At 44.0% G+C, this 144179-nt stretch overlaps 1 protein-coding gene and 4 non-coding genes across 5 annotated transcripts; 3 read left to right on the top strand and 2 right to left on the bottom strand.

The window, feature by feature from the left end:
• Positions 1–6305: 6305 nt before the first annotated feature.
• Positions 6306–6379, bottom strand: TRNAN-GUU (transfer RNA asparagine (anticodon GUU)). The gene has a single exon. It is a non-coding gene; the product is annotated as a tRNA-Asn (tRNA).
• A 27508-nt stretch (positions 6380–33887) lies between these two features.
• Positions 33888–88202, top strand: LOC143961025 (hepatic lectin-like). The gene is made up of 7 exons (XM_077470148.1): positions 33888–34035; positions 37375–37485; positions 40896–40958; positions 43437–43484; positions 56804–56946; positions 57762–57883; positions 86528–88202. Exons 1-7 carry the CDS (start codon positions 33993–33995, stop codon positions 86658–86660), a joined length of 663 nt encoding a protein of 220 aa, XP_077326274.1. The 5' UTR covers positions 33888–33992; the 3' UTR covers positions 86661–88202.
• A 12254-nt stretch (positions 88203–100456) lies between these two features.
• On the top strand, positions 100457–100529 carry TRNAM-CAU (transfer RNA methionine (anticodon CAU)). Its single transcript has one exon. It is a non-coding gene; the product is annotated as a tRNA-Met (tRNA).
• A 1328-nt stretch (positions 100530–101857) lies between these two features.
• Positions 101858–101930, top strand: TRNAM-CAU (transfer RNA methionine (anticodon CAU)). The gene has a single exon. It is a non-coding gene; the product is annotated as a tRNA-Met (tRNA).
• A 36521-nt stretch (positions 101931–138451) lies between these two features.
• Positions 138452–138524, bottom strand: TRNAV-CAC (transfer RNA valine (anticodon CAC)). Its single transcript has one exon. It is a non-coding gene; the product is annotated as a tRNA-Val (tRNA).
• Between the last annotated feature and the right edge of the window lie 5655 nt (positions 138525–144179).

Raw genomic sequence — 144179 nt, 5'->3', positions numbered from 1 at the left:
ACGTCAAATCCAATGGGGCTCCATCAAAACACATTTCAAACCTACTGGGACAATCAGAGGGAATGAAATAAAGACCTATCACACAAAACGTATAATGTGTATAAAACACAGTAAAAAAAAAAAAAAAAAAAATTATATATATCTCTGACTAAAAAAAACTTATTGTTTTTTATATTGTAGGAATATTGGAATCAAAAAAGGACTTACATGAAGCACAAAAATATAAGTTCTCAAATATGGAATTTCCACACCACACCGGCTCTAATCCAGAAAAACAAGAAAAAATGTGTACCATGGTAGCCTTGTGACAGATATAATAATCCCCCAATACAGGTAGATGAAGCTGGCCTCCCCAGGGCTCCTGGCGTCTTCCTTAAATAGCCCTTTAATGACACACAGGCACCACAGGCGCCACACGTGACGTTGTGCGCCTGATAGCCTCCGCGTCACTGACTAAGGTGGCCGGCTGGAGCCAAGGACCAAAGCCGGCGTAATTACGCTCACAGCTGCTCAAGGTCTTTAGGTCCGGTAAAACAGACTAAGTGGAAATTGCTCCAATAAGATCTGTATATATTTTTTTATACACCATTAAGCCATACAGCCCCCTGTAGGGTGTTTTTTTTTTTTTTGGGGGGGGGGGATTATTTAGGGTTGGAACCATCTTGAACAAATATATGGGGGTTTTACTTTGTTAAATTATTATTATTTTTTGTTATGCTCTTTGCACATAGTTGATATCCCTGTTTTGCTTTATATGGATATTTGGAACCTGAGAGTTTTTTTTTTGCAACTTATATATGTATTTTGTTTCAAAATTACTCATTATGTTGTGTTTTTACAGGATCGGGACAATCCTCCTGGGCATTTGCTTTCGGTTGTCACCACCGCATTCCCGCCACACTTAGGCCCTCATGTAGATCATATGGGGGTTCCCCTCTGGTCTGTCAGATGGGGGCCTTACCTGGGGGACACATAGTGGCGGCATTATATGCTGCTTTTTGGGTTCCTCTCAGGGGTTATAACAGTGAGCCATTTTTTTTTTAGTTTTCTTTGGGATGCAGGTGATTAGGTGCATTTGTCTCCTGTCCCATGGATGCAGCGTATGTTTGGTTCCCCCAATTATGGCCTTTAGGTTGCCCTATGGTTGGCCCGTAGGCCTGACCCTGTGGTCTTTGCCAGCTCCAGGTTGGTGTTTTACCTCCTGTCATACAGGTTCCTGTATTGAGTATTTCAGCCTGGCAGAGGTCTATACCCATGTGTGGTGGGGAAAGATCACTTTGTGATTATTGTACTTGTGCGGTGGCCCCTCCCCTTCCAACAGAGATTGGCTGTCCAGCCAAATGACATTTCCACCTCGGGCATGGGCTGCTTCCCTTGCTTGGCGGACAGCGTTGTCATCATGGCAACGCCTCACTGCCGTGTCTGCGCTGGGTTTGACGACGCCTAACGTGGTGTCATCTCCATGATGACGACGTCGCCGTGTACTGCCTGGCACAGTGACTTTCCTCTGTCTGAGGTCACTTCCGGGCCTCGAGCGGCCATGTGTAATTACCCCGGCTTTGGTCCTTGGCTCCAGCCGGCCACCGTAGTCAGTGATGTGGCGGCCATCAGCTGCACAATGTCACATGTGGCACCTGTTGGTCATTAAGGGGCTATTTAAGGAAGACACCAGGAGCCCTGGAGAGGCCAGCTTCATCTATCTGTATTGGAGGATTATTATATCTGTTACAAGGCTAGCGCGGTACACATTTCCAAGAGGACCTCTTGTTTTCCTGGATTAGAGCTGGTGGTGGCATGGAGATTCCAGATTTAAAAAACTTAATTTTTGTGCTCCAAGTCCTTTTTTGATTCCAATATTCCTGCTTTTCCTCCCTAGTATGGCGGTACCACATGTGTGAGACTTTTAAACAGCCTGGCCACATACAAAGGCCCAACATACAGGGACCACTGTCAGGCGTTCTAGGAGCATAAATTACACATATAATTTCATGACTACCTATTGCACTTTTGAAGGTCCTGGAGCACCAGGATAATGGAAACACCAAAAAGACCCCATTTTGGAAAGTAAACACCCTAACGTATAATCTATGAGGCATAATGAGCCTTTTGAACATGTCATTTTTTACACACGTTTTTAGAAAATGTGGACAGAAAATGAAAACACTTTTTTTCACAAAGCTGTCCATTTATACAATATTTCTAACACACAGCATGTACATAGCAAAAATGACACCCCAAAATAGATCCTGTGTCATGGTTATGCAGTGATCTTACTCTGTTTGCTTACCTCCCCTCATGTGTTCTGACTAAGAGGCCAGCCACTTCCACGTGGTGGTTTTTATAACCTCTCCTCTAAGCATGGCTCCACCCCAGGCCCTATCAGGGAATCCTATATTAACCTGTGCACTGAAAGCCAGCGGTGCTGAACAACCAATGTGTATTCATTGTGTGTTTGGCTTCCTGTTTCCTGCTTGCCGCATGCTCTACGTTTGTCTGTTACCGACCTTGGCGTGTTCTCAACGATTCCTGTCTGCTTGTGACCTTGACCTTTTGGCATGTCCCTGACCATCCCTGTCTACCTGTGACCCTGAACCTTTGGCGTGTACTCTGTTCCTGTCTGCTAGTTGCCCTGACCTCTGCCTTATCCTTTTACTATTCTTGTTGTTCCAGCCTGCTGCTTCCTTCTCCTGTAGTCTACTGTGAGTGTGAGCTGTGAGACCCTAGGGGCCGCGACCTGGAGCCAGACTGCAGCGAAGTCCATCCTCACCACTGGAGGCTCTGGTGAACACCTGCTGGCTCTTAGACTCTGCGCCCTGGGGAATCTATGCTCTAGCTCCTACTGGGATCTGTGTTAGTGATCCAGTAGACCTGTGTCCTGAATCTCCCTGGGTACAATGCGGAGCAGTCAATCCTAAGGTCCACTACCTAGCGATGCACTTCCGACTCCTATGGAGTGAATCTGTCACCTGGTCTCAGGTGACCTGACACCCTACCCCTCCTGAGTATAGCGATACCACGTGTACCACGTGCCCAACATTCAGGTAGCACCATCAGGTGTTCTAGGGGCATACACTTAAAACCTAATTTGACTATCTATTACACTTTTGTGAGGCACTGTAGTGGCGCTGATGGGCACTAATGGGTACTGTAGTGGCGTGGATGTGGCATGGATGAGCATGAATGAGGCATAAATGAGCCATGGATGGGGATGGATGAGCCGTGGATGGGGGATGGCTGAACTTGGCTAAGTATGGCTGAGCATGGATGGGGATGACTGAGCATGGATGGGGATGACTGAGTATGGATGGGCAGAGATCAGTGCAATATCTTGGATGGGAAGAATCAATGTGTTGAAGATGGTGGTATTACCAAAAATTACATATAAAATGCAAATGCTTCCGATAAATATTCCAATTGGTTTCTTTAATATAATAATGTATTTCTAAAATGTATATGGCAAAACAAAAAACCCAGGATAAAATTAAATTTATTAACTAGAAAAAAAAAATAGTGGAGGTATGGCACTACCAGATATACACAGATATTATTTAGCAATTATTTTAACGAGATTGGTCGAATGGACAAACCAAAACACTAAAAAGAAATGGGTAAAAATGGAGGAGATATTGAATGGGTCACAATTACAAAAAAACATTTGGATTCCACCAAAATTTAGATTAATTAGTAGTAGGACGCATGAAATCACCGGCACTGAAAAAATGGGATATAATACAGCGTAAAAATAAATGGCAATATAATTCACCACTAATCCCTCTCAAGGGCACAAGTTTTTTTACACCAGGACACGATACACCATTAGGGAAACAAATGAAGGATTTACAATTAAAAGATATTATAAGGGAGGGGAAGTTAATGCCAAAACAAGACTTAATGACGAAGCACAATTGGCAAATGTTAAAGGATTGGGAATACCTGCAGATTCAACACTTTGTTAATTCCATCCCAAAACCAATAAGAAATGAAAGTAGGTTAACACCAATTGAAAAATTATGTATAAGGAAAACAGCAGTTAAACATTGTGTCTCACAGCTATACGATTGTCTTTTGGAAATAGAAGGCCAAGGAAATATCCCATTTATAGCTAAATGGGAAAAAAACTTGGGCTATAAAGTTGATGAAACCCAAATGATTAACTCGGTATATGATTCTGTATTTGATACAAGATCAATGGAAGTAAATTATAAATGTTTAACGAGATGGCACTTAACACCAGATAAATTACATAAAATGGATCCCTCCAACTCCAAGTTATGTTGGAGAGAATGTAGTATACCAGGAACAATATTCCACTTCTGGTGGGAATGCCCAGTAATAAATCAATATTGGTGTAAAATAATAGAATATATAGAGAAAATAACAGGGCAAAAAATACCTTTAACCCCAGGGGAGTGTTTGTTTTTAGGAGTAGATGAAAAAACGAGTAAGCAATTTAAATGAAGAATAAAAAACTCATTAGTACCCGTCTTACTTAATGCTGCAAAAGCCATAATACCAAAAAATTGGTTACAGGTGAAAAAACCCTCGATCAGAGAATGGATTCAAAGAATATATTATATCAACAACATGGAATATCTAAGAAAAATGGAGGAAAATAAAATGAAAAAATACCGCAGTACGTGGGAAAAGTGGAGAATATTTAAAAAGACGAAGCATTATACACAAGCATTAATGGAATAAAGAGTAGTGGATACGGGGAAGGTCAACAGATAGTAGAGAAGAGGGAAGGGTGGGTGTGGTAAAATTTTATTAAACAAGGAGTTAAATAAATAAGATAAGGTAGCAACAATACGATGGCAAAGTAGATGTCAGTTTAATTGTCTGTTTTTTCTTTTTTTTTTTTCTCTCAATCTGTATGGTTTTCTCTTTTTAATGGATAAATATTAAATTGATATAAGTAATAACGAGAAGTTAAAAAAAAAAATAAAAAAATAAAAAAAAGTGCTGCTGCACCCGATCTCTCCCCTCTCCTCTCACACTGTACCGTTCAGTACGGAGAGGGGAAGAGCTGAAGTAGGCATGCACAGGACTTGTTTATAACTGATCGCTCCATCATTAGATGGAGTGATCACGTGGTAAGGGGCTGCACCTGGCATATTCCTAAGTGCACTTCGCAGGGGAAGGGTGATCCTGGGAGGACGTCATAGTATGCCCTCCCAGAGTTATTCGGCCATGCTGTAGCTGTCATTAAGCTATGGCCTGGTTGGCAAGTGGTTAGGGTGGGTAAAATGAACAGACAGGGAGAGATCAGGAGCCAGCTTCCTCAGCTGCATTAAATGCTGGGTCAGTAATTCCTGTGTACTTGTTCCTCCACAAGAACCTTCAGCATTGTCCTGTGTCCTGGTCTTTCTGCCTGTATTATCTCAAAGAATCTATTTACTCCACCCTATTCTTATCTGGGACTTTAACCACTTCAATACCAGGCACTTTCACCCCTTTCTGCCCAGAACAATTTTCAACTGTACCCAAACTAAATTTTTATCATTTTATTCCCACAAATAAAGCTTTCTTTTGGTGGAATTTGATCACCACTGGGGTTTTTTATTTTTTGCTAAACAAAGTAAAAAAGTCCAAAAAAAAAAAAAAAGTTTTTCTTCGTTTGGTTATAAAATGTTTTTTTCTCCTTCACTGACGGGCACTGATGAGGAGGCACTGATATGCAGCACTGATGGGCACTGATATGCAGCACTGATGGGCACAAGAATGAGAGAGAGAGAGCTCTGCATGATGTCATAAGCCTAGGCTAATGACCAGGCAAGAAACAGGAAGTGGGCTGTATAAGGTATTCACTGGCAGGAAAAAAAATGTTTTACTATCCAAAGTTAAAACAACAAGGGCAGAATATTTAATAGTTGGAAAGTTGAAAAAATTACAAAAGGTCAAGGCAGTGGGGGTGGTTGAGAAAAATAGACTGGGCTATCAACACTCAGTCCACAAAATGCTATGTGTTGTCAGCCACAAGAGGAAATGAAAGCGAAATACATTTCTGGTTTTAAACAATCTACTATGTTGCAGCAAAGTATCCTTGATTGCAGATACACTGCCTTTCAATAGAACCAAATGTACTATGTTTGTACAATATTTATATTTTAACATGGTAAATGTTGGAAGGTTTCTTCGACCATTTGATGTTGCTGCAATGGAAATATGTCTGAAAGTACTTGCTATAAAATTGCCTTTTTATGGGGTGCATTTGAGTCAGCCGCAGAGGCACGGGTGTCCCAAATGAGCAGGTGGTAAATCTGTCTAATCCAATCAGCCAGGTTTTACAGGGAAAAAAAAGCAAGCGTCCCTGGGTGGGCTTGAACCACCAACCTTTCGGTTAACAGCCGAACGCGCTAACCGATTGCGCCACAGAGACTTATATGCTATTTAGTTAGCTTCATCCAAAGACAATGATACACTACAGAGTGTTTTAAGTAGGTAACTTTTATTTCTAAGGGTCGGTTCACACTAGGACGACTTGTCAGGCGACTTAGCTGCCTGACAAGTAGCGTCCCGTTGTGTACAATGGAACCGTTCTAATCGGAGTGACACAAGTCGCTCCGACTTAGAAAAAGGTTCCTGTACTACTTTGGGGGCGACTTGAGGTGACTTGCATTGACTTCTATACAGAAGTCGTTTTGCAAGTCGCCGCAGCGGTCGCGTCCAGGTCGCCTGAGGCTAAAGTGCCCACAAAGATTTGATTGGAACTACACTTCACCTGAGCACCACAAACCAAAAATTCATTTTTAATATTTGAAGCAAACTCACTCCTCCATCCATGTCTCCATGCTTTATTTTGTTGAGAAATCACTTTGAAAAACACCCCCTGGCATTTCTAGCCATGGCCATCTTGAGTAAGGGCAAATGTCTCATGCAGCATTTACTCCCTGGAATCCACCTGCCGTTAAAGTGATTGTAACGTTTTTTTGTTTTTTTTAATAACAAACATGTCTTACCTGCTCTGTGCAAAAATTTTGTACAGAGCAGCCCCAATTCTTGTTTTCTGGGGTCCCCTGATTGTGCTCCTGGCTTTTCCTCGAGTGCCCCCACGGAGAGCATATTTCCACTGGTTACAATGCATTATGGTGAAAAACAGGGGTTACAACTCCTTTAAGGTACTTCAGACAATAACTTCATAAAGTGCTCCAAACATAAGTGCTTTGGGGCATTAAAATGGGGTGCCCCTAAAAAAAAAAAAAAGAAAAAATTAAAAGTCAGCAGCTACAAATACTGCAGCTGCTGACTTTTAATAATCGGCACTTACCTGTCCCAGGGTCCAGCGATGCGGGGGAACGAAACCCCCCCTCGTTCCCCGCTCTGCTCGCAGTGCCATCATTCATACTGTGGGCACCCGGCTGTGGCTTCACAGCTGGGCACCCACTGCGCATGCGCGAGCAGCGCAGGGCGCCATGATATGCCGCACAGTCATCTGGGACACATGACAGGTCCCAGATGACTGTGCGGCGCGAGGGAAAGTGATGTCACCAGCTCGGGCAAGGAAGAAGGCAGACTACGAGGGACCCCCTAGCAACAGGTATTTAAAGATTAGTCAAAAAAGATTTTTTCCAATTATTTTTTATTTATTTTTTTAAAGAATTTTAAACACTTTTTTATTTTTTGGTGGCAACACCACTTTAAGGTGAAAAACCCTGAGACTTTACAACTCCTTTAACTGAGGCATGCAGGCAGGAGAGAGTGTGCTTAGCTGAGAAAGCTCCTCCTCCTCTACTGATTTATAACATAATTTGCCCTGTAAACCAGGAAGTTACTGAAGAAATGAAACATTTCAAAAAAATTGGCAATATCAACAAGGAAAAAAAAATGTTTCTCGAAGAGAATCAATTTATTTAAAAAAAAAGTATATAATTTATTGAAAGACAATTAGACAATCTTAAAATACCAGCAATCCCAGGCATGAAAACCAAAGGTACTGAATATTAACCACTTCAACAATGGCCTATAGCAGTGATGGCGAACCTTGGCACCCCAGATGTTTTGGAACTACATTTCCCATGATGCTCAACTACCCTTCAGAGTGTATGAGCATCATGGGGAAACGTAGTTCCAAAACATCTGGGGTGCCAAGGTTCGCCATCACTGGCCTATAGACATATGACACCCACAGATGGGATCTCCCAACCTGGGTGGGCGTCGTATGACGTCCTCTGATTCCCAGCCATCTAGGGGGCGCGCGCACCGGCAGCATCCCTCGGGACCCGGTGCGTGTGACCGCCGGCCGCGATGTCCGCCGGGCACCCACGATTGCCTGGGAACTCAGCAGGGCCGTGAATCTGTGTATGTAAATGCACAGATCCACATCCTGTCAGTGGAGAGGAGACCAATGGTATGTTCCCAGTACAGAGGAACACCGATCGGTCTCTTCCCCTTGTGAGTCCCCTCCTCCCACAGTTAGAATCACTCCCAGGGAACATATTAACCCCTGCAGAGCCCCCTGGTGTTAACCCCTTGCCTGCCAGTCACATTTACACAGTAATCAGTGCAATTTTATAGCACCGATCGCTGTGTAAATGTGAATGGTCCCAAAAATGTGTCAAAAGTCACTGATGTGTCCGCCATAATGTCGCAGTCAAGAAAAAAAAAAAAAAAAAAAAATCGCAGATTGCCGCCATTACTAGTAAAAAAAATAAAAATGCCATAAATCTATACCCTATTTTGTAGATGCTATAACTTTTGCACAAACCAATCAATAATCGCTAATTGCGATTTATTTATTTTTGCCAAAAATATGTAGAAGAATACGTATCGGCCTAAACTGAGGAAAAAATTTGTGTTTTTTTTTTTTAATTGGATATTTATTATAGCAACAAGTAAAAAATGTTTTTTTTTCAAAATTGTCGCTCTTTTTTTGTTTATAGCACAAAAAATAAAAACCGCAGAGGTGATTAAATACTACCAAAATAAAGCTCTATTTGTGGGAAAAAAAGGACGTCAATTTTGTTTGGGTACAACGTCGCATGACAGCGCAATTGTCAGTTAAAGCGACGCAGTGCCAAATCGCAAAAAGTGCTCTGGTAAGGAAGGGGGTAAAATCCTCCCGTCTCCGGGCTGAAGTGGTTAAATACATAGATATATATATACCTGTATTGGGGGATTATTATATCTGTTACAAGGCTAGCATGGTACACATTTCCAGGAGGACCTCTTGTTTTTCTGGATGAGAGCCGGTGGTGGTGTGGAGATTCCAGATTTGAGCATTTATATTTTTGTGCTCCATGCAAGTCCTTTTTTTTATTCCAATATTTCTACAATATAAAATACTGAAAAAAAAAAACACTTTTTAATGTATCTCTATCTATCTCTATCTCAATAATATTTTACCCATTTTTACAGTTTTTTTATACACATTATTTCATTCCTTCTGATGTGTTTTGATGGAGCCCCATTGGATTTGACGTCCTTGTTGAGTGTTGCACTCATGGGCCCCTCAATGCGGTGGAAGCTTTATACCATTTTCTGCGTGAAGTCTAGGATGGAGGAATGTTCCTTTCTAGGATCAATATTTTGATATGTAAGTGTGTTTTTTATAAACACTGGGTAGACGTTATACAATGTTTTGGGAGTATGTTTGTATCTTATGTACTGTTATCATACTCTATAATTTCAGATAGTGGCTTGCTGTCCCTGATGAAGAATCTATATGCACGTTTTTCGAAACGCGTCAGGCTTTTCAACCACCTACTACATTGAGTGATGTTTTTACATGTTCTCTTTATATTCATAGTTGATATTTCGCCACTTCTATTGCTATGTTGATGTATATCTATGTATTTAATATTCAGTACCTTTGGTTTTCATGCCTATGATTGCTGCTATGTTAAGATTGTCTAATTGTCTTTCAATAAATTATATACTTTAGATAAATTTATTCTCTTTGGGAAAAAAATTTTTTTTTTCTTTGTTGATATTGCCTTTAAAATCCCAGTTTTTTTCGAAGTCTAAGCCCCAGTTCACACCAATGCGAAATAGATGCGGCTTACACCGCATCCAATTTGCAGGACATTTTAAAATACATTAATTTGAATGCATCTGGTTCACATATGTGCGTTGCATTTGCACTGCGCATTGCACAAAAAACCTGTGCGTTTTCTAGGCATTTGGGGTGCGAATTACAAGCGCAATAAGGATGGCCCCGCTGTCTCTGGGATCCGTGTGTTTCCCAGCAGACAGCAGGGGACCTTCAGAAAGGGGCGTAGATTCTGTGGAAAGGGACGTACCTTCTGTAGATATCAATGCCGGAAGTGGGTGCAGATACCTGTACTGTACAGGTACCTGCACCCCCCTCCCCCCTGAAAGGTGCCAATTGTGGTGCCGGAGGGCTCCAATGAGCGGAAGCTCCACTTTAGGGTGGACCTCCGCTTTAAAGTGGAGGTCCATCCACCACTACAAAAATTAAAAGCCATCAGCTGCACATACTGCAGCTGCTGACTTTTAATAATCGGACACTTACCTGTCCTGGAGTCCAGCGATGTCGGCGCTGCAGCTGATGTTTTCATCAGCTGTTGGGTTCTGCCGCCTCCATTGCAAGCAAGGGAACCCTACTCCTTATTCACAAGGCTCCGCTCCTCTCTCTCTCTTACTGGCCCAGTGACAGGGGGAGGAGGAGGGAGCCAATCAATACGAGTGGCTGAGGCTCCCGGAAGTGGGAACAGGATACTGTGAAAGTCAGGTATCCCATACCTCCCAACTTTTTGAGATGGGAATGTGGGACACCTATGAGCAAAAGTATGCAGGCATAGGACACACCCCTTGCCACGCCCCCTTAATGGAGAATTGTACAAAAAACAAGATTGGTTGAACCCACAAGTGGCTTCTTTTTACCACTACTATTCCTTTATATTTGCATTTGGAGTTTACAAATCAGATGAAAGGTTTAGCGATGGGAAAAACTTTTTGATAGCTAAAAAGTGCATTTTATATACAACTATATAGATCAGACCAAAATGAGGGACAAATGAGGAGGAATGAGGGACAGAAGGACATTGCTCCAAATCAGGGACAGTCCCTCAAAATCAAGGACAGTTAGGAGCTATGGGCATCAAGCCCCCCCCCCCCAAAGGTGCCAAATGTGGCACCTGAGGGGGAAAGGAGTACAACGAGCAGAAGTTCAATTTTTGGGTGGAACTCTGCTTTAAGAGTGCTACATGTACCTAAGAACCCCTCCACCATGACAACATGCGGGAATTCCTTCCAGGAAAAACAAAATGTCCCTGGGTGGGCTTGAACCACCAACCTTTTGGTTAACAACCGAATGCCATTTTTAGAGCAACCGTGACATCACCCAATCTCTTGGGAGACTCTACAATTGTTTGACTTTGGGAACAGGAATGCCTAGGCATAGGGAGTGCATGGCTATTTTTAGAAAAATTCAAGACACATTTGTCAGTGTGACTTAGAAAATCTTTGAGTTCAGATTCATTTTAAAAATGTTGTGTTGGCCTTCTCCTTTTAGCTACTTCTGTTCTGTAATGTGTTGAATGATTGGGGTCTCAAAGTGACTTTTTTATTGGTTAACAGGCTGTGAATGTGTGGTTGTTGTACCTAAGTAAGCTTTACAAGTTACATGCCAGCTGCCTCGTTAGCGCAGTAGGTAGTGCGTCAGTCTCATAATCTGAAGGTCGTGAGTTCGATCCTCACACGGGGCAAGAAGAATTTTTTTTCCCCTCCCAACATTTTAAATTTTGTGTTCATAAACCAGATTTACAATAAATAATAATCTGAACAATGCTGCTTGTGCTCCTTCGAAGCCACTGAGATACTACACCCCTGAGTGGTGGTGTGGGGAGGTGGAATGGGATCAGTGGCAGCAATGGTGGTGGGTAGGGATGAGCCTGATGTTCAAGTCGAACGTACATCAACTCAAACATTGGGTGTTCGCCAAATAGCAAACAATGCAGTGCAAATTCAAAAGCTGCCAGGACACCACTAAAGTCTATGAGACACATGAAAAATCAAAAGTGCTAATTTTAAGGGCTTATATGCAAGTTATTTTTTTTTAAAAAACTGAAGATTTTTCGGGAGCAGTGATTTTTTTTTTTTAATGCTTAAAGTGAAACAATAAAATTGAAATATTTCTTTAACCATTTCAATACCAGGCACTTATACACCTTCCAACCCAAGCCAATTTTCATCTTTCAGAGCTGTCGCAATTTAAATGACAATTGCGCGGTCATGCTACACTGTACCCAAACTAATTTTTTATCATTTTGTTCCCACAAATAAAGCTTTCTATTGGTGGTATTTGATCACCACTGCGATTTTTATTTTTTGCGCAACAAATAAAAAAAGACCGAAAAAAAAAAGTTTTTGTTTCTGTTAAAATGTTTTGTAAATAAGTATGTTTTCCTCTTCAATGATGGGCAGGGATATGGCTACACTGATGGGCACCGATGAGGTGGCACTGATGGACACTGATGGGCACTGATTGGCGGCACTAATGGGCACTGGTTGGCGGCACCAATGGGCACTGGTTGGCGGCACCAATGGGCACTGGTTGGCGGCACCAATGGGCACTGGTTGGCGGCACCAATGGGCACTGGTTGGCGGCACTAATGGGCACTGGTTGGCGGCACTAATGGGCACTGGTTGGCGGCACTAATGGGCACTGGTTGGCGGCACTGATGGGTACTTATGTGTGGCACTGATTTGTGGCACAGATGGGCACTGATAGGTGGCCCTGATGGATGGCATTGCCGGGCATCACTAATTTTATTTGTGCCATAGAGATGCCAGGTGCAAATGTTGGGCATTAATTTGCACATGTGGATGGCCATCCACATGTTAGGCGTTTCCCTGGTGGTTCTGGCGGCTTCCCTGGTGGTCCAGTGTGGGCATCCGAAGGGGGGCTGTGCTGATAAACAATCAGCACAGACCCCCCCCTCACAGAGCCGCCAATAGACTCTCCTCTACTCACATCTGTTAGACGAGTGCCGCCAAACAGTGCCCATTATGATGTTTACATCATGATCAGCCGCGATTGGACACGGCTGATCTTGTGGCAAAGAGCCTCCATCGGAGCCTCCAGGCTCTTTACCTAGATCAGTGTAGCGATGTGTCAGACTTACATTCCGCACCAATGATCACTACGATGCGTGCCCCCAGGGACGCACGGCAGCTGTTATCCTGCTGGACGTCATATGACGCCTCAGCCCGGCTGTCATTCTGTTATAGGCAGTGCGGGAAGTGGTTAAATATCGTGCCTGGGGGCGTCTAGAGTATGCCTGTAAAGTGGTGCAGTTTTCCCGTGTTTAGAACTGTACCACAGCAAAAATTAAATTTCTAAAGGAAAAATTGTCATTTAAGCACTTCGCATCCAGGCCAATTCTGACATTTCTCTCCTACATGTAAAATTCCAAATTTTTTTGCTAGAAAATTACATAGAACCCACAACCATTATATATGTTTTTTTAGCAAAGACCCTAGAGAATACAATGACGCTCGTTTTCGAACGCGTTTTTTTCAGAAAAAAAACTGTTTCATGCTTTAAAAAAAACAAAACAGTAAAGTTAGCCCAATTTTTTTGCATAATGTGAAAGAGGAGGATACGCTGAGTAAATAGATACCCAACATGTCACGCTTCAAAATTGCACACGCTCGTGGAATGGCGCCAAACTTTGGTATTTAAAAATCCCCATAGGCGACGTTTTAAATTTTTTTACTGGTTACATATTTTGGGTTACAGAGGAGGTCTAGGGCTAGAATTATTGCTCTCACTCTAACGTTCGCGGCGATACCTCACACGTGTGGTTTGAACACCGTTTTCATATGTGGGCGGGACTTACGTATGCATTCGCTTCTGTGTGCGAGCTCACGGGGACAGGGGTGCTTTCAAAAAAAAAAAATTTTTATTGTTAATTTTTTTTTTTTTTTTTTTTTTTTTAGTTTTACACTTAAAAAAAAAATAAAAATAAAATTGATGACTTTTATTCCTATTACAAGGAATGTAAACATCCCTTGTAATAGGAATATGGCATGATCGGACATATTTACAGTGAGATATGGGGTCAATAAGACCCCATATCTCACCTCTAGGCTGGGAATAATAAAAAAAAAAAAAAACGATCCTGGCTTCCTAGCCAGATTGGCGCCGTTAATTTGAATACCGAGGCCGGGCGTGACGTCATAACATCGCGCCCGGCCTCTGAACGATCATAGAGACTCCGGGGACAATCTAGTCCGCCGGAAATCTCTATGATTACTTGCTGGGGCCGGCGGATCCTGTGACCAACTCACCGATGGAAATGGTGAGTCGGTAGAAGCACCGGAGGGCGGCGGAGGCGTCCCCTCCCGCCGCCCGTAAGAACGATCAAGCGGCGGAACAGCCGCTATGATTGTTCTTATGGTGCAGGGAATCGCCGGCTGAAAACGGCAATATCTGAATGATGTCTGTGGCCTCAGGCATCATTTAGATATAACCACCGAAAGCCCATGACGTCAATAGACGTAGTGTGGGAACCAAGTGGTTAAAACTGATCGCAACTGTAATGAATTGTCAGATCTCTGCAATATAGATAAAACTCATTGAAAAAAAAAAAAAAAAGTACATGGACTCTCCTTTGGGTCTGGTATGAATATTAAGGGATCCCTGAACCAAAATTTAAAAAAATATATTCGGAGGGGGTCCCACTAAAATCCATACCAGGCCCTTCAGATCTGATATGGAAATTAAGGGGAACCGTGCACCAAATAAAATAAAATAAAAAATAACATAGGGGGTCACCCCAAAATCCATACCAGATCCTTCAGGTCTAGTATGGATTTTAAGAGGAAACCTGCACCAAAATATTTTTTTTAAAGTCGTAGGGGTCCCTCCAAAAATCCATACCAGACCCTTATCCGAGCACTCAACCTGGCAGGTTGAGAGAGCGCCCCCCCCCCCCATGAACCATACCAGGCCACATGCTCGCAAAACATGTGACACCCGCCGAGTGGCGCGTCCATGTCCGGTGGTTGTATGCGGACAGGGGGCTTATCGGAATCTGAAAGCCCCCTTTAACAAGGGGGCCCCCTAGATCCCTGCCTCCACCCCCTGTGTGAATTGGTAATGGGGTACTCAAACTTACCCCTACCATTTCACAAAAAAAGTGTCAAAATGGTAAAAAAAAACGACAAGAGACAGCTTGGGACAAGTCCTTTATTTAAAAAGAAAAAAGTCCCACGATGTAAGTTCACACTGCCCAAAGGACGTAAAAAAATAAAAAAAAAGCCGCAACCAATCTGCCTCCATGGGAGGCTCCCGCTGAGTGATGCATCTTCTCTGTAACAGTTCTTATAGAACTGAGGGCAGGGCCACCTGGTGATGTAACCAGGTGACCCTGCCCCCTCTGATGCCACGGGGGCTTCCCCATGGTGTCAGAGGGGGCAGGGTTACCCAGTTACGTCACCTGGTGGCCCTCCCTCAGTTATATAAGAACTGTCACAGAGAAGATGCATCACTCAGCGGGAGCCTCCCTCAGTGTCATTGGATTCCCCCTTTTTGCTCAGTGTTCTCTCAGTCTGGCGTCACGTGCCTCCAGTAACGCATCTCTCGACATGGGGTCACTGTCTTCACGTCTCCTCACTTCATGCTACTAGCCCATAAGCTAATCAACTGACTTTCTCTACTCCAGTTTTCTCCTCCCGACATGGCATCTTCTTGCAGAAATGGGCATAGAGGATAGGCGTGTGGTGCACTGTGCCAGGGAGTGAGTAGTCAGTCACAGTACTACTGTGCTGTGACTCCAGTGGGCAGTGGTGGCCCCATCCACAGTGTATTAGTATGTCCTGATCCAATCAATGCCTCTAACACTAGAGCCGGAAAAGAGTTGTAGTATCCCTTCTGTCTGGGGGCAGCACCGCCCCCCCCGAAAATGCCACCCAAGGCAAACACCTTGTTTGCTTTGCGGTAGATAGGCCCTTGGTACTATGTACCTTTTACTCATTCACATGGGGGGCTTTGTTCATAAGAGGTTCAGCAGGTAGGTAGACTGGCCCTTAAGGCCCCTTTGGCACTGGCTGTCCAATCAGGTCTGTCTGTCAGTTTTTCAGGCAGACCTGATCAGACCCTCCAGTGTCTTTTATGGAGCGGCGGATGTCAGTGGACACATATCCAGTGGCACCCGCCACCACCCAATCCAACCTTGTCTGCCAAAAATAGATGGTGGTCCCAATACCCATCAGTCTGGCAGATCGGATTGGATAAAAATGAACAGGCAGTCTGTTTCCATCCAATTGTTCAACAGAGGAAAGCAGGACTGTGCACAGAGCAGAGACGGACATGTCATCCGCCTGCTTAGCAGGGATCAGCGGACAGATCCCCCGCTGAGAAAGCGGGTTGCACTTCACGGAGGAGCCCATGGGGGCCTAAGTTCATCTGTTCAGTGAACTGTGACCGTATACTGTACATGGCTACAAATTCGAATCTCAACCCTATAGAAGAGGAACAGGTAGGCACTGCTACATTTCTAGAAATGACTTATGTACAGTCCATCTATGTCTGTATTATTTTTTTCTTCCAAAATGTATGTCTGTACTATAAAATTACATCTTCAGCATATTCACTTCCTCTTCACCAGAAAGGGTGCAGTTGTTCCATGCTCATCACAGCTTGGGAAAGTGAATAATAGAGTGAGAATATAGAGAACTTAGTAAAGGAAAGAATTTAGAAATATCTTCAATAAACTGGTTTTCTATTAAATAAAAAAAAAAAAAAAAACAATTTTAGAGTTATATATACCAAATGTATGAGTTAAAGAAGCCCTCAAAATTTTCACTTGCCTGCTCACATTAGGCAAGTGGAAATAAGCTGAGTGCGAAGCAGGGCGGACTGGGTTTGGGGCATGGGCATCCACAGCAGGGGGGCAAGAGGGTTAAGCGCTGCCCCTGAAATCAGCAAGGTGTCCGCACAAGACAAGTGGGTGTCCTTGAGCTGAGCAGTCCGCCACAGACTTTTTTTTAGAGTCTGCTGACTGCTGCTGCTCTGACATGATCTGACTCAGACTCACTTGCTCGGCCGCTCAGCTCTGCCTCCAGTCCCGACCCCACTGTGTAGAGAGTCAAGAAGACGTAGATCCGGCCGGCACCACCCACAAGTGGAGTGGTGATGCTCAGGTTATCCCTTGCCCCACCGTATGTCCCCCTCTAAATTAGGCTGCTTGGCTGAGCAGGATTGTTGTCTGTAAAAACATCAATCATATGGGCACAGCACAGATCCCTCCCTCCACCCCGCAGCTTAACTATTGGGTACTCTCTGCTATGTAGCGGCGCCTTCTGTGAGGAGAAAGGCAGTGATTGGGCAGGAATAAGGGAAAGGGGCGTGGCCAGCCTTCAAGGATTAGCCGCGGCCACGTCTCGCGCCTCTAGATGATGGAAACGCGTTCTTTTTGAAACAGGGCGGCATCAGGAGAGTAAGTGAAGGTGTACGGGAGAAGCAGAATGTACACATGTAGAGGAAATGGGAAGTGGCCATGAACCGGCAATAGAAGAAGAATAAGGAGCGGGTCTGGTGAGCTGGAGATGACTTCTTAGGCACATCTAGTGTTTCTAAATGGAGTGAATGTTGATGCATTTCCAGACTCTGCAACTCTTATCTATCCACTTGTTATCTCAGCTCACTTTAGTTTTGCATAAGGTCAGCCACTGTTTGCTTCAGGACACAGGGATTCCCTTAACGCTTCACCAGCCAGTTTCTAGGTTATCAGTTTGATTCTCCATGGGTTTATACAGTACACTGGCTCCAATACTCATACAGTATAGATGTGTTCATCAAGATCAAAATATGGGCACCCACATGTATTACCAAATAAAAACATCTACAGTACATTCTCTAGGCTATTTATATGGACATGGTATGCCTGGGTAAAAATACAAAGTGAAGATGATTTATCTCTTATATAACACATATCTTTCCAGTGCAATTTAGAAATACTTAGTCAGACAATGGCAGCTTGATCCTTCTTTGAAGCTTTTGCATCAGGTTTCTCAAACCTTTGCATGCCTGCGCTTTTTGTGATAATGACTAAGCCCCTCCCATTCATTACATTGTTGAAAAGGGACGGAGCATGAGTGACCTTAAAATGATGGCCCCCTATAAAAAGTTCTGCGGACCCCCATGGTTGGGGGCAAGTATGCAATTGCTCCCCCCAACTCCTGGGCTGCTCTGATGCCCTGTAAAAGAGGCTGCACCGCTTCTGCCAGTGGCGATCAGCCAAGAAACTGTCGGGAGAAGAGTCTGCAAGATCACACAGAGAGGATCTCCCGCTGTGTCACAGCTTGGATCTAAAATGCTGACTAGTGATGGACGAACTTCCAACGTGAACCGCGAACGCGGCCAAAAGTTTGCGAACCGCAAGGTTCGCGGCAGACCCCATTGACTTTGATGGCAGGCAAACCTTAAAAACCTCCAGGTCATATTTTCAGCCACAAAATAAATACTTACTAGCTGTGCACACATAGTCCCACAACATGGACACTGACATAACAAAAGTATTAAGTGAATCTGGGATCGACAAAGGCAAGCATTCTTTTTTTATCTGTGAAATTTTGATAATTCAGGAGCGCATGAAGGCCATGGAGGAGAGGCAAGGTCAGGGCAGGCTATGAAGGGGGTGCAGGAGATGATCAGTGCCACAGTCAGGGCAGCACAGTCCTGTGCCAGTGTCCCGGTGTGCCAACCTGTGCTTGAGCCCCTCCCTGTGCCCGGCCCTTACCCCCACCTATGCAGGGCTCCACTGCGGTGGTCCGGAGGTGCCAGTCCAGTGCTGATCCTCAGCCATGGTGCTGGCACTGCCTGCTGATTGGCTTCTCCGCTGCCATCTCCCTCACTGTCTGAAACCAGCACCATGATAGAGACTAAGCACCGACACCAGCACCGCGATAGAGACTGAGCACCGACACCAGCACCGCAATAGAGACTGAGCACCGACACCAGCACCGCGATAGAGAGCACCGACACCAACACCGCGATAGAGAGCACCGACACCAGCACCGCGATAGAGAGCACCGACACCAGCACCGCGATAGAGACTGAGCACCGACACCAGCACCGCGATAGAGAGCACCGACACCAGCACCGCGATAGAGGCTGAGCACTGACACCAGCACCGCAATAGAGACTGAGCACCGACACCAGCACCGCGATAGAGAGCACCGACACCAGCACCGCAATAGAGACTGAGCACCGACACCAGCACCGCGATAGAGAGCACCGACACCAGCACCGCGATAGAGAGCACCGACACCAGCACCGCGATAGAGAGCACCGACACCAGCACCGCGATAGAGAGCACCGACACCAGCACCGCGATAGAGAGCACCGACACCAGAACCGCGATAGAGAGCACTGACACCAGAACCGCGATAGAGAGCACCGGCACTGACACCAGCACCGCGATAGAGAGCACCGACACCAGCACAAGAGAGAGGACTGACACCAGCACTCATACCAGAAACTCGCTGCAGGACCCAAAAATATGACACCGCTCAACCTCTTCAAACAGGAGGGTACGGGCATATAGTACGGTGTGCTTTTTTTGTACAAGGAAGTGAGCCAAAGGTAGAAAAAAGGTCAGTGGGTTAGATTAAATAGTTTATAGAGTTATGCATATACATGGTCTACTAGTCACGTGTCGAATTCCTCTGAGATCCATGTCTCATTCATTTTTATAAATGTGAGGTAGTCAACACTGTCGTAAGCTAGGCGAGTGCGCTTATCGGTCACGATCCCCCCTGCTGCGCTGAACGTCCTTTAGGACAGGACACTGGAGGAGGGGCAAGCCAACAGTTCCATTGCAAATTGGGCAAGCTCTGGTCAGAGGTCAAGCCTGCCCACCCAGTAGTCCAGGGGTTCATCACTTCTCAGAGCATCCACATCAGCCGTTAACCTGATGTAGTCGGACACCTGTCAGTCTAGGCATTCCCTGATGCTGGATCCAGATGACACCTGTCGATGGGTCGGCTGAAAGAATGACCTCATATCAGAAGTCACCAACACATCTTCAAACCGCCCTCTTCTTGCAGCACTGTTGGATTGGTACCCGCAACTCTTTCTCTGGGAGTAGGAATTCCTCCTCTGCCAGCGCACGCAAAAGCAGAATGCAGCGTTTCTTGAAGCAAGACCTGGAAGTGCTCCATTCTGACAGCCCTCTGTGACGGAGTTAACATTTCTGCCATTTTGTATTTGTACCGGGGTCTAAGTATGTTGCCACCCAGTACTAGTCCTTGACCTTTATGCTTTTTATACGGGGGTCCCTGTTAAAACACTGGAGCATGAAGGCCCCCATTTGCACTAAACTGGAAGCGGTGTGATGGCCTGGCTCTTGCTCATCATCCAGGATAATTTTGTCCTCCTCATTCTCCTCTCCCCATTCACGCACAACAACAGGGATCCCAGAAAGGTTTAAAGCATGCTCTTCTTGCTCCTCCACATCTGCCCCGGCACCATCCTCCTCTGACTCCTCTTCAGACTCCTGTTGTTGACTTGTCTCAGATAGAGTAGCCCCCCCGGGAATTCATCCAGCATTGCGACTTCCTCATCTTCCTGCTCCTGCTCCTCCGCGGCTTGATCAATAACACAATGCAATGCATGCTCCATAAAGAAGGCATAAGGTACGATGTCACTGATGGCACCATGGCTGCGACTGACCAGTTTGGTGATCTCATCAAATGGCCGCAGAAGTCTGCATGCATCGCGCATGAGCAGCCACTGGAGCGGTGAAAAAAAAAACAAGCTCCCCAGGACCTGTTCTGCTGCAGAGCTTGTACAGGTAGTCGTTAACTGCACGTTTCTGCTGAAGCAGCCTATCATGCATATAGAAGGTTGAGTTCCATTGCGTCGGGCAATCGCAAATAAGACGTCTGACCGGCAGATTGTGTCGCCGCTGAATGTCAGCAAGGCAAGCCATGGCCGTGTAAGATCTTCTGAAATGGGGCGAGATTTTCCTTGCCTGCCACAAGATGTCCTGGACCCCAGGGTATTTGACAACGAATCACTGCACGACCAAGTTTAAGACGTGTGCCATGGATAGCACGTGTGCAATTTTGCCCTGTTTCAATGCGCTAAGCAGATTGGCACCGTTGTCACACACCACTTTACCAACTGTCAAATTGAGCAGTGTTAGCCACTGATCTGCCTGTGAACGCAAAGCTGAAAGGTGTGCAGGGCCAGTGTGGATCTTGGCTTCCAGGCACAGCAGACGCAGCACAGCATGGCAACGTCTCACCTGGCATGTCGAATAGGTTCTGGGGAGCTTGAGCGGCGCAGCGGAAGAGGAACTAGCAGCAGAAAAGGAGGAGTTAGCCGAGGAGGAGAGGGAGGAGGATGGAGTAGGAGGAGGAGAACAAGAGCCAGGCCTGCATGCAATCCGTGGCGGTAAAACCAAATCTACACGGGTGCCACGGGTTACATGCTTGACGGCCGTCAGAAGGTTCACCCAGTGGGCAGTAAAAGTTATATACCTTCCCTGCCCGTGTTTGCTAGACCACGTGTCTGTGGTCAGATGTATCTTGGCACCGACACTGTGTGCCAGAGATACATTCACTTGCCACTGAACATGGCATTATAGCTCTGGGATGCCCTTCTGTGAGAAATACTTCCTTCCTGGGACCTTCCATTGTGGTGTTCCAATGGCCACAAATTTTCGAAAGGCCTCCGTGTCCACCAGTTTATATGGCAGTAGTTGGCGGGCTATCAATTCTGACAAGCCAGCCGTCAACCGCTGGGCAAGAGGGTTATTCGGTGTCATTTTTTACGCTCTAACATTTGGCCCACGGAAGCCTGCCTTTTTCCCGAAATACGTGAGGACGGCATGATGGAAGGTGGAGTGGAGGACAATTGTGAGGAGAGAGGAGAAGGAGAAGTAGAAGACGAGTTTGGACGGTGAGAGCCTGGAGTGTGGCTTTCTGGGTTCTGTTGCTCCCACTGGGCTTGGTGATGGCAGCTCATGTGCCTTCTTAAGGCGGTCGTTCCTAGGTGAGTGTTGGGCTTACCGCGACGAATGCGTTGACTGGAAAGATTGCAGATGGCAACACTATTGTCAGCAGCGGACACGTTAAAAAAAGCCCACACTGCGGAGCCATGTGCCGGCGTCCTGGAAGCGCCATATGTGACCGTACATGGTTGATGTCTCGCTCCTGATACATTAGCAGTCTGCTTTGTCCATCCTGTGCAATCTAAGTTCCGCCTGCTTCTCCTTCATATCTGCTGGTCCATATCTCCCTCTGAACTCCCCTCTTCTTCTCTTGTGGGCACTCACGTGACATCACTAGACACGTCATCATCGACGTCACCTTCCCTACCACTATAGTTAGAGATCTCGGAGTAGGCAGCAACACCGGGGACCTTTGGGGGTGCACACAGCAGAGTGTGAAGAAGAGGGTGCAGATCGAGAGGATGAGGAGGGCGCAGAAGAGTAAGGCTGAGTGTATTACACCCCTATATACTGCACACCAATTTGTACACCTATACCAGTCCTTAAAAGGACCTTTGTCAACCTAATAGTAGCTAGCTAGTGAATTGCAGACTGTCCCTGCTCCAAACACCAAACTGTCCCTCCCTACACTGAGAAACGACAGCTGCAGAATCGGTCAGCAGCACAGCAGTGCAGTGCACTATAATATGTTTTCTATATTTGAAAGAAAGTATATTATACGTGTACAACCCAATATAATGTACACCTATACCAGTCCTTAAAAGGACCTTTGTTGACCTAGTAGCTAGTGATTTGCAGACTGTCCCTGCTCCAAACACCAAACTGTCCCTCAGTCCCTACACTGATAAAAGACAGCTGCAGAATCGGTCAGCACTCAGCAGCACAGCAGTCAGCAGTGCACCAGAATATACTTTCTATAGTTGAAAGAAAGTATATTATACGTGTACAACCCTATATACTGTACACCTATACCAGTCCTTAAAAGGATCTTTGTGGACCTAATAGTATTAGCTAGTGATTAAACTGACTGTCCCTGCTCCACACAGCGTCCTTTCCCTACACTGACAAAAGACAGCTAGCTGCAGAATCGGTCAGCAGTGCACTCAGCAGCACAGCAGTCAGCAGCAGTGCACCAGAATATACTTTGTATATTTGAAAGTATACTCTAAGTGTATTACAACCCTATATTCTGTACAACTATACAAGTCCTTAAAAGGACTTTTGTGGACCTAATAGTAATAGCTAGTGATTAAACTGACTGTCCCTGCTCCACACAGCGTCCTGTCCCTACACTGACAAAAGACAGAATGTAAAATGGCCGCCAGATCAGGTCTATTTATAAGGTAGGGGGGTATGTCCAATTGTCCATGTGCTGAAATTTCTCAATTGGCTGTACTGTACCCCATGATGGATGTGTCATCATGGGTCAAAGTTCTTCACAATGTAAACGCAAACGGCAGAAGTCCGCCGGTTTGACGAATCGCGAACTAGCAAAATTTGACACAAACCGACCGCCGGGCGAACCGCACGGCCATCTCTAATGCTAACTGCTGTCAAAGTCCCACCTCCTGGACTGGCTCCTATTATAGAGAGCACACTATGCCAGGAAATTGAATCAGTGTGCTGTCTATCATAGGAGGCAGGACTTTGCTTGGCAGCGGCCGGCGTTTCATATCCAAGCTGTGTCACAGTGGGAGATCTCTCTCTGTGTGATCTGGCCGGCTCTCCCCCCAATTCCTCCCTGCAATTCCCATGCAGTGATAGGCTGCATTGATGGGCACTGATGAGGCTGCACTGATGGGCATTGATAAGGCTACACAATAAGGCTGCACTGATGGGCACTGATGAGGCTGCACTGATGGGCACTGATGAGGCTGCACTGATGGGCACCGATGAGGCTGCACTGATGGGCACCGATGAGGCTGCACTAATAAGGCAGCACTGATATACTGCACTGAGGGCGCTGCACTGATGGGCACTGATAGGCTGCACCGATGAGCTGTACTCATCATGGTCACTGATGAGGCTACACTCATGGGTACGGATATACTTTATGTTAATGTAGCACCCTGGAGTTTAGGCAGGGTTGCTCCTCACAAATTTACTTGCCTGAATAATTATCCTGGTTGATTGTTAGAGATCCATTGATTTCTCCCTAATTTTGGCCTGGTTGCACTTTTCTCTTCTACCACTAGGTGATCGGGTAGTGGTGGTACTAGATATGTGAAAGCCAACACAAGGTAGGTTATGGGCATATGGGGCATCTCAGCCAATGGGCTGGGGTTTTCTTGAATCCCTTGGCCTACTGGGAGATCGTAAATATTTGGGTGGTTTTAGGTGATCATCTGGGTGGACGTGTGTTGTATTGCCTTAGCTGCTAGGCCAGAGATTGGGCATATCCCAGGCACATCTGGCTGCTAGGCTGTCTGAGGGCCTATTCAGAAGCAAGAGAACAGCGCAGGGTTGGGACTGCAGCTTGCAGTCCAACCAAAAGTGCTGGTTCTGCCGGCCGGAGAATCTGTCATGGTCGGAGGTAGAGGGGAAGCTGTCACCAGTAAGGGACTATCCACCTAATTACCAGGGGCCAAAGTGAGTAACTGAAGCAAGTACTGGAGCAGCATTCTCACCAACCGGAGTTGGTGAAGAATCAGGAAACTTCAGTGGGTATCAAGCCAGGGACCCAACCAAAGGAGGTGACACTTGCAGAGCAGCCTTGTGAGTCAAGCCAGGGATTGAGCAGGCCAGTGGGGTGAAGCTTGTGCGGTATCTTGAGTGCCAAGCTAGCGACCCAGCAGAGAAGCAGAGGTGACGCTTGAGGAAAATACTACCATGAATACTGGAGGAGCTCAAGAGATTCAGTGGGTCTAGTGAGAGACCGGTAGCTCAGTGGGCCGAAAAACTAGAAGGAGCAATTGTAGTGAAAGAACTGTTACATTTTGTTAGGAACTGTTATAGACTGTTGCCATAGGAGACAGCATTCCTGCACGTGCAGATGTGGCGTCTTGCTGCATGCCTTTCCCTGCATGGTTGTCCTCCTACTGAAGTCTCAGGGTCTACCAATTAATCTTGCAACTACCTAAGGGTGACCTGGCCCTAACCCTCTCTACCTCAAAAAGTTTGTTAAGAGAAATAAGCTTTTTGCATTCAAGAAGTGCTTGTTGCCCAATAACTTTAACTACTCTGCACCCACCATGCCTCACAACCCACTACATACAGAAGGATATCAGCCATTGCCTGAATGGCTTTTGATGCACTACTAGACCCATCTGGGGTCTTTTTGTGCGGTAAGGGGCTGGCACCACTGGGGGAGGATTGTATCAAACTATATGTGTTTTTTCTACATTCCAAAGTGGACTGCTGAATTAGCTTTTTGATGGACTCCTATACCTGTTGGTTTTCCCCCTCACTTTTATTTGTCTTCATATGAAAAGAGTAATATTATTGCAGGACTATTTGGAGACAGAACTCTGTTTTCTTTCAATTTGCACTATATGATTCCCTTTTTTGGACTTCCACACCAGCTCTTTTCCCCCTCACTCCCATGTGTCTTTAAAGAAAACGAGTGATATTGTTTCAAGACTATTTGGAATCAGTACTCTGGTTTCTGTTTATTTTCTCTATTTGATTTTTATGATCCTCGTTTTTGGATGTTATGCCAATCTTTGCACAAGGCTGTGGACCTTACTTATAGTGCATTATTAGAGCATTAGTTCACTATTTATTGCTGCTTTATTGGACTATTCATAAAATATATCATTTTTATTATTTTTTTTCCTTTGGATTGCTCATATTCTGTGGATTATATTTTTCCAATATTGCACTTTATATCTCATCAACATTGTACTTTATTTAAAGTTAAGTAATTCCTTCGTGATTTGTAATCCACAGGTTAAAGTAAGTTAAGTTGAGGTAAAGGTGCTCCTGGTATACTTCAGTACTTATACTACAAGGCTTGGGATATCAGAGTAGGTAGGCCTCAAGCCTGCTCAGTGTCAGTTTCTCTGCTCCTCCTCCGTGGAACTATAAATCCCAGTGAGACCTGTGTATGAGTCTAACTGCGTGTGAAAGTTAACAAACTGTGGGTCCCAACCCGCTCACCAACTGGATCGGAGCTCCGTGTAATAACTTTGGTCCGGTGACTGCAGCTTGCTTCTGCATCAGCTGGCCCCGTCGCTCCATTCCGCTGGGTGAGCCTGGTCCTCTGATGCTCAAACGAGTGTCTCTGGATCTCTCCAATCCGGTCACTGTGTCTCTGGCACCGTCAGGTCACTCACACAAACTGTTGAAGTTGCGCTCTGCGATGGCTGTAGGCCCTTTCTCATGGGAGGCCTCCTCACAGGCAGGTCATGCGATCCCAAGAGACCTAAAATGGCCACTCGGGTTCCTTTTATGTCCTACCCAGCATGCACTGCTAGAGAAAGTGATCATGGGTAGGTCATCAAGCCTCCTGGGTAAAAAGGTCAACCTTCTGATCAAAACAACAGTCACTTCCTGTATATGTCTTTTGTGCTTTCTTCAAAGCAATAAACATTTAAGTTCAGTACCAGTATTTGGCCGTTACACTAGCGCCAAATACTAAGCCATAGAAATGTCCATAGACTTTTGATTATTACATGAAAACACACATTAACAAATAAGCATGTCAGCGCTACACATTATATATATATATATATATATATATATATATATATATAGTTTGTTTCATAAGTGATTGTTTGGCACAAGGTTCCCCTTCCACACAAGCACCTCTTCCCCCTATCACACAGGCATTTGTGCATGCTCGCTCCCAAATGTGTCAATGGACACACACAGCGTGGCGCAGCCTCACCCCCACTCTTTCCTCAGTGGCTTTGTTTGAGAAGCAAAAAATAGCGCTTGCGGCTGTCCCTCTATCCAAAGAAGAGGGAGAGAGTCATTGCTCCTATTAAGATACTTTAATTCCTAGAATGGTAAAAAAAAAGGAATTGCACGGATGTCTCTGAAATCAGCCCCGAAGTCGGACTGAGATGCGGGAAATGCAAGTTCAGCTGAAGGCTACATAATGTAACATGCAGGATTGTCTTCTGTGGAATTCTTACAAAGGGTGGAGTGCTCTGCTCACAGTTCCCCATTTTTAGAAATATTAAGCTGTTTCAAGTGGGAAAATAATATAATTTTTGGTAAACAATTAACTCAGAAAACATTGAGTCACATTGAACAGAAAAACAAAAGTAGTTCCTTTTTAGCCCAGTGATTTAAAAAAAATTGTCACCTAGCCAAAATAAAGATGGTTATCCCTGTGTTAAAGAGGAAGTAAAGCACTGTTTTTTCCCCTCTTTTTCTGACCTGCAAAGTAAAGGCATAATGTGCTAGTATGCATCACATACTAGCACATTATGTGAATTGTACCTGCAAAGCCCCCATTGTCACCGCTGGAGGCCACATCCATCTTCACCCGTCTTCCTTCCGAGCCCGCAGACTCCAGCTGTGTGACTGCACAGAGCCACGTGACGTCATTCCTGCACTTGTGTGTGGGAGCCGCCAGTCACGGCACAGGGCTCTGAAGAAATGACAGGGGTGGCCGTTCCTTCAGAGCGCATGCATCAATGACATCTTTAGCTGTATATATAGTAAATATCTCCTAAATGGTGCACATTTAGGAGATATTTACACTAGCCTTATTATACTTACCTATAGGTACAAACAATCGATGGAAGTTTACTTCCACTTTAACCTCTTAAAGACCGCCCACCGCACATATACTGTGGCAGGGCGGCTCTATTGTGCAAAACGACAAACCTGTGACGTTGTTTCATGCAACAGATACTGTGGCCATCCAACCACGATTGCTCCACAGAGAGGCAGAACAGGGATCCGTTTATGTAAACAAGGGGGGTGCCTGACAACACTGAGATCTACTGTTCCTAGTGATCAAGGAACAGCGATCTCTGTGTTGTTCCTGTGAGCCCATCCCACACACAGTTAGAACACACCTAGGGAACACAGTTAACCCCTTGATCGCCCCCTAGTGTTAACCCCTTCCTTGCCAGTGTCATTAATCAGTGCATTTTTTTTTAGCACTGATCACTGTAATAATGTCACTAGTCCTCAAAAAGTATCACTTGGGGTCAGATTTGTCTGGTGCAATGTCGCAGATTGCTGCCATTACCAGTAAAATAACAATAAAAAAAAAGTCCATAAATCTATTTCTATTTTGTAGACACTATAAATTTTGTGCAAACCAATCAATATATGCTTATTGCAATTTTGATTTAACCAAAATTATGTAGAAGAATACATATTGGCCTAAACTGATGAATAGATTATTTTTTAAAAAAATTTTTTTGGATATGTATTATAGCAGAAAGTAAAAAATACGCGTGAAAACGTTGATTGTGATACACATGTTACATATCGCTGCGCCTGCCGGAGTAAGAGCAATAATTCTAGCACCAGTCTCCTCCATAACCATAAACTGATAGCGATATGGGGCTTTTGAAGCCTCACCTATAGAAAATATAGGGTACTGAAGTTTGTTGCCATTTTACAGGCGCACACAAATTTAAGGTTTGGCATGTTGGGTATCTATTTACTCAGCGCAACCTTGTCCTTTATATTTTACCAAAATGTTGGTAATTTGTTGCGTGTGTTTGTCCTAAAATTCAAAACCTTTGCGGTGTTTTATTCTCTAGGGTTTCTGCTTTCAGAATATATATAATATTTGGGGGGTTTACATAATCTTTGAGGCTAACTGGTCGGGGAGTCAGTCGGGGCCCCGCACTTACCTCATTTTGCGGGCAGCGTGGTGGGCAAGCGGTGGCGGCTTCTCTCCGGGCTGCTTGTTTGCTGCTCGGTTCCCCTGCAAGTGTCTTCTCCCTCCTCTCCTCTGTGAGCTGTGCATCTCCTGCCGAGCAATCCAATCGGATCTCCTTTTGGCCAATTGGGTGACAGGTCTCAAGACGTGCTTCCTGATTGGCCGATAGGAGATTCAGTGTTACAATAGCGAATATTCATTCGCTATTGTAACACAATTGGCTGGGTTCAGAAAGCAGTGCTCTGCGCCCGGAGACCAACCTTTTTTAAAGCCTATTAGAGCCTGTGGCCCTACTCACGTGCTTAAAAAAAAAATCCCCCATTGGAATCCATGCATCCAGCGCCCCTGCATGTAGATCAGGGGGCCGAATGCATGGATGGGGGGCAGCACCTGTGCGCCTCTAGTGGATAGGCTGCCACTGCATTTGACAGAAGTTGATTGTTAGATCAACTTCTGTCAAACGGTAACCTTGGAAAACATTTCTCAATCACTGGCTGTAGCCAATCTGCTGCAGCAGCTGATCAGTGTATTGTGATATCAGGGGATTCCCACTGTCAGAATAAAATGTCTCCATGGGTAGGTTTCCGTTATGGAACTGTCAGGATAAAATGTCTCCATGGGTAGGGTTCCACTATGGCTTATAAAATGGCTTATAAAAAATAAAGAATACGTTTTGGCCACCATCCATCTCCCCTTACCAGACAGCTCTGGGCAAGTCCCAAAGCACCAGGGCTGTCATTTGGAGTAAATCATCTACTCCTCTATACCTGAAAGCACTGAATGGGGGAGTCAAGGAAAGGTGAGTACATGGTGCTGGGGAGGTACAGGTTTGCTTTAATGGGAACTTAAATAGTGCAGCTGTATTTAATAGGATTTTAGATACCCCTGCAGTAAACACACATTCCATAACTCATGTTAAAATAATATACAAATCTTTATGTTATCTAATAAAAACATTTATAGAAAAAAACATGTTTCCTGTATATATTTGTACATCACTATCCTCGATTGTAATCCACCAAATAGATATGGGTCATGGTAGTTTGGTGGAAACAGGCGAGAAGGTCGACGTGTTTTGTGGGATTACCGCTTCTTCAGGGCCTCCTTTTTCTTACATATGCATAAGAGCAGGGCCGGATTAAGAACATCATGATCATGGTGCTGAGGATTTGTGGTGGGGCTTTTTATAAAAAATTAAATAAAATAAAAAAGAATTAAAAATGCAAACAATTTTTTGTTATAGCAAATAAAATAAAATAGAGAGAGGTAGGATGGGAGAGGGAGAAAGGGGATGAGAGAGGGGTGAGGGGTAAGGGAGGGAGGGTGAGAGAGAGAGAGGGGTTGTGCATGAGCATGCGTGGGAGTGACAGCAACACAGCCCGGCCAAGGCAAGTGAATGAAGGAACAGAACCCGGAAGGAAGACCGGGTGAAGATGGAAGCGCCCGGGACCCACCGGATTGATCACAGTGCAGCACTGGAGGGCTCAGTGTGACAGGTAAGTGTACACAGTATATGTGCTAATATACTGTGCATACTAGTACATTATGTCATAACCTACCTCAGGGCATCTAAAAAGTAGTAATGTTAGCAAAATTTACTACAGCTTTAATATCATGGGGCCGCCTACTGACCCGGTGGCCCTTGAGCAGTGCCCAAGTGCATAGTTGCCAACATTTCAAAATATTTTCAGGGACACTTTTTTTTCCAGTGGTATATTTAGAGTAGCTGACATCCCCTATGTTCCTCTATACATCACAGTAGTAATCACAAAATTAAATGAGTACTAACAATGGGCAGAACAAATATGAGGACTGAGAAAATTTCATTTAGTTGAACTAACAAAAGTGTGCCCATTCTAGAGCAGGTAACATTGAGAATATTCAATATCATTTTAAAGAACAGTTTTTGTGGGTAAGAGGCATAGGGGAGGAGTATGAATGGTATAAAAATGGGAAGTACATGCAGGTGAGGGAGAGGAATGTGGAGGGTATAACAGTGGGCACTATGTACAGGAGAGGAGTGTGGAGGGTATGATGGGGCAGTATGTACAGGAGAGGAGTGTGGAGAGAAAGATAGTTGGCAGTATGTACAGGAGAGGAGTGTTGAGGGTATGACAGTTGACAGTATGTACAGGAGAGGAGTGTGGAGGGTATTATGGGGCAGTATGCACAGGAGAGGAGTGTGTAGGGTATGACAGTGGGCAGTATGTACAGGAGAGGAGTGTGGAGGGTATAACAGTGAGCACTATGTATAGGAGAGGAATGTGGAGGGTATGACAGTGAGCAGTATGTTTCAGGAGAGGAGTGTGGAGGGTATGATAGTTGGCACTATGTACAAGTGAGGAGGATGAAGGAATCTGGGAAGGAAAAATTTAAAGGTTTGTGGAAGGATGTTTAGGGACTGCGTAGTGGTTAAGCGGGCCATACATGAATTGAAATTAAGCCAATTAAGCAGAGACCAGCCATAGTCGATCTATGTATGGGCTAGCTGGTTGTACACAAGTCAATCTATTAATCAACTTGTGTACAACCAGCCTGTCAGTTTTTTCCCATAACAATCAGTGCTGCCAGCTATAGTTAGCAACACTCATCATTGTATTCTGTGGGTAGGGAAGGATCCCCACTGGCAGAACACATTAACACTGCAGGAGTGATTCCCCCATCCACAGGTGACAGGGTGAGCAGGGACAGGCTAGGGAGGGAGGTCTGTCAGCAGGGGGGTGTGAGATGCTCATGGAGGGATATCAATCAGCGGGTGTGAGTGGTGGGGGAGTAACTGGGAGTGATATCTTTTGGAGTAGGGTCTGTCATCTGCAGGTTGAGAAATGGTCACCTGTGATATAAGTTGAAGGGAAGTGGCTAACATGGGAAGTGGCTGGGGAATGACCTGGTTGGTGGGGAGGAGTGTGAAATGGATGATGTGTTTCAAGTTTCTTTCACATTTGTGGTAATGTTTACTGCCCTCTTAAAAGTGATCTGTGGTATAGCAGCAGCCGACAGGCGTTCATGAGGTGCTAGTTGTTTTTTTTTTTAATTGCTGAATGGTAGTTTTACATTGTTGGACTATGCTGCTACTACAAGCGAGTTGCAGAGTGGCCCCATTGAAATCAATATTATTATTATTCAGGCTTTATATAGCGCCAGCAGTTTGCGCAGCGCTTTACAATATGAGGGCAGACAGTACACTTACAATACAAATCAATACAGGAGGGATCAGAGGGCCCTGCTCGTTAGAGCTTACAATCTAGATAGGCGAGTTTTTACAGGCGGTGCTGCCTGTCAAACTCTGCAGGCTCCAAGCTGTCCAATGAGCTCAGTGCCTCTGACAAGAAGTGAGGAGAAGCACTGTGAGATCATCCTCTCAGTCTGCTGCAGAGTGTGCCAGCTTGTATTTAAACTGGCTGCTCTATATGTAGCTTCTGACAGGCTGTGCAAGGAGCCGCATATCTCCGAAACCATACATGATAGGAGCCCCACATTTTGACCAGCGGTTGAGTAGGTCTTCAGCTACATACCCTCCAAATTTTCACCGAGCCATAGCCCTTGCAGTCAAAATTTATTTATTTTTTTTTTTTTTATGGGATCTTAAAAAAAAAGCCCCCCCCCCTCGTTCCCCGCTCCGTTCACGGCACCGTCATTCTTACTGTGGGCACCCGGCTCTGGATTCACAGCCGGGCACCCACTGCGCATGAAAAAGCTTACATAATGTACATAACATTGTATGATGGCTATCTCCAGAGTGGAGAGAGAGGAGAAAGGAAGGAGAAAGGAAGAGGAAAAGCCCTTGCTTTATTCTGTTTTTGTTTTTACTATAAATGTGTTTCTTTTGATAAAATAAAGATTTATATATTTTTTAACATGGGTTAAATCCTATTATTTACAGCTGCGTTATTTATTAACTTATGGGACCCTCCGCTAGCACGTGTCTAGCAATAACCTTCCCTGCACACACATTTTACATTTTGCTTTAATAGGAACTTAGGTTCACTTATAAATCCACTTAATTGAAGGTGCCCTTGTATATCTAAAAATACCTAAAGATATCGTACATCTCCACAGCCCTGGAAGCCTATTCTGTTACTGAAATTATTTTTGGCACTACCACCCCCTACTTTCTTATTGGTTCATCTTTGGGATGGTTAGATTGGCCCAGAATCAAAGTTGCTATTTACTAGTGATGAGCTGAACATATCCGGAGGTTGGTTTGAGTCAAGTTAAGTAAATATTACTAAAGTTCAAGTGCAGAATGCGAATACCATTCAGGTTAATAGGACCTCACTGTTAGAAAACAGTAATGGCAATTTTCCAGGATAATAGGCAAGAGATTGTCAAACAAATGGCATAGGAAGCCTAGCACTGCCCTGAGGGACACACACCAAAGCTCTCCTCCCCCCCGCCACCTGCCAGCACCCGCCATGTCAGTCCTGGGCCCGCAGATGGGTAAGCGGAGCGCAGAAGACATGGTCAGATGTGATGGCATGGAGAGGGGGGGGCATTACCGGGGGTGTGTGTGAGAAATCGGGCGGCTGCATGCTTTCACCTTCTCGTTAGTTTCACACAATCCTGGTGGCATGGTGTTTCATGTTTTTACAGGGAGTCCCCGAGTTACGATCATCTGACTTGCGAATGAATCCTACTTACGAACGGAAGATGGCGCCGACAGGCACATCGGAAAACAAAGTCGGAAAACAGCAGAAAACATTGGAAAATAGAGGAAAATATCAAAAAACAACGTTGGAAAACATTGAAAACGCCGTTCTGCGCATGCACGTTTGGATTACGTACAAATCCGACTTCAGAACAAACAGGCAGTCCCTAACCTGTTCGTAACTCAGGGACTGCATGAATTTATTTCAAGCTTTTCAGATCTGGTATAAATTTTAAGTGGGACCCTTGCAAAAAAAAATAAAAGTGAGGTTCCCCGAATTCTCTATCAGACCCCTAGGGTCTGGTATAGAAAGCTCTATTTGTGGGGAAAAAAGGACATCGCTTTTGTTTGGGAACCACGTCGCACAATTGTCAGTAAACGCGACGCAGTGCCAAATCGCAAGAAGTGCTCTGGTCTTTGGCCAGCCAAATGGTCCGGGGCTGAAGTGGTTAATAGACCTGTTTACAGACATGTAGAAGTATTTTGTGTCCACAAAGATGCGCTTATCTTTCAGAATCCCATTCAGCAGAAAGGATAGGATAAACTATTTCTCAACCATTTCCTTCCTGATTCAGCTGTTTTCTGCATAAAACCTGTTAACTCAAATAAACTGTAAACTGTGACCATGGAATCGGACCAAAGCACTTTTCATGATTTTCAGAATTCAGGTAAGAAATTAATTCTTGTAGCTGAATCGTGTGTAAAGAAGGCATATTAAGTAATTCAAAGAAACAATTTATAGAGAAATGATAAATGTTTGATTGTAATGAGATTTTGCTCTTTGCATGTTACCCTTTGTAGCTCTATGCTCAAAACCCACTTATATAAGGCAGTATAAGTGCAGAACGGTGTGCATAGTGCAGAACTAATTCTATAATAATCAACTTTATGTATGTATTGCTAAACAGCAACAAATTTGAATTTTTTTTCTGCAAAAATGATTTAGCCTTTGGCGAATTTTCACTGTAAGTGAAAATTCTCAGTTCTGCTCATTCACCTCTTGGGCAAAATTTGCTTTAAAAAATGTATGTGTTTTTTTGGGGGTTGTGTTTTGAGGGTAGATAATTTCTTTTTCTTTTGTATGTATTTGATTGTTGTTCTTAGCCCTTGTACACACGATCGGAGATTCTGACGGATTGTGTCCGATCGGAGCGTTTTGTCGGATATTCCGACTGTGTGTGGTCTGCATCGGACTGTTTCCGTCAGAATATCCGTCGGACCAAATTTTCCAACTTGCCGGAAATATTTTCCGACAAAATGCTCCGATCGGACATACTCCGATCATGTGTAGAGAATTCCGATCGGACAAAGTGCCACGCATGCTCAGATCAAATTCCTACATCAAAGCTATTGGCTACCAGCCTGAACGTAGTCCCGTCGTAACGAAATAACGTCATCACGTTCTGAACGATCGGATTTTCCGACAACTTTGTCCGACCGTGTGTATGCAACAGTTTCGGACAAAATCCGTTGGACAATGCGACGGATTTGGTTGTCGGAATCTCCGATCGTGTGTACAAGGGCTTAGTGTGTGTGTGTGTGTGTGTGTTGTGTGTTTTGTCTCAAATATTTTTTTCTTTCTGTGTTTTGTTCAAAACATTGTAAAATAATGAGGCTAATAAAAGTCTATTTGTCAGATAAGAACAGGCTCAAAGTAGTTAGAAAAAGCTTCTGTAACCCTCAAGAGCAATTTAACCGCTTCAGCCCCAGAAGATTTGGCTGCACAATGACCAGGCTATTGTTTGCTATTCGGCACTCCGTCGCTTTAACTGACAATTGCCTGGTCGTGCGACACCGTTTCCCGAAACAAAATTGACGTCCTTTTTTTCCCAAAATAGAGCTTTCTTTTGGTGGTATTTGATCACCTCTGCGGTTTTTATTTTTTGGGCTATAAGCAAAAGAAGAGCAACAATTTAGAAAAAAAAAACAATGGGGCTGATTTACAAATGGTTTGCGCCATGAGTTGCGGCACACGTCAATGCGCAACGGCCGTTTTCTGATTCACAAAGCATTTGCGCCTGTAACATAGCCGGCGCATGGGAGGCGGCGATCAGACATGGCGCACACATTATTCAACTCAGAATTAAAAGAAGGTGGAAATGCCAATATTATGGGGGTGATGGGGGTGATGTGAGGAAGTATAGTTATAACTGTCCAAGTAACAAATATGCCCAAAATAGAATGGAAAAGTAACTTTCTCTGAACAAGCTTGCTGCGCCTGCAAATACACTTGGAAGTGCGCGAGGTCAGTTTATGCACGCGTGTGCCCCTAGTGTCCAAAAGGCAAAGCGAGATAATATAACGTTGTTTCGCCCAGATGTGCCATTCTGCCGCAGTGAAACTGCGTCGGCTGGTCGGCAAGAGGTTAAAGCCCACTGCACCTTTAAAATCACCTTATTTTTGTCTTCGTCATTGAGTCCAATGTTATGGAAATGTTGTGGAAATGTGCAAATTTTTGATGAAATTTGGAGGAAATGCAAACGGCCAATTACACTCATCCAAGATGCTGTTGTTATTTTTCCACTTATAACTAATGTTATAGCTTTGGGTTAAGTTTATTTTAAAGGTTAGGTCAAAGGCTTATTCATCTCCAATTTAACACCAGGTAGTTCATGCCACTCTCCCGTAGAGTGTTTGGAACCCCCCAAAACTGGGTTGCTCAGGTATCCTACTAGTAACCAGTTTCCTGATCACTGGCTCAGGTCTGCCCTCTCATACCTAAATATTATTTGTCAATGGGATTAGCAGCCACCAATAAGGTTTTGGGGATCCTATGTGGGTTTCCACCAACCCAATAGACATATTTAGCACTTTGGAAGTACTTTTCGATCATATTTGTGTGAGATTTTTGGGGTTTTTATTCACCAAACTCCGCAGTGGATCATTGTCAATTTAAAGTAATTTCTACCTCCTAAGGCTCAAAACATTGGTTACAGTACCAATTTAGCCAGAGTAGCTAGAGCAGCCATCAGAACAGTACAATGAGCAGCCACACTTCAGACATGAGTAAAAATACCACTGTTAAATACATAACCAAGTATTGTCTGTAATCTGTTTCAACCAACCCATTATCAGTTGTAAAAGTGTAATCTTACTTAAGGACAATGGTAAGTAATACATTTTTTTAGAAGCTGGTGTCTATACATTCCCTGTGCAATGTTTGGCTGGCCATAGATGCCTTGCTTTTTTCTTTTGATCAGCCAGAGGGGTGCTAAAAGAAAAAAAAAATGGAAGGATTCCCCCCATCTATACAAGCGAGGTGGATGGAGGAATCTTACTCTTGGGGTATTGTATACTGACAGTGGGTCTCTATTGCTGTCAGGATACACTGATCAGCAATTGGCTACAGCTGGCTGATGAAGAAAAATGTTGCAACACTCCCATTGAACAAAAGAGAATAGTTAGATTGACTTCTGTCGAGCAAGAATGACCATAGATGGATCAAAATGTTGCCAGTCCCTGCTGAAGCAGCAGCATTTTGATTCAACTATTCAGCTTTAGACTTTGGCAGTACCCTATGGTATTCTTCTATATTAAAGTCCAACTCCACCTTCGAAAAATAACCAAACAAAAAAAAAAAATAGGCACAAGGAGTGAAAAAATTAAAAAGGCAGATTTGAATGCAATACTCACCTTCTCTTTAACACTGCCCATGGCATCTTCCAGGATGAATGATGTCCAGTGTGATCCAAGCCACTTCCCATTAGCCCAGTCCATCATGGACTCTAGGGGTTCACCTTCACATAGCTTAGACTTGCAGTAATGCTGGACAGAGCGGTGCTCACGCTTTGTTACCTGAATGCCATGCTGTCCAAAAGTAAGGTCCACCACCACCAGAGCAAAGGAGGTCATTATGTCAGCAGCCATGCAATCCCGACTGCAGGAAAAAAGGTATGTATAACAACACAATAGGGTCAGGGTAAAGAATGTTGTTGGTCTTTAAAATAATAATTTTAGAATTTTAAAGTTCTGGTATACTAACATCCCCTTTTGTGTTGTAATTTTAGGAAACAGATGGTCTAATTATTACAGGCAAAACCCAGAACGGCTTTCCTATGGACTGCTGGCATTGTTGTATATACTGATTCTGGCTTTATTCATTACCGTATTCTCCAAGTGTAAGAATTTACTTTTTTTTTTCTTATTGTATTTCAAATTTGTATAAATTATATTATCTGTTTATATTTCTTCATGGCTTTTCACTGCTTGGTGCAATTTATTCTGGTTAGAAGAACACATGGACAGTCTGTGGATAATGATCACATGTTTGGTTTATCTGCAGTGGAGACTTTTTACTCTTTAAACTCTTTAGCCTTGGTTAGTGATTCTTCTCAATACACACATGCATATATACACATATTTACATACCACCTGCACTAGCAGCACATCATTCTCATTCCTTCCGCTACTTGTTGATACTAACTGGAACATTTCTGGCATCTAGTCGAGGGATATCCTGAAGCCAACATATACTGTATCAGCACTTTGCAGATATAAATATAGCACACTAGCCAGATCAGCTTCTGCCATTGGTGACTTTTTAACATTAAAATCCATCACAACTAGAGAGGCTGAAAATTATTCTAGGACCATTCTTCCCAAAATGCCATCACAAGCATTGTTATTACAAATTATTTAGTGGGCCTGTTTTCTCTTTTCCAGCCCAACATTGGACTGTGGATCAGCTAATAAGATATCTCAAGTTGAGTCATCATTATTACAGTGATGGGAAGAAATTGCACTCAGGCCCCATACTAGATGTTCCCCATTTACTTAAAAAATAGCAGGCTCCGACATAGCAGAGTATACAAAATGCTAAAATTAGAGGTCTTGTATACATAGACAGTATGTGACAACTACTGAACTTTTGAAATTTTCACCTGGAATTGCCCTACTAAACATCTCATAATGCATTTGCCAAAGCCACCATTGGAGAGGGTCTTCCACCTAACCTCTGCTCAGGTGCAAGACTTTAGCCAGTGGTGGTTTTGATATAGGTTTCAGCACACACTCTATAAAAGGCTGTTTTCCCAGCAGTCCTTTGTCAACATGTTGGGAGTTTAGTGAGGGCCAGCTGACATTGCTTTTAAAGAGAGTTGGTTAGTGTAGTGTAATGTGCTGCTACTACTTTGTGCGTTAAACAGTACTCAGTGCCATCAGGACAGGACTTAGGGTGGTGGGGGCCCCTGGGCTTGAGTCACTTTCGGACACTACCTTCTATACACTACCATATTTATCGCACCGGTGTATAACCCGCACCGGTGTATAACACGCACCCCAATTTTAGGAGGGAATTTTGTCTCACAGTCACGCCCAGTCCCTGTGTTATGTCCATCATAGGGCGGGACTGGGCGTGACTGTGAGCGGAGCGGAGCCGAATACACTCGGCTATGTATCTCGGTATGGCCCGCGGGGCCCCCTATTGGGCGGGGCCCATGGGCTTGAGCCCAGTCAAGCCCAATGGTAAGTCTGGCCCTGAGTGCCATACACAGTACTATATTCAGTGCTGTCAATTTGCTACTGATACTTTGCACTGAACTGTGGTTTGTGTAGCTGGGAAGTGAGAAGTACAAGCCCACCAGCATTACTGTGAAGATCCAACAGACTTTTTTAGGACTACTTTTTTCTGTTTGTCAGTGGCAAAGGGGTTTTCTTGCATATCTTTAATAGTATTTTTTTTGTTGTTGTTGTTTTTTTACCTTAAGAAATAATAATAATATTAATATAAAAAATATAAAAGGGGTTTTATTTTACTGTAGTATTTTCTGGTGGCTGTTTGGGGATTATATTTATTTTTGATTTTTTTTTTTGTGTTTGTGCTTTATTTTTTGGATTCTATTTTTAAGGGGGCCATTGACAGCATGATTCTCTTGGTGTCACCACAACAGCTGCCATTTGTTGGCAGTGAATCATCACAGATCATTGAGATGCTGTTTATTCCACCAGAATCATGCATTATTTTTGGGCTCTGAGATTGAGGAGAAGAATAATGGGAATGTATTGCCCTGTACACAGGATAGGATTTTCCGACAACAAATGTTGGATGTGAGCTTGTTGTAAGAAAGTCCAACCGTGTGTATGCTCCAAAGAACATTTGTTGTCGGAATTTCCACCAACAAATGTTTGAGAGCAGGTTCTCAAATTTTCTGACAACAAAACTTGTTGTCGGAAATTCTGAGCGTGTATAGACAATTCTGACACACAAAAGTCCACGCATGCTTGGAATCAAGCAGAAGAGCCGCACTGGTTATTAAACTTAATTTTTCTCGGCTCGTCGTATGTGTTGTACGTCACTGCGTTCTTGACGTTCGCAATTACCGACAACATTTGTGTGAGCATGTGTATGCAAGACAAGTTTGAGCCAACATCCTTCGGAAAATAAATCCACGGTTTTGTTGTCGGAAAATCGTATCGTGTGTACAGGGCATTAGAGCAAGGGACACCAGGCATGGAGAACCAATTGGTAGTGATGTTCCTACAGCAGCAGCATTCTGACAAGTTGGCTCCAGTTTCCCCCTGTAAGCAATTTCTATCATCAGTGTCCAAAAAAGACAAAATATATATATATTTTTTTACTGATCTCTATAATTTCATCCACTGGCTCCTGTGTCACTATAGGACACAGATGTTATATAGGGGCCAATGGAGTGAAATACAAGGCACAGTGGGGGATGCAGACATCTGATACATCCAGAAGTGTGCGGGAGGTTAGACAGCATTTCTCAAAGACAGTGAAGTTCATTGGTGCAGGAGGTGGGACAGGTGGGTATTGAATGCTTTATTTTGCAGGTTGGCCTTGTTTTTCGTTTTTTAAACAGTGGCAGAGGTGTTTTAAGGATGCTCTGGAACCATTGGATTTGAAAGGTGCTGTTCTTCCTTGGAGTTGTATAGTCAAAGCTTCCAAATGTCAAAGTCTGACAAACTTTTTTCCAAAACATGTACAAGCTGTAACTTGATACAAAGCCTTATTTTCAGGTGAAGTTTTGGCCACTAAAACAAGAGTCATTTGGAAGATTTTTTGATACCTATAAAACAAGACAGGAGACACTCCTAAGCCCTTGTACACACGGTCGGAGAATCCGTCGGAATGTGTCCTATCGGACCGCGTTGTCGGATAATTTGACTGTGTGTGGTATGATGCATACACGATGCGGACTGTTTCAGTCGGAATATCCGTCGGACCAAATTTTCCAACTTGCTGGAAATATTTTCCGACAAACTGGTCCGATCATGTGTAGAGAATTCCGATCGGACAAAGAGCCTGAACGTAATCCCATCGTAACGAAATTACGTCATCACATTCTGAAAGATCAGATTTTTTGACAACTTTGTCCGACCATGTGTATGCAACCGTTTTGGACAAGATCCGACGGACAAAATCCGACGGATTTGGTTGTCGGAATCTCCGACCGTGTGTACAAGGGCTAATACTTCCCTATATTCTCTGTGCCATTTTCATTCTCCAAGTGTCTGTTATACTTTGTATAAAGTGTATATTTATAAACAGACTTTGTTTCCATTTTTACAGCCTCTTCATCTGGGAATCTTCAGCTCGTTAGCAAGAAGGAAATTAATGACTTCAACAGTAAAGGTCTGTAGATTCAGTTGTGGCTGGGGTCAGGTTTTTGATTAAAATTAAAATGGATTTCCACTCCTGCCATATAATCTCCTTCCACAACATGTCAACCTGAAAAAAAAAAAAAACAGCAATCTTCAGATTCTAAACATGGTCATAGCCATTAGTCATTCACCAGACCCCTGGAAATGATTTGACCAAGGTCTCCACCCTCAAACTGGCACTAGGCTGGAAATGCCCATACAGTATGTGAAACAGGTGGATTTGTTCCAGTAGACCAGTGCCCATAGACACAGGAAGACACTAAGATATGTTTGCAGATCCTACCAATGATACCTCTGACAAGTGATCCATGGTCATAAGAAAGTTGAGGAAGGTCCCTGGAGATCTCTAGTGCTGTCGCATCTACAGTGAAATAACTGTGATTACACAATGTTTTCTAACCTGTCCAGTAGCTTACTTTCTCAAGAATTGTGTGCTGAGACACATCTCCCTTCAATCTTTAGTACTGATCTTATAGAAAGTAGCACCAAACACTTCCCACAACATGCCAACCTAAAATAAATATCAGCAAAATCCTTGCCTGAATGCTGTCTTCAGATTCTAAACATATTCATTCACCAGACCCTTGGAAATTATTTGACCACTCTATGATGTCTCATCCCTCCAACTGCCAGTTGGGCATGCAATGCCCATATGTGAATCAAGTGAATTCTCTCCAGTTGACCCGTACCTATAGACACAGGAAGGCAGTAAGATACAGAAGCAAATCCTGCTTGTGGTACCTCTGACAAATGATGCTGTCATAAAAAGATTGAGGGAGGAGCTTGGAGATATCTTGTGCTGTCACATCTACAGTGACATAACAATGATTGGACAATGTTTTCCCACCTGACCAATGACTTCATTCTTCCAGAGTTATGTGTTGAGATACATCTCCCTTCCAAATTTAGTACTGAGACCCACCACTGTTACTTGTGTGACTCACATTATAGACTAAAGTAGCACAAAACTAGTTGGCACCTCAGTCCAACCTCTATGTGCAATAACAAACACGTTCAGTGACAGATGCGCTCATCAATGCCCTTTTAAAGTGGACCTTGCAGCTAAAAAGCAAGGTCAACTTCATCTTTCTTTTGGTGAGATCTGGAGGATGCAGAGTACTCCAAATCCTGCTGAGAAGACAATCCCAGCACTGTATTGCAGCATCTTCATGTGAGATTTGACATACTCAACATTCCTCAGAACCTGAAGGAAAGGTATGTTTTCCCTCCTACAAGTTTTTCCAGTGTTTTTCAGTAAGAGGGGGCTGTTTAAAAAGTAGAACTTGCACAGAGTGTTAGTCTGCCTTCGTAGCTCCCCTAAACAGCCAGAGCAAAGCATTGGGCTGTCGGATCCAAGAGGAATCAGACGTCTTTATGGCCAGCTACAAATTGGCCCACAGCTGTAAGCCTTTATCTTGTGGTCACTAACGGCCAGGGGAGGACTGACCATTGGGCCACTCGGGCACTGCCCGAGGGCCCCATGCCACTAGGGGGCCCCATTAGGGTTGCCAACCTCAGTAAAAACAGGGACAGTATGTAAAAATTTGTGTTTTTTTTTACATCTGTCTCTGAAATGTCTCTTACCGACAACCTTTTGGTCTAAAAATCCTGAGATTATAGCTGCCCCACCTCTCCAGTACCTTCTCAGCCAATAGAAACATGTCTGTGTATACTGTGTGATTGTATGCTGTGTGTGTGTGTGTTTGTGTCTACTGTGTGGCCCCATAATCTCTGATTGCCTGGGGGCCCCATAATCTCCTATTGCCCAGAGGCCCCATGAGTTGTCAGTCCGCCCCTGCTAACGGCCACCAGGATTGTCTCCTGTTCCTGCCATTTCAGCAGGACAGAACAGTATCATTTGATAACTAGGAACATTTTAAGAGACAACTATTGCAAAGTAGTTACTGAAAATCAATAGTGGATGGTAAAATGATATACCCCTCCTGCTGATCTATTTATCAGAATCATTGCATGTACCCTGAATTCTGTGGTTGGGTAAGCATATAACCTTCTGCCCTTCCTCCCAGGATGCAGTGCTTGGGTCTGAGCAGCCAATCACTAAGCCCCAACACTGCTATATTTGGCAGTTACAAAAAGCTCATTAGCTGTGTATGAAAAGTTATGTGATGGAGGATATCTGTAGACAATGGTGGGAGGAAAACACATTAAAGTAAGGGGGCAAGTATGTAAACTCAGGCATGTGAACTGGGGCACCCACAGAAGAACAGGGTAGTGGGAAAGCATGGAGAAGGTAACTGTCAATGGGAGAAAGAGAACCTTTCACTTTGACCAACTTGGTCGTTTTTCTTTTGAATCTTATTATGATGGACTAGTTCTGTTTATTATTCCTCAGCTTGATCTAATGCAATGGTCATTTTTATATTTGGCATTGTGTTTTACAATTTTAGATTCTATATTGCACCTACTCTAATGCATTTTTCCTTTACAGTCAGCAAACTCTCTTCAGAAATGGACCAGCTACAATCAACTTTTATAAGTAAGACAACTAAAATAACAAAGCACAAGTAATCAGAAAAAAAATGTGTTAAGTTATCATATTGTAAAGTGTATAAGGTTGTAAAGGACCTGTGCGATGACAAATAGCTGAACGGAGGAAATAAAACAATAATGAAAGCCGGTCATTGACGTTAGGTCTGATAATGTTCAGGCATTATCCCTTTATTATTTATTCCAAATGAAGGCATACAATTGGTCTCTGGATTGTTCATGTTTATGCCTATGGAGGAAATCTGTGCATAAAATGACCAGCAGAGGATCCCACCAACATCTAATTTTAAGTTCTACATTAAGTTTAAAAGTGGATGTAAACCCAATGTCATCCTTTCTAAACTACTGCTATAGGGGTTATCTATAAGTATATACATGCCTCCTGCATGTATCTTTACCTGTCAAATGTCTCCTCTCTGTCTGTTATGAGACCCAAAAAACTGCAGATTCTGTGGGTGGGTCTGTTGTCTGGAGCTCGGTGGGTGAAGTCGTGATGTCAGTAGACTCCCAGCCCACCTCTACACTCCCCTTGTCAATATGCATTTTCTCCTGTGTATTTCTTACACTGAACTTCTGCTATGATTTCTAACATCCAGTGAAAAGACAAGAAAGTAACCACGTGACTTCAGCATGCCCAATTATGCTGAGGTGTGGAACATCCAATCCTGGCAGAGCCGCAGAAGAAAGGAGTGGGAGGGAATTAAAAATAATGCATGTCCCTTAGGCTAATGCACGAGATATGTAAATCAGCTGTCACTCACAGCAAGGGGGAGGATTTTTACAAAGTTTTTCTCTGTTTGTCAAGATTTATTTCACTGAACAATAAAAGAGGATTGTTCAGAGCTGGATTAACTTTGTGGCAAGACTGGGCTCAAATGATGGGAAATCTTATACTCTACATCAGTGATTCTCAACCAGGGTTCCGTGGAACCCTAGGGTTCCTCCAGAGGTTGCTAGGGGTTCCTTCAACATTGGGCAATTTCTGCCTCCCAGATAAGTTCCCACTGACACCATTGATCTTTTTAGCTATCTGTAAGGAGGTAATTCTTCCCAGTGACCACAAGTATAAGGACCATTCTTCCCACTGACCATCACACTAATGTATCATGAGCTCTAATTTTTAGCAGGGGTTCCCTGAGACCGGAGAACTATTTAAAGGGTTCCTCTGTGTTGAAAAGGTTGAGAAAGGCTGCTCTACATTATGACATCCACGTTAAGTTGAACTCAAGCCAGACAGCTAAAAACAGATGAAATACATTCACTGTATATGGAAGTTGTTTTACCTGCTAAAAGATTTGCATTCTGTCCACTCAGTTCTGAGGGACCTACATAATTCTGCCACACAGCACAGACCTGTGTGGCAATTTTCTTGTACTGTTGAAAAGTAACACTCAGAAGTCTTGACCCTTCCCCAGCCTGTGATGGGACAATGAAAGGAGAAACATAATACCGATGAGCTAATTTCTCTATTACTCTGCAGCACAGCTGATTGGCTCCTTGTGCTGCTTCTCCCCCTCCCAGTATAAGCTCTACTGTGGGAAGCTAATGCCAGGTCAAATTTAGGTACACACTCTAATCGCTATGGCTGCTGGATTTTGTCTGAACTCAGTCTAAACCAAAGTTAGCAGAACATATGGGAACCTTTCACATGATCACATCCCTGCCAGTCCAATCAGCCGTGCCCTGGGCATTCCCTTCTCGTTGCACATACACATTGACCCAATATAGCCAAGCAGCCATAAAAGGTCAATGATATCACAATCATCCCCACTCCTTTGTGTATGCGCAACTGCAAAGTGTAAAATGTTGCTGAGCTGTTGATTGAGTCAGTTGGGGTATGAACACGTGACATTGAAAAACTTAATGGTGTATTAGTAAGCACAGGGCTTTTTTTTATTCTGCCAAAAGTTCATATTTAGGACTATTAGAAGGGTGACCACAGATGGGTACTTTGTTTAAAATTTTAATTCCACTTTAACCACTTGACCCCTGGAAGATTTAACCCCCTTCATGACCAGGCGATTTTTTTCAATACGGCACTGCGTTATTTTAACGGAAAATTGCACGGTCGTGCAACACTGTACCCAAATACGTTTTAGGTCCTTTTTTTCCCACAAATAGAGATTTTTTGGGGGGGTATTTGATCACCGCTTCGCTTTTTATTTTTGGCGCTATAAACTATTTCTATATATACATATCCAACAAAAAAATGTAAAAGATTAAAATGTAGCATAGGTCCCTTGATGCCTAATGGTGGCCTCCAGATTTAGGGACAGCTGACATTCTTCTGTGTAGAGTGGGTTACAAGGCATGGAGAGTGTACTGCAAGATGAAATGGTGGGCGCCAGACACTTTTTGAATGCAAACAGATTTGTTGTCTCTTGAACAGAACTGTGGGAGAGAGGGTTAGGGCCAGGGCACCCTTAGGTAGATGCAGTGTTAATTGGCAGACTCCGAGACTTCTGTAGGCATACATCTATACAGGTGAAAGCCTCCTGCCAGACGCCGCTTCTCTATAGGTAAGACCACTGTCTCCTATGGCAACAATCTTGTGGCAGTTACTAATGATAGTTGTATTCAACTATTGGCAATGCAAACTGTTCTCTTCTTACTCCACAGTCACTCACTGTGGGTCTTCACTCAACAAGTATATATATCTAAAAACTTCTGCGCTCTATGGGAAGAATGGAAAATAACTAATAGAAAAAAGCAGCAATCACTAAATGAGTTGTCTCTCACTACTGGAAAAATAAATTTAAAAGTTGCGATGCGCTAATTTCAAACCATAAAATAATCGTAGTAAACCACAAATATACAATTAAAAATACAAAGTGCAACTGTGCATAAGTTAATCAAATAATGCTTCTGTGCATGCATAAAAGTGATAGCTAGTGCCTAAACCGTAGAGTGACTATCTGTGCAAATAAACGCAAATTTGTCATAAAGACCAAAATACATACATATATATAGTGTATGAACTTTTTTGCAAAATATATATAATAAAGCAAAGACAAGTTAGGAGTGTACGTTTAAGTGATAACTGGTGTAAGGACCATAAAGTGGCTAAATGTGCAAAAAACGCAAATTTACGCAAAATTATCATATGAAAAAAACATATAAAGAGTGGATATTACTTATAAAAACATATAAAGAGTGGATATTACTTAAAATTGAAAAATACAGGTATCAAACAAATATAAACTGTTCAGTACAAGTGACCAGCGTGATTGGAGATAAAAATGTCCCATACACAGGCAGATCATGCAATTCGGTAAATGCACTAAGTGAGATGTGCAACGTGCTGGGCAATCAATCCATCCGTGATGATCCGTGCAATAAAGTGCAAATAATATGCAATTACCTCACTGCTGTGAGTAAACAGCAATATAAATGATGATCACCAGGATGATTGCTGGAAACGGCAGAGTAACACAATCTTTTGGGAAACTTCTCTAACTTCCTCGTAAATGGCAAGTAAACTCAAAGGAATAGATTAAAGGAGACCGCCATAGTGTAGTATTTCAAACATCTAAGTTTTATTAAACAAGTTTAAAAACTACTCACAAACGATGCTGGTTTAAGCACATCAGACAAACAGCATTAGAGCAAAACCGGATATGGACGTCACTTCCGGGTTCCTACGCGTTACGTCTTGGAGACTTCAACTGGGATAGTTACACAGGGTACAGGAAGTGACTTATAGGTGTACTGGGCGGGACTACGCCGCCCATTTCATTGATATGCTAATGCAACGCTGTGTAGCCATAGTAATGCTAGTGGGGGGCGGGCCGAATGGATTTAGATGTTATGGGTGGCCTCCCATCTAAATAAAGCATTAGACAGCGCAGCGGAGACAGTAGATACAGGGGCGCAAACGGAAGAGCGGGGGGAGGTTTGGCCAGACATTATACTGAATGTGGCGAACTGATTAAGTTATAACTCCGGACTGTGCTATATCATAGATCGTGCTATATGCTATTAAACTAATGTAAAATGATAGAGCACGTCCGGCGGCCATTTTGTTGGAGCTCAAATTTAGATATGTAAGTGGCCATGTTTTGGTGGTTTAATGTTATATAGAGCATTAAAATTATAGAACTAAAATTGAAACTAAGATACAAAACACGGGAACCTCAATAGATATCGATCTATCTTATTGGGCCAGCAGAGAAAGGTAGAAAATGGCTAAAGGAACCATATCTTATATCGGTAGATATAAAAGGCTACATATACACAGCTGTATTTAGAAAACTGGAAAGGTAATTAAAATCAATTTAAAATTATTGTTCAATTTTAAAATAGTGTTCAAATTTAAAATAAAGTCCAAAGGGAGGTTACTAAGCAGGTTACAAACACACATAATGTGGAGGCACGGAGGTGACGTCCACATTAGACATGTGATACAAACATAGCAAGCTAAAACTATAAAAAATGCATAAAATCGCATAAAATTGTTTAGCCTAAAATTATAGGAGCATAGGTTTAAGAACATATGATATTAAGATGACGGTATGTAGATAAATCATTTTAAAAGGTATAAGAAAATTAAAATATTGAAAGAAGATAAAGGACCATAACATGAAATCGCACATAAAAATTTATATCTAAAAGGGGTTAAAAATCGCTAATAAAACAGTTCAAGTCGAACTCTATATTTAATCCCCTGGGGGCAAAGGTATCGAGGGTATATATCCATTTGGACTCTATCTGACTTAGAGTCCTCACCTTGTGCCCTCCCCTCCAGTGTCTAACATAGGGGACAATACCCCAAAATTTCAAATGCTTGGGGTCTCTATTATGGTGAGTAGCGAAATGTTTAGAGACATTATGCTTATCGTACCCCTTTTGTATATTTTGTATGTGCTCTTTCAATCGAATTTTTAAAGGCCTTTTTGTGCGGCCTACATACTGCAGACCGCAACTGCACTCTAAAACATAAACAGCGCCTACTGTATTACAGGAGATAAAATCTTTAATCTTGTGGGTATTACCGGTACTTGAGGCTAAAAATTCAAAGACTTTAGTAGGTTTACTCGCTCTGGTACACGCTAGGCATCTTTTACAAGGGAAGAAACCTTTCCCAGTGAAGAACGTGAAATTATTCACAGGAGGATCAGGTATGTTTTTCACTAGCATGTCTCTGAGGTTGGGGGCGCGTCTATAAATAAACTTCGGTTTAGGAGGTAGAACTTTGTGCAAATCTTTATCATTCAAGAGAATGTGCCAGTGTTTTTTGATTATACTTTCTATTTTTTTGTATTGGTTATTATAGTCCAGAATTATTGCTCCTTCTACACCTTTTTTGGCTTTGTGTTGCGTTTTCATATCTTTAAGGAGATGTTCGCGGTCCATCTTCTCCACTTCTGATATTTTTTCTTGAATTACGCACTTGTCGTAACCCTTCTCCTGGAATCTTTGTCCCATGGATTCCGCTTGTTCGAGGAACACTTCTTTTTTGCTACAATTTCTCCGTAGGCGCATAAATTGCCCCTTGGGGATATTGAAAAGCCAATTTTGGTGATGGCAACTTGTCAACGGGATGGGATCCTACATAGATAACTTCCTACAGCCGACAGTACAAAAGACGAAGGCTTATCTCCGTGACACTAAGCATGTTTTACAGATTTTAGATGAGCTCACACAGGACGGACCTTTTATTCTGGTCACGGCAGACGTAACTTCACTCTATACCATAATTCCCCACCATGAAGCATGCGAGGCTGTGAAGTGGGGTCTGAGAAATCACTCTGACCTCATTTGCTTTCAACGAAAGTTTTTAGTTAAATGTCTGGACTTTTGTTTAAAAAATAATTATTTTTGGTTTAATAAAACGTTTTATCACCAAACTACAGGCGTCGCGATGGGGGCCAAATTTGCCCCGAGTGTGGCCGGTTTATTCATGGCTAGATGGGAAGAGAACGTAGTATTTTTAAACCCACCTAAAGAACTAGTGCTTTATAGACGTTATATTGACGATATTTTAATACTTTGGAAAGGGAGTAGTGCCAGTCTTAATCTGTTCCAACAAAAATTAGATGAGAATAATCTAAATATAAAACTTACCTGGAATTCAGATGAGAAGGAGATAGTTTTTTTAGATTTACTAATTGCACAAAGTGGCGGGAGAATAGAAACTAAAACACACTTTAAAAGTGTAGACAAAAACAGCTATCTCCCGCTGACAAGTTGCCATCACCAAAATTGGCTTTTCAATATCCCCAAGGGGCAATTTATGCGCCTACGGAGAAATTGTAGCAAAAAAGAAGTGTTCCTCGAACAAGCGGAATCCATGGGACAAAGATTCCAGGAGAAGGGTTACGACAAGTGCGTAATTCAAGAAAAAATATCAGAAGTGGAGAAGATGGACCGCGAACATCTCCTTAAAGATATGAAAACGCAACACAAAGCCAAAAAAGGTGTAGAAGGAGCAATAATTCTGGACTATAATAACCAATACAAAAAAATAGAAAGTATAATCAAAAAACACTGGCACATTCTCTTGAATGATAAAGATTTGCACAAAGTTCTACCTCCTAAACCGAAGTTTATTTATAGACGCGCCCCCAACCTCAGAGACATGCTAGTGAAAAACATACCTGATCCTCCTGTGAATAATTTCACGTTCTTCACTGGGAAAGGTTTCTTCCCTTGTAAAAGATGCCTAGCGTGTACCAGAGCGAGTAAACCTACTAAAGTCTTTGAATTTTTAGCCTCAAGTACCGGTAATACCCACAAGATTAAAGATTTTATCTCCTGTAATACAGTAGGCGCTGTTTATGTTTTAGAGTGCAGTTGCGGTCTGCAGTATGTAGGCCGCACAAAAAGGCCTTTAAAAATTCGATTGAAAGAGCACATACAAAATATACAAAAGGGGTACGATAAGCATAATGTCTCTAAACATTTCGCTACTCACCATAATAGAGACCCCAAGCATTTGAAATTTTGGGGTATTGTCCCCTATGTTAGACACTGGAGGGGAGGGCACAAGGTGAGGACTCTAAGTCAGATAGAGTCCAAATGGATATATACCCTCGATACCTTTGCCCCCAGGGGATTAAATATAGAGTTCGACTTGAACTGTTTTATTAGCGATTTTTAACCCCTTTTAGATATAAATTTTTATGTGCGATTTCATGTTATGGTCCTTTATCTTCTTTCAATATTTTAATTTTCTTATACCTTTTAAAATGATTTATCTACATACCGTCATCTTAATATCATATGTTCTTAAACCTATGCTCCTATAATTTTAGGCTAAACAATTTTATGCGATTTTATGCATTTTTTATAGTTTTAGCTTGCTATGTTTGTATCACATGTCTAATGTGGACGTCACCTCCGTGCCTCCACATTATGTGTGTTTGTAACCTGCTTAGTAACCTCCCTTTGGACTTTATTTTAAATTTGAACACTATTTTAAAATTGAACAATAATTTTAAATTGATTTTAATTACCTTTCCAGTTTTCTAAATACAGCTGTGTATATGTAGCCTTTTATATCTACCGATATAAGATATGGTTCCTTTAGCCATTTTCTACCTTTCTCTGCTGGCCCAATAAGATAGATCGATATCTATTGAGGTTCCCGTGTTTTGTATCTTAGTTTCAATTTTAGTTCTATAATTTTAATGCTCTATATAACATTAAACCACCAAAACATGGCCACTTACATATCTAAATTTGAGCTCCAACAAAATGGCCGCCGGACGTGCTCTATCATTTTACATTAGTTTAATAGCATATAGCACGATCTATGATATAGCACAGTCCGGAGTTATAACTTAATCAGTTCGCCACATTCAGTATAATGTCTGGCCAAACCTCCCCCCGCTCTTCCGTTTGCGCCCCTGTATCTACTGTCTCCGCTGCGCTGTCTAATGCTTTATTTAGATGGGAGGCCACCCATAACATCTAAATCCATTCGGCCCGCCCCCCACTAGCATTACTATGGCTACACAGCGTTGCATTAGCATATCAATGAAATGGGCGGCGTAGTCCCGCCCAGTACACCTATAAGTCACTTCCTGTACCCTGTGTAACTATCCCAGTTGAAGTCTCCAAGACGTAACGCGTAGGAACCCGGAAGTGACGTCCATATCCGGTTTTGCTCTAATGCTGTTTGTCTGATGTGCTTAAACCAGCATCGTTTGTGAGTAGTTTTTAAACTTGTTTAATAAAACTTAGATGTTTGAAATACTACACTATGGCGGTCTCCTTTAATCTATTCCTTTGAGTTTACTTGCCATTTACGAGGAAGTTAGAGAAGTTTCCCAAAAGATTGTGTTACTCTGCCGTTTCCAGCAATCATCCTGGTGATCATCATTTATATTGCTGTTTACTCACAGCAGTGAGGTAATTGCATATTATTTGCACTTTATTGCACGGATCATCACGGATGGATTGATTGCCCAGCACGTTGCACATCTCACTTAGTGCATTTACCGAATTGCATGATCTGCCTGTGTATGGGACATTTTTATCTCCAATCACGCTGGTCACTTGTACTGAACAGTTTATATTTGTTTGATACCTGTATTTTTCAATTTTAAGTAATATCCACTCTTTATATGTTTTTATAAGTAATATCCACTCTTTATATGTTTTTTTCATATGATAATTTTGCGTAAATTTGCGTTTTTTGCACATTTAGCCACTTTATGGTCCTTACACCAGTTATCACTTAAACGTACACTCCTAACTTGTCTTTGCTTTATTATATATATTTTGCAAAAAAGTTCATACACTATATATATGTATGTATTTTGGTCTTTATGACAAATTTGCGTTTATTTGCACAGATAGTCACTCTACGGTTTAGGCACTAGCTATCACTTTTATGCATGCACAGAAGCATTATTTGATTAACTTATGCACAGTTGCACTTTGTATTTTTAATTGTATATTTGTGGTTTACTACGATTATTTTATGGTTTGAAATTAGCGCATCGCAACTTTTAAATTTATTCTTCACTCAACAAACTCACAGTCTTTCACTAGACTTCGGACACAATAGCCACTGAATCCCTTGAGCTCTTCCACTTTTAGCACCCAGTATCTTCCTCAAGCGCCACCCCACTTCCCTGCTGGGTCCTTGGCTTGGCACTCACAAATACTCTTCAAGCGGCAACCCCTACTGACCCGCTAGGTCCCTGGTTGCCACCCACTGATGCTCCGCAAGGGTCATCTTTGCTGTCCTACATTTTTTTTTACTAGTAATGGTGGCGATCAGAGACCTATAGAGGGACTGCGATATTGTGGTGGACAAATTGGACGCTGACACTTTCGACTTTTTGGAGACCAATGACACTAATAAAGCGATCATTGCTAAAAAAAATATGCACTGTCACTGTACTAATGACACTGGGAGGGAAGTGGTTAACATCAGGGGTGATCAAAAGGGTTAATTGTGTGCCTAGTCTGTGATTTAGTGTAGTAAGGGAGGTGCTTTTACTAGTGGAAGGAGTGGATCAGTGTTCCTGCTTTACAGGATCCATGCCTTCTTTATACACAGAATGGCAATCTGCCTATGTACCAAAGCATTGGCGGGTGTCGGCAGACATCGAGTTCGCCGTACCTGGTGATCAACTCCCACTGTGTAGAAACACAGCAGCAGGAGCCAACTGGTGACGTGCACGCCCCAGACCCGGACGTGTCAGATCACATACTAAGCATGTGATCTGGCACAGAGCGGCAGCCCCACCACAGTAAATGTACGGTGGGTGGTCCGCAAGTGGTTAAAAGTGTTGGTTGGGGGAGCAGGGGCTCTTACATTTAATAACTAAACCTTAAAGCAGAACTAAAGTCCTATCTTTTAAAGCCAAGTTAGCTTCCTCTCAATCTCTGTTTGATCTGCAGTTGGCATGATGCTGTACATATGATCAGCTATGACACCTTTATATGGTTTGAGAGCCAATATAAGCACACTAGTAACTGTAAGGCCTTGTACACACGGTCGGAGATTCCGACAGCCAAATCCGTCTGAGTAATTCCGAAGGATTAATTCCAGAAGAGGTCCGGAAGTGATGTTGCATACACACGGTCGGACTAAGTTGTTGGAAAATCCGATTGTACATAACGTGGTGACGTTATTTTGTTACGACGGGACCACATTCAGGCTAGTAGCCAATAGCTTTGGTCTAGGAATTTGATCTGAGCATGCGTGGCACTTTGTCTGTTGGAGTAGGCTACACATGATCGGAGTACGTCCGATCGGAGCATTTTGTTGGAAAACTTTACCGGCAAGTTTGAAAAGTTCGTCCGTCAGATATTCCGACGGAAACAGTCTGATGCAGACCACACACAGTCGGAATATACGACAAAACGGTCCGATAGGACACATTCCGTCGGAATCTCTGACCGTGTATACAAGGGCTAACAGGTAAAATTCATGGCATGCCTTGAATGTAAGGTTTTGGGAAACAGGTAAATGGGTGGATTTAGTTCCACTTTATAGACATGCCGATTGCCTTAGGCCGCGTACACACGGGCGGACTGTTCGCCCAACTTTGTCCGCTGAACAGTGTTTGGGCGGACAGTCCGCTCGTGTGTGGGCTTTCAGCGGACAGTTTCAGCGGACAGTTTGACGAACAAGGTTTTACGGAATTTCCGAAAAACTGTCCGCTGAAACCTTGTTTCAGCGAACAGTCCGCTCGTGTGTAGGCTTGTTCGTCAAACTAAGTTCCGCGCATGCTCAGAAAGGATTTACACGCCGAAAGTTATAATGCAGTGTATAGGACGTCGTATTTTTCGTCCCGTCGTACGTGCCGTTCACGTCATCGCGCACGGTTTCAGCAAACTGTTCGTCCGTCGTGTGTGGCCATGTCCGTCCATGCTAATTTTGAGCGGACTGTTTGCCGAAACTGTTTGACGGACAAAGTTGGGCGAACAGTCCGCGCGTGTGTACGCGGCCTAAATCTGTAAGTCGGTAAAGAGACAAAACTTGTAGTTCAAAAGGGTCTGACATAAAAGTGTGAAAAGGAGGGGATAGGTATGGCGCTGCTCTTATTAAGATGTGACCTACAACCTCTAAATACTTGAGGGGGGCGTGTCACGGGTGCATTTAGTGCAAAAAGTGACTAAAAGTGCAGAAAATAAATATTTGTGTGTTCACAAAAATCCACAAAAAATCCTACTGTGTAAACTTCCTAACTGCTTATATATAATGCATATTGTTATGTTCAAACAAAAATAAAATAAAATAAACACAATCCTGTGCAAAACCTACAATTCAAAGTGACATTTCTGTGCAAAAAAAATCCAACATATATGACTGGTGTATATTGTTGCTGTGGAACTGGGTTCAGAAATATGCATATACCGTCCTTAAACCCTGCTGTATAAAAAAAAAAGTCCAATAAAGTGACAATGTGCTCCTTCAAATTGTTCTGTGCTTCTTGGAAAATAGTGCCCCATAAGAAACGCACTCACCGCTATTATTCAGCCTATAAGGAGGTATTTCACCTTCACAGTATGAGCCACTGTGCAGCCTGTGTTCTCCAAGTGCCTCTTTGTCTGCAATGTAACTGGTCTCCTCACTGTTAACCTCTTAGCCCTTGTACACACGGTCGGAGATTCCAACAACCAAATCCGTCAGAGTAATTCCAACGGATTAATTCCGGAAGAGGTCCGGAAGTGATGTTGCATACACACGGTCGGACTAAGTTGTCGTAAAATCCGATTGTACATAACGTGATGACGTTACTTCGTTACGACGGGACTACGTTCAGGCTAGTAGCCAATAGCTTTGGTCTAGGAATTTGATCTGAGCATGCGTGGCACTTTGTCCATCGGAGTAGGCTACACATGATCGGAGTATGTCCGATCGGAGCATTTTGTCGGAAAATTTTATCGGCAAGTTGGAAAAATTGGTCCGTCGGATATTCCGACGGAAACAGTCCAATGCAGACCACACACAGTCGGAATATCCGACAAAACGGTCCGATAGGAAACATTCCGATGGAATCTCCGACCGTGTGTACAAGGGCTTAGATGTTGCCCACATGTAGAGAGGAAAGAAACTCCATAGTGTGATACACTACAAATACAAATATCCAAAAATGTATAAATAATACTGATGGGTAGTCACATTTAATAAAAATCATTAAAAGCGAAAACAGTATTTAAAAACAGAAAACCAGAGCGATCTGCGTTCCATGGCTCAAAACCGGAAGTGATGCAATGGCGCTGTATAGTCTACGCATTTCGTCAGTGGGACATTCCATTGACGTACCATTGACAAAACGCGTAGGGACGGACTATACAGCTATTCCGGTTTCGAGCCATGGATAGAAGATCGCTCCAGGTTCCTGTTTTTAAATACTGTTTTCGCCTTTAATCATTTTTAAAATGAAACAAAAATTAAATTTGAGTACCCGTCATTATTAATACATTTTTGGATATTTGTACAGTATTACACTATGGAGTCTCTTTGCTCTCTACATGTGGGCAACATCTAAGAGGTTAACAGTGAGGAGACCACTTACATCGCAGACAAGGAGACACTTGGAGAACACAGGACAGGAAGATTTCTCCCACTCCACAGGCTGCACAGTGGCTCATACTGTGAAGGTAAAATAGCTCCTTGTGGGGTCTTTTCCAAGAAGCACAGAACAATTTAAAGGAGCACATTGTCACTTTATTGGACTTTTTTTATACAGCAGGGTTTAAGGACGGTATATGCATATTTCTGAACCCAGTTCCACAGCAACAATATACACCAGTCATATATGTTGGATTTTTTTGCACAGAAATGTCACTTTGAATTGCAGGTTTTGCACAGGATTGTGTTTATTTGATTTGATTTTTGTTTGAACATAACAATATGCATTATATATAAGCGGTTAGGAAGTTTACACAGTAGGATTTTTTGTGGATTTTTGTGAATATACAAAATATTTATTTTCTGCACTTTTAGTCACTTTTTGCACTAAATGCACCCGTGACACGCACCCCTCAAGTATTTAGAGGTTGTAGGTCACCTCTTAATAAGAGCAGTGCCATACCTATCCCCGTCTTTTCATATTTCTTCTAGATTTACCTTAGGGTGAATTTATTGATAGAGGCTGCAGTTCCTCATTTTTAATTTTCACCATAAGCGCGGGGGTCTAATTTTTTTCACTCTGACACCAAAGTATCTGTGCTGATCTCAAGCTGTTTTAGCAGCAGCATTATAGCTAATAATGAAAGCCGCCAGTCACAAAAGGTGGAACATGTCTCTGGGCTGAATATCCTAAAGTGTAAAGAGTGTTTTTCAAACTTTATGATTCTTTATCATTTGAGTGTCATTGTTGCCTTTCTGGATTGTTTTAGAGAAGAAGTGTCAAGAAAACTGGATACAATTTGAGAACAGCTGCTATTACATAAGCAAGACCAAATTTGATTGGACAGCAGCCAGGACCATGTGCCAAAAAAAAGAAAGTGACTTGCTTGTAATTAACAGCGCAAAAGAACAGGTGAGATAATGTAAGAGCCAGTCCCACCAAATGAGGGACAGTTGTGGGCTATAACATTCAAAGAAGACTTTTTTATTGCTATATTTACCACTTGCTGCCCAGGCCAATGTTAACATTTTTCACATAAATGTCAAAATCTGAATTTTTTGCTAGAAATTGTATATTTTATGAAAGCGGAGGCCATGGAGAACAAAATGTTAGTTCCATTTTTTTATTTTGCACAATATTTGTAAAAAATACACTTAAATGAATTTTAGTGCACACAAACACAATCATCAATATCACCCATTTTTTTTTTGTAAAATATAAATGACAATGTTGTGTCAAGTAAATAGATACCAAACATGTCAAGATTTAATCACTTGCCGACTGCCTAACTGTAAATATACATCATAACTTAAATACCAGGGTTGTGGCTAGCTAGCTGCCATAACCCCAGTATCTTTATTTACAGCAGGCGGCCAGCTTTCAGATAAAAGTGGTCACAGCGGTGGGTCTGCCCCAAAGGTCGTCAGGCAGGAAGCCGAGTGAGGGCAAGATAGCTCCCACTCGACTCTATGCCTTTGGAGGACCGGAGCGACGTCAGACGTCATTTCCACCTTCCAGCCTTAAAGGGATGGGGTTTTTTCCCTCTTAAAGGCAAAATTTATTTTTTTCCTTTTCTTTTTTTTTTTTTGAAGATATACCTTTAAAAGCTATTATATACACATTTTTCTGGCGGTCCATGTGTTGAAAAGCTTCTGTGATGCTGTTTCCTGGCTTCTGTGAGTAATCAACCCTCTCTTCAATTTCTGATGGTTGCCGTTTTTTTTTAGCTTTTTATTGTCGGCAAAACAAGTCCAACCTCTTACAAGCGTTTCTGGCTTGGTCTGCACGATACTGATGAGGAAGGATTGTGGAAATGGGTGGATGAAACAAACTATGAAACATCTTACAAGTAAGTATATACGAATAACATAAACTGCTCTGATTTTCAATTGAGAACAATCACAGTCATGAGAATCTCTTTAAGGGAACACTGCGTATAAAGTGTTGTCAAAATGTTGGTGCTTGCACTGAGCTGTGTGCGCATATCTTCCCAGCTATGTTACAAGGGCTCATTGACTTTGCAAGTTTTAGCCCTTGTACACACGGTCAGACATTCTGACGGAAAATGTCCAATCGGACTGTGTTGTCGGATAATCTGACCAAAGTGTGGGCTTCATCTGACTTTTTCCGTCAGAATGTCCGACCAACAAAGTTTGAGAGCTGGATATAAAAATTTTCCGACAACGTGATCCGATCAGACTTTGTCCGATCGTTTGTAGAGAATTCCGATCGGACAAAGTGCCATGCATGCTCAGATCAAATTCCTAGACCAAAGCTATTGACTACTAGCCTGAACGTAGTCCCGTCGTAACTAAATAATGTCATCACGTTATGAACGATCAGATTTTCCGACAACTTTGTCCGACCGTGTGTATGCAACACCAGTTTCGGACAAAATCCGTCAGAATGTCCGACCGTGTCTACAAGGGCTAAGAGGTAAGAGTCCTTGGAATTCCTGGTGTGCTTTGGAGACACCCAGGCAGACTAGGGTGCCTGTGTTCCATCAGAATAGGCGATCCATCAAGTCTTGTAACAGAAGTGATGTACTGTCACGACCATCTTGCTACACCCTGTACTCAGCCACAGTGTACAGTTGAAGTCGCCAAGCGGACATCTGTTTACACCCACCGGAGTCTTGCATTTCACACTTATTTTTACCAATAAACTGAGCTTATATCGTCAAATACAGTATTTAGAAGTCCGTGACACTGTTTAGTTGTTGAATTTTAAAAGCAGCAGTCTTTTGTCAGATTAGCGAATCTGTGAGATCAACAGGCTTGCTGCTGCTTTTAAAATTCAACATCAAAACATTCTAAATACTGTATTTGATGATATAAACTCAGTTTACTGGTAAAAATAATTGTAAAATGCAAGACTTCGTGGGTGTAAAAAGATGTCTGCTTGACAACTTCAGACTGTAGGCTTAGTGTGCCCAAGTGTAGGGTGTACCAAGATGGCCATTACGGAATGTCACTTCTGTTACGAAATCTGATGTGATGCCTAATCTGATGGGACTACATGGCTATTTCGAGTTAGGGACACATTTCTGTGGACAAAAGAATGTGTACCGAAAAAAGTGTACCATGGTGCCTCATTGAATGGTGAACATGGTGAAAGGTGGGTGTTCCTAATAGACATATTGTGACACACTTTTTCACATCTCCCTGTTTCTTCCTCATTTGCCCCATATCTATTTAACTGTATATAAAATGGACTACCTAATGTATCAAAAAGTGTTAAAACTTTTCATCCAATTTCTAAATTGCTGCATCCAATTTCTAAATTGCTGCATTTGTAAATTACAAAAGCCAATATAAAGGAATAGTAGTGGTAAGTATGCACTTGTGGGTTTAAACAATCATTTTTTTGTACAATTCTCCTCTAATGGGGGCATAGCAGGGTGTGTTTCCTTTGCCTGCATACTTTTGCTGATAGGTGTCCCTCATTCCCATATGAGAAAGTTGTTAGGTATGCAGGTCTAAATGAGGAGTTTGTAGCTATATATTGTTCACCATATGTCACTGGACTCAAGCTGATCATTATCTGAATGGTGCAGTGTAGGGATGAGCTTCGTGTTCGAGTCGAGCATACGTTCGACTCGAACATCGGATGCCTGTGGCCAATCATAGCTCAGGCTGTGTAGTACACGCCCCACACTATATAAGGCCGCCAGCGTGGTGGCCTTGTGTAGTGCGTTGGCGTCTGAAGCAGTTAGTGGGTGTTCTGTGTACCTTCAACACAGTATACACCGATCGTTATCGGACGATTTTCGATCTTGCTCTTCTGTAGTGGTTGTTGTCTGTGTGCCCTGACCGCAGTATACACCGCTATATTCACCTCACCTATATAGCTAGTGATCTATCTTTTATAATAAAGCTTGCAGTCAGTAGTGTTAGGAGCTTGTGCGTGCTGTCTGCGTGCTCTGTACCCAGTACACACCGCTATATCCACCTACATAGCTCTTCTCTATTTGAGCCCACTTGCCATCTGCAGGAGTTCTTGGAAGTTGTGTGTGCCTCCAGCACAGCACAGTATACATCTGTATATACCCCTTTATCTCTGGTGTTCTATAATAAAGGCATCTGCAGGAGTTAGTGGGTGTTTTGTGCCTCCAGCACAATATACACCTGTATCTACCCTTTATTGCTGTTCTCTAATAGAGCCATCTGCAGGGCTTAGTGGGTGTTGTGTGACTCCATTACAGTATACCCCTTTATCTCTGGTGTTCTATAATAAAGGCATCTGCAGTAGGCTTGTGCAATTCGTTTTGTAACGAATCGAAATTCGGCCGAATTTTGCATCTTTCGGACATTCGGATGCATCCGAATAAAAAAATAACAAATTACAACGAATACGAAAGAAATATAACGAATGAATTCGAATGAATTCGACATGATTCAAAATTATTTCAACCGCATTCGAAATTATTTCAACATGATTCGACATTATTTCAACTGCATTCGAAATGATTTCAACATGATTCAACATTATTTCAACCGCATTCGAAAATATTTTGTGACCCGACTTTAGGGCCATGTATCTCGGGGTCACTTGATGCTAGACACTTCAAATTTGGATATGTTGTAGAGCTAGTATTATTGTGTTTGCATACCAAATTTGGGGTTTCTAGCTATAAGTGACCCCGAGATATGTGGCCCCAAAATCGGGTCGCAAAATGTCATTCTCTGCTCTAATAACTACCGTATATACTCGAGTATAAGCCGAGATTTTCAGCCTCTTTTTTTTCTCACCACGCCAGTGGGGCATGATCAGGGATGCATGCACTGTCCTGTCACCGTTTGAGGAAGCCACAAGGATGGTGAGCAGTGACAGTGCATGCATCAGTGACACTGTACCTCTTGTCCACCTCTTGGAGCATACGCTGCGTGGAATAATGGACAGGGCACTTGAGGCAGAACAGAGGCAGGAAGAGGAGGACTTCCTTGCCTCTCAAGGCCCCCTTTATCCAGACAGTGTTCCTGCTGTGCCACCCATCACACAGGAAGAGGATGAGGAGGAGGAAGAGGAGGAGGAGGATGATTGTGTCAGCATGGAGGTGGAGGCTGGCACTCAGCATCAGCAGCAGCAGTCTTGTAGGGATGATTTACAGTCCCAAGAAACACGTGGACTTGTACGTGGCTGGGAGGAGGTAGCTGCGGATCATGTTGTCCTTAGTGACCCAGAGGACTCCGGACCGAATGCCTCAGCTAACCTACGCTGCATGGCCTCCCTGATCCTGCAAAGCCTGCGGAAGGATCCTCGTATTCTTCGGATCAAGGAGAGGGACCATTACTGGCTGGCCACTCTCCTTGATCCACGGTACAAGGGTAAGGTTGCCGACCATATCTTGCCATCGCAGAGGGAGCAGAGGATGAGACATCTCCGGGAGGCCTTGCAGAAAGGTCTGTGCAACGCGTTCCCAGAGACTGGGAGGTTACAAACTCCTGGTCCTGGACAACGTGTTGCTGAGGCATCGGTCAGAAGGAGCGGTGGAGAAGGTGGCCGTCTGACTGATGCTTTCAGACAATTTTTTAGTCCGCAGCCCCAAGGTATGATCGGTTCCAGCAACCATCGCCAGCGTCTGATTTACATGGTGCAGGAATACCTAGGGGCAAGGTCAGACTTGGACACCTTTCCCACCGAAAATCCTCTGGCTTACTGGGTCTTGAGGATGGATCACTGGCCAGAGCTTGCACAGTATACAATTGACCTACTGGCCTGTCCTGCATCCAGCGTTCTTTCGGAAACGCACCTTCAGTGCTGCTAGTGGCTTTGTTACCGATCACAGGGTGCGCCTGTCCACCGAATCATTTGATCAACTGACCTTCATCAAGATGAATCAGTCTTGGATCACCCACAGCTACCAAGCACCTAAAGCTGATGTAACCGAATAATTTTTTTTGAAATATCACATCCCTTCAAGACTGCCTATACTGATGCTGAGTGACTGTCCTGTTATGGTGATTGTCTATCCATCCATTCTTGATATAATATTTCACAGGAGGGCCCGTTCCTGTGCCCACCCAGAGTAACAGTGAGGACTTATAGTGTTGTGGCACCAGCACCACAACCACCAAAGGTCAATTTTTCTACCACTGTTCAACAATGGCATGTAATTACAATTCTTGATATAATCCTTCACAGCGGGGCGCTCCAGCGCCCACCAAGAGTCACTTTCAGGGCTTACAATGTTGTGGCAAAACCAACACCTTGTTCCACCATTTCTGCAGAGCATATAGGGCAGGCCCCTACTTTCAAACATCCAACTTACAAACATCTCCTACTTGCAAACGGAAGGAGACAACAGCAGGTGAGATGAAAAAAGATGGACGACAAAACAAATTATACAGGGGTGATAACCCTTCCCTATGTTTTCCAAAAAGCTTAAAAATATTTTTTTTGACTGGAGCTACACTTTAAAAATGTACCAGTTGAAAATTACAAACAGATTCAACTTAACACAACAAACCTACACAGTCCCTGTCTTGTTTGTACTGCCTGTATACTGCTGTTCTGAGTATATAGGGCCTGGGGGCCACACGCATTTCCTTTTTTTAATATGGGTACGGGGTTCCCCTTAATATGCGTACAAGACCCAAAGGGGCTGGTAATGGGCAGGGAGGGCTACCCATGCCATTTTTCTCAATGATTTTCAACCATATTGCAGGAACCAGATATAACATTAAAACCGCAAGCAGTTTTAAATGATGTTATTTCCGTTTAATGTCATTTTGTGCAGGGACTGTTCTAAACACGGGAAACACATAGCACTTCCCAGGCATACTACAGACACCCCCCAGGCACCATATTTAAAGGAATATTTGACTTTTTTTTTCACTTTAATCATCATTAAAATCAGTGCTCCCGCCAAAATGGCCATTTTTAAAAACATTTTAGGCATTGACCCATGTCCCCTGGGGCAGGAGCCAGGTCCCCAAACCCTTTTTAGGACAGTATCTTGCATATTAGCCGTTAAAATTAGCACTTTTAATTTCGAACGTTCGAGTCCCATAGACTTCAATGGGGGTTCTAAAGTTCGTATGAATTTGGGGTCCGTTCGAAAGTTCTGGTGCGAACCGAACCGGGGGGTGTTCGGCTCATCCCTAGTGCAGTGTCTTTCCTTAGGGCCACTAGCCCAATAAATCCTTTTAGTATTGGTTCAGGAGGCAAATGCTCCCCAGTCCTAGTCCACTAGTATGGCAGGTATGTACTACAATGCCTTGTACACTGGAGCACCAAGACTCTGGACACTTTACAACTAGTGCTTTAAAGCCCACACAATATTTTTCTTCATACTTTCTACATTGAATGACTATATTTTGTCAGAATACTTTCATTGTTTTTATTCTATTTAGAGGGGTTGTAAAGGCAAAAGGTTTCTTTTTTATCTTAATGCATTCTATTCATTAAGTTAAAAAGCCTTCTGTGTGCAGCCCCCCTAATACTTACCTGAGCCCCATCTCTGTCCACAAGTGTCTTGGCCGTCCCAGACTCTCCCTCCTGATCAGCTGAGACAAAGACAGCCAATCAGGAGAGAGAGAGAGTGGGGCCAGGCCACGGCCCCATGTCTGAATGGATACAGGGAGCTGTGTCTCAGCTCAGGTGCCCCCATAGCCAGCTGCTTGCTGTTGGGGCACTCAACAGGAGGGATGGGCCAGGAGCAAAGAAGAGGGACCCGAGAAGAGGAAGATCCGGGCTGCTTTGTGCAAAACTATTGCACAGAAGAGGTAAGTATAACATGTTTGTTATTTTTATAGAAAGAAAAAAAACAAGACTTTACAATCACTTTAAGTATGCTAAATAATTGTTTTGTTTTTGACACATTAGTAGTCTTTGCCACAAATGAACAGCTAAAAAATAAATAAATAAATAAATAAATAAATGTACCACTATTCTGATAAACTGACACTAAAGCCATTCTTCTAATTGCCATATTACGGAATTTCCTGGGCATCTGAAGGTCACTGCAGCTGATTATTTTATTATGACCAAGACAAAAAATGTAATATGAAATATTCTATATTAATACTGTATATCTGTATAGCAAGGTGGTAAGTGGAGCTATTAGCTCTTTTTCACATGTTTTCCAGGCTTCTATGCAGAGCTCAATAGCTGAAATTTACACACATGAAAAAGTCAAGCAATGACTCCCCTTTTAAATTATAAATAGCATACCTAAAATAATGCCTAAAATAATACTTTGGCTATGGTCTCACTTAAGAAAAATTAATTGTGATCTGGAAAGCCTTCATCTCTTAATAAACTTTATTTTCTACAGAAATAATTGTATACATAAAGTAAAGATGATAGAAATCTCACTTTTAAAATATTTGCACTTTAACCATATGCCCACAGGGCACTTTCACCCTCTTCCTGCCCAGGCCAATTTTCAGCTTTCAGCTCTGTCGCACTTTAAATGACAACACTGTACCCAAATGACATTTTTATAATTTTTTTCACACAAATAGAGCTTTCCTTTGGAGGTATTTAACCACTACAATACAGGGCTCTTTCGCCCCCTTCCTTCCCAGCCCAATTTTCAGCTTTCAGCGCTCTCGCACTTTCAATGACAATTACGCTGTCATGCTACACTGTACCCGCATTAATTTTTTATCATTTTGTTTGGCAAATAGATCTTTATTTTGGTGGTATTTATTCACGATAAGCGTAAAAAATAGCGTAAATTTGGAAAAAACAATATTTTCTTCTTTCTATTTTAAAAGAAATCCAATAAAATCGAATTTTGTCATAAATTTAAGCCAAAATGTATTCTGCTACATGTCTTTGGTAAAATAAATCTGTTAAGTGTATAATAATTGGTTTGTGTGATCACGTAAATGATCATGTACAGATGTGTGCAGGTGATCATGGACATATGTGCAGAGAATCATTGGGACATGTGATATTAGTGGGACATATGTGGGGGACATGTGTTTTTATTATTGGGGACATATGTTATTATTTGGGGACATGTGTGGGGACATTGTGTTTTCACTGTGTTTTAGACTAGACTGGTGATCAGTGAGTATAAACTGTAAAAAACAGCTCATACTCACTGATCACCAGCCGGCTGCAGTGATCCGCTCTCCTCAGAGAAGACTTCCGTATGAGGAGAGGAGAGCCGATTGCCTAGCAACCGGCTGTTTGTTTACATCACATGACAACTGTGATTGGACACGGCCATCATGTGATCAGAGGGGCCAATCGCAGAGCCCCCCTGCCAATCAGAGATGCGCCGTGTCAAAGTGACACAAGCACATCAGGATCACGCCACTGTGCGGGCACGCACGCGTGCGAACCCCCTGCTTCCGAAGGACGAATATATACATTGGCCGGTTGGGAAGTAGTTAATCACCCCCCTTTTTTTTTTTTTTTTGCTGAACAAATAAAAAAAAGGCCGAAAAGTTTGAAAAAAACAAAAACATTTTTCACAGTTTGCAAAATTTTATAACAAACAGGTCATTTTGATGCACTGATGGGCACTTATGGGATGGCACTGTTGGGCACTGATGGACACTAATAGGTGGCACTGATATATGGCACTGATAGGCAGCACTAATATGTGACACTGACAGGGAGTCACTGATTGGTAGAACTAATAGGCACTGTTGAGACTGCACTGGCAATCAGACACTGATAATCACTGCTCACATTATCAGTGTCAATGTCCCTTTAACACAAGCCGGTTACAGCTCTCTTTTTCTCTCCTGGCGCTGTCAGGAAAGAAAAGCCGATAACCGGCCTGTGTTGACATCTGTGATCAGCTGTCATTGGACATAGCTGATCATGTGGTAAAGGGCTGCTGCGATGGGCCCTTTATTCCAATCAGTGATCAGCTGAATCCAAAGGACTCAGTCAATAGATGCCCTCCAAGTAAGCCCGTGCTGTAGCCGTCATTCAGTTATAGCATGAATGGGAAGGGGTTAAAAAAAAATAGAAATTAAATTGATCCAAATCCATTTTAGTTTTCCTTTAACTGAACTTGCTCTGTAATATTGAAGATGTTTTGTAACTCATCCAAGTGGTGAAACAACATTACAGAATAAGTTAAGTTGAATGTGACCTACTGCTACTAGTTACAGCATGACCGAACAAAATGAGAGCCTTCTTATATAGTGTTCCTTCAAGAAAAGAGACACATCACCTAACTTAATTTGCATATCAATTCACCTTTCCAGTTATATCATGTACAGATTGGGAAGCACAAGTCTTTGGACACATGGCTATCAGATGTTCTGGTAAGCAAGGAATTTACAACAAGCTGCTAATGACATTGTGATCCTTGGCTCACTGATACTTTCAAGTACAAATAGGGCAGTTGTTTCCTGAGTTGTATCACGCTGAGTTGGAGAAGCAGCTGCAATCACAATGAAAGCTTAGCCGTTATAATTTAGTGTTTGGCACATTCAGGCTTAGAATGATTTAGTGTCCAGAGGTCACTGAAACCTAGATTCTCAGGCCAAATGTAACAGTGTTAGTATGCATTGGTTAACTTAAAAAGAACTTTGTGACTACTGTTTCTAAAATAGTAGATTAGTAGCAAATTATTGTCTACATTTAAAAAAAATAAAAATAAGAGCATATACGGTAATGCTTTCTTTCATTATAGGCTGACTATATAGTATAACATTTTTTTAATACTGTATCTGTCAATTACACTATGAAAAAAAGGCACACAACCATCTTCAATCAGCAATAACAGCACGCCAAAGGGTAATTATATACAAATGAACCCCTGCCTTTCCGATAGGCCCTATTTATATTTACAATTACCCTCTCATTGTCCTTTACAAGTGGTAGAGAAATCTAAACACTACGGAGTACACATCCATAATGATTTACTCATTTTGTTGTAATGAATGTGCGACCAATTCTTCCATAAATGTAAAATAAACTTCTAGTATGGTGTAATCTCCCCCTACACCTGATTGGCAGAATTAATGTGATATTTCTCCTTAAATTTATTAATGCCTTCAGTGTAGCTCCGGCAACCCCTTCACTTTTTCCTGTTTCTGAAAAATGATTTGGTAAACATTTGCCTAGAACAGCGGTGGCCAAAAGAGGGCCAGATTTGATAAAGTGAACATGTGTGAGGGCCAACCATTTTGCCTGACATTCTTTGAATCATTAAAATGACCATACTTATTATCGTATAACACGCACTTTTTTCCCCTCAACGCAGAGGGTAACCCATGCCTGCTTGTTATACGCCAATATATATATTTTTTTACCAATAAGGGTGGGGATAGGGTGGTCTGCCATGGGTATCCCCCCATTGGGAGGGTGTTATATTACTGACAGCCCTTTTCTCACATACCGCTCCTCCTATGTCACACTCAATGTAAATGGGAGCCTGAAATACCTTAAGTAATGCCACTCATTCTGGCCGCTCTCCTCCTCCTGCTTCGCCTCCTCCTCGAATGTAGCTTCTGATTGGAGGAGGAGGAGAGCAGTCATGTGACCATCAATGAAACAGCAGAGGATAGTCACATGACCGGGTCCACGAGAGAGTGACGTTAATTGAGGTATATAGAAGCTTTTATTTACAATGAGGAGCAGTATATGAGAAAGTGCTGTCAGTAATATTTTCTTAACTTTTAAAGTATTCTGGCAGTGCTGTCCCAGGAGACTGGGGGTCTCCTGGGAGTGCAGAAGGACTTTATAATGAAAGGAATATGTGTGCTGTGCAGGGGGTCCATGTACTGTGCCCTGGGTCCGTGTGCTGTGCAGGGGGTCCGTGTGCTGTGCAGGGGGCTGTGTAATGTGCAGGGGGTCCGTGTGCTGTGCAGGGGGTCCGTGTGCTGTGCAGGGGGTCTGTAGAATTTGTTCCATCAATTATGGCAAGTCGTCCAGGTCCTGAATCTGCAAAGCAACTCCAGACCACCACACTACCACCACCATGTTTAACTATTGGTATCATGTTCTTTTTATATAATTCTGTGTTAGTTTTATGCCAGATGTAGCGGAACGCACACCTTTCAAAAAGTTAAACTTTTGTCCCATCAGTCCACAGAATATTTGCCTAGAAGTCTTGGGGATAATAAAGATGATTTTTGGCAAAAGTTAGATGACCCTTCCTTTTGGTCAAATGTAGCTTTCGCCTTGGAACTCTTCCATGGATGCCATTTTTGCCCAATCCGTTTGTTATTATTGAATCATGAACACTGATCTTACCTGAGGCAAGTGAGGCCTGCAGTTCTTTAAATGTTGTTCAGGGTTCTTTTATGACATCCTGGATGAGTCATGTTGTCCTCTTGGAGTAAATCTGGTAGGCCGGCCACTGCTGGGAAGGTTCAACACTGTTCCAGGTCTTCTCCAATTGTGGATAATGGCTCTCACTGTGGTTGGCTGGAGTCCCAAAGCCTTATGCCGCGTACACAAGGTCGGACTTTCCGGCAGAAAAAGTCGAAACGATTGGGCTTTGGTGCGATCGAGCGTACGCAAGTCCCTTTCAGCAAAACCCCGTCAGAAAAACCGTCAGAGTTAATTCTGATGGAAAAAACGGTAGTGTGTACACGGCATTAGAAATGGCTTTGTAACCTCTCCCAGACTGATTCATGTAGACTACTTTGTTTCTCAACTGTTCTTGAATTTCTTTAGATTGTGGCATGATGTGTTGCTTTTTGAGATCTTTTAGTGTAATTCACTTTGTCAGATGCTATTTAAAGGATTTCTTGATTCAACAGGTCTAGCAGTAATCAGGCCTGGGTGTGGCAAGTGAAATTTAACTCAGCTTTACAAAAACGATGGTTAATTACAGTTCATTAATGATTGGGAGGGGGGGTGCGCATTTCCTTTTTACATAGGGCCAGGCAGGTTTGGACAGCTTTTTCACCTTAATAAATGAAATCATCTTTTAAAAACGGAATTTGTATTTACTCGGGAAATCGTTGTGCAATATTTAAATTTGTTTGATGATCTGAATGTGTGACATATATGCAAAAACTTCACCTCTTTGCTAAGGTGTGTACATTAACTAGTTTGAATATTAAATTATTTTTCAATTATTTACTCCTGCGATGTGCATTCCATTCCAAACCTACTACGAGCCTATATACTCTCTAATGGGCCGTACATACCTCAGGATTTTCTGACAACAAATGTTCGAAGTGAGCTTGTTGTCAGAAATTCCGACCGTGTGTATGCTCCATAGAACATTTGATGTCGGAATTTCCACCAACAAATGTTTGAGAACAGGTTCTCAATTTTTCTGACAACAAGACTTGTCGGGAAATTCCGAGCGTGTGTACACAATTCTGATGCATAAGTCCACGCATGCTCAGAATCAAGCAGAAGAGCCACACTGGCTATTGAACTTCCTTTTTCTCAGCTCGTCGTACGTGTTGTACGCCACCGCGTTATTGGCATTTGGAATTTCCGACAACATTTTGTGACCGTGTGTATGCAAGACAAATTTGAGCAAACATCCTTCAGAAAAAAATCCACGGTTCTGTTGTTGGAAAATCCTATCGTGTGTACATAACATTACAATACCTTACCTCCCAACCTTGAGAAAGAGCTTTCACAAAATGGTCTCAACAACAAGGTAACAAAAATAGTAAGTACTAGAGTGCTGATAAATTTTAACTCTGAAAAAGTACTTAAAGATAGCTAAATGATAAAAGCTGCAACAAAAATTAAAAGTGCTCTCACACTGTGTAAATAAATACAAAAATGTAAATAATAAATTGTAAACAATTAGTGCGCTAATATCAACCTTAATTAAATCCATAATTGTACCTAAAACAAACAAAAACCTTATAAAAAAATATGCCCAATTACTCATCCATGTGCAAACTAATGCCGTGAGCAAATGTCAATATAGTAACCAATAACAATACTAACGTGTCAAATACAAAAAAACTCCTTGGAATTACACAGGCATCTTCCAATAAACTCGGCGCAAGAAATGTTCACATACTCATGCCGATCAAGATTGGCTTCAATCAGTAGTAAATGGTAATAAAACAACTCTTTCAGATGTCTTTCATGCTCCTCAGTCCTTAGTCGCTGAGTCTTTTAGCAAAGATACCAATCTCAAAACGAGAGAAAAGGAAAAAAACTCATTGCTCAAAATACTGTTTCAAAACATCTGAGATGTGAAAGCTAATTTGATAAACTCATATATTCCCAGCTGAACCAAGCGTGCAGTAACAGTCAAGTTCGTAGGCTCACAGGCTTACTCCTCCTCACTTCACCACCGTGTCGTTCCAAGCACTGGGGTGGCGTCATTGGCTTCTCCTCCCGATGCGTTGCGTCACGGGTCACATGACTTTTTCAAGGGAATATGGCCTTGTGACAAGCATAGAGGCATTTATAGCTCCACATTGTTTATAGTTTGCCATGGTGACGTAGGATTCATCGTAACATCGTAATGTTACACGCTCCTCGTCACTGAGCGCAATTTTAATTACTAATACTGGTTATCCAAAAAACAATATATGTTCACATTGTACAGATATGATGGAGTAATAGACTGATTACATATAAAAACACCTTGAATACTTTAATCTTTAAGGTCACAACAACTGGTTTTACTTATACTATCAGTATGATGGACCAACTTGTACAGTTTAAGTTACTGCACAGCCTCAGTTACACCCTAGAGTGGCTACATAGGTTGGAATTTTCACTACAGCCTCTTGCCATAGAGCTCTTTGCAGCCCACAGTTTACATATGGTTTGGACTAGTTTGTACTCGCCATTACTAGTCCCAAAACACCTTTTAGGAATACTAAATTTTTTTGTTTCCCATGTGTGTCAAAGATCTATTTTCCAAAGGATAGTCTTCTATGCTCGCAAAGGAATACCAATGCACTGAAAACGGCTCAAATCTATCTACTGTAAACTAATGTTTAACTATGTTAAAGTGGTTGTAAACCACAACCACTTTTACCTATAGGTAAGCCTATATTAAGGCTTACCTGTAGGTACTGGAAATATCTCCTAAACTGAAAATAGTGTATCCTGGAAGAGCACTACCAAAAAAATTCTGTAAAATATGGCATCTGGCTGATTTGCTTGCCATTGTGCTATTTCATGGGTAGGACTAGGAACTAATGCTGGCCATACACTATGCAAAAAATGGGCAAACCCATTTTCGAAAAATGAACATTTGGCCGTGAGTAAAAACGATAGTGCCATCATGTAATGACCGATAAATCATTCAGTGGACATAAATTAATGCATTTTTTGTTTGTTTTTTACATATACCTAGTGCAGACAGTTTGGACGGGAAACACATTAACCTTTCAATTGATTGTTCGTTCGGCAGAAAATTTCCAAACTTGTAGTTTTTCAGCTCAAAAACATCCCAGCGATTATTGATTTTGTGCCCATTAACTGGCCGAAAAACGAATTTTCGGATGATTTTTCGTATAGTGTATGGCCAGCATAATGGTATGAATGTGTGAGTAAATGTATTACATACTAAAGTTCCTTGTGTTACTGCATTTACCAGGAATTGCTGTCCTGGCATGGGGTTAGCCTACTTATTTATGCCTTATACAAAAGTAAACAATTTAGAAATTGTCAATACACCCCCAAATTGCACTTGATTACTGACAAGTGATTGTATGACTGGGAACTACTCTGCAGGGATGAGCTGAACACCCCCCTGTTCAGTTTGCATCCAGAACATACGAATAGGCAAAAAAATTTGTTCGAACCAGGGGCGGATCCAGGGGGGGGCAACGGGACAATTGCCCCCTCCGAAAATATCATTGATTGCAGTCCCCACCGAGTCTCTCTCTCTCTCACATCAGTATAATCAGCCGATCGGCGGCGCTGAGAGAGAGAGACTCTGTGGTCACAAGAAGATAAGATGGAGGGAGGAGGTGTGTGGAGCTGCGCCGCTGGCTAGTGTTCCTTGCACTGGTTGCTAACGCCTGTGCCGCCTGGCGTGTAGCAACCAGTGACGTCAGTCACGTCGGAGGCTGGAGCCACTGCTGAGGAGGAGGAGAACCCCAGCATTCATAGCGGAGCCTTCTTCGTTCTCCGCCCCTGAGTGGGAGTGTTGGCTCCATCCATCTCCTCCCTCCATCTTCTCCACAGCACGGCGGGAACACGGGAAGAAGCAGTGACTGTATGTCACTGTCATCTGATGCTGCTGACTGCACCTGCAGACAGTGCAATTAACGGATGCCACTCATCTGCATTGCTTCTGCATGGGAGCCAATCCCCCCCACCAGAGCACCAAAATATTATATAAAAGTGAGTAAAAGAATGAATGAATGTGAATGTGTAAAATTTCAAAATCTTGTGTTGCATACTGTCATTATTTTTGGAAAACAAATACTGCCCTTTTAGTCTTGTTCAATCTAAACCCCTTCAGCTCCGGAAAGTTTTATCCCCCCATGAACAAGCTATTTTTTGCGAAACTGCTTTGTGTTACTGTAACTGACTGACAATTGCGCGGTCGTGCAATGCTGTAACCAAGTAAAATTGATGTCCATTTTTTTCTACTAATAGCACTTTCTTCTGGTAAAATTTTATATTTTGCAATATAAACATAGCGACAATTTTGAAAAAGAAAGCAATATTTTTAACTTTTTGCTATAAAAAAAAAGTCTTCCTCAATTTAGGCCAATATGTATTCTGCTTCATATTTTTGGTAAAAAATCCCAATAAATGTATATTGATTGTTTTAAACAAAAGTTAGCGCATCTACAAAATAGGGGATAGATTTATGCCATTTTTATTTCTTTTTTCCTAGTAATGGCGGCGATCAGTGATTTTTTTTTAGCAGGACTACAACATTGTGGCGGACAGATCATACACTTTTTGGGGATCAGTGACACGAATACAGTGATCAGTGCTAAAAATATGCACTGTCACTTGTACTAATGACACTGGCTGGGAAGTGTTAACATCAGGGGTGATCAAAGAGTTAACGGTGTCCCTAACGGTGCTCGCTAACTGTGTGGGGATGGACTCACTAGTTGAACAGAGTGATCCGTGTTCCTGGTTAGCAGGAACACAAGATCACTCTGTTCATCTCTGACAGAGCGGCGATCTGCCTTGTTTACATTAGCAGACCGCTGTTCCATCTCTGTGGGGAGCGATTGCAGGTGGCTGGAGGACATCACTTCCCGCTGATTGGCTCCCCCTCTGGCCAATCAGCGCATGTGCCTTTGCTGGCTATTGCACAAATCGCGTACAGGTACACGTTATTTTCTGGCAGTGCCCCTCCCGAGACTAGACTCTGGATCCGCCCCTGGTTCGAACACCATTAAAGTCTATGAGAGATGAACATGAATAATCAAAAGTGCTCATTTTAAAGGTTTATATGCATGGTATTGCCATAAAAAGTGTTTGGGGACCTGGGTCCTGCCCCAGGGGACATGTATCAATGCAAAAAAAAGTTTTAAAAATGGCCTTACTACTCTGACTGGTTCATGATTATTTTTAATTTTTTGCAAATAACTTTTTATTCGGTTGAAACAATGCAATACACCTTATGCGTTACATCATCACATAAGCTCAACAAGAAAGTAAGTGAACAGTCGCTAGGGGCCCCCGCCCATCGAGCTACAAAAGGAGGCCTCCTGGAGTAGGTACGGACCAGGCCAAAGAGACTCCTCCGCGGGCATCCGGGCTATCACTGGGGTTAGTTATATAATGTGTTAGGTGTGACCTCAACAAGTCACCTATTTGTCAGGTTATGTTACCGTTTCCCAATTGTTAGTTAGAGTTCTTATCTAAGCAAAGAGACACGGAGGTATTCAGTATTTCTGCTCAGAAGTCCGTCGTAACTCTGACTTTCTCTGACTCTGGCTCTGAGCTCTTTATTACTTCTCTTTTATAGACAGAAAAGGGCAAACATCAGCAAATGTAAAAAAAACAACATTTTTGCAAAGGAAAGACAATTCTCCGGGTGTTATCAGCTGATAAGACAATCTTCTGGGCGTAGACTGCTTTTTAGGGCTGATGCGGCCTCTCCTTATGCGTACGTGACTAAAGATGACGAGTCCTTATTTTACAGAGAAGGATAAAGAGACAAGTATTTAGTAAGACATATTGTCAACCATTTTGTTTTGACACCCCTTAATCCTTACATTTCCCCCTTTGACATCACCCCTCCCTCTTGCCCTGGGTCCACCTGAACAAGTTCTAGTCGGCCTATATCCAGAGTACTCTCCCTGACCGCGAGTTGTCAGAGGGGTATACACCCATCCCCCTGGACAGTACCAACATCTAAAATTCAGGAAGAGTGGCTTTTCTGACAGATGGGTGATGTCAAGGATCTAAATCTACCTATCTTCACAAAAGTTCCATCTTTTCCGCATCATTTACCTTGGCTTTCTTGCAAAAGCACATGAGCAGTTTAAAGCATACATAAAAGAAAAATACGAATAAGAGCACCACTATAATCGTCATTGCTGCCTTCTTAACCCAAGAGAATAACCCTGAGAAACTAAAAGTTCCACCAAACGGATCCCAGTCGCGACCAATATTTCGGGCCTTCTCTTGTAAATTCTTTACTTCCGTACGGTGTTGTGCAATGATGTCATAATAGTCAGGTACCTCAATGCTGGTGTTATGTATCCAAGTACAGCACTCATAGTCCTCAGTAGTTTCACAGAGTCCTGTCAGTGCTGCACTCATACTTTCAATTGCTAATTCATGTAATTCTAATTGTTGTCTGATGGCTCTGGTCTCCAGATTTAACTTAGTAATGTCATCAGAGTTTTTCTCCAAAACATCATTAATAATTCCTGTATAGTTATTTAGTCTTTTCATTAAGTCTATACCCCATCCTGTCCAGGACGGGAACCAAGCCCATGCCATGTCCTTCTTCAGGAATATTTCTCTTTTACTACGATACCTGAGGGGATATCTAGGGTGCATGCTAGCTTCTAATAGGTGATCACCTCATTCATCACCTACTACTCCCATTACTGGTACTAAACTTGCGAGGTAGCACCATCCCTGAGCTCTTCTAGGTATCCAAGTATAACATTTATCCTCACAACAGATGTATATATTGTTTCCTAGAGCTACTGATCTTGAACTGATATCATTTCTATAACGAGAGGTGTATCCATAGAGGGATAAGTTGGATACTAACCACCTAACATTATTATCTACAATGTTAGTGAGGAAGTCAGATAATGTCTGGTGTGTGCTGGAATTACTGGGGTAGAAGCTTCCATTTAATACGACAATGGACAAATTAAACTTGCTGTCTTGGCATTCTCCATTTCCTCCCGTTGTGTTCCCTAAGCTGAAACACCAATCAGGGGAAAAGGCGAGACCATTTGACTTAAACATTACTGTCTCGCTGGTATTTGTTCTAATTATGTTAATGCTACTGTTAGCAAGGTCAGTATAGTTTATAGGAACTGCCATCAGTGGTATACTTGCTGTGCTGGGGTGTAATTTGCTACAAATCCAACATTTCTCATATCCTGACTTCTGGGCATAAGCATATTTAAACTTCAGTAATAACATTTTTTTAGAAAATCCTTCATCCTTGTGTATTTTATTCTGTGAGGTAACCAAACTATTAGCCAGGATTACTGAAACAATAAAAAGATACATGTTGTCATTTGCCAACTGGCTCCTTTTTACAATGAGAAGCGTGGATCCAGGTAGGTTTCCCTTCCAATTTCACTGAGGTTGCTGTAATCAATAGCACCTGGAAAGGACCTTCAAACCTTGGTTCCAGTGTCTTTCTGGTATGTTTCTTTACATACACATAGTCTCCTGGTTGTAGATCATGAGTACCTGTGACAGAATTAGGGTCTGGAAGAGAAGAATACACACTCTTGTGGATTTTAGTCAGACGCTGTTGCAACTGTATTACATACGTAGTTAAACTATCACATTGTAATTGCATACTTTGAGGAAAATATAAACCTAATCTAGGTGCACTTCCAAACAGTATTTCATATGGGGATAACCCTGTTTTTCCTGTTGGGGTGTACCTAATAGAGAACAAAGCTAAGGGTAGGCACTCAGGCCATGGTTTGTTCAACTCCTGCATAGCTTTTTGTATTTTCAGCTTGATTGTACCATTTACTCTTTCTACTGATCCTGAACTCTGTGGGTGGTAAGGAGTATGAAAACTTTGTTGAACCCCTAACATTGCCATCACATTTTGCATTATTTCTCCCGTGAAATGTGTCCCCCTATCTGATTCTATTGTTTCTGGGAGACCAAACCTAGGTATCAGCTCAGTAATCAGTTTCTTGGCGGTGGCTTTTGCCGTAGCTGATTTCACAGGATAACTTTCGGGCCAGCCTGAAAATAGGCAGATGCACACGAGAACAAATTCAAAGGGGCCGCTCTTAGGCATTTGTATGTAGTCAATCTGCAGTCTCTGAAAGGGATATTGGGCCCGGACCTGATGTTTACGTGGGGTTTTCACTCTCTGTCCTGGGTTATTAATCAGACAGATTTGGCATGCAGCACAGTAGTTCCTTGCAGTACTACTGAATCCAGGGGCTAGCCATCCTTGGCTTACAATCCTATACATAGAATTGGAGCTGACATGAGTGGGTAAGTGGACAGCCGCTGCCATTACGGGGTATAGAGAAGCGGGTAGACATATTTTGTCTCCTTCTCTCCATACATTGTCAAGGCCTGGTGCAGCTCCCTCCTTAACCCAACGGTCCTTCTCAATAGCCCCTGCTTGTTCCTGGAGTTCCATTAGCTGCTGCCATGTGGTTTCGGGCATACTCACCTGTACCGTGGCTAAGGTCTCAGGGCTTACTTCCCCTAGAGCTGCCTTCTTTGCAGTTAAATCTGCAAATGCGTTTCCTTTTGCCTCAGTTGTTTTTGCGCTCGTGTGTGCCGCTATCTTCATGATGGCTACTCTTATAACCTTTTGAAGATTGTTCAGGACTCTTTTGATTCCTTCACCATGTTTAACAGGTGTGCCTGCTGCTGTAAGGTAACCTCTAGCTTTCCATATGTGGCCATAATCATGTGCCACACCGTAGGCGTATGCGGAATCAGTGTAAATGTTCCCTTCTTGTCCCTCTAAGTGTTCTAGGGCTTTCTCTAGAGCGGTTAGTTCCGCTTCTTGTGCCGACATGTGTGCTGGTAGTGACTTTGCCTCAATTACCTGTGTGTCCGTTACCACAGCATAACCTGTGTGATATTTACCTTTGTCATCGGCAAATCTACTACCATCTATGTACAGTGTGTGTTCTGCATTTGTAATGGGTATGTCTGTGACATGTGGGAACCCCGTGGTTTCTTGTTCCATAAGTTGGAAACAATCGTGTTCATCAGATGTTATGTCCTGAAACGAAAGTGTGTCAGAATCCTGAGTATCTTGTGCTGTGTCTACACCATTATCATCATTACTCCCCCCTGTCAAATCTGTCTGTAATGGTAAAAGCTGTGCTAAGTTAAAAGAAGTGCATCGCTGAAAGGTAACATTGGGGGGTAGGAGCAAGGTGCATTGTAGACGCAGCTGCCTTGCCATTGATATGTGTTTTGGCTGGACCTGTGACAAGATGGCGTGTATGTCATGTGTGGTATGTACCACTACAGGATTGTCTAAGACAATTTCTGAGGATTTGTCAATGATAATTGACACTGCTGCAACTGCTCGTACACAGGACGGTGATCCTCTAGAGACAGGATCGAGAGCCGCAGAGAAGTATGCTACCGGCCTTTGTTTGATGTGTTGTTGTGTCAACACCCCTGTTGCGTGTCCCGTGATTTCAGCAATGTACAAATGAAATGTTTTGGTATAATCAGGGATCCCGATCGCAGGTGCCGAAATTAGTAACCTTTTTAAGGTGCTAAAAGATTCATGACCTGCTTCTGTGAGTACATAGGGTACTATTTTCAAGCAATCATATAATGGCTGCATCAGAGAACTGGCATGTGGTATCCATTGTCTACAATATGACACCATTCCCAGAAACATACGAAGTTGCTTAAAGTTGCGTGGGATATTCATTTGTCTTATGGCCTGGACTCGGTCTTCAGTGAGGTGTCGAGTACCCTGGGATATACAGTGGCCCAAAAAGACAACCTTTTTCTGACATACCTGTAACTTAGTTCTATTCACCTTGCACCCTTTTTCAGCCAGGAATTGTAACAATGAGAGAGTGGCTTTTAAACAAGTATCGTTATCCGGACAACATAACAATAGGTCATCTACATATTGCAACAATACACAAGTGTCAGGCGGTAGCCATTCTCTATTTTTACCTTTTAAGGTTTAGTCAGTGGGGCATCGGACAAAAGACCGTCATAACCACTTATGGGTATGGTGTCACGGGATGTCATGTGTGGAGGGACTACTGAATCAGACAACAGACTGCGTGACGCTCCTGTGTCAACCAAACAAGGAATATGTTTACCTTCCACCTTCATCAACATGTGGAGCATTTTGTTCTCTGATTCAGCTAGGACTGGGGCAAGTCATGCGGTCGGATCGTCCCTATCATTGGTACGCCTCTGTCTGTAGTCCCTCGTGTCTCTGTCCGTGTTTCCTTCCTGTTCGTCTTTTATCCTTTTCCTACAGTCTCTTTTTATATGTCCCACCTTGTTGCAGTAATAACAGGTAAGAGGTTTACGGGAGGAATTCCCTCCTTCATTGACCCGGGCAACAGTGTTAACTCCCGGTGTCCTTCTGGGTTTAGTTTCTGCTAAATCAGCCTCTATGCCTTGTGCTTTCTGCAACAATGTTCCTCTGTCCCGTATGGCTCTCCATTCGGGAGTACATGCCTTCAGTTTGTCACCTATTTGGGGTACTAGTCCTTCCATAAACTGTCGATTGAAAGCCCTAATGGTGACGGGTAAGGCTAAATCTAGACCTTCGTCAGCCATCATGCTTTCCATGTTGAGGTAAAATTCTGTAACAGTCTGACCTGGGGCCTGTTTTATGGGCGCTGTCGAACCCCTTTCCTGCTGTTTCCCTTGGCAAAATTCTCGTAACTGAGCAATAAACAGGGGTCTAGAGTCTATATGACGGGGATGTACTCCTGGCGGATCTGCCGCTGGATCCCCTTGTGGTCTATGTGGAGCAATTTCATTCATAAATTGATTAAACATTGTCAGTGTCATTTTATGTCTACATATATCTTCCCCATCTTGCCAAGTTGCTTCATGTGTGTCTAGTAATTGTGTCACGAATCTACAGAATGCGGCAGGTTTTGCTACGGGATCAGGAGCATTCTGTATTAATGCCATAAGAGTGTCAGCCGACCAAGGTGTCCATGTCCTCAGAACGACTTGTCGGGTCACTGTAGGTGGCTGTCCTGCTTGACCCGCATTTGGATTATTTACTTGTATTACCCTAGTCCGACTATGGACTGGAGCTACGGGCTCTGGTCTTTGAGCGCCGCAATGCACACATTCCTTTGCCCAGTCTGGGTTCTGGGTACCGCATACTCGGCATACCCATCCTCTTCCTCTTAAGGAAGGATAAAGTTTTGGTCTTTCATTACCTGGTGTGGTGGTGTTATAAGGAGGTGGAGTATCTCCCGTATTAACCCTATCGCCGGGAGCAGAAGGAAGACTTTTGTGTCGGACCTTCATATCCCATCCACCCTTTTCCTGACAATACTCCCATCCCTCCTCTTCAGCCCTGTTGGAAACCTTAATTAGACATTGTATTTGTGATACCCATCTGTTCTGCAATATCTCTCCCTGTCTGTCTTTCTTTATTTCTTCCCAACCTTCTACACTTAATCCATTTTCTCCATCCATCCCCAATTTCTTGAGAATCCTATTTGTGCCCTGTGCCTTATCCTTCCCATACAACATTGTAATTATGTCTTTAACAGCATAACATTTCTGAGATTCCTCCTGGGGTTTACCATGTGTCTGGCCCATTTTCAAATGCTACCCATCGCTGTCTCCAGTGAGATAGCCCAATACATAGAGAGTATATCTACAAATATTACTAACTGCTCACTCCAGTCGTTATCATCAAAGCATCTTTCTAGAGGAGCGATTAAAGATAAGGAAACGAGAGCTAGAGAAGAGAAAAAAAAAGAAAAGAAAAAGGGAAGGGGATACTAAGTGAGAGGGAAAAGAAAAGGAAGAATAAAGGCGAGAGAAGAGAAGATAAAAGGGATAAGAAAAGAAAAAGAAAAGGGGGGGGCGGTCGAGGGAGGGAAAAGGGAAGAGGGGGTAATCACCGTGTGTAGTCCCCGCACCTGGTCACATCCAGTCCTCCCGGAGATTCCATGGGCTCCAGACCACGTCATGAGCCTCCAGCCGGTCCTGTATCCTGGCGGTCATCCTTTCCATCAACTCCACATCCCTGATTCTAGCGTGGAGAGCACCGAGGGTGGGGGGCTGTACTTTTTTCCAATGAAGGGCAATAAGACACCTCGCAGCTGTCAAGATATGTTGTGATAGCTTCTTTCGGGACTTTGTCAATTTAGGAAAGGGGATGCCCAACAAGAAGTTCTTGGGGTTCAGGGCCACTCGCTGACCTAGGATACTAGTCAAGAGGTGCTGGACCTCTTCCCAAAAAGGAACTATACGGGGGCACTGCCAAAAAATGTGGAGCAGCGTACCCCTGTGTTCCAGGCATCGCCAGCATCTGTCTGAAGTGGTGGGGTAGATGGCGTGAAGAACGTCCGGGGTCATGTACCAAAAAAATAAAATTTTATATGCATTCTCCCTGTAGAGCGTGCATAGGGAGCTTTTTGAGGTCTGTGACCATATGGTCTGCCACTGCTCCTCCGTAATCTCCTCACCCAACGCCTCCTCCCACTTGAGCATATAGGCATGTTTGCCTTTTGAAGCTATAGGGGAAGCGTTAATTATTTTATATATGGCAGATATCGTTCCCCTTTGGGCCGTGCCCACTAGAATTACAGTCTCAAAAGCAGAGGGCGGGGAGAAGCGCAGGTCAGAGGATATGGTCTGGGCATAGTGTCGTATTTGCAAATGACTGTAAAAACCCTGTTGCGGGAGGTTGAATTTAGATTGAAGGTCGGCGTATGACAGCAGTCTCCACGATCTGGGGTCCACCAGGGTCCCCAGATGGAAGAGATTCTGGGAAGACCATGGATGAGACATTGGGTGTGTTAGACTATCTGGCACCTTGGGGTGGTATAAAAAGGACGTCAGGAGCGACTTATCCGAGGACAAGTCATACAACTTAGATAGCTTGCGCCATAGGCACTGCAGGTGAGACATAGATCCAAGTAAGAGGGCTCGGGGGACCAATGCTGCCGCACTCCAGAGCATACTATTAGGGTGAGCTGGGGCCAGCCAAAGTTTTTCAATTTCCGTCCATCTGTTATACGACCGCTGGGTGGACCAGGAGGTCACTGCTCGGAGCTGAACTGCCTGGTAGTACTTAACGAGGTTCGGGAACGCCAGACCCCCGTCCGAACGGGAGGCAGTCATTACAGAGCGAGGTATTCTGTGGCGTTTGTAGTTCCACGTGAAATTGAGCAGATCTGCTTGTAATTTTTTCAGGTGGTGATAAGGTATGGGAATAGGGAGGGTCTGGAAGAGGTAGAGGAGCTTCGGAAGGATCGTCATTTTCACCGATGCTATCCTACCGAAGAGGGAAATCTGGTGCTTCCGCCATTGGGAGAGCAACTGCCTAATGGTTCCATACAGGGGCGGGAAGTTTGCCTGGTACAGGGAAGCGAAAGTCGGGGTGATATTTATCCCCAGGTATTTCAAGGAAGTGGTCTTCCAGTGACAGGGAAAAGTGGATCGAAGATGATCTACCTCCAGGGGTGGGATATTTACTGGAAGGGCTTCCGATTTTGAGGCATTCATTTTGTAACCAGATAGGGCGCTGTAGCGATCTAGCTCCTTGTGTAAATTGGGCAGGGAAATCCTAGGTTGGGTCAGGGTAAGGATAACAACATCCGCAAACAGCGAGACCTTAAATTCCCTATCCCTAACCGGGATGCCCCTGATAGCCTGATTCCGCCTAATGGACGCCGCCAGGGGTTCTACGCAGAGGGCAAATAATAAGGGTGACAGGGGGCATCCCTGGCATGTGCCGTTAGAGACAGAGAAGGTCGATGAAGTAGCGAAGGGGGTCTTAACTTGAGAGGACGGGTTAGAGTAAAGGTGCCGTATGGCCTGCAGGAACGGTCTCCCCATTCCCATGTGTTTCAGCGTGGCGAACAGGAAGGGCCACCCCAGTCTATCAAATGCTTTTTCCGCATCCAGGCTCAGGAGCAGGGACAGGATACCCTCCCTATTCGCCACATCGACCAAGTCTATAACCTTCCTAGTGTTATCACCAGCCTGACGGAGAGGGACGAATCCCACCTGATCTTTGTGAATAAGGGAAGGGAGGACCATGTTGAGCCGCAGGGATAGTAGTTTTGTAAAGATTTTCAGGTCTGAGTTCAAGAGCGCAATGGGCCTATAGTTGGCACAAAGGATGGGGTCCTTATCCGGCTTGGGTATCAGGGTAAGAAAGGAGCGTTGCATATCGGGGGGAACCGGGGTATTCTGCAGGAACGCATTAAACAATCTGCTCATATGCGGAAGCAAGAGGGGTAGGAATGTTTTATAGTATTCATAGGGTAGGCCGTCCGGACCTGGAGATTTATGTGCCGGTAGGGACTTGATGGTTAGTTCTATTTCCTCTTCTGTTATCGGCTTGTTCAAGGAGGCTAGATCCTGGGCTCGGATGCGGGGGATCCCGCTGTCCGTCAGGTACTGTTGCATACGTTGGGAGAGCTCCGCCGGCAAGGGGTCGCTGGGGATGTCACGGCTGTTGTACAGCTCCTCATAAAAGCTCGCAAACGTATCAACGACCTCCCTAGGGTGGGAGACCACAGTATTGGATTTCGTTTTGATCTGGTGCGGGGTAGATATGAGGGTTCTATCTCTAAGTTTCCTCGCTAAGAGAGAGTGCGCTTTATTGCCCCTGTCGTAAAATGTCTGTCTGATCCTCAAGAGGGTCTTTTCCACCTGGCGGAGTGCCAGATCCCTAAGCGCCATACGGAGTTTCGTTATTTTTCAGAGAAGTCGCAGGGACGGGGAGGTTTGCATGTTCCGTTCTAGGCAGTCCGCAGTAGCTGAATGGGCCAGGTTAAAGTCACCCCCCACCAGCAGGTAACCGTGGTCCGATTTAAACAAACGCGACAGGAATTTGGAGAGAAAGCTGTGCTGACGGACATTCGGGGCATATAGGGTGCACAAGGTGATCGGTTGAGACTGCCACGTGCCTGTAAGTACCAGGAAGCCTCCCCCCGATCACTATAATGGTCGAGGTAGGTAAATGGGGCTCCGTGTCGGATCAGGATAGCCACTCCTGCTCTCTTATGGGACCCCGAGGATAGGTAAGCGAGAGGGAAATATCTAGAGGCAAAAGCAAAGGAACCCCCCTTATCAAAATGTGTCTCCTGAACAAGGACAATGTCCGCTCCAGACTGCCTAAATTCCCTCAGTGCCAGATGCAGTTTCTTGTTTGAGTTTAAGCCATGGACATTTAGGGATAAAATTTTAGCCATCAGTCATGTCGGGGGGGGGGGGGGGGTGGGGAGTGTAAACAAATTCTTACCCAGCTTCCACCTCTCAGGATGACTGCCAGGAGCCAGGAGCTTGCTTGTTCCGGTGGAGGGACCAGACAGGATGTTCTCCGGTATCTACGGACCCCAACACGGTGGGAGAGTAGAGAGGGGAGGGAGGGGGAGACAGACAGAAAAAGAGAAAAGGAGAGAATGTTATAACAGCAAACGAAAGAACTCATACCAAGCAGGTAACTGTTATACAACAAAACATACAACCATATGAGACCATGAATAGGCAAGTCGCTCAGGTCAAGACGGATTCCCAGGGGGCCACCAGACCCCGAACCCGAGGGCCGGGCCTGGCGGCCGCATGGGAGTCCAGCTCCCCTCGTTAGACACTGCATGTGGGGTGGGCGGTTATAAGTGGAGGGGAGCTGAGGAAATGTAAATGCAACGACAATCGCCAAACATTTCCTAGGGCCCAGGATACATCGCCAGTGCAACCGGGAAGGTGGGGGGCGACACAAGAACAGGAGGAAACCCACTCTCACGGGTCTTCCACATGTGCCAGCCTAATAGCAAAATGTCAATAATAAGGAACTAAGGGGGGGAAAGGGGGAAGGGGACTCGGGGAGCTGCGGATGGGGGCAGGAACGTAATGTCCCGACATCGGTCCACCGGCCAACCAACAAAAATAAAACGGGCCTTTCTCCCCATCACCACAAGGGCGGAGGGGATCAGTAAAGAGAAAAAGAAAAAAGCAAAAATAAACGTGGTATGATGCTTCAGCCATGTCCTTGTCGAGCCGTTTTTTTAGGTGCTTCCCGGTTTCAAGGACATTGTCAGGAGGGGACCTTCTGCCACAGCGTTGGAGGTGTAAGCTGAGTAGCCACGAGATCCCAATCCGGCAGCTGGGGAGGGTGAACGCCCAATTCTTCACAGAAGGCGCGTAGTCTTCCGGATACCGCAAAGAGGCTGACTTGTCTTGATGCTTAGCTGTAAGGGTGAATGGGAATCCCCAACGGTAGGGAATGTTGGCGTCCTGTAAGGTGCGGAGCAGCGGCTGGAGAAGTCTGCGTCTCTGCAGCGTAAGCCAGGAGAGGTCCGGAAAGAGTTGCACTTGGGTGTCTCGGAAGGTCACCACCCGAGCCAGGCGGGCCTGCTTCATAATGTCCTCTTTAAGGTGGAATAAGTTAATTCTACAGATGACATCCCTGGGGCTTGAGGTAGCATTTTTGGGGCGCAAGGCCCTGTGTGCTCTGTCCATTTCGATAAACTTGGTGGTGGGTTCCCCAAGAAGGTTGTTAAATATTTCCTGCAGGATAATTTGTATGTCCTCTGGACCCTCTGCCTCCGGGATCCCCCGCACCCTTATGTTATGCCTGCGCCCCCTGTTATCCAAGTCCTCCACATGGCGCTGCATATCTCTCAGTAGCATGCGATGGTCTGCCCCTTGTGCTTGGGTCCTGTGGATCGCTATTTTGGTCTCCTGGATCTCCTCCTCGGCCATCTCCACCCGGTCCGCTAAGTGCTTAAGGCTGGAATGTGGCATTTGTATTTCCGATCTACATGTAGATTTGACATCTTCTATCAATTGCTTAAAGTCCTCTTTAGTGGGAATCGCTTGCAGGTATTGTTGCCACTGCGTGTGCAAGGGCGGAGGGGAGGGCCCTCCAGGGTCACCCCAGCTGAATGCAAGTGGGGTGGCGGCGCGGGTCCGAAGCCCCCGGACCCGCTCGCCCGCGTAGGGGGGAGCAGTCTCAGTGGGTGGGTCCCACACACCCTCCCATGCAGGTATAGGAGCCGGGGGGGTCTGACGGCTCTGCCCTTCCCCCCGTCGTGGGGTTAATCCCGCAGGACCCGCCAAGTGAGCGGAGGAGGCTGGGGATCCGCTCCGGCGCCGTGATGGGCTGGGAGCCCATGATGAAGCCAGCCTCTGGGACTTGGGTGGAGGCGACCGGGCTTCGGGGCTCTGTTGGGGCCCCCCCGCTCTCCCATGTCCCTGGTACGACCAGGACAGCAGCTCCCCGGGGGGGGGGGGGGCAGGGCGGGAAAGTCATTGTCATCCAGGGAGGGAGGGGATCCCAAGGAAATGGCAGGGATAAGGGGGTCCGACGCTGCTCAGAACAGCCTGGGGAGTGCCAGTGTGCATTGTGTGTCCGTTGGGGGGAGGGGAACCGCTCCTTAAGTGCTCCGGGCCCCGTCCAGGCGCCTTCCGGCCCCCATCCTCCCCCCAGCCATCCCCTCTGTCAAGCTCCCAGTCCACTGCGGTGCATGGGGGGGGCTGCTGGTCCCAATGCTGTGGTCGCTGGCCCCGATGCCTGTGGGGGACTGTCCCCGTGGGTTCCAGGAGAGGAGGGTGTAATGGTAGGCCTCAGGCCCAGTCGGGCGGCCTGATGTGTGGCCGGGAGCGGGGATTCACTCACCCCGCCGGATGCTCTGACGGCTGCGCTGGAGCCGGGCAGTGTCCTGTCCCCCTCGAAGCCCATGCGGCGGCTGTGCTGCAGGCTGGATGCCGGGGATGAGGCCCGGGACATCTCCGTAGCCGCAGCCGGCGCCGTCTTGGGAGGCCCGCCGGCCGGGAGATCCGTCGGCTGAAAGAAGGCACGGAGGCCCGTCATGGGTCCCGGAGGGGCAGCGGAGGGTCCCTTGGTGGAGGTGGAGCGGGTGGCTCTCAGTCTGCCCATCGGATGGCAGTGGATGGTCCCCTAAAGTGCCGCTGGAGCTAGGCTGGTGAGAGAGCGAGGCGATTAGGCGTCCATTCGGGCCGGCTTCCGGTCACGCCCCCCGGTTCTTGATTATTAATGAAGAGCTTTATCGGGAGGCCTGTCTGCTGCCCCCAGAAAAGCCAGCAGGCCTCTTGATGATGTCAGAGGGACCAAGTGGTGGCTGGGAATGAGAGGATATTTGCGGGACAAAGCTGGATCTGCTGGTTTGGGTGAGTATCAGAACTGTGCAGCACCCACCTCAAAGTACAGGTAAAAGAAAAAAAAGGGGGGTGGGTGATCTCCTTTAAATCGATAAAAAAAAAAAAAAGAAAAAAGTCCTGTATGTAATTCTGGCCATTTTATTTTCAGGTCCTGGACCAAAGGGGAGCCAAATGACCATGAAGGTGAGGAAGACTGTGCACTGTTATGGACCAATGGAGAATGGAATGATGTACCATGCAGCTATGACAACAGCTATGCAGTTTGTGAACAAAAGCGCTGAACCAGATTCACTTAAAGTGTATTTGTAACCCCGATTTTTATTAGTGTGGAATGGGGAAGGGAAGGGCTAAAACCCATGTTGGTTTATATTCTGCTGTCTTATTGGGAGACTTTCCTTCACTTTCTGACCCAGGGACTCAACTATAATGCCCTGTACACACAATAGGATTTTCCATCAACAAAATCCATGGGATTTTTTTTTGACGGATGTTGGCTGAAACTTGTCTTGCATACACACGGTCACACAAAGTTGGTTGGAAATTCTGAACGTCAAGAACGCGGTGACGTACAACACGTATGACAAGCCGAGAAAAATGAAGTTCAATAGCCAGTGCTGCTCTTCTGTTTGATTCCGAGCACGCGGTGGCACTTTGTGCATCAGAATTGTGTACAGACGATCAGAATTTTGTTGTCGGGAAAATTGAGAACCAGATCTCAAATTTAGTGTGACGGAAATTCCTATGCAAAATGTGTGATGGAGCCTACGTGCGGTCGGAATTTCCGACAACAAAGTCCTATCACACATTTTCCATTGGAGAATCCTATCGTGTGCATGGGGCCTACGTGTGATGAATTCTTTAAAAAGGCCCATCATTGTTTTTGTTTTTTTCCAGTGATTCCAATTTTCCAGTGATTCCAATGGTCACTAGGACAAATAGAGAGGAGAAGGGAAAATACCAACAGTGAGGCCAAAACAGCAATACAAACCTGACAGGGGGTTCTAACCCTTCACTACTCAATCCACAACTTAAAATAACGATTTGATATATACATACACTTTACTCTGTTTGAATAGTACACATGTTACTTGTCACTTGTTACATGTCAACCTTTTCAACATAGAGGAACCCTTGAAATAGTTCTCCAGTCTCGGGGAACCCCTGCTAAAAATGAGAAATCTACAACTCGTGATACATTAGTGTGACGGTCAGTGGGAAGAATGGTCCTTACATCTGTGGTCATTGGGAAGAATTACCTCCTTACAGATAGCTAAAAAGATTAATGGTGTCGGTGGGAACTTATCCGAGAGGTAGACATGGTCCAATGCTGAAGGAACCCCTAGCAACCTCTGGAGGAACCCTGGTTGAGAATCACTGTGTTAAGGAGTGCAATTCTTCTCACACGTGGTTACACATGTATCTCCCTGTAATCATCCCTTCTTATTAGAAACAAACAAGCATAGTTCAGCAGGGGAAGAAAACAAAATGTATTGCCAGCCAATCAGCAGCAGGAGGTAGATTACAATGACAGTTTCTACTGCAGTTGCAACTGCCACGGATTCTCTCAGATATAGTCCATGACCACAGCTTGGGTGCAGTTTTCTATTACGTTTCAATCATAAATTTTTTTTAAAAAAATAGCATATTTATCAGTTTTGATTGATTTCTAGAAATAAGTTGAAATAAAGCAATTCTCAGCTACAAGACATAACAATCACCTCAATGTGACTAATACTATGATAATGTAACACCTCTTATGTGAATACTGCAATAAAATGTATTTACTAAACATGTAAACCAATAAACTATATATTTTTTAATTATTTTAGAAAGGGTGTATATTAATTCTAGAAATTCATTGACACAAAAGGGGATTTCTATAAAGCAATTTTCTATAATTAAAACTGAACTCCAGATAACTAGATGCTAAATATACAAATGATAACTACCAAAAGATTTTTTTTGTTTTTTTCTATCCAGTTTTGAGATTTACACATCCCTGCTATACAGCACATCGCTTTCTAGGGAAGCAGAAGACATTATTTTTTATGCTGTAATTCAGTAACACTTACAGGTCTTCCCAGTGAGTGACTGACGAGTAAAAGAAGAAGCAGCAGACTGAGAAGATCATTTCTTTATCACTCTGCTCTTTCCTCCGATCTGCATGCACTTTGCACTATCTAACTGTGAGAAATTCACATTTTATATTTTTGCCTAGACCAATGTTTAGTAAATTTAGAAAAAATAAAAATGTTATTCATTTAGAATAATATCATACACTATATTACCAAAACTATTGGGACACTTGACTTTACCTTTTATGGCATCCCAGTCCTAGTCTGTAGGGTTCAATATTACCTTTACCTATAACAACTTCAACTCTTCTGGGAAGACTGTCCGCAAGGTTTAGGAGTGTGTCTATGAAAATGTTTGACCATTCTTCCAGAAGCACATTTGTGAAGTCAGGCACTGATGTGAAGGAGAAGGCCTAGTTTTCAGTCTCTTTTTCGCTCTAATTCATCCCAAAGGTGGTCTATCAAGTTGATGTCAGGACTCTGTGCAGACCAGTAAAGTTACTCCTCCTCCAAACTGGCTCATCCATGTCTTTATGGACCTTGCTTTGTGCACTGGTGTGCAGTCATGTTGGAACAGGAAGGGGCCATCTTCCAACTGTTCCCACAAAGTTGGGAACATGAAATTGTCCAAAATGTCTTGGTATGCTGAAGCCTTAAGAGTTCCATTCACTGGAACTAAGGGGCCAGGCCCAACCCCTGAAAAACAACCCCAAACCATAATCCCCCCTCCACTAAATAATTTGGACCAGTGTGCAAAGAAAGGAACTTGACTGGCCTGCACAGAGTCCTCACCTCAACCCTATAGAACACCTTTGGGATGAATACGAGTCAGGCCTTCTCATCCAACATCAGTGCCTGACCTCACAAATGCACTTCTGGAAGAATGATCAAACATTCCCATAGACACACTCCTAAACCTTGTGGACAGCCGTCCCAGAAGAGTTGAAGCTGTTATAGCTGCAAATGGTGGGCCAACTCAATATCGAACCCTACGGACTAAGACTGGGATGCCATTAAAGTTCAAGTGCGTGTAAAGGCAGGCGTCCCAATACTTTTGGTAATATAGTGTATATGCAAGATTGAATACTCACTAGATGCAAGCATAATATTTTATCATCAGTCTGCTGCCAAAACTTTGTGAGTTCTTACAATTAGGGATGAGCTCAGGCGTGTTCGCACACACTCCACATGCAGAGCCCGCCAGGAAGTCGGCACAGCGCTGCGCTAATCACAGGCAGTGAGACATTGGCCGATCTCTGTAGCCGCGCATCGGAGAAATGTAGGGTTTCGTTTGAAACAGGTTCAGCGATTGCCACCAACCTGGATGCCACTGAAGTCAATATGAGCTGAATGTTAACCGCTTCAACATTTGGCTGCTGAATGACCAGGCCATTTTTTGCGATATGGCCCTGAGTCACATTAACTAACAATTGCGCAGTCATGCGACGTTGCACCCAAACAAAATAGTTTTTTTAAAAAAAGCTATTTTTTTTCTCAGTTTAGGCCATTATGTATTCTTCTACATATTTTTGGTAAAAACAAAACAAAAAAATAAAAAATAAAAAAATCGCAATAAGCTTATATTAACCACCTCAATACAGTGCACTTACACCCCCTTCCTGACCAGACCAATTTTGAGCTTTCAGTGCTCTCACAGTTTGAATGACAATTACTCAGTCATGCAAAACTGTACCCATATGAAACTTGCGTCCTTTTTTCCCACACAAATAGAGCTTTCTTTTAGTGGTATTTAATCACTAGTGGGTTTTTTATTTTTTGTGCTATAAATAAAATAGAAAAACGTAACTTTTGTGAAAAAAATGCCTTTTTCTTTGTTTCTGTCATAACATTTTGCTAATTGGTCATTTTTCTTCATAAATTTTGCCCAAAATTTATACTGCTACATATCTTTGGTAAAAATAACCCACTTTAGTGTATATTATTTGGTCTTTGTGAAAGTTATAGAGTCTACAAACTATGGTGCCAATCACTGAAAATTGATCACATCTGATCAGGCCTTCAGTACATCAGGTGTACCTCATTTCTTTCACACATGCGGACAGTATGTCCGTATTTCATCCCTCCGTTTGCGGATGAAATACGGACATACATGCATTCCTATGGGATAGCGGGTGTCTGCGGATGAACATCCGCAGACACCCAATATCGTCTGCCTCCGCTATTGTCCGATTCTGAAGACGGGGGGAAATCCTATTTTTCTATCCGTCTGCAGAGCGGATCGGATGAACACGGACAGAAGGTCCGTGCTCATCCGATCCCCCATAGAGGAGAGCGGAGAGCTGACAGGGTGGTCCCTGCACAGTGTGAAGAGACCGCTCTCTCATCCACAGGCTCAGCGGGGACAACGGATCGATCCCCGCTGAGCAAGCGGATCATCACGGGGCAGATCATTACTGACACATTCCCGTATGAAACGGGCCTAACAAGTCAGGAAAGTACAAATACCTCCCAAATGACCCCTTTTTAGAAAGTAGACATTCCAAGGTATTAAAGTAAGTAGCATGGTGAGGTTTTTTAAGTTGTCAGCCTGTTATTCAGACTCGATTTCTTCTCGCATCCCTGCCATTCTTCCTTGATTAAGTCGTCCAATTCCTCAATGAACGGAAAAGCCTCTGAGTCTCTTTTGAGGTTCGGAAAGTATTTCTTCCATTTCGATTGAGCCTCCTGGGGTTCCTCCCAACCAATCGCCTCTTTAACCGATTTGACAAAGGGTTCTATTAGCCAAAAGTCAAAACCGACAGATGCTTCCAACCCCTCATTATCAGACGGGCAATCCTGCTCTCTTGATGTACTGGAAGGAGCAGGTGAGGCGTCGACAACTCTGTTTCCGGAGTAAGAATCCGTGGAGCTACAGGCTCTTTAGACTATGGTTCTCTTTCCTTAGTAGCCTCCTCGAAGCACCTACGGCAGGCCAGTTTGTCGGGGAGAGCTGCGGCCCCGCATATCCAGCATGGGTTTCCGGAGGGTCGCACTGGGGATAGCTGTCTATGCACAGGAGATCTTCTATGGTAGTAGCGGCCGTGTCTATAATATGATCTGGAGCGACTTCTCCTGCGACTTGAGTGGCTCCGTCTGTGGCCGGAATGGCTTCTCCTGCGTGAGGTCTCTGTGCCTTGATTCAGATGATTTTGAGGACCCGGTAGGGCTAACCATTTAGGCAGCGTTAGGATTGCTCTCCTTTTTAATCTTCACTACTTACCAAGGTAAATCCTCCCCCCTTACCAAATGGGCTGACGGTGATCTGCTAGGGCAGTGGTCTCCATGGAAAGGCAATAAAGCAAGCCTAAAGGGATACACAGTGTCAAAAATGGGTATAGGGAATGCAGGGAGGAAAGAGCACAGCAGACATGCATTAAACATTAGTATATTAACAGGTATCTACTCACCTAAGCTGGATGGATGAAAGTTTTGTAATGAAGGTCAGAATACTGGCAATCCAGAGTCTAGTTACATGTACACAGACAAATTAAATGAAATCCCTTTTTAAATCTGCCGCTGGAGCCACGCCCAGGAAGACTGCCAAAGGAAACACACATGGTAAACAGGGAAAGACAGAGATGGAGGCCACTGCAATTTAGCCAAGCCTGTTTAAGGATTATGTGCTGAGTATATCGCTAAGCCTGTTTAAGGCTTATGTGCCAAAGACATTGCCAAGCCTGTTTAAGGCTTATAACAGGAGCTGAACAATACTACTAGAGCCTGTTTAAAGCTCCAACCGTAGGCAGATAAAATGCAAGCCTGTTTAAGGCTTATTCAACGTCACAGAGAGAGTGCAACATACTCCTGATCACCAGAGTGGGGTTCCTTCTATTTAGCTTCGTTTAGAGGCTGTGCTGGTAAGGACTTCCACCCAGGAGAGGCTAGAACCTGGCTGGGGTGCGGTGGTAAGGGGATGCTGATCTGTGCGGTCCCAACAGGTGAGGAAAAGTAAGAAAATACTGGGGCAGGGGCCATCTTGTCATCTTATAGCTATGTGGTCCTATCAGGTTGTGGAGGCGGAGTCACATCCTAGAGTGTATGCTGCCATGATGCGACAGGAAAATGTTTTATGCCATACTACAAATTACTTATATATATAAAACAGTCTGAAGGGTAGCCACAGCATTCAGGGTTTGAGGTAAATGCCCAGGTGCTCACCCACAAAGAAATCCATACAAACCCAAAACTTGTATAGAGGCACTCACAGGCTTTTATTATTTATTATTATTTTACAGGTTTCGATGAAGCTCAGTCCAGGCTTGAAAGATGAAAACATAGTAGTGCAGTTTGGTTTTGAGGTACAAGCTTGTCTTTCTCAGGACAACAGTGAAGTGAAGCAAAACATATACAGTATTACCCCTCACATTTTTGTAAATACTTTATATCTTTTCATGTGACAACACTGAAGAAATGACACTTTGCTACAATGTAAAGTAGTGTACAGCTTGTATAACAGTGTAAATTTTCTGTCCCCTCAAAACAACTCAACACACAGCCATTAATGTCTAAAACCGCTGGCAACAAAAGTGAGTATACCCCTAAGTAAAAATGTCCAAATTGGACCCAAAGTGTCAGTATTTTGCGTGGCCGCCATTATCTCCAGTGTTCTGTGCCTCAGCAAAGGGATATGTGGGCTGGAAATTTGAAGCTCAGGAACTGGCAGATACATCATGGATGAAAGGTGTTGACACCATCCATGACAGGGGCCCCCCAACCCCTGAGCCTCCATCCACGAGTGACTGAGCTCACCCTCTAATGTCTGTGACTGAAGTCTCCCTCACTTCTCTCTTCTGCCTCTGAGCGAGTGAGTACACTAAGGTAAGAGGGACTTAGATTTAAGGGGTGCCCTGTGGACTCTGATGTAGGGGGGGCTTTGGGAATGCTAATTTAAGGGGAAATGCTGGGAACTCAGATGTAAGTGGGAGGTTTGGTGAGCAGAAACCACCTTCCATCAGAGTTCTCCTTCACATAAGAGTACACAGCATTCCCCCTTAAAAAATGTTTGACTTGCGCCACTAAAGTGTTGGAGTTTGGCCTGAAGAAAAGGTGGCAACCCTAGTCATGGGCCACAATAAACTGTTTCCCCTCAAATGTAAACAAACCCTTACTGTCCCGAGCCCTCTATAATGCTGCTTTAAAACTGATTACCTGCGGTTTACTGGCACCAAAGGTGCTGCACAGTACATTTGCAGCTTTCCTGCGGGTTGACTGAGCTTTGCTATAGACCTCTATTACATCTTGCAAGTGTACTGCACCTGTAGATCAGTGTGAAAGCAGTCTAATAACCAGTGGTGACTGGTGCCCAATTTTCTTGGGGGGGGGGGCAGCCCGCAGCCCCCCAGCCAGACAACCACATAACCCACCCTCCCGGAGCTCGCTCGATCGATCACCACTTCCCCCTCATCGCTCAATCGCTTGCCAGTCGCCCGCCAGGCCCCCGCCAGCCCTGCACTTACCCAGTCCTGGTCAGGGCTTCCCCTCAGGCTCTAATCATGTGCTTCTAAAATTAAAAATAAAACCATTGAAATCCATGCGTCCAATGCCTTGCATGTAGATTAGGGGCCTGGCACATGGATTAGGGGATTTGCCACTGCTAATAACCCTTTTTAACCATTGGCACCAGCTCTTGCCGCCCCTTTAAGGGTGTACAATGCCAGGACAGGGGCAGGACTTTTGGCAATGTGAACGTTGTGTTTGGCTGCCATGGAGCACGACACGCAGTCTATTGCATGCAAATATACAGCTGCTTGGCCCCAAGAGACTGCATATTTGAGTGCGCTCGGCGCCAACAAGTCAAGTGCTAAAATGCCCATTGCAAAAATGCAGCCTATGTGATGTTTATTACACTGCCCTCTTCCAGCTTCTGCTGGCATAGCTCTCCAGGCTGCTAGAAAGGTCCCAGACAAAGTGCACTTAGTAACGCTCTGCCTGGGCCTGGGAAAGGAGCAGGTGCTACAGAGAAAGCATTGGCTTATATGGCTCTGTCTCCCTCCGTGGCTGCCTTCCTCCACTGCTGACATCAGCTCCATGCACTCTGATACTCTGGGATGGCAGGTCGGCAATCAGTTGATCACAATCTGGGCTTGCCGACCCACCATTGCAGGACATGGGCATGCACTTCCCTGGCTTGAGTTTGCAGGCTGAGCACCCTTGCTATATACATTCAAATATTTGCATATTCTTTACACAATGTACAAGCTTGCCTGTATCTAAAGGCATTGTGATGTAAATTAATCCCAACCTCAGGCTTGGGCCCTTCACTTGTACCACCTCACCAAACCTATGGCAAGAAGAACTCAATATATGTGTTTCCGTAGTGTAGTGGTTATCACGTTCGCCTAACACGCGAAAGGTCCCCGGTTCGAGACCGGGCGGAAACAATTTTTTTTTTCATCTGTTGGCTCGTGATCACTGTAGAAATCTTTGCTACACTAACGCCAGATACTCGCCACAGTGCCACAAGACCTCAGTCTCCCTGGTGGTCAATTGTTTAGGATTTGGCGCTCTCACCACTGTGGCATGGGTTCGATATCTGGTCAGGGATTGCCTCCAATTAAATCCTTCACTAGATAAATCAAATGCTTTTTTTGCCAAATTTTGTAGCTGCCTCAGTCCTATTTTCTGATGTAATGTTCATGAATCTGACAATCACACGGGAAAATATTTTATGCCATACTACAAATTACTTATATATAAAACAGTCTGAAGGGTAGCGAAAGCATTCAATGTTTGAGGTAAATGCCGAGGTGCTCACCCACAAAAATGAATCGGGCTGAAATAGGTGGACAGGTCAATGTACAGGAAAAAGGAAGGTGCTGCAAAGCAACCTGCAATACCAGAGATCAAAAGACAAGTCCAAGAACAGACATGAATTCAGTGTAAAAATCATCAAATAAATGTGCTGAAAATGAAAATAAACAGAACCGGGATACAATAAAACAGCAGACAATTGAAGCTCAGAACACAGAGAGCACAGAATGTACCAAAACCCATAGCAGAGTGTCCTACAGGCAGCAGAAGGATACATGGAAAAGTCAAGAAGAAACTTCTCCACAGACCTGTGACAGGCATCTCCATAGGAAAGGGAGGGGGCCAGGGCCGTTTTTAAGGCAGGGCAAAAGGGGCAGCTGCCCTGGGCCCTGTCCATGTTGTGGGGCCCAAAGCAACTGCCTCATACTTGCCAACTATCCCAGTTTAAATTTCCCTATCTCTTGCTGTGTCCTGATATCACAGTGTGAAGTACGGGTATATGTGGGGCATACACATCATTAGTAAAACCTCATCTGGAATATGCAGTTCAGTTTTGGGCACCAGTTCTCAAAAAGGATATCGGAGAACTGGAGAAAGTGCAGAGAAGGGCAACCAAACTGATAAGAGGCAGGGAGGAGCTCAGCTACGAGGAAAGATTAGAGGAACTGAATTTATTCACTCTTGATAAGAGGAGATTAAGGGGGGATATGATCAACATGTACAAATATATAAGGGGTCCATATAGTGAACTTGGGGTCGAGTTATTCACTTTAAAGTCAACAAAGAGGACAAGGGGGCACTCTTTACGTCTAGAGGAGAAGAGATTTCATCTCCAAATACGGAGAGGTTTGTTCACAGTAAGAGCTGTGAAAATGTGGAATAGACTCCCTGCAGAGGTGGTTCTGGCCAGCTCAGTGGATTGCTTTAACCACTTGGGATCCGCGCTATTGCAAAATGACGGCAATAGCGCGGACCCACATTTCCGGGACTACGTCTATTGACGTAGTCCCGGTTACGAGCGGCCTGCGCGCCCCCTGAGGGGCGCGCGCGGCGCGCTCTGTGATCGGCGAGTCCGTGAGACTCGCCTGATCACCGATCCGTGTAAGGGGTCGATCCCGACCCCTTATCACGTGATCAGCTGTCAGCCAATGACAGCTGATCATGTGATAAAACGGAGCCGGTAATCGGCTAGTATTCCTCCTCGCGCTGACAGCGCGAGGAGAAAAAAAAAAAGCCGATCGCCGGCGGCCGTGTTCGGGACATCAGTCCCGATCACGGCCAGCAATTTAAACGGACACCTGCCCCCTGCCAGTGCCCACCTGCCACCCGCAGTGCCATCCTGCTAATAAAGTAAGTGCCCCCCTGTCAGTGCCACCCAGCAGTGCCCATAGTGCCCACAGTGCCACCCAGCAGTGCCCACAGTGCCACCCAGCAGTGCCCACAGTGCCACCCACAGTGCCACCCAGCAGTGCCACCCACAGTGCCACCCAAAATCTGCCTCAAAGGTGCTGCACCCCAGTGCCGCCCAGCAGTGCCGCCCATCAGTGCCCAGCAGTGCCGCCCATCAGTGCCCAGCAGTGCCACCTATCAGAGCCACCTATCAGTGCCACCTATCAGTGCCCATCAGTCCCATCTATCTGTGGTACCTATCAGTGCCCATCCGTGCCACCCATCCGTGCCACTTATCCGTGCCACCCATCCGTGCCATCTTATCTGTGCCCATCTTTGCCCATCAGTGCCGCCTTATCTGTGCCCATCGGTGCCGCCTTATCTGTGCCTATTAGTGCCGCCTTAACTATGCCTATCAGTGCCCACCAGTGCAGCCTATCAGTGCCCACCAATGCAGCCCATCAGTGCCCACCAATGCAGCCCATCAGTGCCCACCAATGCAGCCTATCAGTGCCGCCTAATCAGCGCACTTCAATGAAGGAGAAAAATGACCCGTTTGCAAAATTTTATAACAAACTATTAAAACATGATTTTTTTTTTTTTTTTTTTTTGCATCTTTTTTTGTTTGTTTAGCAAAAAATAAAACTCCGAGCTGTAACTAAATACCACCAAAAGAAAGCTCTATTTGTGGGAAAAAAATGATAAAAATTTCATTTGGGTACAGTGTTGTATGACCGCGTAATTGTCACTCAAAGTGCATCAGCGCTGAAAGCTGAAAATTGGTCTGGGACTGAGGGGGGTTTAAGTGCCCAGTAAGCAAGTGGTTAAGAAGGGCCTGGATTATTTCCTAAGTGTACATAATATAACTGGGTATTAACAGTTATAGGTAAAGTTGATCCAGGGAAAATCCGATTGCCTCTCGGGGGATCAGGAAGGAATTTTTTCCCCTGCTTTAGCAAATTGGATCATGCTCTGCCATTTTTTTTTGCCTTCCTCTGGATCAACTGTGGGTATATTATTATTATTATTCAGGATTTATATAGTGCCAGCAATTTACGCAGCGTTTTACAATATAAAAAGGAGACAATACAGTTACAATACAATAAAATACAAGAGGATTAAGAGGGCCCTGCTCAGAAGAGCTTACAATCTAATAGATAGAATTGGGTATATGGGATTGTATGATATTATTATTATTATTATTATTTTTTTTTGTGGTTGAACTAGATGGACTTGTGTCTTTTTTCAACCTCACTAACTATGTAACTATGTTGGTGTCCCTTGTTAATTTTACATTGTATTTTTTAAAATGTAACTGCCTACTCCCAAAATGCCATTTGAAGTAATAGCCAAGTATTATTCTACACAATTCTTTTACTGTGCATTAAAAAAATAAAACAAATAAAATTAGACATGCTATCTGCCAACAGAACTTAACCAAAAAGTGCATTCTATGCATCCAAAAATATAGAAATTATACCAAATCAAATCATTATTCAACCAAAAAAATAATGTCAAAGCAAAAACTCCAAGGCCAATAATAAATAACACGCTCTTTGCTCCGATTCCTCAACATGTCTGGTTGATGAATGGCCGTTCAGAAAGAAACTGAAAAGTGCGAACAGAAAAGTGCAAAATGAAAAGCGCAAATTAATGCTCAAACTTCTACTAACACAAAATTAGCAGAAGGAGCCCAAAGGGTGGTGCTAAAGAGCTGAAAAACATTGTAGTATGTCTAGTACGTCACTATGTTTGTAATTGTTGGCCAACAAGTGTGTGGCCGTGTGTATGCAGGATAAGTTTGAGCCAATGCCCTTCAGACAAAATTCCACGGTTTTGTTCTTGGAAAGTCTGTACGAGGCAAAAGATCATTCCTTGAGGTTTCCTCAGTTGCTTGATTTGCCCTTTTGTTGACCTAATACATGGTCATATATGCCACTAGTGGAATCTCCTGGCATTGGGACAACAGCTGCCTTGTTAGCGCAGTAGGTAGCGTGTCAGTCTCATAATCTGAAGGTTGTGAGTTCGATCCTCACACAGGGCATGTGTTTTATGTTATGGCTCATACTCATGATAATTTCATTATTCATACTCAAAATGCACATTCTCTTCTTATTTAATGGGATAATAATGAAGCTGCTTTGCTGGTGATACTGATGGAGTTATTGCAAAAAAAATTTCAAAGGCTTTTTTTCCCAGTGATATCAAGAATATTATGCTTTTTTTTTTATTTGTACAAGTTACCACAACACCATTATCCTGTAGTTTTTAAGATCAAAGATACATTTTAGGGGGAGTACAACTGGGGGAATCCATAGGGGAGAAGGACCTGGGGTTTTTGGTAGATCATAAGCTCAATTTTTTTGCAATGCCAAGCTGCGGTTTCCAAAGTGAGCAAAGTCCTTTCCTGTATTAAGAGAGGTATGGACTCCAGAGAGAGAGATATAATTTTGCCCCTATTCAAATCATTAGTAAGACCTCATCTGGAATATGCAGTTCAGTTTTGGGCACCAGTTCTCAAAAAGGATATCGGGGAACTGGAGAAAGTGCAAAGAAGGGCAACCAAACTGATAAGAGGCAGGGAGGAACTCAGCTATGAGGAAAGATTAGAGGAACTGAATTTATTCACTCTTGATAAGAGGAGATTAAGAGGGGATATGATCAACATGTACAAATATATAAGGGGTCCATATAGTGAACTTGGTGTCGAGTTATTCACTTTACAGTCAACAAAGAGGACAAGGGGGCACTCTTTACGTCTAGAGGAAAAGAGATTTTATCCTCAAATACGGAAAGGTTTCTTCACAGTAAGAGCTGTGAAAATGTGGAATAGACTCCCTGCAGAGGTGGTTTTGGCCTGCTCAGTGGATTGCTTTAAGAAAGACCTGGATTATTTGCTAAGTGTACATAATATAACTGGGTACTAACAGTTATAGGTAAAGTTGATTCGGGGAAAATCCGATTACCTCTCGGGGGATCAGGAAGGAATTTTTTCCCCTACTTTAGCAAATTGGATCATGCTCTGCCATTTTTTTTTGCCTTCTTCTGGATCAACTGTGGGTATAGAATTGGGTATATGGGATAGTATGATATTATTATTATTATTATTTTTTTTGTGGTTGAACTAGATGGACTTGTGTCTTTTTTCAACCTCACTAACTATGTAACTATGTTGGTGTCCCTTGTTAATTTTACATTGTATTTTTTTAAATGTAACTGCCTACTCCCAAAATGCCATTTGAAGTAATAGCCAAGTATTATTCTACACAATTCTTTTACTGTGCATTAAAAAAATAAAACAAATAAAATTAGACATGCTATCTGCCAACAGAACTTAACCAAAAAGTGCATTCTATGCATCCAAAAATATAGAAATTATACCAAATCAAATCATTATTCAACCAAAAAAATAATGTCAAAGCAAAAACTCCAAGGCCAATAATAAATAACACGCTCTTTGCTCCGATTCCTCAACATGTCTGGTTGATGAATGGTCGTTCAGAAAGAAACTGAAAAGCGCAAACAGAAAAATGCAAAATGAAAACCGCGAATCAATACTCAAACTTCTACTAACACAAAATTATCAGAAGGAGCCCAAAGGGTGGTGCTAAAGAGCTGAAAAACAACGTACAACATCACTATGTTCGTAATTGTTGGCCAACAAGTGTGTGGCCATGTGTATGCAGGATAAGTTTGGGCCAATGCCCTTCAGAAAAAATTCCACGGTTTTGTTCTCGGAAAGTCTGTACAAGGCAAAAGATCATTCCTTGAGGTTTCCTCAGTTGCTTGATTTACTCTTTTGTTGACCTAATACATGGTCATATATGCCACTAGTGGAATCTATTGACATTGGTACAACAGCTGCCTTGTTAGCGCAGTAGGTAGCGCGTCAGTCTCATAATCTGAAGGTCGTGAGTTCAATCCTCACACAGGGCATGTGTTTTATGTTATGGCTCATACTCATGATAATTTCATTATTCATACTCATAATTTCAGATGGCTATTACTGAGAAATACACCTATCATTGGATGTCTCTGCAGTCCTTTGATTTGCACTCTTGCCAGTGCTCGAACCTTGTGAACTGGTGCACCAAACCAAAACTGCATATTCCAGATGAGACATTAAAGAGGAAGTAAACCCTGATGAGTTTACTTCCTCTTTAATTCCCTGCAAAGGCAAAGCGTAATGGACTACTATGCATCGCATGCGCCGTAGACAGCGGTGCCCGTCTTTGGGCAAATATCTCCTAAACCGTATAGGTTTGGGAGATATTTCTTGGACCTACAGGTAAGCCTTAATCTAGGCTTACCTGTAGGTCAAAGTGGTTTGTAAGGGTTTACAACCACTTTAATAATGCTTAACATAGAGGCAAGGTAAGTACCTGAAGTATATACCTCTTTAAATCCAAACTCTAGGATATCAGCAAGCCCTTCTTCCACATCCCTGCAGCTAACCATTGGTATGAAAATGGGAATTAGGGATGTGCCAAACACCCCCCTGGTTCGGTTTGCAGCAGAACATGCGAACAGGAAAAACATTTGGCAAAACACACAAACACCGTTAAAGTCTATGGGACATGAACACGAGTAATCAAAAGTGCTAATTTTAAAGGCTTATATGCAAGTTATTGTCATAAAAAAGTGTTTGGGACCCGGGTCCTGCCCCAAGGGACATGTATCAATGCATATTTTTTTTAAATGCCAGTTTTTTCGGGAGCAGTGTTTTTTTTTAATGCTTAAAGTGAAACAATAAAAATGAAATATTGTTTTAAATATTGTGCCTGGGGGGGGTCTATAGTATGCATGTAAAGTGGCACATTTTTCCCGTGTTTAGAACAGTACCACAGCAAAATGACATTTCTAAAGGAAAAATTGTCATTTAAAACTGATCACGGCTGTAATAAATTGTTGGGTCTCGGCAATATAGATACAACTCTTTGAAAAAAAAAAAAGAGCATGGGTTCCCCACCAGTCCATTACCAGGCCCTTTGGGTCTGGTATGAATATCAAGAGGAACCCCAAACCAACATAGTACATCACTATGTTCGTAATTGTTGGCCAACAAGTGTGTGGCCATGTGTATGCAGGATAAGTTTGGGCCAATGCCCTTCAGAAAAAATTCCACGGTTTTGTTCTCAGAAAGTCTGTACGAGGCAAAAGATCATTCCTTGAGGTTTCCTCAGTTGCTTGACTTACTCTTTTGTTGACCTAATACATGGTCATATATGCCACTAGTGGAATCTCCTGGCATTGGTACAACAGCTGCCTTGTTAGCGCAGTAGGTAGCGCGTCAGTCTCATAATCTGAAGGTCGTGAGTTCGATCCTCACACAGGGCATGTGTTTTATGTTATGGCTCATACTCATGATAATTTCATTATTCATACTCATAATTTCAGATGGCTATTTCTGAGAAATACACCTATCATTGGATGTCTCTGCAGTCTTTTGATTTGCACTCTTGCCAGTGCTCGAACCTTGTGAACTGGTGCACCAAACCAAACTGCATATTCCAGATGAGACATTAAAGAGGAAGTAAACCCTGATGAGTTTACTTCCTCTTTCATTCCCTGTAAAGGCAAAGCATAATGGACCACTATGCATCGCATAGCAGCCCATTATGTGTGACTTACCTGACACAGGAGCCAGTGAAGTCACCGCTGTCCCCTGTAGTTCGGCGCATCCATCTTCTCGGTGGGGTCTCGCAGCTCCGCCGCTGTCATTCGGCGAAGCCGCGACGTCACGGGAGCCGAAACGCGCGGCATTGCGCGGCATCTTCGTCATCGAGGATGCCACGCTAAGTGCACCCGCGCGCCGCTGTCTACGGCGCATGCGCCGTAGACAGCGGTGCCCATCTTCGGGCAAATATCTCCTAAACCGTATAGGTTTGGGAGATATTTCTTGGACCTACAGGTAAGCCTTAATCTAGGCTTACCTGTAGGTCAAAGTGGTTTGTAAGGGTTTACAACCACTTTAATAATGCTTAACATAGAGGCAAGGTAAGTACCTGAAGTATATACCTCTTTAAATCCAAACTCTAGGATATCAGCAAGCCCTTCTTCCACATCCCTGCAGCTAACCATTGGTATGAAAATGGGAATTAGGGATATGCCAAACACCCCCCTGGTTCGGTTTGCAGCAGAAAATGCGAACAGGCAAAACATTTGGCAAAACACACAAACACCGTTAAAGTCTATGGGACATGAACACGAGTAATCAAAAGTGCTAATTTTAACGGCTTATATGCAAGTTATTGTCATAAAAAAGTATTTGGGGACCCGGGTCCTGCCCCAAGGGACATGTATCAATGCATTTTTTTTTTTAAATGGCCATTTTTTCGGGAGCAGTGTTTTTTTTAATGCTTAAAGTGAAACAATAAAAATGAAATATTGTTTTAAATATTGTGCCTGGGGGGGTCTATAGTATGCATGTAAAGTGGCACATTTTTCCCGTGTTTAGAACAGTACCACAGCAAAATGACATTTCTAAAGGAAAAATTGTCATTTAAAACTGATCACGGCTGTAATAAATTGTTGGGTCTCGGCAATATAGATACAACTCTTTGAAGAAAAAAAAAAGAGCATGGGTTCCCCACCAGTCCATTACCAGGTCCTTTGGGTCTGGTATGAATATCAAGAGGAACCCCAAACCAAAATGTAAACAAAAGATTGCGTGGGGGTCCCCCTAAAATCCATACCAAGCTCTTCATTTCTGATATGGAAATTAAGGGGAACCCTGCGCCAAATTAAAAAAAATGGCGTAGGGGCCTCACCAAAATCCATACCAGACTCTTCAGGACTGGTATGGATTTTAAGGGGAACCCTGCGCCAAAATTAAGAAAAAGACGTAGGGGTCCCCCCAAGATCCATGCCAGACCTTTATTCCAGCATGCAACCTGGCAGGCCACAGGAAAAAAAGGGGGGGCGAGAGAACCCCCTCCTGAACCATACCAGGCCAAATGCCCTCAACAAGGGGAGGGTGCTTTGGGGTAGCCCCCCAAAGCACCTTGTCTCCATGTTGATGGGGACAAGGGCCTCATCCTCACAACCCTTGCCTGGTGGTTGTGGGGGTCTGTGGGCGGGGGGCTTATCGGAATCTGGAAGCCCCCTCTAACAAGGGGACCCATACCAAGCTACCCCAAAGCACCCTCCCCATGTTGAGGGCATGTGGCCTGGTACAGTTTGGGGGGCGCTCTCTCATCCCCCCTCTTTTCCTGTGGCCTGCCAGGTTGCAGGCTCGGATAAGGGTCTGGTATGTATTTTGGGGGGAACCCAATGATATTTTTTTTAATTGGGCACAGGGTTCCCCTTAATTTCTATATCAGACCCATCAGGGCCTGGTATGGATTTTAGGGGGATCTCCACGCAATTTAAAAAAAAATTGATTCAGAGTTCCGCTTAATATTAATACCAGCCCCGAAGGGCCTGGTAATGGAAGGGGAGCATCCCATGCTCTTTTTTTCAATTATTTGTATATATATATTGACAAGACCCGACAATTCATTACAGCCGCGATCAGTTTTAAATGACAATTTTTCTTTTAGAAATGTCATTTTGCTGTGGTACTGTTCTAAACACAGGAAAAATGTGCCACTTTACAGGCATACTATAGGCACCCAGGCACAATATTAAAAATAATATTTAATTTTTATTGTTTCACTTTAAGCATTAAAAAAATCACTGCTCCCGAAAAAAACTGCCTTTTAAAAAAATAAAAATAAAATTCTGCATTAATACATGTCCCCTGGGACAGGACCCAGGTCCCCAAACACTTTTTATGACAATAACTTGCGTATAAGCCCTTAAAATGAGGACTTTTGATTTTTCATGTTAGTGTCCCATAGACTTTAACGGTGTTCTGGCAGCTTTCGAATTTGCTGCAAACACCGCCTATTGTTCGCTGTTCAGCGTACAGGCGAACACCCGATGTTCGAGTTGAAGTTACATTCAAGTCGGACATTGGGCTCATCCATAATGGCCATCTAAATGTCCATTTTACTGGGGCGGAGCCGGCAGCCGGAGCGCATGGTGGTGTGAGAGGAGAGCTCTGACACAGCGGGAATAATACAGCGACACACAGCGAGCCTACAGGCCTACAAATAGCACCCTCCGAACGGGAAACCTACCAGGCATCCACCAGTCACCATGAGCAAGAGAAAGGAATGTGAGGGGCAGCGAAAACTGATGGATTTCTTTCCCCCAGCAGAGAGATCCAAGATGGCGCCCGCGAGGAACACAGCTCCGCGAGGAACACTATCTGAGCAAGTCCCCAGGGATGTAATAGCAAGAATTCACTTTTACCACATGAAAGATCAACTAATGCGATACGCTAGGCAGCACCCGTCCCTCCTGGACCCCTTTGCAGGGATTGCTCTGTATGCTGACCTGTCACAAGCTACGCTCACGGCTAGACACAATCTGGTCCCCAACACCAAAATACTGCGTAATCACAAGATAATGTATACTGTAAATGGGGCTTCCCAGCTAAACTTCTACTGGAAATGAATAACGAATCACATGTGATTGCATCTATAGAAAAAGGCATGGAACTCCTCAAGAAGTGGCGCCTCCTCCCAACCAATGGAGAAGCTGCGGACCCTGACCCTCTGCAGGACTGATGTAACTACCACCGACAGCAAAGATGGAACAGATAAGTAAACAATTCACACAACAGTGCTTTATTGCTGATTTCTTCCACTGCTTCCCTCTCTCAACCTTTCAGCACATCATCACCCAAGTGCCTATACCAAAGTTGCCTATCCAGGCGTTGGCTCACTTAAGCACCCACTGTTCGGCTATTTCTGAACATTTACTTCCACCCCTTCCCGCATTTACAGGATGAGCCCTGTATTCTGTTCACTGGACCACAGCGTAAGTGATCCTACCCAGTTCTTTGTTGACCGATCACGGTCTTACTCACGTTTTATTGTTCCCTCACCAACTTTACCAGAAATGCTGAAACTCACTGCACACATGGTCAACCACACTGCCTTACTGGACTCACTTCTAGCTCTTACCATTGGATGGCAGCACATAGCTTACTTACCTTGGAATGAACATTACATTTGTGTCTCACAATGTGAGAGGCCTTAATAGCCCCCACAAACGCAGAACGCTCTGGAAATCTGCTTCTGATATGCACTGTGATATTCTGTGTGTGCAAGAGACTCATTTTGCCAGCGTAAAACCACCAAAATGCACGCACAAGAAATTCCCACATATTTTTAATGCAAACGATCAGACTAAAAGAAATGGAATAATGATCGCCATAAGGGACATTGTAACCTTCTCTTTATTACCGGAACACACCGACCCTCAAGGTCGTTATATCATTCTGATTGCTGAAATTAATAATTCTGTGTACACACTGGTAAACCTTTACGCACCAAATGTGAAATCTATGCAATTTATCCGTAAAGTGGTGAATAAGGCTAAATCTATGCAGAAAGGTTATTTGATAATGTGTGGATATTTTAATGTAGTGCTTAACGCTGATCTTGACTCCTCCTCTGTGGCCCTCAGGCAGGGGCCTTGTTTAGGTAATTTTTGCCATGAGGAAAGATCCCTGGCACTGCACCCGGGCCACAAAGAAGGACTATTCGTATTACTCTACAGTACACAATAGCTACTCAAGGATTGATTTTTTTTCTCACGGATATGCATATCTTACAAAATGCTGTTAGAACTGATATCCATAACATCACCTGGTCGGACCATGCTCCAGTGACACTTGAGGTTATGGACATCAACAAATCTTCTTGTAGACCTCTTTGGCATAACAATACCTTTCTTCTATACCGTTCCCACATTAGGCATGAAATAGAAAAAAAGCTCAAAGAGTTCTTTCACCTCAATACCAATGAGGAGTGCTCCCCAGAAATGATATGGTGCGCTCACAAGGAATTTGCTAGAGGCGTCCTTATACAAATAGCCTCGAGAGAGCGTAGGAAAAAAAAAACACCGTATAACACAGTTCCACCAAACTATAGCTGAATTAGAGATTCAACACAAGAACCCAGTTACCTCCTCCCCTAGCACACTACAGCACCTTATTAAATGTCGTGAAGAGCTACGACAGGAACTTAAAGAGGAAGTAAACCCTGATGGGTTTACTTCCTCTTTTTTTCCCTGCAAAGGTAAAGCATAATGGACTACTATGCATCGCATAGTAGCTCATTATGTGTCACTTACCTGACACAGGAGCCAGCGAAGTCGCCGCTGATCCCTGTAGTCCGCCGCGTCCATCTTGCTGGTGGCGTCTCGCAGCTCCGACCAATGACAGCGGCGAAGCCGCGATGACGTCACTCCCGCGCATGCGCACGGGAGTCGCGCCTCGCAGCTCCGCCGCTGTCATACGGCGAGGCCGCGATGACGTCACTCCCGCGCATGCGCACGGGAGTCGACAAATTTGGCAAATCCATTCTTGGACTTGCCGCATTTAGTGCGCATGCGCGCCGCTGTCTACGGCGCATGCGCCGTAGACAGCGGTGCCCATTTTCGGGCAAATATCTCCTAAACCATATAGGTTTAGGAGATATTACTTGGACCTACAGGTAAGCCTTAATCTAGGCTTACCTGTAGGTCAAAGTTGTTTGGAAGGGTTTACTTCCATTTTAAAGTAGACCATGACATTTATTTTAAGAGGATGAAGCTATCCTACTACTCACATAATAATAGGGTGAGTAAGCTCTTGGCCCACAAACTCAAAAAACTGCAGGCTAAAACTAATCTTTCCTTTATCCAGCGGTTACGGTTTTCCGCAACCCTAAAGACATAGCGAACACATTCAAGGGCTATTATCAATCCCTATACAACCTTAGCAATGACTCTGATACCTATCAACCTTCTGAAAAGGAAATTGACACATTCCTTCAAAATTTAAACTTACCCATGATAGATGCTCCCACCCTGCACAAATTAAATTCCCCTATCACATGCAAGTAAGTGGCAGCAGTAATCAAGTCCCTACCCATGCACAAGTCCCCATGGGTGGACGGCTTCTCGGCCGAATATTACAAGGCATTCACTACAGTACTAACCCCTAAACTAACAGAGATCTTTAACTTAACTACTACCTCTGGCTCTTTTCCAAAATAAATTCTACAGGCCATTATAGTTACGATAACAAAAACCAGGTAAAGATAGCTCCCAGCCCCGGAACTTTAGGCCGATTTCACTTTTGAATTCGGATCTCAAAATATATGTTAACCACTTGAGAACCTGCGCTATAGCCGAATGACGGCTACAGCGCGGATCTCCTTTGCCGGGACTACGTCTAGTGACGTCGTCCCGTGCACGAGCGGCCTGCGCGTCCCCTGAGGGGCGCGCGCGGCGCGCTCTGTGATCGGCGAGTCTATGAGACTCGCCTGATCACCGATCCAAGCAAGGGGTCGATCCCGACCCCTTATCACTTGATCAGCTGTCAGCCAATGACAGCTGATCATGTGATACAACGGAGCCGGTAATCGGCTATTATTCCTCCTCGCGCTGTCAGCGCGAGGAGAAAGAAAAAGAGCCGATCACTGGCGGCCGTGATCGGGACATCAGTCCCGATCACGGCCAGCCCTGCCAGTGCCCACCTGCCCCCTGCCAGTGCCACATGAATAAAAAATGTGTCCCACCCAGCAGTGCCACCCAGCAGTGCCCACAGTGCCACCCAGCAGTGCCCAGAATCTGCCTCAACAAAGGTGCTGCACCCCAGTGCCACATATCTGTGCCCATCAGTGTCATCTACCAGTGCCCATCAGTGCCCAGCAGTGCCACCTATCAGAGCCACCTATCAGTGCCCATCAGTCCCATCTATCAGTGGTACCTATCAGTGCCCCTTAGTGCCACCCATCCGTGCCACCCATCTGTGCCACCCATCCGTGCCATCTTATCTGTGCCCATCTTTGCCCATCAGTGCCGCCTTATCTGTGCCCATCGGTGCCGCCTTATCTGTGCCTATTAGTGCCGCCTTAACTATGCCTATCAGTGCCCACCAGTGCAGCCTATCAGTGCCCACCAATGCAGCCTTTCAGTGCCCACCAGTGCAGCCTATTAGTGCCACCTCATCAGCGTACTTCAATGAAGGAGAAAAATGACCTGTTTGCAAAATTTTATAACAAACTATTAAACATGATTTTTTTATTTTTGCATCTTTTTTTGTTTGTTTAGCAAAAAATAAAACTCCCAGCTGTAATTAAATACCACCAAAAGAAAGCTCTATTTGTGGGAAAAAAATGATACAAATTTAATTTGGGTACAGTGTTGTATGCCCGCGCAATTGTCATTCAAAGTGCATCAGCGCTGAAAGCTGAAAATTGGTCTGGGCATGAGGGGGGTTTAAGTGCCCAGTAAGCAAGTGGTTAAGGTGCTCGCTAACAGACTAATGGAAGTTACCCCCTCCCTTATAGGATTGGACCAAGTGGGCTTTGTTAAAGGCAGACAGGCACCGGATGAGACAAGAAGGATGCTCAACCTTCTACGGTACACTGAACTTAACAAACTCCCTAGCAATTGCTTAGCCTTAGATGCAGAGAAGGCTTTTGATAGGGTGCACTGGTCATATCTATCTAAGACCCTACAAAAATTCGGACTGATAGGCCAAATCCATACAGCTATAATGTCCTTGTATTCCCAACCGTCAGCAAGAGTTTACAACTCAAGTCTCCTCTCTGACCCCTTCCACCTTACTAATGGCACACGGCAAGGATGCCCACTATCTCCTATCATATTTTCACTCGTCATAGAACCTCTAGATAAAATTATCAGAACCTCTGAATCCATACATGGCATCAAGGTAGGATCTGAGACCCACAAAATAGGTCTATTTGCTGACGATGTAATTCTAACTATCACCGACCCTGTAACCTCACTTACATCCATTCAAAATTTGATAAACGACTTTGGGAAAGTATCCTTCTATAAGGTCAATACAAGTAAATGCTATGCACTAGCACTTAATATGCCATCCAGCACCCAGAATAAACTTAAAAATATATTCCCATGTAATTGGAACCCCCCTATCACCTATCTAGGGGTGCAGCTATCCCCCTCATCTGCTGCCACCTATCTCCACAACTACCCTCCCTTATTGAGTAGATTGCAAGATAAAATGAGCCGCATAGCTAAAGTGCAACTTTCGTGGGTATGGAGGATAGCGGTATACCAAATGCAAATTCTGCCTAAGCTATTATATCATTTTAGGACTTCGCCAGTACCTATACCCAAATTTCTTTTAGCTCAATTATCCAAACTCTTGAACATTTTTATATGGGGGGGGGGGGGGACCTAGGATAGCACTAGCGCAACTTTACAAACCCAAACACCTGGGAGCAATGGGGCTCCCTAACGCGCAAACATACTACCAAGCCGCAGTACTGGACAAAATGAAATACTGGTTCTCATGCCAATCTGACAACAGATGGTCAGATATGGAGTGTGCTATTACCCCCGGTCATGATCTCCCAGCTCTGGCTATGGCAGCCAGTATATACCACAAACCTGAAACCCCACAATATCCTACTGTACAGGCCACACTCACGGGATGGTCGGAACTACTCTGCAGAAAAGTCTCTGACAAACCTATGTGCACATTACAAATCCCCCTAGCGACTTACCAATACCTCATACCCAACATGTCGACCCAAAATTGGAAACAAACAGGCAATCACTTCCTTGTGCCCCCAGAAAAAGAATGAGAGATGTCAGACACATATAAACTGTACCAAATTAAACACTATAGTTTGTCCAACGTACCCAGACCAGTGGAAATAACTCAAGCACTTTGGGACTTTCTTCTAAATAAACACCCTAAAAGCAAGAAGGGGATCTCACAGTTGTATAAATTCCCTAACCCTCTCCATATGAATTCCAAACTGTCCTGCATGGTACGATGGGAACAGGAATTACAGAAATAATACCCAATTAGTCAGTGGCACCTAGCAATCAAATATAATAGTAAATCCTCTGCTTGCGTTGACCACTGGGACAATGCCCAAAAAATCCTACACAGGTGGCACCTAACACCGTTATGTCTCCACAAAATGCACACAAACATAACCCCAATGTGCTGGAGGAACTGCCAAAACACTGGTAGCCTCCTCCACTCTCTGTGGAGCTGCGGAATTATGATATCATTCTGGAAAGAAATAGAATCCTTAATCAGAGAAATTACGAAAACCATATTTACCCTTGAACCAGCTTTAGCACTGCTCAGCATTGGTATTGAACAGTTCCCCCCGGAACTGAGAAAAATAGTTGTAAATATTCTATATGCTGCCCGCATCTCACTGGTGAAAGAATGGCGGTCACCAACACCACCGTCCCTAGAGGTAGTAATATCCAGAGTGAATAACCAATTTCTCATGGAAAAGCTTCTTGCATATAAAGAAGAGCTCCAGGTTTCCACAAATATTGGGAAAAATGGGGAACTTCCAAATATGCCTCCTCACACTTGTGATTTCAGTTCGCTCTTTTGGTGAAAACATATTTTCTATTGAGAGCTGCAGCAAGTACCAACCCATCCATCAGCTGAAGTGAGTATTTACATACCTAGGGGTGGTTACACTGCCACAGTACTCCTCAGGGGGTGTGGTGGGCGCAGCTACCCCCATACTGACTCATGTGTAGTATCATGTGTAGCATCAAGCACTGAACACATATCACTTTTCTTTAAACTTTTTGAAACTTTTTGATATCAGTTTACAAGGTCACTAAAGGTTCAATGGTTAAGTTGGGAACTTAATTGCAACAGCATTACCTCCCGAGACCCTCATTAAGGTCAAGGGGAGCTACTTTATTTCAACACCTGACCTGAGCCTGTGAACCAATGTGGGGTGACAGGCTATGCTTCCTAGGAGGCCATTCTCTTACATTCTGTTAAGTAGCTCTAATATGAGTTATAGTTCCAAGGCTGTTAATCCAAAGATTGTTAATCTAACTGTGTACCTAATTGATACATGCATTGTTTTAACTAATACTTGTAAATTGCAAAATCCAATAAAAATCTTTGGTTAAAATAAATGTCCATTTTACTTACCTGATGCCATGGTCACATGACAGTTTACCCCTCTTCTGCTTACTTCCTGTGGTCTTTTTTCCGGTGTCCACTGCTTGCATGATGGGGACACCTGCAGACACAATATTTCCAGCAACTCAATTCATAGACCCCAGAGGCAGGAGAATTCATGGAGGGTGAGGAGATCAGTACCTAAGATGATAATAAGCAGGGAAAAAATGTCTGATCCCCATAGCAGGAAATTAGCTTGGCTCATAGAGGAAACAGTTTATCTATTACACTGCAGGGTGGATTAGGAAGAAGTGTTTGGAATCAAGACGGAAGAGGAAAGTAATTGATGCACAATGGCTATTGAAATGTCATTTGTCAGTTGGGCTTTATATAAGAAAACTGAAAATTTACTATCAAATACTTACCATAATTTTCCTTTCCTGATGGACTCCATGTCAGCATATGTTTGGGTAGCCCGCCCTCGCTCCTACACCATAGGACCCCACTTCTATACATTTTCAGGCTGAGCCAGAGGCTGGGTTCCTGTCAGGTCTGGCCACTCAGCTGTCGGCTAATTGCCAGCTCTCCTCTCTTTACAGTTACCAGCTGTTCCTGATGATGCACGTCTGACCTGCCTACTTAAAGCCTTCCAGCTCACTTCACCTCTGCCTTCACCTTGGTCACATCACTGAAATCATCTCCTGTGGTTTGTTTAAAGACTGGCTTGCTGACATCCCTTCTGGCTCCTTATCCTGCTTGCTGTGCTCTACTTGGATCCCTGACTTCTGGCCTGGCTGACTACCCAATATGGTTACTGGACTCTGGCTATGCTTGACTACGCTTTTTCTATTTACCTTTTTTTTTTATTAATAAACAAGTGTGATTTAATTGTACTTCTGTCTCAGTCTGATTCATGGTTTCTGACAGTAGGCGAAGGCCATGAATTCAGAAGATACAGTCAATCCACTTGTTGGTAATATTTTTTACAGATTGGATGAGCAAGATCACTGCATGGATCAGTTTGCCATGGCATTACAAACGCTCCTGAATCGCACGACTCACCTGGAATCCCCCACGGTGGCTGCTCCGGTACAACCTGAGTCACAGGCCATCCCTGCTGCTGAGCCAGTCTCTGTGCAGGCACCGCCTTGAGTATTAACTCTATAAGAGGTATGTGTGGTTCTGCTCTACTTCCCCAGTGATTTGGCGGCGATCCAGTTCAATGCAGAGGGTTTGTCAATCAGGTTGAGATATACTTTGAGATGCTGCCCCAGGCGTTTCCCACGGACAGAAGCAAAGTAGGTTTCGTGATATCTTTGCTTTCTGAGAGAGCCTTGGCCTGGGCTAACCCTCTATGGGAGATGCAAAAACCTGTTGTCTTGAGTTGCCCTCAGTTTATGGCCTCCTTTAAAAGGGTTTTTGACGTTCCCGCATGCTCCGCTTCTGCTGCCAAGTGCCTCATGTCCATCAGAGTACGAGAACTGTTGCCGACTACGCCATTGAATTTCGTATTCTGGCAGCAGAGGTTGCCTGGAACAATGAGGCCCTCGTGGTTGCTTTTTGTCATGGTCTCTTGGATTCCATCAAGGATGAGATAGCAGCCTGAGATATACCCACTGGGCTGGAGAACTTGATCTTGTTTGCCATCCTCATTGACTCCAGACTCAGAGAAAGACTCTCTTAAGGAGCGCTTGCGGAAAGCCTCCTGTACGTTTGCTTCCAAGCTTTGTAGTCCCACCCATACCTCCCTCACCTCCCATGCCTCCTGGTACCGAGTTGGTCAGTGAAGATGAACCCATGCAGCTGGGCTTCACGGATCTCTCTGCGGATGAGAGAGCCTTTAGGAGGAGGGAATGATTGTGCCTTTATTGTGGCCAGGCAGGTCACTTTTTGAAGTCTTCTCCTACCCGTCCAGGGAATGCCCCAACCTTGGGGTCCTGTCATGGACAGACCTTAGGTGGTGTTGTTTCGCCCCCAGTTATCCAGAAGGATAAGCCCCTGGTTTTGGTCACCCTTTCTTGGGCTGAGTCGTCCATCGAGATACAGGCTCTAATCGACTCTGGGGCTGCAGGCCTGTTCATTGATTCTGCATTTGTTTCGCAGCACTCAATTCCACTGCAGCTGCGTGACACTCCACTTGCCATTGAGGCTCTTGATGGGAGACCTTTACAGCATGCCCAAGTGACTCATGAGATGGTTCCGTTGTCTATGGCCGTAGGAGCTCTTCACCATGAGATAATCCAATTCCAAGTTATTTCCTCACCCAGATTTCCGCTGGTTATTTATTTGTTATCCTTGGTTACAGAGGCACAACCCCTCTTTTTATTGGCTCTGTGCTGAGGTTCCCTCCTGGTCACCACAATGCAGTGAGACATGCTTCCTGAAGGTATCCAAGGTCCTGTGCACCTCTTCACTCCCCTCCCTGCCAGAGGAGTACCGTGATTTTAGTGATGTCTTTGATAAAGGTCAAGCCGGTAGTTTGCCTCCACATTGGTCTTATGATTGCACAATTGACCTTCAACCTGGTGCCATACCTCCTCATGGCCGGGTTTACCCTTTGTCGGTCTTGGAAGATAAGGCCATGGAGGAGTATGTTGCTGACACACTGTCTCGAGGTTTCATCCGCAAATCCTCGTCTCCTGCTGGTGCTGGTTTCTTCTTTGTGAAAAAGAAGAGCGGTGAACTGAGACCTTGTATAGATTATAGGTGTCTCAATGGTGTCACGATTAAGAATGCCTACCCGATTCCATCATTGATTACAGAGTTATTTGACCGCCTCAACGGAGCTTCACGAAGCTTGACTTGAGAGGGGCATACAATCTTGTGCGCATTAAGGAGGGCGACGAGTGGAAAACTGCATTTAATACCAGAACAGGCCATTATGAATACCTGGTAATGCCTTTTGGCCTTTGTAACGCCCCAGCAGTTTTCCAGGAATTTATTAACAATGTCCTCCGAGATTTGTTGCAGTTGTGTGTGGTGGTTTATCGCAATGATATCCTCATATTTTCCAAGTCCCTGGAGAGCCACCACACAGATGTCTGTCGTGTGCTTCAGAAACTAAGAGAGAACAATCTCTATTGTAAACTGGAGAAGTGCGAGTTCCATAGTGAACAGGTTACAGTCCTGGGCTATGTCATTTCCACTGCTGGTTTTTTGATGGACCCAGAGAAACTTCCGGCAGTCCTACAGTGGCCTTGACCCGTGGGTTTACATCCTCTGCAGCGTTTCCTGGGCTTTGCCAACTACTATCGGAAGTTTATTCGTAACTTCTCGTCTCTGGTCAAGCCCCTGACTGATATGACCAGAAAGGACGGTAACCCACAGAGTTGGTCTCCGGAGTCCATTAAGGCCTTTGAGACTCTCAAGGCTGCCTTTCTTTCTGCTCCTGTGTTGGCGCATCCTGATCCTATGTTGCCTTTTATCCTAGAAGTTGATGCTTCTGAGACTGGAGTTGGTGCCCTTCTGTCTCAACGTCCTAACTCTGATCCGTGTGGCTACTTTTCCAAGAAATTGTCACCTGCTGAGTGCAATTATGAGATTGGTGACAGAAAGCTGTTGGCAATCATTTTAGCCCTGAAAGAATGGAGACATCTCCTTGAAGGTGCCACTGTGGCTGTTCTTATTCTTACTGACCATAAGAATCTCCCATTCTTGTCTGAGGCTAAGCAACTCTCTCCCAGAAGGGCACGATGGGCTTTAATTACATTGTCTCATTCTTACCCGGTACTAAGAATGTAAGGGCTGATGCCTTGTCACAACAATTTTCCTCCACTTCCAAGTCGAAGAGCGGTTCTGGTTCCTATGATTCCTCCTGATCGTATCTTGGCTATGGTTCGCACCAGTCTTACTTCTCCTTTGGGTGACAAATTTCTTGCTACTCAGGTCCATGCTCCTCCTGATAAACCTTGTGACCACTGCTTTGTCCCTGAGAGTCTCCGTACTGCTGTGCTCCAGACTTACCATTCTCCCAAGGCAGCTGGCCATCCTGGGAAGAATCAACTCATTTGGGCCATTTCCCAACAATTTTGGTGGCCTAGTCTATGGGCTGATGTTACTGCCTTTTTAGCTGCCTGTCCCGTGTGTGCTCAGAGTAAGACTCCACGACACCTTCCAGTGGGCCTCCTACAACCCATACCCAATGGAGAGAGGCCCTGGACTCACCTGTCTATGGATTTCGTTGTGGAGTTGCCCAACTCCCAAGGCAACACTGTTATCCTTATGGTGGTTGACCGGTTCTCAAAGATGTGTCATTGTATTCAACTTAAGAAGTTGGCCACCTCTAAGGAACTGGCTTCCATTTTTGCTCGGGAGATCTTTTGCTTACATGGGCTACCCAAGGTGATTGTCTCGGACAGGGGCAGTCAGTTTGTCTCCCGGTTCTGGCGAGCCTTTTGTGCACAGTTGGGAATCCAGCTTGCGTTCTCTTCTGCGTATCACCCGCAGTCTAATGGGGCCGCAGAATGAGCCAATCAGTCCTTGGAGCAATTCCTACGTTGCTATATTTCTGACCATCATAACAACTGGTTTGACCTATTACCTTGGGCAGAGTTTGCTCACAACAGTGCCTTGAATTCTGCCTCCCGATTGTCTCCATTTATGGCGAATTATGGTTTCCAACCTTCCATGTTGCCTGACTCGTTTGTTCCGCAGAGTATTCCTGCGTTAGAGGAGCATCTCCATGGTCTTCGTTCCACTTGGGTACAAGTCCAAGTCCAGGAGGCTTTGAGTCATGCTAATGATAGGTACAGACTCCATGCTGACCGCAGACGCCTGCCTGCACCTTCCTACCAGGTTGGGGACAGGGTCTGGCTGTCATCTCGCAACCTCCAGCTTCGTGTTCACTCACTGAAGTTTGCACCTCGGTTTATTGGGCCTTTCCGTATCCTTCACAGGATTAACCCAGTGGCTTACGCGTTGGACCCTCCTACTAGTATGCGCATCTCAAATGTGTTTCATGTCTCCTTATTGAACCCGTTGGTCTGTAACCGATTTACCACCTCGGTGCCACGTCCTCAAACTATTCAGGTTGAGAACCATGAGGAGTATGAGGTACAATCCATTGTTGACTCCCGTAGGTTCCGTGGGCACATACAGTACCTGGTGCATTGGAAGGGGTACGGTCCGGAGGAACGCTCCTGGGTTTCATCCTCTGACGTTTATGCCCCTGTCCTCCTCCGTGAGTTCCATAGACGGTTTCCCCTCAAGCCCGGTGGCCCTCCAAGGCAGAGGGGTCATTGAGGAAGGGGTACTGTCAGGGCTGGCTTAGCCCTTCCTTCTCTGGGCTGGCCGCTCAGCTGTCGGCTAATTACCAGCTCTTTTCTCTCTCCGCAGTTGGCAGCTGTTCCTGATAATGCTCGTCTGACCTGCCTACTTAAAGCCTTCCAGCTCACTTCACCTCTGCCTTCGCCTTGGTCCCATCACTGAAACCATCTCCTGTGGTTTGTTTAAAGACTGGCTTGCTGACATCCCTTTTGGCTCCTTATCCTGCTTGCTGTGCTCTACTTGGATCCCTGACTTCTGACCTGGCTGACTACCCGATCTGGTTACTGGATTCTGGCTATGCTTGACTATGCTTTTTCTATTTACCTTTTTATTTTTATTAATAAACAAGTGTGATTTAATTGTACTTCTGTCTCAGTCTGTTTCATGGTTTCTGACAGTTCCATAATTAGCCTATTAATGACTCCCATGGAGTCCATCAAGAAAGGAAAATTACAGTAAGTATTTGATCGTAAATTTTCAGTTTTCCTGACAAACTTCCATGGCAGCATGGAAACTAAATAGCCCAAAAAACAAGGGTAAGATGTCAGAAAAGTAGGGTTTCAATCATAGCCAACAGAAACCCTATGGATAGATATTAAGAGCATAAGGAAGTTAGCTACACCCCACAATGAGCCAGAACAGCTTTAATGGAAGACATGTAATCCTCCTGCAACTATTCCTGGCGCATTTTCACAGGAAGCCTATGCACCCTACACACTCCTGGATGAGAGTGAGGTGACTGCTTCCATAGGAACTAAGCTCTAAGCTTTATTAGCCTGATAGCTAGCTGGAGTGACCCATTCAGCGAAAACTCTGAATGACATCTCAGTCCCACTGGTTCTGCTAGAGAGAGTGAAAAATATGTCCTAAAACTCTGAGCAAAGCTGTAGCTTGGGAGCATGCTCAAAGTATCCCAATATCCATGGAATAGAACCAGTTACACATGGTGGTCCTGCATATTGGAGGAACAAATCTTTTGTTCTCATAGAATGCCTAAGCAATTCTCAGATTCCTGCCCAGTATGGACATCAACACTACTGGGCAGAAAGCCACAAGGATCCTTCTCAGCACAAGGCCCAGATCCCAGCAAACCTCCTGACAGAGGAAAAAGAACCCATTGAAGGGCTGCCTTAATGACTGAGACTTTATTTAAACCTGGACTGGTAGAGATTCTATCTGGAGCAGCAAGCTGTCAAGGGGCCTTAAAGGTCAAGCTTCCTGCTGAGGATGTAGCCCTAGAGAGACTGACATCATGGCTCAATCCTTACTCCAACTGGACTGGAGGAGATCCCGCCTGGAGCTGTAAGTCACCAAAGGATACTTACTAGCCTAAAGCTTTGATCTTGGCAAACTTCCTGGCTGAAGAGCTAGCCCTTACAGTGCATGTCTTCAAAGCTCAGTCTTTACCCAAGCTGGACTGCAAGAGGTCTCATCTGTAGCCAGCAAAGATGTCCAGAGCAAGTAGTAAACCCCTCCTAGAGAGTCTTGGCTAGACATGTGCACTGACAAAAAATGAGTTCATTTTAATTTCATTTGTTTTTTTGGCTTTTTCGGAAATTCGGAAAATCGAAAAATTCAGAAATTTGAACATTTGGAATTCGGAAATTTCGGGAATTTTCACATTTTTCTGATTTCTGAATTTCCGAATTTTTGAATTTCCAAATTTCCGAATTTTTGGATTTCCGAATTTTCTGATTTTCGGGACTCCAAATTTCCGAATTTGGAATTCAAAGATTTGAAAGTCCAAAAATTTAAAAATCGGAAAAAAAGAAAGAAAATCAGTTTAATAACCAATTTAACGAGTACGAATTTATCTGAAGTTACGAATTATCTGAAACAACGAATGCTGCATCTAAACAAATGGAACGGAGCAAATTAATAATAAATAATAATAATTTGAAAGGGAATTCCAATATCTATAATTTAATAGTTAGAAAATCTGTTTAATTCTAAATAACTTTCTTTTTTTTTGATTTTTGAATTTCCGAATTTTGAAAATCCGAAATTCGGAAATCCGAAATGTCGAAATTCGGAAATTCAAAAATTCGGAAATTCGGGAATACGAAAATTGGAAATTCGAAAATGCGAAAATCCAAAAATTCAGAATTTCAGAAATTTGTAAATTCGGAGATTTTGCATATTCATAATTTCACAAATTTTGAAATTCGGAATTAACGAATTTGTTAAAATTCGTTAAAAAACGAATTCGGAACTAAACAAGTTGCACATGTCTGGTCTTCGCTCTCCTTCGAGTCTCAGAAGCAGCCCCCATCAAAGTATTGGATGAGTAAGGGATAGTCTACCCATGAGACATTGGATATGACAGGGACTGCAGAGATCTGCCCTCTTATGCCGCGTAGACACGACTGGACTTTGCGTCGGAATGAACTCGGACGGACTTTTCAACTGACTTTGATGGAGTTCCACTGAAACGGACTTGCCTACACAGGATCACACCAAAGTCTGATCGTTTAACGCAATGACGTATGCCGGGACTAGAAAAAGGAAGTTCAATAGCCAGTAGCCAATAGCTGCCCTTGCGTTGTTGTTGGTCCGTCGGACCTGAATACAGACGAGCGTTTTTCTCGAAAGATTTTAAACATGTTCTATTTCTAAAGTCTGTCAGATTTTTGACAGAAAAGGTCAGATGAAGCCCACACACGATCAAATTGTCCAACGGATTTGTTCCGTCAGAGCCTTCCTGTCGAAAAGTCTGCTCATGTGTGCATGGCATAAGAGAGCTTTAGGCTCAGTTGAAGTCCAGAATGCACCTGACCTGGGGAAGCAAATTAAACAAAGCAGTCCAAACTGAACAAGCTATATTCAAGTCCTTTTGTAGGATTTAGAGATATTAGCTTAGAGAAACCACAGCCAGCCTGATCAGTCTCTTCCTGCCAGGATGAGAATAATAATATAATGCAGTCCATTCCTATAGTAATTTAGTGCAAGGCCTTGCAATAAAAGATGTAGTCTTTGGTCTTCTGCTAGCTATTGTATAGAAGTAATTGTAATCCAAAGGGTTTAACAAACAAAAATAGTGTAGAATGAATATTGAAACTGTTCTTCTGATGTAGCACACTTGTAACTACCTCTGGTGTAGTTGTCTCCGAATCACACAGTGTCAGTTCTCAGTGGATTATAGGCTTGAGGCCTGCTTTAACTCAGTCTAATGGTGTGAAACCTCCTTTGTGGGACTATAGGTCCCAGCAACACTGTGGTCTGAGTCTAAGTGTGTAAAAGTGCGTTAATTATGGGCGGCTGCCCTCTCACCAAACCAGGCCTGGAAGAATAGGAATCCTCCGCTCCGGTTGTCTTAGTCCTGCTTCATGCCAGCCAGCGCTGTCACACTGCTCCGCTCTGCATCACCGGGACTCTGAGATGTCTCCGTCAGGTGTCTCTGGATCCTTCCCGATCCGGTCACAATGTCTCTCGAGCACACAGGTAAAAAGCAGAATTGCTGGTTGTTCCGCTGCTCCACTCCGCAATTGAAACAAGCCGCGCTCTCTGGAACACCTCCTCTGTGATCCTTGTAGGCAGGCCACGCATCCAGAAGAGAAAGAAAATGGTCATGTGGGTTATTTTATATCCTACCCAGCATGCAATTCAGTACTGAGTGTTTATGGGTAGGTCTCCTGGCATTGTGGGTAGGTAGGTCACTGTATAATGTAAACAAACAGTCACTTCCTGTAACATTTCTCCATGTTCTTGAGATAGAAATAAATGAAGTCCATTTGATGTTTTGGCCACTAGATGGTACTAAATACCAATTTAGAACACTGCCTATAGATTAACATTACATAGCACTAACAGGCAAAAATACCAGCGCTACATACTCCCCCTGCTTTGACTCTTTGGTCCCCAAAGATATTCAAAATCTTAACTCTATTCTGTATTTTAGCCTCTAGGCAATTGCATAATACTGACAAAGGAGCCTCCCACCAATTCTCATGTGATGGGAGACTGTTCTGTGCATTCACAGTTGACACTATAGTGTCTGGTAGAGATGTGTCAAGCGGTGAGATGGGGTTGCCCCTTTCGGAATTGACAATTGAGGGGCCAGGCACCTCAAAGTTTCTTTTGCTGGTAATTTGGGTTGCTTCAGAACATTCGCCCAGTGTATTGTATGTTAGTTTTTTTGGTGGGCTAATGTCTCTTTTCACTCTTTCCCTTTTGGGTGTGATCCCCACTTATGGGCAAGTATTACTTTCCTCCACTTCAGACTCCTGCATCTCAATGCCAGTGGGGGACAAGTATTCCTCAGGGTCTCCAGACAGTAGCACAAATTCTGGAGCTTCTGGTCTAAGAGTCCCACCGTCTCTTCTTATTGACTGAGGTGAAACACCCGATTCAGCTTCTGGTGTTTCAGATGGCCATAGCCAACTTATTTCCATTTCTTCTCCCGCACTATCCTCAGCTGCCAGGGGTCCAGGCTGAGACCTAGTTACCGGTCGATGTACAGCAGTGGATGTAGATGGTAGTTCTTCCTCTGGGTTTATCCTGACTGCTTCTGTGAGAGGTAGGAGGTGGTTCCGATGCCTGGTCTTTACTGGTCCAGTGCTCCCTTCCGGTCTCATCTCATACACTGGGAGCCCTGGAAGTTGTCTGCATACAATATATGGCTGTGACATCCAGCAATCAGCCAACTTATGTTTGCCTGGGATGCCCAGATTTCTTAAGAGGACTGTCACCGGGTTGTAGATCCTGAATCCGTACTTTTAAGTCAAAGTTCCTTTTGTTCCTACTTCCCCTGGTTTCTGATGTGGCTTGAACCTTTTCGTATGCGGTTTTCAAACTCCTACACAATCTATCCACATACCCCCGATGAGAGGTTTCTGAGGTATGATCCAGGGAAGTTCCGAAGGCTAGGTCTACAGGTAGTCTGACTTCTCGCCCAAACATCAACCGGTAGGGTGAATACCCTGTAGCATCACTCTTGGTGCTATTGTAAGCGTGCACCAAGGCGGTGATGTGCTTGCTCCAATGTGTTTTTTGTTCAGAGGTCAAGGCCCCCAACATGTTGAGAAGAGTTCTGTTAAACCTCTCTGGTTGGAGGGTCTACTTGTGGGTGATAGGGAGTAGTTCTAGACTTCTGGATACCTAGTAGATCCAACAGTCATCTGAATAGGGTGCTTTTTAAAGTCTCTCCCCTGGTCTGAATGGATCCGTTGAGGTAGGCCATAGTGGATGAAGAACTTTTCCACTAGAGTCTTCGCCACTGTAGCTGCTTGTTGATCTTTGGTAGAGAATGCCTGAGCGTAATGGGGGAAGTGATCGGAGACTACTAAGATGTTTCCTTGTCCACTCAGGTCAGATTCCAAACACAGGAAGTCTATGTAGACCAGATCCATTGGCCCTTGGCTCTCTAAGTGGCCCATTGGGGCAGCTTGCTGGCGTAAGGTCTTCTGTTGTATACACCTGAGGCAGGAATGACAGTAGTTCTCCACTTCGGTCCTCATGTAGGGCCAATAGAACCTGTCCCTTACTAATTGGAGTCCTTTCTGATCCCAAATTGCCATGGTGATCATGCAAGGTGATCAGTACTCTCTCTCTATGTTTCTCTGTCAGAAACAGTTCTCTTCAGGATCTTCAGAGGGTCCCCTTCAGTAGACCAACCCTTGTTGTAGCTGCAACCAATCCCACTCTTTATGTAGTAGGCGAGTTTCCTCTCCTTTCTCCATTATATGCAGCCTTGTGTTTCCTTGTGAGTGCTCTTGAGAAGTAATTCAGGGTGTTGACTCTCCAAGGCTTTCAATACCAAGCTACAGAGTGAATCTTCCTTTGGGTCTCTCCGGAGGTCCATTCTTGATAGCTTGGTTAGACCCTCTGTGATCTGAGTGATGTTACAGTAGCATTTAGGCACTCCTGCGGCAGACACTCTGACTTCAGCTCTTGCTCCGCCTTTTTCCTTGCTGTTCTGTCCCTTCACAGACAGCTCTTACTCCTTCAGGGGTAAGTTGGGTCCATTCTTCTGGATGGCCCTGGGAACAGTGGGGTCTGTATTTCAGGCTGAAAGTAAATTCCGAGAGGGCAGCCAACCACCTGTGTCTTGTGGCATCCAGCTTCGCAGTTGTGAGAAAGTATGTGAGGGGGTTGTTGTCCGTCTTAACCACGAACTCCGCGCCATACAGATAATCTTTTAGCTTGTCCACCACAGCCCACCTCCAGGCCAGAAATTCAAGTTTGTGAGTGGGATAATTCCTCTCAGCAGGGACTTGACTTCAGCTCACATAGGCAATGGGCCTTAGATGCCCGTCATGTTCTTGGTAAAGCACTCCACCCAGCCCGTCTCAGCTCCCACGATACATAAAGCCATAACTCCAGCGCTGTCAGAGGTGATTTCACCACCACAGTTAAAAAAAAAAAGAGCATATATGCCGAAGCATGGGGGCAGGGGTGGAGGAGCGATTGCCCCCATACTTTGACATAGATTTTTTTAGGCGCAGATTGCAATGTTTTATTTTTTTGTGTAATCAGTATTTATTGCAATATAACAGAAACAGAAACATGAAAAACAAGACAAGTCCAACATCACATTCAAGTGCAATACTTATCGGCCTCAGAAAAGCCGCTCTAGTGTCAGATTAACAGCATGTAAGTTGAACATATAAACAAACTGAAAGAGAGAGGTCTTAGAGTCATAAAGAAAGGGAGAATGTCGTGGGTATACACATAGTAGTGGGCGGGGAAAACCGTATACTTGCAAGGGTAAAAAGAAACCAATTACCCCAACAGATAGTGGGACTACTCTGGCAAAAAGTTACCTGAAAAATGGACACCGTCCCGGCACTAGGGTAGAGGGGGGGGCCCCTAACAGCCGCCAACTAGCCATCCTCCACCGCCAGCATATCCCGGGAGCCGGTGTCACCACAGAGGGTCGGCCGGAACGCCTCCCCCTGCCAATCTCAAAAATTCTTGTCTGGCAGCCCCAGCGTCAAAATAGGGATCCCAGCCCACCATCTACCAGCTCCGGTAGCTCAGGCTACACGACATTCAGACCAGAGAAAGGTGGAGAGGTAAGGAAAGAGGAAGAGGAAGAGAGAAAAGGACAACATAGGGTAGTAAGGAAGGTCAACTGCGTCTGCAGCGGATAGAGGGGAAGGGGTATAGTAGGGGGGGACAAGAGAAGGGAAGGGAGGCAAGAGGAAAAAGACAGGAAGAAAATAGGAAGAGTAGGTCAATTTACCTGAGTATAGGCTCCAAATGTCTGCTCTGTCCGCACCGGGCACACCACTCTCGAGTGTTAAGTTTCATAGGCAGTATTCCCTCGCTAAGAGCTTCCAGGGGGAAATCCAGTCCCCCCCCCGGGCTCCACCCAATCTGAGAGCCTTAAGGGTAGGGTCTGCCAACTCCAGCAGAGCCACGTCTAAACTGGAGGGTACGTGGTTAGGGTCCGATGCATATGCCGACCAAGGTCTCCAGATCTCATGAAAACGGTCTTCAAGGCCTTTACATGTGGCAACCCAATTCTCTGCCTCTTTCACCGCGTGCACTCCCCTGCACCACTCTTCTCGAGTGGGGATTCCAGGCCTTTTCCAGTATATCGGAATCAGGCGTCTTGCAGCATTCAGCAAATGTGCCAGCACAGTTTTCTTATAAACACTGAGCGGGACCGGGGGTACCTGCAGAAGGAAGTGCAGCGGCGAGAGAGGGACATCTATCCCGGTCACTGCCTTCACTTGGCCCTGTATGTCTTCCCAGAAGGGTCGAATTAGGGGGCACTCCCACCATATGTGGACTAGGGTCCCTCGTTGCCCGCATCCCCTCCAACAAAGCTCCGAAGCGGAGGGGTAAATACAAGTTAAGTCCGCTGGCACCCGGTACCAACGTGCCAATAGCTTAAAATTGGTCTCCTGGAATGGGTGAGGGAATAAAGGTGTGATAATTGCGTCTCCGTAAACGTCGTCCTCATGTCAGTCTCCCATCGTCTAATATAAGCAGGGGTGGCCTGGGGGTTGGCTGAGTCCAACAGCTGGTATAACTCAGAAACCAGGTGCGGAGTCGGCTCCTCCGCTAGAAAAATGCGCTCAAATGGGGTAAGGGATAAGGGATCCCTGATAGTATGACCATGTACCTGGAAAAAGTGGTGCAGTTGTCGGTATCTCCAGAAGTTCATTCGTGAACCGCACCTACCTACGGGCAGGGCTTCATACGGCATGAGACCACCATCCCTTAAGAGCTTCCCGCAACTAGCGTTCCCATCGTCCACCCAATCCTCAAAAAAAGCCATCCGTTCTCCCGACGGGAACCATAAAAAACCACCCAGTGGGGCCAACGGGGACATAGGGGGAGCTAGCTTAAGGGTTGGGTTGAGCCTGTCCCAAACTGAAAACACATGGGTCGTCAAGGGGGAGGTCGTCTCCGCCAGGCCTCTATATTCCCGGGGCAGCCAGGGCGCGTAAGATAAATTCCTACCCGCCAGACATTTCTCTAGAGGGACCCAGAGCTTAGTTCGAGAATGGAAATGCCAATCCAGAATCTTCTGGAGGGCCACAGCTTGATAATACCGTCTAATGTCCGGGACACCCAGGCCACCCCTCCTCTTCGAACGACGCAGCATCCGTAACGCTATTCTAGGTTTACGGTCGTTCCAAATAAAGCGAGGCATCATACTACTTAAGCGGTCAAAGAAGCACTTGGGTAAGGGGACCGGAAGCATCTGCAAGTAAAAAAGTATACGGGATAGGACATTCATCTTTATGACGTTCACCCGGCCAAATCACGTGAACGCCGTCCCCGTCCATTGCAAAAGATCTCTCCTGATCGCATCCAGTAAAGGTGGGTAATTGGCTAGGTACAGGGTATCAAAACGGTTCGTTAAGTGCACTCCCAAGTATCGCAGGGACGACATAGTCCAAACGAAAGGAAAGGCTGCCTTGAGGGACGCTACTAGGTGAGGGGCTAAGTGAACGGGGAGCATTTCCGACTTCGAAAAATTGATCTTAAAATTAGACCCAAAAAGTTTCAGTTCCTTCATCAGGTTCGGCAGAGAGAGCAGGGGGTCCGTAAGGTGAAACAACACATCATCAGCATAGGCCGAGAGTTTGTGTTCTGTATTACCAACTTGGAGGCCCTTAATATCAGGGCTTAGCCTTACCGTGCGGAGAAATGGCTCCAGCACCAGGGCAAACAAGAGGGGCGAAAGAGGACACCCCTGCCTCGTGCCGTTTCTAATGGGGAACCGAGCTGACAAAGTCCCATTCACCTTGACCTGGGCACAAGGCATGGAATATAGGGCCGCGATCGTAGTCAACATCCGCGGGCCTAATTGTATAGAGCGAAGCACCTCTGTCAGGAAGGACCAGTCTATGCGGTCGAAGGCCTTTTCGGCGTCAGTGAACAGAACAATATACGGTTGCGGGGCTGGGTGGGAGCGTGCCCAGTGAATAAGATGGACCGCTCGAAGGGAGTTATCCCTGGCTTCCCTCCCGGCAACAAAGCCTGTCTGGTCAGGGTGGACAAGGTCAGGAATAAGGAGCTTCATTCTATTTGCTAAAATTTTTGACAGAATCTTTATGTCCAAATTAAGAAGGGAAATAGGGCGGTAGCTCTGGGGGACGGTGGGGTCCTTGCCCTCCTTCGGTATCACGGTGATGTGAGCTAGAAGGGCTTCCGGGGGGACGGCACCACCCCCAGCTATTGCATTAAAGTAGGCGCACATAGGAGCCCGCAGCTGGGGCAGGAAAGTTTTGTAGTAAACCTTAGTAAATCCGTCCGGACCAGGACTCTTACCATTAGGCAAGGACTCCACCGTGGCCCCAAGCTCCTCCACAGTAATTGGGAGCTCCAGGGCAGCGGATTGTTCTTCAGTGAGTTTCGGCAGATCAGCCGCCGCCAAGTAGGCACGGGTCACCTTAAGCCTGTCCACTTGGGTCGCGAGAGAAATTGTAGAGTCCAGATTATATAGCGTCGCGTAGTACTCACGGAACCCGGCCGCTATTTTAGAGGATTGGACCACCGGAACCCCCGCAGAATCGTGCAATTTGTGAATATAGGTCTGAGCGTGGCGTTTACGGAGGGCGCGGGCCAGCATCCGTCCGCACTTATTCCCGTGTTCATAATATTTATGGGCCAAAAAGCGAAATTGTTTGCGGGCTTGGCGGTCCAACAACCGCAGAAACAATTCCCGTAGCTCCGTCAACGCCGACAAAGCCTCTGGACTCCCATTGGTCTTATGATCGAGTTCGGCTTTCTGAAGGGCAGTGTATAACCGTGTGAAATCAGCCTGACGTTCTTTTTTCAGCCTAGACCCCTGAGAAATTAAGGCCCCTCTAACCACCGCCTTATGGGCCTCCCATACTACCCCTACACCCATCTCGGCAGGCGGATTCTCCTTAAAGTAGTTAGTCAGTGTATCTGTGATCTCTTTCAACGCTACCCCATCATCTAATAAATTATCATTGAGCCGCCATGTCCAGGTCCTCTGCAGGCCCATGGGCAGGGCAAAAGCCACCGTCACTGGGGCATGATCTGAGATAGAAATTACGTCGATAGACGCGGACTGAAGGAGTTCCAGGACATTGCGGTCAACGTAGACGTGGTCAATACGCGTGTAGACATCATGCACCTTCGAATAATAACTGTAGTCCCTATCATGGGGGTGCAGTGTCCGCCAACCGTCCGATAGGAGATGGGATTGCATAGTCTTGCGGTAATGTTTAAGGAATTTGTAGGAATGGGAGGGTCTCGCATGGGATGTGTCCAGCTGGGGGTCGGGGCTTACGTTAAAGTCGCCTCCTACAATTAAAAAGCCCTCCCTAAAATTCGCTAGACGGTCTAATGTACGGTCAATAAAAGTGAGTTGGTCGGCGTTAGGGGCATAAATCGTCGCGAACGTGTAGAGTTGTCCAGCTATGGTGCCCTTCAAAAAAACATATCTGCCCTGGGGGTCTACCTTATGATCAGAAGGTTGGAAGAGGCAGGACTTATGTATGCCAATAGCTGTACCTCTCGATTTAGCTAGGGGGGAGTTGCTCAGGAACCACTGGTTAAAAAGATGGGTAGGCAGTCTAGGGGACGACTGATGTGTAAAGTGAGTCTCCTGAAGGAGAATCACCTGTGACCTCAGCCGCTTCAATTCCCCCCAGAGCTTACTACGCTTATGAGGAGAGCATAGGCCCCTAACATTGTAAGTGCTTACCTGCAGTGCAGCCATCCAAAAAAGTCAGGTCGGGTCATACTCGAAAATTGGTGGTGCGCCCGGTGCAGACGGCAGAGTGGCAGGGATGACCTAAAGAAACAAAAGTCAGAAAAAGGAGAGTAATCACGGGAAGAGAGAGAGAGAAGGGGGGAGAGAAAACATACGCATGAGAGATATATAAGGCACAATTGATAAAACATAGCGGCCTAGGCCGGTCAGAGGTAGAAAAAAACTAAAAGCTATGGCGAGGTCCCCACCCCACCCAAAGGGAGGGTGGGGCCAGGCCACAACTTCAGATCCCAACCAGGATCTAAGCCCGTAAAAAAGAAAAAAAAGGAAAAAAAACGGGCATCCTACTGGGGGTACGTGGAATCCCATAACAAAGAGGGAAGTGGGTCCCCACCTCCGCCTACCGCATCCAACTTGGTGCGATAAAGGAGGGGGAAAATAAAGAAAAACAGCAATGACTAACGTGTAGCAGGTTCCCCACGGCCAAACAAAAGCAATGTTTTATTTTTACTATGTTTTAATGTATTTGCTTTGCAGGTATGGTAATTCTTACTGTTATACTGTAATGTTACTTTGTTTTATTGTTAACCATCATTTGCTTAGCAGGTATGCCATTCAGCTGCAGCAGGGGTTTATTTATCTTGACAGCAACAGAGTTTACTCCCACGATACGTAAAGGCGTGACTCCAGCGCTGTCGGAGGTGATTTACCATCAAAGTTAAAAAAAAAAAAATGGTGTATGTATGCCTATCATTAGAAGTGGGTGGATGAAGGGCGATATTGTAATGGTGGGCATACCCACCAATCAATCTCTTTTTCATTCAGCCCACAGGCTGCATGAAAAAAAAGCAGCATTACAATGTATGCCCAACAAGGACCAGCAACGTACTGGTATGTTGCTGGACTTTCTTAGTATCATCTTAGTATCATTTTCAGCCAGCGGTCAGATTTCATATAAAAGCAATCCTAGCAGCTAATTAGCCTCTAGACTGCTTTTATAAGCAGTGGGAGGGAACGTCCCCCCCCCCCCCACCATCTTCCATGGTTTTCTCGGGCTCTCCTGTCCCAACAGGGTACCCGAGAATGCCCGAGAATGCAGCCGGTGTTCAGCCAGCTAACCATAGAGCCGATCAGAGACCAGAGCAGCTCCAATAATCTCTATGGCCTAAGAAACCGGAAGCTACAAGCATTTCATGACTTAGGTTTCGTCAGATATAAACAGCACCATTGGGATATTGGCAAAGCATTTTATCACACCAATCTTGGTGTGGTCAGATGCTTTGAGAGCAGAGGAGAGATCTAGGGTCTAATAGATCCCAATTTTTTCAAAAAAGAGTACCTGTCACTACCTATTGCTATCATAGGGGATATTTACATTCCCTGAGATAACAATAAAAATTATTTAAAAAAAATTAAAAATAAAAGGAACAGTTTAAATATATAATAAAACAGCAAATTTTTTTTTTTTAAAAGCCCCCCCCCCCTCACATGCAAAGGCGAACGCAAGCATCAGTCTGGGGTCATATGTAAACAGCAATTTCCCCATGCATGTGACATATCACTGCGAATGTCAGATTGTGGGCAGTCATTTTAGCAGTAGACCTCCTCTGTAGATCTAAAATGGTAGCCTAAAATGGTAATGGTAAAAATGTATGTAGTTTGTCGCCACTGCACATTTTAAAGCATGTCGTTTTTAGTATCCATGCACTTGGCACTCATCTTTTTTATTTCATCAAACATTTGGGAAATATAGTGTGTTTTAATGCATTCAAATTTAAAAAAGTGTGTTTTTTCCCAAAAAATTGCATTTGAAAAATCGCTGCGCAAATACTGTGTGAAAAAAAAAAATTGCAACACCCACCATTTTAATCTGTATGGCCTTTGCTTAAAAAATAAAAATAATAATTATATATATATACACACACACACACACACACATACACATATATATATATATATATATATATATATATATATATATATATATATATATATATATATATATATATATATATATATATATAATGTTTGGGGGTTCAAAGTAATTTTCTTGCAAAAAAAGAAGTGTCAGAAAGGGCTTTGTCTTCAAATGGTTAGAAGAGTGGGTGATGTGTGACATAAGCTTCTATATGTTGTGCATAAGATGCCAGGACAGTTCAAATCCTCCCAAATCGCCCCTTTTTGGAAAGTAGATACCCCAAGATATTTGCTGATAGGCATACTGAGTCCATGGAATATTTTATATTTTGTCACAAGTTTCAGGAAAATTACACTTTTGTTTTGCACAAAGTTGTCACTAAATGATATATTGTTCAAACATGGCACGGTTATATGTGGAATTACACCCCAAAATGCATTCTGCTGCTTTTTCTGAGTACGGGGATACCTTATGTGTGAGACTTTTTGGGAGCCTACCCACGTACAGGACCTCGAAAACCAATCACTGCCTTCAGAATTTCAAGGGATGTCAATTTTTGATTTTACTCCTCACTACTTATCACAGTTTTGAAGGCCATAAAATGCCAAGATAGCACAAAACTCCCTCCAATGGCCATATGTGAAATTACACCCCAAAATACATTTTGTTGCTCCTCCTGTGTATAGGGATACCGTGTGAGACTTTTTTGGAGCCAAGCCCTGTACAGGACCCTGAAAACCAATCACTGCCTTCAGGCTTCCTGAAGGCATAAAATTGTGATTTTTATTCCTCACTATCTATCACAGTTACGGAGGCCCTGAAATGTCCAGATAGCACAAAATCCCCCAAAATGACCCCATTTTGCTAAGAGGCATGGTGAGTATTTTGAAGATCTCATTGACAGTATTTTTGAAAATGATGAAAAAAATAAAAATGTATTTTCTTTTTCTTTTTTCAAATTTCAAAACTTTGTGACAAAAAGTGAGATCTGCAAAATACGCAACATGCCTCTCAGCAGATAGCTTGGGGTGTCTACTTTCCAAAATGGGGACATATGGGGGGGGGGGGGGGTGTTGTGCTAACTTGGTATTTCATGGCCTCCGAAACTGTGATAGGCAGAGAGGAGTGAAATCAAAAGTGTACACCCTTAGAAAGCCTGAAGGTGGTGATTGGTTTTCAGGGACCTGTACGCGGTTAGACTGCCCAAAATTTCCACACATGTGGTATCCCCATACTCAGGAGAAGCAGCAGAAGGTATTTTGGAGTGTAATTCCACATATAACCATGCCATGTTTGAAAAATATATCATTTAGTGACAATGTTGTGTAAAAAAAAAGTTTACATTTTCCCAAAACATGTGGCGAAATATAAAATATTCCATGGACTCAACATGCCTCTCAACAAATAGCTTGAAGTGTCTTCTTTCCAAAATTGGGTCATTTGTGCTATCTTGTCATTTCATGGCCTCCGAAACTGTGATAGGTAGTGAGGAAGTGAAATCACCATTTTACGCTCCCTTAAGCCCCATACACACTATTAGATTATCTGCTGAGTTTTTCCTTCAGATTTACCAAAACCATGTAGTAGAAGGGCCTGCCTGATTGCATACACATTGAAACTCCTAAGGTTTGTCCTCATATTATATGGTTTTGGTAAATCTGAAGGAAAAACTCAGCAGATAATCTGATAGTGTGTATGGGGCTTTAGAAAGCCTGAAGGTGGTGATTGGTTTTCGGGGTCCTGTACACGGCTAGGTACCCAAAAAGGCTCACACATGTGGTATCCCCATACTTAGGAGAAGCAGCAGAATGTATTCTGGGGTGTAATTTCACATATGCCCATAGCATGATTGAGCAATAGATCATTTAGTGACAACTTTGTGTAATATATATATATATATATTCCCACAACTTGTGGCAAAATATAAAATATTCAATGGACTCAACATGCCTCTCATCAAATAGCTTTGGGTATCTACTTTCCAAAATGGGGTCATTTGTGGGGGTTTTGTGCTATCTTGGAATTTTATGGCCTTCAAAACTGTGATTGGTAATTGAGGAGTGAAATCAAAAATTTACACCCTTAGAAATCCTGAAGGCGGTGATTGGTTTTCAGCATCCTGTATACGTCTAGGCTCCCAAAAAGTTTCACACATGAGGTATCCCCATACTCAGGAGCAGAATTTTTTTAAGGTGTAATTCCACGTATAACCATGCCATGTGTGAGCAATATATCATTTAGTGACAACTTTGTGTAATTTATTTTTAATTTTTTGTCATTTTTCAATCACTTGTGACAAAACAATAAAATATTCAATGGGCTCAACATGCCTCTCAGCAATTTCCTTGGGGTGTCTACTTTCCAAAATGGGGTCATGGGGGGGGGGCGTTTGTACTGCCCTGCCATTTTAGAACCTCAAGAAATGAGATAGGTAGTCATAAACTAAAAGCTGAGTAAATTCCAGAAAATGTACCCTAGTTTGCAGACGCTATAACCTTTGTACAAACCAATAAATATACGCTTATTGACATTTTTTTACCAAAGACATGTGGCTGAATAAATTTTGGCCTAAATGTATGACTAAAATTGAGTTTATTAAACATTTTTTATAACAAAGTAGAAAATCTAATAAAAAAAAAAAAAAAAAAAAATCAATCTTTTTCTATTGTAGAGGCAATCAAATACCATCAAAAGAAAGCTCTATTTGTGGGAAAAAAGGACGCAAATTTAGTTTGGGTACAACATCTCATGACAGCGCAATTACCAGTTAAAACAGCGCAGTGCCAAATTGTAAAAAGTCCTACGGTTATTGAGCTGCCAAATCCTCCGTGGCTGAAGTGGTTAAAAAATGTAAAAATAAAAATGTCTTGCAATGTAAATCCATCTCACGCCGCCGGACAAGCCGAAAAAAGAAAAAAAGGACAACAGCTCCGCCGCCATGGGAGTAACGCTTCTTCTCGATGACAGTTGTTATATAGCTGAGGGTGGGGCCACTTGGTGATGTAAAGGGGTGACCCCACCTTCCTCTGATGTCACATGGCGTCAGAGGGGGCAAGGTCACCAGTTTAAGTCACCAGGTGGCCCCGCCCTCAGCTATATAACAACTGTCGTCGAGAAGAAGCATCACTTAGTGGGAGCCTCCCATGGAGGTGGAGCAGTTGAGTTTTTTTTTCCTTTTTTCAGTTCATCGGGCGACATGAGAGGGATTTACATCACGGGACATTTTTATTGTTTAAAAGAGTTGTCCCAAAGTGTCTCTTGTTATTTTTACAAATTTTTACACTTTTTTTGGTAAATGTGTAGGGGTACAATTTACCCGTTACCAATTCACATAGGGGAGGCCAGGATCTGGGGTCCCCTTGTTAAAGGGGGCTTCCAGATTTCAATAAGTCCACCGCCCGCAGACCCCAACAACTGCCGGGCAATGGTTGTGGGGTTGAGGCCCTTGTCCCCATCAACATGGGGACAAGGTGCTTTGTTGACCCCAAAGCACCCTCCCCATGTTGAGGGCATGAATGAATGAAATATTTGTATAGAGCACAACGCAAACTGAATCGCTTCAAGGCACTGTGAGGAGCTTGGTTTTCCATCATCTAGAAGAGGAAGGTCTTAAGTTTTTTACTAAAGGCCAGGTGGTTTTCTTCCAGGCAGGTGTTAGTTGGTAGAGCGTTCCATAGACGAGGTCCTTGGACAGCAAATCTCCGATCCCCCTTTCATTTGTACTGGGATTTGAGCACGAGGTGGAGTTTTTTGTTGACCAATCGAAGACTCTGGTTTGGAGGGTAATGATTTATTTTCTCAATTAGGTATTGAGGAGCATCTCTATGAACGCATTTGTGGGTGAGGCAGAGGGTTTTGAATGTGATCCGATTCTTTACGGTTAGCCAATGTAGGTCCCTCAGGGAGGGGGTGATTGATTCCCGGGTTTTTTTTCCTGTTATTAGCCTTGCCGCCGTGTTTTGGATAAGTTGTAGTCGCGCAAGTTGATATTGTGGTAATCCTATGTAAAGCGAGTTTGGTAGTCCAGTCGTGAATTGATGACTGTTCCAACTACCACTGCTTTGTCAATCTTTGGGATAAAAGGGATGAGTCTGCGTAGTAGGCCTAGCAGATGGTGAGAACCACTGACTACTGCTCCTATTTGAGCATCCATTGACATTTGTGAGTCCAAAAAGACCCAGAGACTCTTGGCCTTGGTCTTTGGGGGGGATGGTCTGCCCAAAGATGGCGGGTGGTGTCCAGGGGGTTTTAGTTTCGGAATTATAGTTTGGGTGTAGGATAAGAAGCTCTGTCTTTGATTCATTGAGTTTGAGGGAGTTGGTGGTCATCCAGTCTTCTATTAAATTGAGGCAATTTTCTAGTTGTTGGTGGTAATCTCTTTGTCCAGTGATACGGAAATAAAGTTGCGTGTCGTCAGCTTACGAGTGGAAGCAGAGGTCTGAACATCTGATAATTTGGAGGAGTGGGCGGATGTAAATGTTGAAGAGGACTGGTGACAAGGGTGATTCTTGAGGGACTCCGCAGGTGACTGCTCAGGATTCAGAGAAGAATTCTCCTAGTTTCACTGTCTGAACGATTTCCTACGAACGACGTGAACCATTGGAGGTCTGAGCCTTTGACTCCTGTTACTTCTGTGAGGCGGACGAGTAGAGTGTTGTGGTCTACTGTGTCAAATGCTGCGCTGAGGTCTAACAGTACCAGGAGACATGACTCTCCGTCATCCGCTGCTTCGAGGGCTGGTTGCAGCGGGTCCAGGAGTTTGTGTGTATCCAGGTGGAGTTGTAACTGTTGTACTACAGCTTTCTCCATGATCTTGGAAATGGTGTTAAGGCTTGTAATTGGCTTTTGGTTGTTTGGGTCCTGAGGGTCGAGGTTAGGTTTTATTTAGCAGGGGTTTGGCGATGCCTTGTTTGAAGGAGCTAGGAACGATCCCTTCTTGGAATGATCGGTTTATGAGGTGCGTTATAGTGGGACCCACGATTTCGGAACATTCTTTCAGTAGTTTTGTGGGGATGATGTCAATTGGTGATGTACTGTCACAAAGTTTATTGATGATGTTTTTTGTGGTTCCTGCGGTAATTGGGGTCAGTGAAAACTCCGGCGGTTGTGGAATGTTGGTATAGGTATCATCTTTTTGCATGTGATGGCTTAGGTTGGCTGTTTTCTTCTGAAAAATTGTTTTCTTGATGGTTTCGACTTTATCGAAGAAAAAAAATCAGACAGTTTGTTGCAGTAATCCTGGGATTTGTTTGCTGGGGGGCTCTAGGCATACCGGGTTCATTGATTGATTGACTATTTTAAACAGTTCCCGAGGGCGGTTTAAGGCTGCTGAAATCATATATAAGAAAAGATCCCTCTTAGCTTTGAAGATTGCTTTGTTATAATTCTCCGTGAGTCCTTTGTAATTTGAGTGGTTTTCCTCGGTGGGATATCTTCTCCAAGTGCTTTCAGCTCATCTGCGTTCTTGCTTTAGTAGAGAGAGGGAGCCATTAAACAATCCCGATTTTTTTTTCCTGATGAGAGTCCTGCGTTTTGGGGCTACTGAGTCTGTCAATTGTAGTAATGCCTTGTTCAGGGAGTTGAGTGTTTGCTCCGCAGAATGGCTTAAGTTCAATATAGTTATCTTATTGGATAAAGTGGTTTTGAAGGATTCGGAGTACAGTTTTTTCTGCGATCTGGTCCAATGCGTTGTTGCAGGTTTCCATTTTTCGTGGGTGATGTTGGAGGAGATTTTGAATTTGATGGCATGGTGGTCCGTCCATGGCAATGTCATGCTGTCGAGTATGTTGATGTCAATGTTTTGTTTAAATATGAGGTCCAGGGTGTGTCCTGACCCATGTGTGGGAGTCTTTATCAGTTGCTGGAGACCCAGTTCTTCCAGTTGATTGATGCAGGCGGTCGCGATGGGGTCTTGGGGCTCGTTTGCCCAGAGGTTAAAATCTCAGAGTGCCAGGAAATTATTAAATTTTAGGGTGTGTATTGCGATGAATTCCGTGAGGGGTGAAAGATTGGCCTTTGGTCCCGGCGGTCTGTAGCATAGTAGAATATGGGTGGTGTCATGGGATGTAGTTTGAAGATGTAGCGTCAGGGTCTCCATAAAAGGCACTGGGTTCTGCGAAGATGGTTTGGTCAGCACCAGGTGAGATTTAAAGATCACTGCTAGGCCTCCTCCTTTTTTACCTTTCTGGTGCTTGGTTAGAATATTGTAGTTCTTCGGCACCAATTCGGTGAGGATGGTGTTGCAGTCAGGGGTTAGCCAGCTTTCGGTGATGAAGAGGCAATCTAAGTTGTTCTTGTGATGAAGTCGTGTACTTCAAGTCTGTGTTTGACTGCAGACCTGGCGTTAATCAAGGCACAAGCCAATCGTTGTGGTTGAGTAGATATCTTCCTGTGTTTGATGGTTGCTTGTTGTCTGGTCTTTAGTAGTTCTTTTTGAAGGATTTTTTGTGAGGAAGATGGCAATGTTGTGTTAGTATTCCTTAGTCTGTGGAGAACTTCTGCTGAGTATTTGAAGTGGCACATGATCCGGGGATGAGGTTGATGGTACTAGGGGCCTAAGATGATGATCCTGACAGGGATTTAACCTGCGGACGGGCTAGATATCAGACTTGCCGCCATGCTATGGCTATTAGCGCGCAAGTTGACCAAGGGACGCCTGTGCGGAGGGGGTTATTGTATTAGGTCGTGAGTTGCTGGCTGTTCCAGCTACCTTTGCTTGAGGCGAAGATCCTTGCCCAGAATAGAAATCTGGTGGTGATGCGGAATGGTAGTCCTAAAGATGGTGTGAAATGGACATGGAGGGGTTGGTGGGGATATGCTAGACCTACGGCCCTCCCGTTGATCCAGAGGAAGACAAAAAAAACCCTGGCAGTGCCGGCCAATCGCACCAGTGGGGAAAAAAATTCCTTCCTGACCCCCGGAGGCGGTCGGACGCAGCCGATGGATCAATCACTGGGGGGGGGGGGTTGGGGGGTGCGAGCTTACCTGGTTGCAGTGGCCCCAGTTAGCTGTGAGGTAGTCCAGTTGTGGCGGTCCTGGCTTGCTGTAATACCTGGTGCTTCTGGGGAGCGGTCCGGTTGCTACATGCAGCGGAGTCTTTAGTATGGGGGGCCCTTCGGCCTGCTGGGCGGATAGAGGTGGGATAGCCGGGAGGTGAGTTGTGTGGGCCGGGGTTCAGCCGCAGCCACCGGTCTGCCTTGCCTAATTAATTAGAACATTGGGGGCAATTACAAGGTCGCTGTGGTGTTGCCTAACTTAAGACAGAAGGGAGGGGGGACTGGGTTCCTTAGGTTCTGCTCGGGGGGGGGGGGGGTAATACATTTTAGGCAAGTAAAATCATCAGTAAACACCAGTAAAATTATCAGTAAATTCAGATCACAGGGATTGGGTAGACCAAGATGGCCGCCGGGCTAGGCCGGAGTCCCGGGCTTCCCTAATCCCACGTCCCGGCGCATGGTCCCAATGAGGGTCGGGATGGGGGGGGTCGAGCGGCATGAGAGCCCGGGTCTGCCGCGGCTCGGGATGTGGTACGGAGCGGCTGCCAGGCGGAGTGTAGGAGTAGGTATAGGACCGGAATAGGCCGGAGCCATGGTGTTGCCTGAGCGCCTGCCCGGAACGGCTGGCGGGCAGGCCACGGCGGAGGATCCAGGAGCCACGGGACGCGAGGTGGATAGGGTGGCTGGGGGGGATTGCTTCCTAGACCCCCATGCCACTGTCCTCACTGTTTGCTGGTAAGGCTGCTGCAAGTCCCGGGGGAGTCCCGGGGAGAGCTGCGGGGAGGTCTGTGGCTGGAACTCAGGACGGAGCCTCTGTCGGCACGTCTGCATGTGACCTGGTACGGTTCAAGAGGGGGGGTGCTCAGATAAGGGTCTGGTATGGATTTTGGGGGGGACCCCTATGCCATTTTGTTTTTAATTTTGGAGCAGGATTCCCCATGAAATCCATACCAGACCTGAAGGGTATATTTAAAGGAATATTTCATTTTTATTGTTTCACTTTAAGCATTATTAAAATCCCTGCTCCTGAAAAAACTGCAGTTTTTAGAATTTTTTTGCATTGATGCATGTCCCCTGGGGCAGGACTCGCGTCCCCAAACATTTTTTATGGCAATAATTTGCATATAAGCCTTTAAAATTAGCACTTTTGGTTTTTCATGTTTGTGTCTCATAGACTTTAATGGTGTTTTTGCCTGTTTGCAGGTTCTGGTGCGAACTGAACTGGGGGGTGTTCAGCTCATCCTTAGTGGCAAGGATGGGGGGGGGGGGTAAAAGCAAGTGGATGAGTCCTTAAAAATTTCCTGTGATACTTATTGCCATCTAGTGGCCACATTCAGTATTTTCTGTTTCTCATCCATTAAAACCATTGAACAAGCAAAGGAAATAGTCTAATAATATTTTTGGTCCTATTCACACAGAACAAATGTACAAGCACTTTAACTAGGTGATTATTTCCAATATTTAAAATATTAATCATATGGGTAAAAGGTGATCCAAAGTGTGGTACAGGAATATTAAAAGAAAAGAACAAGAAAAAAAAAAATATGTTTCCGCCCGGTTTCGAACCAGGGACCTTTCGCGTGTGAGGCGAACGTGATAACCACTACACTACGGAAACTCACATGTGATGAATTTTCACCCTTACCTTCTCACCAAACACCTAGATCAGTTCCAAGCTTTTCTTATTGATGCACCTGGAAATTTAGCTCTACCTTCACCACCACTTGTCTATCTGCGATTGCCCTTGATGGTGTCTTTTCTTCACCTGCCATCACCACATTGCTTTTTCCTACATCCAAAGGATTGACTTGGTTTCATGAATTAACAGCATTTATGTTAAACTACAGCCACAACAATTTTTTTCTGACATCCAGTCACATTACACTAGTGTTTGTATATAAGTAAACTAGACCTTAATGCAATGTAGGCATACATGCATGTTGCCAAATGGTTCAACTAGGATGATGCCTGCAGGTACAACCATCATCCCATTATTTTTTACAGCTGTCAATGAGCCGTCAATGGACTCTTTTGTAAAATCCATACTAGCGGCTATTTAGCCACTAGGTCGCTTTTACAAGTGGCAAAAGCGGGTTCCTCCCCACTTTTCACCTCATTCCCAGGCTCTTCCTTCCCCCCGGGGAGCCTGAGATTGTAGACGGCTGACTATAAAGTCGATAAAGGACCGGAACATCCCCAATCATCTCTAAGAAACTGTAAGCGTTCAGTAGTTACTTCTGTAATGTATAAAACAACTCTTTTCTTTAGAAAGATTTCCTTATGTTTTGCTAAATATGTATATATGAGTTTTGAGTAAGTCTCATTTTTGGTTTACATAGAAATAAGAAGTTTTGTCAGTTATTTATGGTTAAGCTATCTCCTGAACAAGCTTTCTGTTTCTGTGAAGACATGTCCTTATCTGTAGGCAAACATCTGTTTCTCACTTACAAGAAACTATATTTTGTAGTTTGTGGTTTAAGACAGAGCCTAAGAATAAGTTTCCTGTCCTAACTAAAATATATGGTAGTGAGAATATGCATGACCAGAATGGTGATTGGTGTTTGCTAGAGATTACTTGTGTCTTATTCTGATGACATACCGGAAGTCCCTTCTAGCCCCTACCTTTTTATTGTAGAATCTGCATATATACTCTGCATTTTGTGTTCAATAAACAGAGGCACTTTGATAATACTCAGCAATACTCAGCAAGCTCTCCATATGTAATCATTGAGTCTCTCTCTCAGATCTGACGGGTCACTGAAAAGTTTTTCCTTCATTAGCTAAAGAGTACACCTAGGTGGTTATATTATCCGTTTCCTCTTCAGATGGTGGCAGCGATGGGATGGAATAATCACCTTTGGTAAGAAGAATCCTTTTGTCTTTTAGACACACTGGGGATTATTTACGAAAGGAAAATCCACTTTACACTGCAAGTGCACTTGAAAGTGCACTGAAAGTGCACTTGGAATTAAAGTCACTGTAGAACTGAGGGGGATATGCAAGGAAAGTAAAAAAACAGCATTTTAGCTTGCACATGATTGGATGATAAAATTAGCAGAGCTTCCACTCATTTCAGATCTACCCCTTAGATTTAGAGCGACTGCACTTCCAAGTGTACTTGCAGTGCACAGTGGATTTGCCTTTCGTAAATAACCCCCACTGTTTCTTTTTGCCTTAGACCCCTTTCACACCACACCGCTGATAGCATCAGCGGTAAAACGCCGCTATTTTTAGCTGCGTTTTACCGCCGCATTTGCGGCAGATTTGCGGCGCATTTCGGCCGCTAGCGGGCCGGGTTTTGCCGGCCGCATTACAGCACTGCCCCATTGATTTCAATGGGGAGCAGCGGTGGAGGAACGGTAAACACACCGCTCCTTCACCGCTCCAAAGAAGCTGCTGGCAGGACTTTTTTCTGATGTCCTGCCAGCGCACCGCTATAGTGTGAAAGCCCTCGGGGCTTTCACACTACACATAATGGTGCAGCTTCTTTAGGGTGGATTGCAGGCGCTATTTCTAACGCTAACGGGGTGTTAGCTCTGATTTAAATTTCATCTCAAACTAATTTTATATAGAAGAGGGATTTGAGCCATGCCTTGGCTTATTGGGGATTTTTGGGAAAATCCGGCTTGAAAAGTACCTCTGTGAAGGTCTTTTCAAATTAATAATGCAGTACTGTACAGTCCTTTTGAGAAGAAACTGAAATGGTTAATGAGGAGTATACTTAAGTGACCCAACCTACTTTTGCTTTACTTTCTTTTGCATAAAGTATAAGAAATATTAGTATAAGTATAAGTATATTTGTTTGTGTGGGAGAAGGAGGTCTGTAAGGTAAGACAGACATACTCTCATTATCAGCAAGTCTGTAAGGTAAGACAGACATGCTCTCATTGTCAATAGGTCTGTAAGGTAAGACAGACATATTCTCACTGTCACCATTTTAATATGGGTCAAGAACATAGTAAAGAACCTCCCAATCCCAGGGAAAATTGTAAAGATTATGTTGCAAGAATTTGTGGTACTGATTATGCATTTATAAATCCTTGGCTTTCTAATTTGGTGGGATGGCAGAAGCTTTGGTTAGTACAGACCCTTTCCCCAGAGATGGTGCAAATGATGAGTTTCACATGGATATAGTAAAAGGTCTATGTCTTAGAGATAAGAAAGCTTTTCCATGGTTTGAGGGAGACCCACAGTGGGACATGGAATACATGAGAAAGGGTGGTGAAAATTGGCTACAATATACACCTTATTGGTTCCAGAGGGACAATTAGAAACAACAAAAAAGGCCAAAAATGGTATGACCAAAGAGGTATATGACCTGAAGCACTCCCAAGAAGCAAAGATCAAAAGATCAGGTCCTACAGCACCCCTTTTTCCCTATGAACCTATGTCTGCTACTGTTCAGGGTCCTCACCCTCCTCCCCCAGCCTATAATAAAGTATACCCCAGTTTAACTAAAGAGGAAATAGACTTACTGGCCGGACATTATGCTGTACAACAAGGAAACCCCAGCCCCACCACAACCACCTCCACAGGGACCTTCATAAGGCCTTTGATAGTTAAAATTGGGACTACTTATTTACTATCCTGAGGGCCTTTGGCTTTGGTTCTGTTTTTTTTCCGCTGCTACAAAAACTCTATAGCAAGCAGTCGGCCCAGGTCGCTATTCGGGGTTATAGATCCCTCTCATTTCCTAGTCGATGTGGAACAAGACAGGGCTGTCCACTTTCCCCATTGCTCTTTGCATTAGCAATTGAACCTTTAGCTGTCGCAATTCGATCCCATCCTAAAATCCATGGAATATGTTGTGGGCAGCAGAGAACATGTTCTCTGTTTGCCGATGACATTCTCATGTATGTTACTAACCCTGAAGTCACTCTACCTACCCTGTTGTCCCTGTTTCACCAATTTTCCCAGCTCTCAGGACTCACTTTAAACACTCAGAAAACGATGGCCCTTAATGTTTCTTTGCCCCCCTTAGTAGAACAGCAGTTGCAAAATACCTATAATTTTCAATGGACCTCAACCTCTATTCCATATTTAGGCATCCAGCTGACATCTTCGGTTGACACTTTATATCGGGCTAATTATCCCCACTTTTTTGCCGACTCTGGGAGGATCTCCGGAGGTGGGCAGACTATCCCTTGTCTTGGTTTGGTAAAATTAATTCTATTAAGATGACATTTCTTCCCAGACTACTCTATTACTTTAGAACCTTGCCTATTGCGGTCCCGAGGAGAGAGATACAGCGACTACACAAGGAAGTTCTCCGCTTTATTTGGGGTAATAAGAAGCCTCGCATGAATAAGTTGACGTTACATTAATTTCGTATAGAATGAATTCGAATTTGAATAGAAAAGATTAGAATAAAAATAGAGAATAGACTAGAACAATAGAACAGAATAGAATATAGATACTATCTATTTCATTTTTTATTTTTTTGCAGATTACCATTTGTTTTAATAAGATCTCCTGCAGAATATTAGCATCTATTTCATTTTTGTTTTGCAGAACTCCTGCAGACTATTAGCATCTATTATTTTTTAGCAGATCTCATGTAGACTATTAACAGCCATTTCACTTCTTTTTTTGCAGATCTCCTGCAGACTGTTAGAATCAATAAAAATTTTTATTTTTTTGCAGATTACTATTTATTTCCATCAGATCTCCTGCAGTATATTAACATCTATTTCATTTTTGCAGATCTCCTGCAGACTATTAGCATCTATTTCATTTTTATTTTTATATTTTTGCATTAGAACAGCCATTTCCTTTAGATATAGATGCTAATAGTCTGCAGGAGATCTGCAAACAATGAATTATTATACTGCAGGAAATCTGATGGAAATAAATAGTAATCTCCAAAAAAAAAATCAGTCTGCAGGAGATCTGCAAAAAAAGAGAAGTGAAATGGCTGTTAATAGTCTACAGGAGATCTGCTAAAAAAAATAGATGCTAATGGTCTGCAGGAGATCTGGTTAGAAAACAAAATAGATACTAATAGTCTGCAGGAGATCTGCAAAAAATTTAAATAGATGCTAATAGTCTGCAGGAGATCATATGGAAACAAATAGTAATCTGCAAAAGAAATTAAAAATGAAATAGATAGTATCTATATTCTATTCTGTTCTATTGTTTTTCTAGTCTATTCTATATTTCCATTCTAATCTTTTCTATTCAAATTCGAATTCATTCTATACGAAATTCGAATGTCGGAAAGAAATATATATATATATATATATATATATATATTATAAAACCACCATCTTCCAAAATTCGAATTTAGTATATAATGATTTTGATTTTAATAGAAAAGATTTTAATAGAATATAAAAGAATAGACTAGAAAAACAATAGAACAGAACAGAATAAAATATAATATATTCCACTCTGTTCTGTTCTATCGTTTTTCTAGTCTAATTTCTATTTTATTCTAATCTTTTCTATCCAAATTTAAAATTAATTCATTAAAAATTTTGAATTCATACTATTCGAAATTCAAATTTATTCTATTCAAATTTGAATTTCAGAAGATGGTTGTATATTCTTTCTATTTTATTCTATTAAATATTTTTTTTTCTATTCTGTTCTAATCTTTTCGATTTGAATTCGAAATTTTGGAAGATGGTTAGTTACTTATATACATCTGTCACATCAACTTTTCATACTTGCAGTGTACCAGTGCAAAAAAACAAAACAAACATATCTTATTTCATTTATATTTATGGTATCAATGAAGTTGTCAGCATGCCTGATTGAAGAAGTCATGGATGTCGATCGCAAGGCAAGTGCATATGCTGTATGTCATTGTCCACTTGCCAAAAGTTGTGTATTGTATGTGTCCACTTGTCACATCACCTGCCACAAGTTGTGTATTGTCCACTTGCCACGTCACCTGCCACAAGTTTTGTATTGTCCACTTGCCACGACACCTGCCACGAGTGCCACGTGGCCGGCCACGAGTGCCACGTGACCGGCCACGAATGCCACGTGACCGGCCACGTGACCGGCCACGAGTGCCATGTGACCAAGTTGTGGATTGTCCACTTGCCACGTCAGCTGCCACCAAGCGACCCCAGATATGGTCAATATGAAAGTACTTTTCTGCAGCAGAGAATGACATTTTGCGACCCGAATTTGGGCCAACATATCTTGGGGTCACTTATAGTTAGAAACACCAAATTTGGTATGCAAACACAATAGAACTAGCACTACAACATATCCCAATTTGGGGTTTCTAGTACCAAGCGACCCCGAGATACGTGGCCCCAAA

This window comes from Lithobates pipiens, unplaced genomic scaffold (genome assembly GCF_037356315.1).
Source record: "Lithobates pipiens isolate NorthernLeopardFrog02 unplaced genomic scaffold, aLitPip1_a1.2 Scaffold_8, whole genome shotgun sequence".
NCBI lineage: Eukaryota > Metazoa > Chordata > Amphibia > Anura > Ranidae > Lithobates > Lithobates pipiens.
Note: the sequence above shows the minus strand (reverse complement) of the source record. Positions and strands in the feature narration are given on the sequence as shown.

Coding starts and splice junctions, on each gene's coding strand:
- LOC143961025 (XM_077470148.1), top strand. CDS start 33,993: ATGGAATCGGACCAAAGCACTTTTCATGATTTTCAGAATTCAG. Junction 37,486..40,895: donor CATTACCGTATTCTCCAAGT/GTAAGAATTTAC, acceptor CCATTTTTACAG/CCTCTTCATCTGGGAATCTT. Junction 43,485..56,803: donor GCTACAATCAACTTTTATAA/GTAAGACAACTA, acceptor GGATTGTTTTAG/AGAAGAAGTGTCAAGAAAAC.